The sequence below is a fragment of the Corvus moneduloides genome, chromosome 5 (genome assembly GCF_009650955.1).
Source record: "Corvus moneduloides isolate bCorMon1 chromosome 5, bCorMon1.pri, whole genome shotgun sequence".
NCBI lineage: Eukaryota > Metazoa > Chordata > Aves > Passeriformes > Corvidae > Corvus > Corvus moneduloides.
In genome coordinates, this window is record NC_045480.1 from 30,568,071 (window position 1) to 30,711,402 (window position 143,332).

The 143,332-nt window shown below is 38.4% G+C and overlaps 5 protein-coding genes across 25 annotated transcripts; 1 reads left to right on the forward strand and 4 right to left on the reverse strand.

Annotated features, from left to right (window-relative positions):
- Positions 1-1,610: 1,610 nt before the first annotated feature.
- Positions 1,611-5,798, reverse strand: LOC116444729 (translation initiation factor IF-2-like). The gene is made up of 4 exons (XM_032110401.1): positions 5,662-5,798; positions 3,827-4,126; positions 2,220-3,791; positions 1,611-1,858 (listed from the first exon to the last, which is right to left on the reverse strand). Exons 1-3 carry the CDS (start codon positions 5,796-5,798, stop codon positions 2,660-2,662), a joined length of 1,569 nt encoding a protein of 522 aa, XP_031966292.1. The 3' UTR covers positions 1,611-1,858; positions 2,220-2,659.
- PCM1 (pericentriolar material 1) lies at positions 3,407-46,770 on the forward strand. Of its 21 annotated transcripts, none has more exons than XM_032108662.1 (41): positions 3,407-3,493; positions 7,418-7,536; positions 8,128-8,373; positions 9,499-9,771; positions 10,299-10,469; positions 10,643-10,759; positions 11,989-12,177; positions 14,093-14,270; positions 16,567-16,676; positions 17,109-17,325; positions 18,555-18,753; positions 19,048-19,227; positions 19,966-20,123; positions 20,332-20,546; positions 22,146-22,297; positions 22,376-22,505; positions 23,210-23,344; positions 24,186-24,376; positions 25,553-25,750; positions 26,645-26,867; positions 26,992-27,137; positions 28,044-28,234; positions 29,409-29,592; positions 30,260-30,618; positions 31,159-31,317; positions 32,076-32,132; positions 33,309-33,481; positions 33,562-33,690; positions 34,286-34,406; positions 34,713-34,850; positions 35,098-35,231; positions 36,290-36,424; positions 36,956-37,153; positions 39,438-39,497; positions 40,716-40,854; positions 41,544-41,692; positions 42,614-42,689; positions 43,627-43,877; positions 44,078-44,170; positions 44,285-44,408; positions 45,577-46,770. In XM_032108662.1, the coding sequence occupies exons 2-41, from the start codon at positions 7,441-7,443 to the stop codon at positions 45,600-45,602; spliced, it is 6,420 nt and encodes a 2,139-aa protein (XP_031964553.1). In that variant the 5' UTR covers positions 3,407-3,493; positions 7,418-7,440; the 3' UTR covers positions 45,603-46,770. The 21 variants fall into 21 exon arrangements, with proteins under 21 accessions (XP_031964553.1, XP_031964556.1, XP_031964555.1 ...); XM_032108665.1 differs by having other exon boundaries at positions 35,104-35,231; XM_032108664.1 differs by having other exon boundaries at positions 30,263-30,618.
- Positions 46,771-48,081: 1,311 nt separating this feature from the next.
- LOC116443879 (general transcription factor IIE subunit 1-like) lies at positions 48,082-52,236 on the reverse strand. The gene is made up of 4 exons (XM_032108685.1): positions 51,762-52,236; positions 50,318-50,519; positions 49,556-49,782; positions 48,082-49,169 (listed from the first exon to the last, which is right to left on the reverse strand). Exons 1-4 carry the CDS (start codon positions 52,207-52,209, stop codon positions 48,775-48,777), a joined length of 1,272 nt encoding a protein of 423 aa, XP_031964576.1. The 5' UTR covers positions 52,210-52,236; the 3' UTR covers positions 48,082-48,774.
- Positions 52,237-61,844: 9,608 nt separating this feature from the next.
- ASAH1 (N-acylsphingosine amidohydrolase 1) lies at positions 61,845-79,885 on the reverse strand. The gene is made up of 14 exons (XM_032108391.1): positions 79,730-79,885; positions 74,481-74,527; positions 74,199-74,289; positions 72,869-72,955; positions 71,849-71,927; positions 70,873-70,947; positions 69,988-70,033; positions 68,528-68,672; positions 67,312-67,366; positions 67,029-67,110; positions 66,310-66,441; positions 65,952-66,075; positions 65,204-65,260; positions 61,845-64,548 (listed from the first exon to the last, which is right to left on the reverse strand). The coding sequence occupies exons 1-14, from the start codon at positions 79,868-79,870 to the stop codon at positions 64,459-64,461; spliced, it is 1,251 nt and encodes a 416-aa protein (XP_031964282.1). The 5' UTR covers positions 79,871-79,885; the 3' UTR covers positions 61,845-64,458.
- Positions 79,886-82,530: 2,645 nt separating this feature from the next.
- FRG1 (FSHD region gene 1) lies at positions 82,531-89,477 on the reverse strand. Its single transcript, XM_032108393.1, has 9 exons — positions 89,351-89,477; positions 88,975-89,042; positions 88,007-88,129; positions 86,996-87,053; positions 86,706-86,820; positions 86,222-86,326; positions 85,405-85,496; positions 84,260-84,370; positions 82,531-83,314 (listed from the first exon to the last, which is right to left on the reverse strand). Exons 1-9 carry the CDS (start codon positions 89,410-89,412, stop codon positions 83,278-83,280), a joined length of 771 nt encoding a protein of 256 aa, XP_031964284.1. The 5' UTR covers positions 89,413-89,477; the 3' UTR covers positions 82,531-83,277.
- Positions 89,478-143,332: the final 53,855 nt, after the last annotated feature.

Genomic DNA, 143,332 nt, shown 5'->3' on the forward strand with positions numbered 1-143,332 from the left:
TTTTTCCTGGGATCTGAGTAATACCCATCTTCCAATTATTCTTCTTTCCTTTATTACTTCTGATGACTGTTTTGCTTGAGTGGATCATCAAGAATGGTTTCCTTTTTGTCCTTTCTTCACTAGTATTAAATCAGTGAATCTTGACCAGCCTAAAGCTTGGCTTTGTGGTCTTAAATGCCTGTGCCTCTCCCCCTACAACTGCTTAACTTGTTATCAGATCTCATAGGGATAAGTGGACACTTCAGGTTGACACTCTTTGTTAATGCCTTAAAAGATATTTCCAATCTAATATTACACAAAGAAAGAAAAAATACCTTTAGTATAGTAGCTTGGTAGTCACTGTGTAACCGTATTATGGTAGACATATCATTTTTGGCCAGTTTAAATTTTGCAGCAAAAACCTCTTTGTCATAAAATCAGGGAAAACATGGACAACTACTGCTTGAACTGAATTCTCAATTAATTACTATCTTTGTTCCAGGGCCTTTAAAAATCTCTCTCGCCAGATACTTCTCCCATCTCCTCTGTTTCAATAAAAAATTAATCTTTCACTTCTTGTCTCCAGTCCTTACCTGCCTGTATTTTGTTTGCTTTCTTTCACTTTGAAATGATAAAGTAAAATTAACAAGATACAGCCAACAGTCGTGCAGGGAAAATATCATCATTTCTCTGACATGGCTTTCAATCCTAATTAAATTGGGCTATCTCAAAGATAATCCATTCCGTTTCTGTGAGGATGCACTCATTAGCATGTCTGCTGAGAGAGGTGCTTATAACAGAGATCTTTGTAGGGGGGGTTTAGTTGCTGTCTCTCTAGAGGCTCATTAGCGTTGATATAGGACTTCCCCCCACCCCAAATATTTCTTTTATTTAATTAACAAGACATTTTTTAAGCCATATGAGTTTTGCCTCATAATCATTCCCAAATCCTGAGATGTTGTATTTTACAACAGTAGTGGAGAACCACCTACTGGAAATAATGCTTCTTGCAGTGCAATCCACGATTCCTTCATGTCTGTTGTATCTTTTCGAATTTCCATCCCAAATGAAAAATGGCTCTGAGGAGCCATTTCTAAAACAAACAGTAAAAAGGAAAAAACACACAAACAAGTTTGCAGCCAATTCCAGAATAGGGGCAGAAAATAAGAAGAGAAAAATCATCTTCCAAATGTCAAGCAGGAATCAGAGTAATGATGCTGTAAGCTCATACTGTGCTAAGGAAAACACACAGTTATGACATATAAGGGACTACACTAAAATACTTCATTGTTACTGAAACATACTACAATCAATTTGATATTTTTTTCCTTGACAAAGTATTACATTTCTTATGTAAGTTTTAGGGTTTTTGGGTTTTTTTCCTGCAGGAAACAAGAGGAATAAGGGAGCTGTATTTTAAGAATAAGGCACAGCAAAAAAAATAATTAGTCATTATACTAGGGCAGTATTTTCTCTTAAGTTCTGCCTCCACCTGCCAGGCCGTGGGAGATTTGTCACCATGATAATAGAAAGCATCTTGTCAACAGCAACACTGCCAATGTTGTGATGAATATCCAGACATGATACTTGAGTTCAGAAAAATAGGACATTAGTTAAAAGTATAATAAAAATGCTGATAAACTAACTTCTTTATTAGCTGCAGAATTGCAATACAGATTGATAATACATATTCATCACACAGAGAGCTTCCATCAAACTGTTGTAGATTGTTTTCAAAGTGATTTCATTTGTGGATATACAGTCAAGCAGCTCATGGTAGAAATGGGAGAAAAGTTCTGCTCTAATAGGCAGTCTTACACTCACCTCTTTCACTCACTCAGTATTGTCCAGAACTATTTCCTTGATATGAGGGAATCTGCTGGAGATAACAAAAATACTTTCATTGAAACATCTTTATTTTGAAGCTTTTCCAGTTACTTAGTTCCTTTTCTAGATTACAGAGAGATTAATGGATCATTGAAAAGGAGACGTGTCCTTTTTTTTTTTTTTTTTAAGCAAAATTCATTAGTACAAGTCCTAATATGGGAGATATGGTGGCTAACTACATTTCCATGTTGTACCAGTAGAATGTTTCTCTAGCAGGATCAGTTATAAGGCACATGTAAATGCTTAATGCTTTTGCTTTAGAAACGCAGTGTAATGGAAACACTGAAAATGCTGGGGTTTTCCATTTTGACAAGGGACAATACCCCCCCAAGTGAAAGTCAAATAAACAATACCAGCTTCGCTGAAATAGAAATTCTGAGTGTGTTATCCAAGTCCAGTCTCCTGAAGGACTAACAGCTTCCTCGTGAGGGGAAGAGGAAGGGAAGGCGCTCATCTCTTCTCTGTGGTGACCAGTGACAAGACCCGAGGGAATGTCCTGAAGTTGCATCAGGGGAGGTTTAGGTTGGATATTAGGAAAAGTTTTTTTTACCCAGCAGGAGACTGGGCACTGGAACAGGCTCCCCAGGGAAGTGGTCACAGCACCAAGCCTGACAGAGCTCAGGAAGTATTTGGACAACACTCTTGGGCACAGAGTGTAACTCTTGGGATGTCCTGTGCATGGCCAGAGTTGGATCTTGAAGGGTTGCATCCAACTCAGCATATTCTATGATTCTAACAACTTCTGTTAAATACCAAGCACAGCGCACAGGCTTCCACGCACAACTATTGTTTTTTAAACGCCAAACCCTCTAGTTATATTTTTTCGCCCAAAGGAAAGTACAAAGAACCTAGATGCATAAACTCCATGCCACAAATCAAGGAGCAAAACACGCCAAAGGCCGACAGGAACAGAGTAGTCGATACTGCTCCAAACGAGGGCAAGATCTGATCCTTGTCCACGCTTAGGGTTTCGACGTGATTTTACTCGTCTTCCAACCAGGCAAAAGCATTTACAGAGTTCATCGCTGTTTTCGTATTTTATTTTATAAGAAAAATACGCTCCGCGATTCCCCACCGTCCGCAGAACAGCAGCGGATACGCCCCAGTCCCTCACGGGGCGCGGCGGTGCAGGGCGGGGCCCTGTTGGGAAAACTACTACTCCCAGGAGGCACTGCCGCCGGCCCCTGGGGCGCCACCCGTCCCTCGCGCAATGCACGCTGGGAGTTGGAGTTTCTTCGCACCCGGCTCTTTCCCCGAGCGCCCCGGCGGTTGCGCAGGGGATCCTCAGGCGCCCAGCGGCCTGGGTCGGGCGGGGCGCGCGCAGTGCGGAGGGGCCTGGGCGGGCGGGGGTTACCAGGTAACGGTGAGTGTCTGTCTGTCTGTATCCCTCCGCCAAGGACCGCCCCCCGTGCCCCCGGCGGAGTGGCGGCCAAGATGGCGGCGGTGGCTGAGGCAGGAGCGCTCTGAGCGGCTCCGCCGGCCCTATTCCGCCGCGTCGGGCGAAGCGAGGCCGCGCCGCTCCTCCGCTGTCCGAAGGCGAAACGCTCGTCCGGGGAGCCCGGGCCCCGCAAGTGGCGGCCGGCGGTGGAGGAGGAGCCAGGCCGGGTGACCTCCCCTCTGGCGCGGGGTGAGCTGCCTTCTCCTGCCCCTCGCGCGGTGCGCTGCCCCTTCCACGTCCCTTTCCCGTGGTGGCGGCGGCGAGGCCGCGCTGGTGCAGTGGGGCAGGGCGGCCAGGAGCGGGCAGTGGGCTCGGAGGCAGGTCCGGGACGGCGGGGAAACCGTGCGGCGGCGGCGGGCTGTGCGGGCCGCGCCCCTCGCACAGGGCAGGGCGCGTTATCCGCTCTCCAAGGAGACGCCGCCGCGTTCGCGGCAGCGGAGGCGCCTTGACCAGAGCCCGCCTACCCACGCACCCCGCGGCGCCCGGGCTTTGGCGCCGGGAAGGAGCGGGATTTCCTCCTGCCGCCTCCGGGCCGGGACCGCCTCGCCCGCCTCAGGCAGCGAGTGGTTCGGCCGGCAGAGGCGCCGGGTCATCGCTCGCTCGCCGGCCCCGTTGGCGGCAACGAGATCCGCCGGGCCTGAATTCGGTGCCCGCCGTGGCATCGGAGCAGGTCGGGACGGCAGAGCCTGCGGGTGCTGGGAAGGCCCCGGCGCTGGAAGCTGGAAGTGCCGGGCGTACCGCCGGTAGCCTGGGTGTGTGAGTATGCGGCTCGTGTGAGCGCTGTCCGGTGCGGCAGGAGAGGATTCGCTCTGTTGACTGCTCCTGTATGATGGTATTGGATGGTTTGCTTTGAATGAGTTAATGCCCAGTGAGGAACGCACGTCTTAAAAAGAAATGTTTGGGCCCATTTTCTGCCTTTATGGCGCTTTGATGGCTTTTTGCAAGTTTCTGTTTTCGTTTAATATATTTTTTTTTTCAAAACTTTTCTCTTTGCAGTATTAGGTGCTCTAGAGAGCTCTTGTATTCATGTGAATGCTGTAGGAAGAAATTCTCCGGAGCATCTTTATTTTAGAGAAAAAAGTCTTTTGAAGTACATAGCTTGGTTTTGCTTGCATGCTAAGTAGTATTTCTTCTGTGCGATCTGCATATTGCTGTTATATGTACAGAATATGTTTTGACTATAATCTTACATGCTTCAATTATAATGCTACATGTTATCTGAAGTTACTATTTCTGTAAAAAATATACTTGTAAGTCTTCTCTTTTTTTCCCAAATTCCTGGTGAATGTTGTAAGGCAATAGGTACATGCTCACATAGCTTTTATACAGATCCTATAACTTGCAAGAACCAGAAACTGGCAATGGATTGCTGTAGATAGATAGACAGATAGATAATAGGAAGATAGCAAAGCTTTTAGAAGAGGCTTTTTTTGTACAAAGAGCTGGTAAAATGAAAACAAAGAAAAAATGCATGTTGATGAAATGTGTATGTGGAGGTGGAAAGCACAGCTTCATGTGAAAGAGAAGAAAAAACCTGGCTGAACCTCTTTGTTTTTCAACTGAGTTAAAGAGGTAAAATACCAGCAGAGCTCTCTGATCTTAAACTTGTTTGAATATAGTTCATTTGGAGGTATCAAAGACTATAATATGAATGTTTAGAAACTTTCCCTTTGGGAAGGGCGCAGTTCTGCTAAAACACTTTAAAATCCACTTGCTGGAAATAATGACGATACTGTTATTTTTGAGCTGTATTTATCAGGGCATGTTGGTGTATGCCCAGTCTCCTTGTTTGAGAATATTGTTATTCAGAGTATTCCTTCTGGGGCAGGGAATTTACTTCAGAGGTAGTGAGGGTCTCCTATAGCAAAGATAGTTGAGAACAGTTTTTGTGAAAGTTTTAAGAAGAAGAAATGTGAGTAGTTACTTGTATTATGTAAAAAGCAATACTGCCACTTCTTTTTACAGTGGGAAGCAGGGAAAAACTACTTTTGCTACAGTTTTAGTAGAATTATATAACATGATGATGAGGAAAGGGCTTACAGAATTGAACTGTAAACCCAGATGGCCTCTAATCTTCCTCATTATGCTCAGTGACATAGGTCAGGATACAGTGTCTGTTGAAATGTTGGATCTTGCACATCTACAAAGCTGAACAGTTTATCGGTAACTGAAGAAAGTTCTTTAAAATCATGGCTGTTTTTAAACTGATAACGATGCATTTGCTTTAAACACTTGTAAATTTTAGCATGAGCTTTCTTGTCGACTTTTTATAGGATGCTTGTGTTTCTACATGAAAATAAACAAAATGTGAAAGGGCACATTGTGTTCTAATTTTCCAGCTGACTCAGACAGATTACCTGAAAGTTGCACAGAAGGTCCTTGAACCAATATATCGTTTTCGTATAGTCATAAGGTTAGGCCTATCAAGAAGTTTATCCAGTTCTAAACGTCTGGGGTTTTTTTTTTTCAAATTTTGGTATTCTTTGTTGGCCATCTAGTTCATAGGTGGTACCTTCTGGTTGCATGGCCTAGTGGGCACTTCTGCTGGGATGAAGAAGGGAGTATGAATTCTTGTGCAGGGATAGTAGGGCGAAGTTCCCAAAGTAGCAGGCACGTACACCTGTTACGCTTACACCTGTGTTATGGTTATGGCTGTGAGATGCAGAAGCGGAATGACTCCTGACTGTGTTACTGTGACCTAGACTGGCACACTGCCGAGTGGAGATGTGGTTATGGTGTGAGGAGCATACCTGGTAAATCCCATTTCCTTTATGATTTAGTAATGGGCTGTGTTAGTATAGGAATACTGCTTTGTGCAAGTGCGCCTACTGAGAGGGCTGTACTGTGTGATTTTGATTGAACCCTCTACCTAAGCAAGATAAGCGTACTAAGACAGCTTTTAAACTTAGTTCAAGATTAATCTGTTTTTCTTTCTGGAACTGATATTAAAAAAACCCAACAAACTTCTTAGATACTTCCTAATCTTGAGTTTCAGGTGATTTATTCACCTGCACTCTGTGAAAATTAATAGTAGATAATTGCAGTAAAATGTTGAGAAACTGGTTCGTATCGATTTTTATGTTTTTATTTTTTCAGTTAAGGTTAGAATTATGTCCTAACATAGTGGTGGAAATGAGCTGGAAAAAGTAAATCTCTGCAAGACCGCTTTTCTTCTTAATCTGTAGCAGTTCTTCATAGGTAAAGTTTGTAGCTTTGTGCAGTGGAATTGTGCCAGCAGCACTTAGCAGATACAGTTATGTATTCTTCACCTTTTGGAACAGGCTCATCTAATTTTACTGTCATAAAGGAATACTTTTTCCGATCTTTCAATTTTAACATTTCTTTTTATTTCTAATGTCAAAACAGGAACTGAAAATGAAAACTTTGAACATTTAAGTTGTTTTATATTGCACAGAGTGACACTGATAGAGAGCAGCAAAGCGCTACAAAACCCACATTATTTTGTTTTGGTAGAAACTGTAATGTTAGTGACAGGTCATTCACTGCTTAAATAGCTTAATGTGGGGCAATGAAGGTAAATCAAGGTAAAATCCTTTTACTGACATCTGTTTTCCTTGTATTTTTTCAAGTGTGTCATTCAGTGCTCTGTTGTCAGCATCTCAGTCTTAAAATGAATGTGAAAGTTTGACATACTGGGTCTCCAGAGTCACTAATTATATTGAATAGATGTCACCCTGTGCCTGAAAGTGTAGGCTTTATGAATTACAAAGCAGTCTTTCCAAGCACTGTATAGTTTGTTTTAAAGTGAGGGCAATTGAGATCCTCAAAAAAAAAAAGTTACTTTCTTAGATCAGAGGTTAAAAAGCCCTACTTTTTACTACTACTACTACTTTATTTTAATGAATGTTTAGAAACTTTCCCTTTGGGAAGGGCACAACAACTACTACTTCTTTATTTTTTTAATGCCAGTTTCTTTGTTCTTCTCATCGATACATTTCTAGTAACACAGTTTAGTAAATGGGGAGTTCAGTTTCCTAAACAGCTTCATGTTTGCATTTTATAATGAATATGTAGTTGTCTTCTCAGATCGTGAATCTTTAACTATGTAAACTGATTTTAATGCAGCACATTTCTTTCAACTATTTCTTTTAGATTGTTTTTATTGATTGCTTGTCATGGCAACAGGAGGTGGTCCCTTTGAAGAAGGCATGAATGATCAGGACTTGCCCAGTTGGAGCAATGAGAGCCTTGATGACCGGCTGAACAACACGGTAAAATTATTCTTTTCTTTCTGTTGCCATTTGATGCTGTACATTAGAATTACCAGATAGATTGTGTTAGTGGCAGGTAACAATGCAAACCTGTAAGCCTTGTCAGTACAGCTTTACAGGTAAATACCTGGAAAAATGGAGGTAGATGGAAGTAGGCAATGAGTAAAATTCAGAGATTGTGAGGTAGAGGTATTTATGGCAAACGTTTTGGGTAAATAAAGTAGCTAGACACAAAATCATTGTAGGTGTCATGAAAGTGAAAGCCATAATTTAAAATTTCTGAACTCCTAAAAGTGAAAGGGTCCGCAACAAAGAAGAAAAAATACAACTGCAGCTTCATTTGAAATTAATTTAATGCATTTAGGATGAAATGGATTTAAAATTTCCCAACAAGCTATTCTTAATTATGCAGTGGAGGAAATTTTATTTTGTAAAGTGACATTTGCTCTAGAAAATTCAGTTCATATTTCAATATGGCTTACTATTTTTACTTCTAAAAGAGAAGTAAACTCTCTCACAGGGTGAAAACATTTGCTTTTTGTCTGTGTGGATAACAAATATAATTTTTTATTCTCTCTCCTTCCCCTTAAGGACTGGGGAAGTCAACAGAAGAAAGCAAACAGATCTTCAGAAAAAAACAAGAAAAAGCTTAGTGGGGAAGGTGAAACGAGACTTACTAATGAAATATCTCCAGAATCTTCACCTGGAATGGAACGACAGAAGACCAGAACTTCTCATAGTTTTCCTCATGCTCGATACATGACTCAGATGTCCGTTCCAGAGCAGGCTGAACTAGAAAGGCTTAAACAAAGAATAAACTTCAGTGATCTGGATCAGGTTTGTGTGAATACTAGCTCCCACTAGAAATGTGACTACAAAATGTATTGAGTTATCTCTTAACAATGTGACAGATGAGTAAAGAATCCTTTCATAGATGATTAAGGTAAAAAAGAAAAGCTTATAGGCGCCATGACAACCAAATCAAAATTCTGGTTTTGGACTTCAGAAAATAAGGGAAAGTTCAGGACCATGGCTTTCCCTTGTTCAAGAGTGTGCTAGCTGTCTTCACTTCCTTGCTCTCAGCCATTAACAAATCTCTATGTCCTTGGAGCAGTATTTCTTACTCATGGTGCTTGTCTGCCACTTGAAAATACCTGTTACATTATTTTGAAAGTCTGTTCTTGAACTGCCAGTTTGTGATCCTGAACATTGTTATCCTTGTGGATTAGGCAGAGGAGTATCATTAAAAACTGCTCCTCAGTAGAGTGTAGAGAATTTTATGGGACAAATTCTTGAGCCATAACTACTTTTTTGAAAATACAGTGCATTCATCCTTCCCTTGTCCAAAACCAATGAAAAGTATGAGGGATTAATTCTTTCATAGCAAGGTATGAGTTTGTGTTAACAGTTTCAGAACAGAGGCTAGTTCATCTTGCCCAAAGGTTGTTGCTAACTTCTTTGGTTGTGAAGATTCTTTCCATCATAATTCACTGTGTTGAGTTACAATTTAAAGGCTGGGCATAACTTCCTCCTTAAATGTATTTTAGGGCAGCACTTCACTATTCACAAGGTTCTAAAGAAAAGCTGAAGTTCTGAGGTATTATATTCTGCACAGGAATATGTTGCTCTTTTATTATTGTTCTTTTCTCAAATGTACCTGGAGAAGTAGAATGCCTTTTGCTACAGTAAAGGTGAAGGTCACAGCAAGAATGAGGAACTAAGTTCTGAGAAACTACAGAACATTTTTGCTTCTCATTGTTCTGGGAGGATGGATTTGCTTTTTGAAAACTATATGGCAAATATCATTGGCACTGTCTTTAGCTAACTTTTGGCCAGTTGGTGACTAATTAGGTAACTTTAAAATCAGTCTAATAATACTGTAGAAATAGTAATACAAGCGGTGTTGAGAACATAATTGGATTAAAAAGCAAAGCAATTGTTCTTTCTTTTGTTTGTATATAGAGAAGCATTGGAAGTGATTCTCAAGGCAGGGCAACGGCTGCTAACAACAAACGTCAACTTAATGAAAACAAAAAACCATTCAACTTCCTGTCACTGCAGATTAACACTAACAAAAGCAAAGATCCTGCCTCAGGTTCCCAGAAAAAGGAAAGTGGGGTATCAGCACAATGTAAAGAACTGTTTGGAGCTGCTCTAAGCAAGGATTTCTTGCAAAATTGCCAAGTGCCTGCTCAAGAAGATGGAAGGGGAGAACAAGCAATGGATAGTAGCCAGGTACTTACACAGCTTATAAAGTCTACAAAATATCGACTCTTAATTTTTAGTGCTTCTTTCTAAATTTCTTTAAACTATAAATCTTTATTGGAAATATTTAACTTCCTACTCTTCTTAAACTTGAAGAAAATGTGAAACCAGACTTAATTATCTACTGTTCTTTAGAAATCCAGTTGTTGGTCATAGAAGTAATTTTCATTTTAGAGGTTGTTTCTCTTTTATATGGTTCCAGAAAATGCTCTCACAGTTCACTGTTTTCCTATGTTGATGAGCTGAGTTGTGTTTCAGCCTGTGTTGACCGGAAGCCCTGTGCTTCAGCCTTGCAACTTCCTGCATGCATAAATCTATCCTTATAAAAGCTGTTGACTTCTAACCACTTGTGGAAGAGTGCTCGTAGGAGTGAAAGTACAAATATGTCCCTCTTTCATTACTTTCTTACTCCTTTGCTGTTGCTATCACTGTGTCTTGTGCGTTGAATATGTTGCAGCTGCAGCTGAATGCATTCAGTAACTTCAGTGTCTTTGCAGATTGTGAGCAGACTAGTTCAAATTCGCGACTATATTGCTAAGGCCAGCTCCATGCGGGATGATCTTGTAGAGAAAAATGAAAGATCGGCCAATGTTGAGCGTTTATCACACCTTATAGATGACCTTAAAGAGCAGGAGAAATCCTATCTGAAATTTTTGCAAAAGATGCTTGTAAGTTTGAGAACATAATGTATTTATTTCTACACTGTAAGCTTTTTTTAGGAGTTGACCGTTTGTTTTGATGGTGCTACTGAGGGTGTTGGTTTTGGTATGTAGTACCTTCCGTAATTCATTTTTACTGCCCCCTTATATAGCTTTTGATTTGTGCCAATGAAATATTTCAGGCTAGAGAAAATGAGGAGGATGATGTTCGGACTATAGATTCAGCTGTGGGATCTGGTTCTGTAGGTGAGAGCACATCGCTAAACATTGATGTGCAGTCTGAGGCTTCAGATACCACGGTAAGCTGCTTTTAGTAATTAAGGTGCTAGAAATGAAGGCTTTATTTTGTTTTTTTCATGGGTCTTATGATAGTGTCATAATCTGCAGTTCAATTGAAAAATAGTAAATCCCCACACACTCCATTCAGGCGGTGTCCATGCATGTGTGGATTTATTTTTTTAATACAAGAAAAAAAGTAATGATTCTGTCACAACAAAAATCTAAAGTATCTTTTAAATCTTTATTCTTTCTTCAAAGTACAATTAAGGATTAAAGGTGTACTTTGGCAGAGAATTCACTGACTTGATACAGGAAGAAATACCTTCCTATACAATTTTTCCTCTCTAGGTTTGTTTCTGTTAGTGGGGAAAATTTTCAGGTGTTGGGTGAGGGGAGGATTAGAAATGTATCATTAGTGGGCCATTATCCAAGCATCTTTCTAGTGATATGGTAGAAGTATTGACCTAATACAGAAGTTTCTCTGATTTTTTGGAAGGACAGGCACTTTTTTAGAAAATGTGTTCTGAATTTAGTGCTGAGATAAACAGTCAGTCTTCCTTTCTATTTATAAAAGTGCTTTTTTTTAATATGGTAAGCATTTCTTGTAGTAGATACAAAAGCATTTTAATAACTTAAGTTTTGTGTCTTCCATTCTATTACACTGAGGAAAAGTACCAGAGAGCGGGTGCTCTTTCTGGCCAGTTAGCACACTGAATGTCCTCTGGATAAGGAGAATTTACCTGCTTGAAAATAAAACAGTTAAAACATTAAGAAGCTGTTGTAATTATTTTCAGCTTTATAAGAACTCTTTCTATCTCTGTAAAGAAATAAAATTAGAGATGTGGAAGATGCACTTTTAACTTAAAAAAAAAAAAATTTGGAAAATGCAGACAAAGGTATGTTTTTAAACAAGTATCCATGCAAACTTGCATTTGTCTTAATATTTGCAAAATTTGCACTTTAGTTTTTTGTTTGACACTTAATTTTGCATCTAAGCTCTTTTTATATGCAGCTTGAATATTTTACATGCAGAGTGCGTACTTCTGGTCGTATAACGTTGATTGCTATATGGAGCTTTATTGTAACGCAAATTCTAAGACAACTAAAAATGTCTTCATTCTTTAGTAGATGTTATTAGATACTAGTTTTCATTATTTGAGAAGATAAAGTGGGTAGGTTTGTGACTTAAGAATGCATGCTAAGTTAGAGCACATTTTCAAAATCTAACATACTGAACTATTCAATATAGGAGGTATCTTTTAGTTTGAGCTGTCGGCCCCGCATTGAGGACAAGCTAGGGAATTCAGCTTCACAGGAACAGGTTACAGACATTGATGTTACACCAAGCCCTAAAGGGAAAAGTGAGAGAGCTGCTCTGAATGACAGGGAAATCTGGCCTTGTGGGATTAATAGCCAGGATCATGGATTGCTTTCAAAGGTACACTTCGAAATATTACTTTAGCCTCAAATAGGGTTTATACAGGCTAGTCTTCCCTGTCCCCCCATCTCCCTTATTAATTGCTTCAAACATATTTGTTACTTACAGTGAATGTTCCCACTGGATTGCTAATCTGTAGCCAGCTGTCTTTTCACTAAATTAATATTTTTTGCCTAGAATATTTTTTCTTTGCATAGAGACATTTCACAACTTTTTCTTCTGAATTGTTAGCATTGAAGTAACTCTGTACAGCAGATGTTGTGATTTTATGTAGATGATCCTTCTAGTTTTGTTGTTCCCTTCTTGGGAAAACATATTGTAAATGTGACTTTCAGACACTTGGCATGGTTACACTAATAGTCTGCCAATGCACATTTAAACGAATACCAAATACAGAAAATAAATTAGAAATTAGTAACCTTAAGTTGTTCCACGAATGTTTTTGTGTAGCTGTTTATATAAATATTTGGTTGGAAAGGGGAAGACTTTCAAGGAGCACAGTGTCTAAAATGTCTTCTTTTTACCCATTATGAGCTTTTCTGTAGCATTGTCCATCCTGTGATTTAATTTTTAAGAAGTCTTAAATTCAATCATTTTTTTCCCTAAAATAAAAGGCTTAAATGTTTTGTCAAACTTACTAATCTAAATGTAGAACTAAGTTTGAAAAATTATTAATGCAGTTTTCATGAACTCAAGCAAATCTGGTACTTTAGATAAAGCCTTGATTATTTAATAGGTGAGTGAGACTGAGACTCATACCCTTTTCCCTTCCTTCCCCTTGTTCCTTCCTGTGCCGATTTCAGTGTGTGATCTATTTTGACTCTACTCTGCTGTTCATGTGGAAGGTGAAAGTTTAACAGGAATGATCAGTGTCAGTTGCAGTGCATCTTTTAGTAACATTTTGAGGACTTCAGAATTCTGGATGTTTTCAACTTTCTCTGCTGGAAAGTTGAGCATTCCTTGGTACCCAGAACTAGTTAGTTAATAAGATGCCTGCTTCTATTCTGGCATTTGATGGAGAGCATTTGGACTGAATTTTCTACTTTAGGAACTTAGTACTCTGTGGATGGAAGATTATGCTTTCAAGTTAGTAGTGTTCTTTGTAAGTGCTTGTTATTTTCCATTATTTCATCTGCAAGGTGCAATAATCCAACTTCAGACAGGATCAGGATCTTAACTGTGGATGTCTCATTAAAATACTTAATTTGAGTAAAAGTTTTGATGCAAATATCCAGCTCCTAATTAGCATAGGATGAGGAAAATAACTGAGTTTTGATATATTTACTGCTCAGCATGCTTTCATTCTTTCAGACTATTGTTTGAAAACAATGTAGAGAGGATTCTGCTCATGTTTTTGTTGTGAAATTGATTTACCTAATGCTGGTGTATTCTAGTATTGATGCTATAAATACAGCACAGAGAACTAAATACTTTATAGGTTAGGAAAGAGTTACTGCCTAAAATTGCCTAAAACATTCTGCTAAAAATTTAGAGATTTTAGGCCAGTAAATCAATTGAGATCTTGTGTTTTATATAGCTCCATGATACAATGCCTTATCTTGCTTACCTTTACTAGTCTTAAAGGTTAATGCCCTCTGTTATGATTTAAAAGACAGAGGGAGGCTTGGGTTGGTCTTTGGGTCACATTAGGGCAGCTGACTGGCTTTGTAAAGGAAGCTTAAACCCTCAGGAGCTATTAGCACATCTTGGTGGTAGAGGCTGCTTTCTATTGGATGTCTAAATTTTTTTTTTAAATAAAGGACTAACAGAAAGGTGAAGCTGTTTCATTTTTACTTTTTTCCATTAACCAGGCTGTTCATTTATAGGCAAGTTGTGCTTGGTTCGACACTTCTTTTACTAATACTCAACAGATAAATAGTTGTGGTTATGGTAATGTTGCTCCATCTCTTTGCAGGCCAGAGATCCTCAACAGGAAGCTAAAGAGGAGTTGGAGAACTTGAAAAAGCAGCATGATTTATTGAAAAGGATGCTACAACAGCAGGAGCAATTAAAGGCTCTTCAAGGAAGACAGGCAGCTCTTCTTGCTTTGCAGCATAAAGCAGAGCAAGCCATTGCTGTCCTGGATGATTCTGGTATGTGGAATGATGGTGTGTCTTTTATCATGTTAGCATGCTGACTGAATGATTAAAGCTGAAATTGTGAAATACACAAAAAAGGCTTTTTTTACTGCAAAGCCTCTATTTCTGAAAAGAGTTGACAGTGTACCATTATAAATGATGTGTCATTTAAAAACCCAGAGCTAATTACTGTGGTTTACCTGTAAAATTCTAAAAGCATGGGTTTTTCTCCTAAGAATTGGTCTACCGTGGTAGATTAAAAGCTTGCCTCTCATCTCTGTTGTTGTGTACTAGGCCTTTGGAGAAAAGAATTGGAGTGGGGATACAATGTGTTCTCCCCCTTTCTGCATCCTTCTGGATATGGGCAGTTGGTAGTTTGAGTTTTTGTTTGCTTTTTCATGATTTTTTTTTTTATTTCTGTGACTGGTTGCTGGAGAGTTTATTCAATAGAAGAAAGGAGGGAGTTTCTAAAACAGTTAGTTAAGAAACCAGAACTCTGAAATTCTATGGCATGTAAATTGGGGGCATGATTCTGATAAGAGAGCACCATCATTATGTTACAACCTTCAGTTTAAAAGCTTCTACTAATTCATTTTCATATATTCCAAATTTTTCAAAGTTACCTTTGGGACAGAGATGGCTTCTTGATATCTGACAAAACAGAGTTGTTTTCTCAAGAGCTCAGTCTTCAAAGGGAGGCAGTTGTCCTTGTTTTGTCAGCTGTTGACATGAGAATTTTCTTTTGTTTGTTGGAAATTCATCCTTTCCCCCCGTCCTTTTTGGTTTTTTTTCGGATGGGCTGCAATTAATTATGTGTGCAGTTGTAGGGAATGACGTTTTTGCACTGACCAAGTTTAGATTGAGTCTGTGTTACTGTTCCATGACTCTTCCCCATAAGAGTTGCCATTACACTTGATGAAAGAGTATATGGGGATAGTAGTTCTGTATTACAGTTAGTTTTTGTACTTAAAGTATCTAAAGTATCTTAGTTTGTAAAATAAGGCACTGGTTTCTACATTTTTACAAAAACGTCTTTTTTTTAAGGTTCCTTGTTCTGATGAGCTCTTGTTCCTGTTCTGCTGATCTTGATTTGATAGACTATAGGAAATAAGGTGTAACTGCTTAAGAAAACTTTAGATTCTAGGTGTAGGAAGAGAAGCAGAGAAGTTGGTAGGTGGAGAGATTTTAGAAAGCTATCATAGAAGCAAGAGCCTTTGAGAGGTATTTCCTTGTTTCTTAAGTGGTTTTCAGCAGTTGCTTTGTTTCAGTAGTAGTTTTGTTCTATCTGCAGTGGGAGACCTGTGATGGAATGTGCTGTCTGCTTTTCTCAAAAACACAAAGCTGCATCTTGAGAAGTGGGTAGATGAATTAGTGGGTAGAAAATAGGATTGCTTATGATAAATGAAAACTTTTTAAAATTATTCTTTGGAGTAGGGTTTTTTCTTTGGCTTTTTTCACATTTCTACTTAACGTCCCTCTTAATAACAATTTCTTCCTGCTGTTTGTGTTGACTGACTTAAAGATGTGGTATATGCCAGAACTGTAGGGTAGAAAATGTTAAGATTCAAATTCAACTTAGGGGAAAATAAGCGTTTTCAAAATTTGAAAACAGTGAAACTTTACTATGCATGTAATGAAGTCATGATCTCTGGGGAAAATAAATAATACATGTGCTTGATTTTTCTTATGAACTGTTGGTTTGTATTTGGGGGAAAAAGGAAGAATTAATTGGGTCTTTCAACTGCCACTTGCATATTTAGTGCCGTTTGAATATGAACTTTCAGGCAGAGGAAAAAAGCTTTCTTTTAAATTTATTTCTCTCATAAAGCTTTTTGAAGGACAGACCTCCAAGACTCTGTTTGCAGATGTAAAGATTGTAACTTACACCAGTATGAAAGCTTGGTGTCCTGTTAATTTATTATTTTGAGAAAGTGAAATTACCTGCACTGTTCTTAGTTTAGCTATACTAAATAATTGCAGTTTTATTTCTAAAAAGTTTTCTGTCAGCCTTTGACAAATTGGTTGCTTTCATTTTGCTCTGACCTTTTTAGCAAAACACAGAACAAACTTAAAGTCCTTTTGTACGGTCCTTTACAAAGCAGCTCTGAGTTGTCTTGTTAGTATTTTTGTAGCAGAAATCATCTCTCAAGAGTAAAGCTGGTGGAAAGGACACAAAATTAAAAATATGTGCTGTGTTTTAGAGGGTCAGTATATTGATGTTCTTGTTAAACCACACATTTTTATTAAAATGGCCTTTTATTTCATTGCTGTGGAAAAGTATTTATATTTTCCCCTTTTTCCGTATGCCCAGTTGTAACAGAAACTACAGGTAGTGTTTCAGGAGTAAGTCTTACATCAGAACTGAATGAAGAATTGAATGACTTAATTCAACGCTTTCACAACCAACTTCATGATTCTCAGGTCAGTCCTGAGATTGCACTGTATAAATTTTGCCGTTATCAGTTTTTATTCTATTTAACAATGCACTTAAATGTTTGTCTTGCTCATCTGTGTGTATTTGCTAGTGAAGTTATCAGAGTTCCCCCCAAACTTGAAAACTCAGCAGACTTAAAAATTCTTCAGGGTTACTAGCTGACTGATCTTTGCTTTGTGTCTCATGGGTTTCCATGAAAGTCCGGGGAAGTAGTTTCTTTATTGCAATTTAATTATTAACTCAGTATATAGTTGGGATATAGTTAGAGTGTTTTCAGTATATTTCCCTTTATAATATTCTTTGTTGTGGTGTTGATTCTGGTGTTGAGTATAAAAGACCCATAAGAGAGCTTTTTGTTTCTTACAATTTATTTACCTTTTTTTGTAATACTCTGAATAAAATGGAATTACTCTTTTTAGACACAGTCTGTGCCTGACAATAGAAGGCAAGCAGAAAGTCTTTCACTTACCAGAGAGATTTCACAAAGCAGAAACTCTTCAATGTCTGAACACCAGTCAGATGAGAAGGCACAGCTTTTTAACAAGATGCGAATGTTGCAGGGTAAAAAGCAGAAAATGGACAAACTATTAGGAGAACTTCATACACTTCGTGACCAACATCTAAATAACTCTTCCTGTAAGTCCATATAGGCAGAATTGTTTTTTTTTCAAGAACACAATGTTTTCAATGTTTGTATTTGTAATGTGGTCTTTCAGCTTGCAATGGTTGTTGAAATGCTGGTGATAAAAGCTGTGCTAGGACAATATTAATGTAAATGGTTTTTAATGCTGTATAAGCTTGTGTCTCAACAAAGAACTCTACAAGTAATGATGATGAGTGTCTATTAGCACTTTGGTTTATAACATCAAAGTTGACTGATGTGAGGATGTGATGGGTTTTTTTTCTTTAAGTCTTTTTTGTGACACATCTGGCTTGTGAAAAGCACCATATGAACATGAACTTTGTGTGTTTTTATCGCAGTACAACTGCATTTGTGTACTCAGCACTTCATGTGTTAGTAGCTTTATGGCAATATGGCTTTGCTCCCTCTCTGTCAAAAAAACCCCCATGAAAATGTGTTCTTGTGGCAGAGACTTCAAGCATAGACCATTCTAGAGGGCCTTACCCTCTGGCCTAGGGCTTTGGCCTGTTCTTTTAATGGCTTTGTGCTCTCCTGATGGAAGCAGACCTACTTGCTGCTCTTGATCTCTGTTTCTAGCAGTGCATTTGTACTGATGAATTTTGTCCTGTAGCTGGAAACTTCTGAGGGGTGATCACGGCATATTCTGGTTATCATTGAGAAATGAGGCCTTGAAGCATGCACTCGGAGAAGGACATGCTGATTTAATAGTCATGTTACTATACCCCGATTTTTCTGTGTGTATTTAATGCATATAATATGAACATACTTGGATATGATTTCAAGTAGCTGGAAGAAGCAAATATCTAATTTGTTTTACAGCATATGGAGAAAAGAGCTCAGCAGAGGTGAAAAATCTGCTAGGGTTTTTCTTTGATCAAAATTCTGAAATGTTCAAATTTTTATAAAAAAGCAATGTAGCCTTAGGTAAACCCTTAAAAGATTTATGGGCAGATTCACAGCATGAAAGCTTCTACTTCTGACATTTGATAAAGCTAAAAGAGACTAACTGAAATCTTGTTTACAAAAGCTACCTTACTACTCACTGCCTATTGGCATTGCATCCAACAAAACTTAAGAAAAAAGCTTTTGTTAGTCTAAGGAAAGAAATTCTTAACTGCTGTTTTGTATGTTGGTAGTATTTTCTGTCATTATTTTAATATAATTCAATTAAGCAGATTCCTTATTACAAATTGTTCACATAAGCTGTATTTCTTTTCTGTAGTTTTTCCTGCTTCAAGTTCTCCTCAAAGGAGTATTGATCAAAGAAGTACAACTTCAGCTGCTTCTGGTCCTATAGGCATAGTAACTGTTGTCAACGGTGAATCAAATAGTCTGGCATCTGCTCCCTATCCTCCTGATTCCCTGGTTTCTCAAAATGAGAGTGAAGAGGATGAAAATCTAAATCCAACAGAAAAGCTTCAGTAAAAGTTCTTTAATTTTTTTCACAGTTTGCTTTAGTAATTTGGAGTGCTGCTTTTTTAATGAGTTCTGTGTTAAGTAACTATTTCCATTTTTTAATCTACCTATTTTAGTGTTACAGACTACTTAGTAAACAGTCTAATACAGTTAACTGAATTCAGAGCTTCAAGTACAAAGTTCTTTTAGCTAGGCAACTGGCAGTAAACTAAGAACTTTAAGGTACATATATTCTTTTTAACTCTGCATAGATTGGATTAATATGCAGAAAAGATTAAACCCTCCTTTTTCCTCCTCAGGAAGCTAAATGAAGTTCGTAAGAGGCTGAATGAGTTACGCGAGTTAGTTCACTACTATGAGCAAACATCTGATATGATGACAGATGCTGTGAATGAAAACACTAAGGAGGAGGAGGAAGAAACAGAAGAATCAGAAAGTGATTCTGAACATGAGGATCCACAGCCTGTTACAAATATTAGGTTGTTGTATTTTTTTGTCATTCATAGTCTTTGTAGCTGAGTTGTTGCTTCAAGAAATCTGCAATAAATTATTTCAGTCAACCAGATGTAGCTTAAATCTGTGCTCATTACATTAACAAAATTACAGGTTTTTTAATTTGGAGTAACTGTTACGCGGATGTTTAATAATCATTTAGTCCCTGGTGTCTTATTTATTTAGATTAGCTTGAACATTTAGAAAATCACTATAAGACTTCAAAAATCTGTAATTCCTTTGGGTTTAAGCACTGAATTATATGTATGGAATTTCCACGGAAGATGACAGTCCTAGACTGGAGAATTGGAGTAAAAAACACCTTCAATTTACAGAGGCATTTACAGCTATAGTCTGGCAACTCTGTGCATTAAGGATCTTCACTCTGCAGAAATGAACAGTCACTTACCTATGGATCATAGAAAGTTTTTGTAATATAGACATATACCTGTAGAGCCTAATGTGCTGTTGCAGATCTAGCAGGGGATAATTTAAAGCTGTTTTGATTGTTTTAAAAAAAGGAAGCTGTTGGAGAGATGAATATTGAAAAACTCCAATGTATGGGCTGATTTTTTACGGGGTTGGAGTTTGTTTGGGGGTTTTGTTGTTTTTTGGGGGGGATCAGGACACCCATTCATAAAAAAGCTAGGTAGAAAAAGGCTAAAGTAAAATTGTATCCATACCAGTTTTTAAAAAGTTAGCATGAGTAATTTATTTTACCCTAGAAACCCTCAAGGAATCAGTAGCTGGAGTGAAATAAATAGCAACTCAAATGTACAGTGTGGAGCTAATAACAGAGATGGAAGACATCTTAATACAGACTGTGAAATAAACAACCGATCTGCTGCTAATATAAGGACTCTAAAAATGTCTTCTGCTTTAGGTATGTTCTAAAATCTTCTAATAATTTTACATAGTGCAGATAACTGATAGCTGTGCAGAATTTGGGAGAACGTCGTTTGATGAGCAAAATATTAAAGAGCCTGATCATTAAGCTAATATTTTTCTACTGTCCAGTAATTACAGTGGATTTAAGAAGTTCAGTAGCGTGTCTTTGATACTGTTTTGTTTCCTCCTTTCCCTGTTTCCAGACTGTCATAATAGGGAGAATGACAAACACCTTGATCTACCCCAAGGTGAAGATGATGAAGTGGAAGAAGATAGAGTTAGTGAAGATTCCATATCTAGTCACAGAAGCAGCCTGGGTGATGTTGCTGGAGATGCCGAGTTTGAGCAGAAGATCAATAGGCTTATAGCTGCAAAACAGAAGCTTAGACAGTTACAAAACCTTGCTGCTATGGTGCAGGTATTTTATAAATATAAACTTGTGCACAAAAATCTAGCATTCATTATTTTGTGTAATGTGTAACTCCTAATAGGAAAAAACAGTGCTTAATGCAACATTTAAAATGCTTGTGTTTGGGCTAGGGAAAAAGAGATACTGTTTGATTTTTCTGAACTGAAGGGTGCTGCTTCTGAAGTTCAGGGATTTTCTTGGAGAATGCTAGCCTAAGAGAACAGGGTCCTTAGTATTTAACTTTAGCACTGGATTACAAAATATGAACCAAGAAGTAGATCAGTATTATTTTTTTAAATATTAGACTTTTTAAGATTATAGTGGATATTCAACATGTTGAGGTTTTTGAGCCCTAGGTTTTGCGACATTGTTCAATCAATGAAGAATGTTTTTCATTAAAATATTTTGATGTTGCAACTTGTTTGACTTGCAGTGTTTTGGTTTGGGGGCAGTGGTTTTTATTTATTTCAAGTGTTTTGAGGGGCAGCTATAAATTGGAAGTGTTTTTAATTTAGAATATCTCATGCTAATTTAGTGGTGTTGAAAGTACAATTTCGTGGATCTAATGTCCCTTCAGAATGCTCACATTTGAGCACCATCTAATGTAATGTCTGCATACTGAATACACCCAGGTGTATCAGAAATTAAAAGGCTTTATGTGAGAACTTTAAAATCAAGCTCAGTTGGAACCTGTGTTTTACAACAGCAACAGTATAAACACAATATTGTTATTTCAAGATAATACTCCTATCAAAAATTTCTCAGCATCTAGATCAGTGTTGTTATCATCACTATAGAGGTGCTAACTGTGTAGTGGTATAAATCAGAATTAGAGATTATTCAGCAGCTTCCTTAGTAAATAACCTAGTTAATGGCATATCTTCAATCTTCCTATTTCCAAGGCTTGTTAGGTGTATGTACTCAGCAAAGATACAGTATTGAGGATTGTGAGCTGTGTCATTCTTGGTCACCAGTGTTCTCTCTCTCTTGTCCAGCAAAGTCTTTATGAAGAATGATCCCATTGGGGACCAAAAGCAGCAGTGGCTACAGCTTTCATATTTTCCATTTGAGAACTGAAAATACAGAAATAATGAAAAAAATAAAAACAGAGTAGAGAATCAGTAGGACTGTCTCCAAAATATTTTAGATTTAACTTTCAAGATTAGTTTTGTTATTATTTTAAGTTGTTAATGATAGTATTTAACATCACTGACTGCAGTAAATAAGCAGTCTTTTTTGCCTCGGTCTCCTTCTCTTCCTCCTTCCACCTCCTCTGTTGTTTCTTCATATGCTTGTATGTTTCTGTTCACTGAGTCACAGGCATGTGGTTTATGCTTCCCGAATGAGACAAATTATTTGCATTTATAGTGGAAGTTTCAGTAGTTGAGCTAAATAACTTTAAATTCTCTCATTAACTCAATTTATCCTAAAGTCATGATGCCATGGTGATGACGACTTCTCAGTTCTTGATCTGTGCTAAAGATAAAGTTATTCAGACTGATTAGTTTTGAAAAAATCAAAGCAGACAAACTTGACAAACTAGATTTGTTACTTTTTTTTTTGTATCAACTTGAAAATAGTCTAACTGCCTTTCTGACATCCTTTTAGGATGATGATCCAGAACCTCAAGGAACAATTGCAAATGCATCTAATATTGGTGACTTGTTGGGTGAGATGGAAGAGACAAAGCAACAACCAAACAATGTGCGAGCTAGTTCTAACAAGTTAAAAAAGGATGTGCGACTAAACGAAAAAGCAAGGTAAGCCTTTGTCAAAGGATGGTAGAATCATGCTTTAGGCAACTTCTTGCCGAGTAACATGTGGATTTATTTACACAGAGAGAAGTTCTATGAAGCTAAACTTCAGCAGCAGCAATGGGAGCTTAAGCAGTTACAAGAAGAAAGAAGAAAACTGATTGAAATCCAGGAAAAAATTCAAGTGTTACAGAAAGCTTGTCCTGACCTTCAAGTAGGTAGAATGTATTTCTTTCCTATCTTAAGGTGTTGACCAACAAAACATAAAATATCTTGCTCACCATTTTTTCCCTATGAAAATTGGAAAAAACTTAAAATTCGTAATACTTGTATACTGTAAGCAGGTGGACTTTTAGATGTAGAGTTCTGCTTATGTCATTCACCTCTCAATGGTTCTTTCTCAGTGGTTGCTGTATCATGCTCTTAGTGTCACTGTAGTTTGTCTTCAAAAGCCTTGATAAAATCTTCAAAGATACAGAACCTTCTGTCTTATTTTTAGCCTGAAATTTGTCTGTCCCATACTGGTCAGTCACCGCTTCTTTACTTCTCTTAGTAGTCATTTCCTGGTATTTTGGAACAATGCTGTGTCTTGTAAGCATGATCAACACTTTGTTGCATTTTAACTTAACTCTGCAGGGCTTTACTGATTCTCATGCACTTTGAAGATTAACTTCTTTTTGTGAAGTGAGCAGTAAATTATCAATACTGTGCATCTAGAACATTATATAATAGTACATAAATTAAGTTTTGTTGATTCCTAGGTAAGTTTGAAATAAATATTTAGCTTTGATTCAAAAATCCTTTTCCCAGGATACTGATTTTCTAGCCTCATAAAGCCTCAACTGTGTTGGGTTATAACTGCAGGTAAGTTTTAGAAAGCTAATATACTCTATTTTGCCATTTTGCTTCCTCTTTCAGTTGTCAGCTGGCCTGGGTAACTGCCCAGCAAATAGACAGACTTCACAAGCAACATCATCTCCAGCCGTGAATGAGTGTAACACAGCTGGCAAGCCTTTAATTGAGTGTGATGAATCCGTACCAGTAGGCAATGAGGTATTTCATACTTGATATACAGTGACTTAAAAAGGGTTTAAAAAGGAGAAGTTTCAGGTGGCTTGGACACATTTTTAAGTAGTTGGCCTGGGGAGTGGAGTAGTAGTTATTTTACAAAGCATGTATAACTTACTTGTTTCATTTCTGGAAAGAAGGAAATGTGGATACTAAAAGGCTAGTAGAGAGCTTCTCGCAGATTCTCGCAAGCTTCTCACAGTTTTCCTGTGAGAAGCTTTCATTCTCACGCAGTCTCTCATGAGAAAGCAGTTAGAGAAAAGTAAACTTGGCAGCTGCATAATTGTTACGAGAACTGCATATTGTTTGGGGTACATGGAAAAATAATATTTACAGATGGGCATTATACCGCTCAACCTATCACCTTGAGAGGTGATGGGTGAATAGGCCAAGCATGTAACTTCTTTATTTCGAACCACACTATAAAAGATGAGCTTTCCATTAAATGTGGTCTTAGCTCTGCTTTGGTCATATCATCTGATCTGGACTTATGTCATGATTTTCACCGTCTCTCTGGGGATAACAGCGACAAAGGAAATACTGGCTTGAACTGGCAAGACATTTTCCCCCAAATATAGCACTTGTTGCCAAATATTAATGTGAAAGTTGAATTAATTTTGAATTTTTACCATGAACATTTGATAGTGTATACTGTAGGCAGGTCATCTGTAGAGAAACTAATGAAAGTATTTGTTGAAATCTGATTTATCTTTGCATGTTCCTTTACCTTTTTCCCCGAAATTATCTTTAATAATGATCCGGATATTACTCTTTTTGGAAATTATGCTAGCATTATATTCTAGTTCTTCTGTTTCACTGCAAACAGTTATGGTCTGAAATGAGAAGACATGAGATTTTAAGAGAAGAATTGCGACAGAGAAGAAAGCAACTTGAAGCTTTAATGGCTGAGGATCAGAGAAGGAGAGAGCTCGCAGAAACAATATCTACTGTTGCTGCGTCTGTTAAAAGTGAAGGGTCAGAAGCTCAGTGTACTCCACAGCAGAGCAGGACTGAAAAGTAAGAGCACAAGTTATTCTGTATTAATCAATGGGTGCTTCTGTTGTTTAATGGGATGTCAGTGGTGGGGCAGTTTCCTGTGTTCATCTGAGCACTAAATGTGATGATTTAACAGAGCAGGAAATTAATTTCTTGACTTGTGAAGGGACTGTTATTTAGCAACTTGCTAGCTTTATGGGTTTTCCCAGCATATTTAGTCTCTCCTGTTCTACCAATGGGGGAAAAATCACCTAAGGAGAAGAAAATACATGGAAAACGCCAAATGATCAGAGTAATTTTTTTTCATCTTTACCCCGTTTATAACATAGTAAAGTAATACATTTCCAAAACAGAAAGTAATTTCATTTCTCTCTCCCAGTATCAGAAGTAGAATACAAGTTTGCATTTGTGAGAATCACAGAATCAACTGGGTTGGAAAAGACCTTGAAGATCAAGTGCAGCCTATGACCTGACACCACCTTACCAACTGGACCATGGCACTGAGTGCCACATCCAGTCTTTTCTTAAACACCTCCAGGGATGGTGACTCCACCACCTCTCTGGGCAGCCCATTCCAATGCCCAATCATGCTGTGAAGAACTTCTCTGTAGTGTCCAGCCTAAACCTCCCATGGCTCATCTTAAGACTGTCCTCACATCCTGTCACTGGTTGCCTGGGAGAAGAGGCCAACTCCCACCTGGCTACACCCTTCTTTCAGGCAGTTGTAGAGAGCAATAAGGTCTCCCCCTAAACCTCCTTTTCTCCAGGCTAAACAACCCCAGCTCCCTCAGCCACTCCTCACAGAACTTGTGTTCCAGACCTTCACCAGCCTTGTTGCCCATATCTGGACATGCTCCAGCATCTCAACATCCTTCCTAAATTGAGGGGCCCCAGAACTGTTCAGAGTGCTCAAGGTGTGGTCTAACATGTGCCAAGTACGGGGGAAGAATGACTTCCCTGGTCTTGCTGGCCACGCTATTCCTGATACAGGCCAGGATGCTAATTGGCCTTCTTGGCCATGTGGGCACACTGCAGGGTCATACTCAGAATGGTTTAGTTCTTTTTGTTGCAAATTGATTAATTGCTGATAGATTTGAAATTGTCAACAGATTGTTTTAATAATTCATCATAAACTTGAAAAAAACCCACTCTTTTTCCAAACACCCCTCTTCTCCCTGCCCCTGCGATGTTCACTAGGACAATGGCTACCTGGGGAGGTTCTACCCAGTGTGCTTTAGAGGAAGAAAATGGCGATGAAGACGGTTATCTCTCTGATGGAGTTGGTCAGGCCGAAGAAGAGGAAGAAGACGCATCAAGTTTGAATGACAGTTTCTCTGTTTATCCCAATAACAACGTACCAGAAAATACCTATTTTGTTAAAGAAAACAAAGATAGGTTAGTAGCGTTACTTGTTGATCTAATGCTTGTCTGAGTGTATTTGGAAGAGGGGGGTAGAAGCATTGCATTAACTACAAGGCATCCTCACAGCAAAGGAGAATTTCTGCTTCTTAGGGAGGTATGTGTAGTGGCAATTTCTTGTCTGAGTCTTCATAGCTGCAATGCATATGACTGATTTGGTGATTTCTTCTGTTTTCAGTCTTATTAGAAGTCTGCCTTTGAACTCTCCCGTTGTTTGGCAAGCGGCTCGTGATGCTCTCATTTATTTCTAATGAGCTTGAAAGATAACCAGTCTGAAATTTTTACAGTGATATAGATCAGTCTCTTCAAAAATAGTAGTTCAGAGAATTAAACTAACTCTGAAATTTTTCCGTCTAAATTGCTGGCTTCTGTAGTTGTGAAAACTATTTCTTAATTATTGTGAATAATTTTAACTCTTGTTTACCTGATTGACTTCCTTAATAACCTTTGTGTGACGAAATGAAAATGCCGTGTTAAAAATAATGTATATATCTGCAGTTATTTCTTCTGGTTTTGATACCAAAATAATTTTAGTAGACAGTGGGCTTATCAGGGGCTCCCTGTTAATGTATTACGTTGGTGGCTTCTATTTTCATTGAGTACATATTATATAGCAGTAATGGAAAATACTAGAAACAAGACCCAGAAGCGTCCTTAGCCCTTCTTTTTTGACAGTGATAGTCAGCTGGGGGCTTGTATTTTCCATTTGTTTAGGATCATGTTGGATGACAAAATGGCATGTGTGGTTAGCTGGCCTGTGCCATGCGAGTTGCTGATGTACAGCTTAAACATAATTTGAATAATGGAAGTATCATTTAGTTGTTTGAATTGTCTGATGTTGTCATCATTCTTCAATTTTTCCCAACCCAGGTGGAAAAACTGCCGTCCTCTTTCAGCAGATGGGAATTATCGACCAGTGTCTAAGGCCAGGCAACAGCAAAACATAAGTATGCGGCGTCAGGAAAATTTTCGGTGGATGTCTGAGCTTTCATATGTGGAAGAAAAGGAACAATGGCAAGAGCAGATCAATCAGTTGAAGAAACAGCATGAATTTAGTGTCAGCATTTGTCAAACTTTGATGCAGGATCAGCAGGTAGATATGAAGAATAGTTATTTTGCTGTTCTTATTTTGCCTTTTGTTCTCTTTCTAACTCTTTCTAGCAATAGCTTCTGGTTTTTGTAATTTGGTCACTGTTATACGTATTTTCTTTCCACAGACTCTCTCTTGCCTTCTACAGACTTTGCTTACGGGCCCTTACAGTATGATGCCCAATAACGTTGCATCTTCACAAATACATCTCATTATGCATCAGTTAAACCAGTGTTACACTCAACTGACTTGGCAGCAGAATAATGTCCAAAGGTTTGTTGATTGTATTAGTGTTTAACTGTGGAATTTGAAATGCTTCAGTAACAGGAACATGGTTATGTGAATAAAGGATTACAGATAATGGTTAAATATGAGAGTGTTGAACTTCTGAGTTGATTATGAGCTTTCGAAATTGTATGCACCATTTCTGGTTGTCTTTTTTTTCCCCCACCACCTCTTTAACACCTTTAAAAGAAAGTACTTTTCTAGGAGTCTTCATTGAAGAGAACCAAAAGTTGGCAAAAATCTGTTGCAATAGTTATTATTGAATGTGCTTCTGTGTCTGTGCTCTTCACTAGACTACCTGGCAAGATTTGGATTCTAATGGTAATAGACAGGAAAAAAGTTTTGTCCTTTCTTAGTGTTTTCAGTTAGAATTTATGCTTCTTACATTCCATTTGGATGTACTACATTTGGCTTCTGAACAATGATCTTTTTTGAATAAAGATGTAATAGTCATTTTAATTCATTGCATGAAAGTTCAAGCTCTTCGTCTCTGTTTTGTATTTGGTAAGTGGTATATAGGTGCTATCCTCTTAAACAATTTTTAAAATTAATTTTAACCTCAGTTCTGTAAATACTTTGTGTATTTGATTGTTTCTACTTCTGAGCTTGCTTATTGCTTTAGTATCTAGTCAATTTTTTGTTGTTCTTGCAAGGATGTTTAACCTGTGTATGCATGACCACTAATATAGAGCAGTTGATTTTAAACCAACTCGGGATTAAATATAAGTAATTTTTGTCTTGAGGTTTTTTTTATTAGCTAAATAGAGCAGTTCTTTACACACATTACATGGTGTAGGTGAAATAATACTAAACTCAAATTACTTGAATATAAATTTAAAGTTTTCCCATAAAATTCTTTTTTTTCCCAAGTTGTCGTTTTTTCTTATTTTCAAGGTTGAAACAAATGTTAAGTGATGTTATGCGGCAACAAGAACAACAGTGTCAAGAGAAACCATCGAGAAAGGAGAGAGGCAGTAATGCACCACCACCTCCATCTCCTGTTTTCTGTCCATTCAACTTCCCTCCACAGCCTGTGAACCTCTTTAGTGTTCCAGGATTTACTAATTTTTCTTCCTTTGCTCCAGGTGAGTATTATTATTGGTGTGAGAAGTAATAGGAATTTCAAAAATTTACATTTCCTCATTTAATTGAAATTGTAATGTGAACTTCATGAAACTCTGTCACTTTTCCTTTATATTGAAATGGTCTTAAGCAGAAGTTTACTATTTATTGCTGAATAATTGTATATTTTTGCTTCAGTATGAAGAGCAAGACTCTCTCAATATGAAGTTAGTTATACTTGAAAATACTCACTCCATGAAATTAAGGTTTTAAATGTTCTTCATCCAGTATGTGAAAAGCAATGTTTGAAGCTTTTACATACCTTCAGAAATCATTTCATAGTTGAAATCATGTTTTAAGTGAGCCATGTAATTGGAAAGTGGCACTTGGTAATTATTTCTGGTTTTCTGAGAACCTCAAACGCTCGTATTTGTTAAAAATGCCTGTAAATGGAGCATGTTAAACAGTTTTTGTTCCCGTCAGAGTTATACAGTAACTGTTGACTTGGATACAGTATTCCTTATCTCTTTCTTGAATCTACTTCTGCTGTTGAATTTGGAAGGAAAAGAATGTAGCTGTTTTACTGTATAATTCAAAGTAAACAAAACTGTCTTGGTATACTTCCGTCTTTTTAGGAAACTAGGAAATAGGCATAGACCTAGATTAGTGCTTTCAAATTGCAGAGTCTGTTTTCTGTTTGAGAACATCCTTTAAATTACATGGAACCTGCCGAAAGGAACAGTTACATTCAGTTGGCTGCTTCCATAAAGATTCCGACTAAATTTAAGTATTATGAATCTGTGACCTTTCTGGCTCTATGAGTACTTGAACCATTGGAATTTTCTTGTCAATTTGATGGTGGTTGAAGTATTGATAAGGTCTTCAGGCAGACAGGATTCTATCTTCTTTTGGAACTTTCGTTATTTTTACTTTCACTTTCAGGAGCTCTTTACTGGGGCTTCTTGCAGGACCTTCATCTCCACTGATGGAATTGTAGTATACAGTAGTGTTTGAAACCTGCACTTAAGATAAATTCTGATTGTTTACAGTGCTTTCAGGATGAAAACAGTTCTTGCTTACTTGCCCACTGTATTTTTGCTTCGTAACTTCATGCTGCCATGCAGTATGTCTCAAATATTAATTTTATTACACAAATAAATGAGGTAGGATCTTCTGACTCTCTTGTTTACTTTGTAGGTATTAATTGTAATCCAGTGTTCCCATCTGGTTTTGGAGATTTTGCACACAATATTTCTCCACACAGTAGTGAGCAGCAGGAGCAACAACATCCTCTAGATCACAATACTTCTGGGAAAACTGAGTATATGGCATTCCCCAAACCCTTTGAAAGCAGTTCCTCTAATGGAGCAGAAAAACAAAGGTATTTAATGTCAAAGTGCAGCTCTCCTTTAATAATTTTTCCTCCCTCTCCTCGCTTTTTGGGGGCTTGTGGGAATTCATGATTCATTGAGGGAATTTATTGTCATGGAATTACAATATGAGCTGTACTTTTGTGGCTTCCAGTTTAGTTTTTTTCATTTTTTCAGTAGTGTTCCACTTTTCTGTTTATTAATTAATGTATAATTTCATGAATGAACATTTTAAAATCAAATGTAGTCTTGGAGTGGTTTTGTAACACTTTCTGTAAATGGAGGAAGATTTTGTTTCTGTGGGGTTTTCAAACTTGAGTTGCTTGAATAACTAGAGGATATAATTTCAGTGAATGCTTATTTTTTTGTGCTACTGTAGATTGTACTGAATGTTGCTTTAAGGAATGGTTTGTCCTATGGTACTATTTGAGCACAGCAGTAGCTGCATAAATATATTTATATTAAAACCAGCAATAGACGGGAAGTTCTTCTGTTTTCCATTTGGAAGGGTTCTCTAGCAGCACTTACTTCTCAGTATTCATTTGATGTCTAAGTAACAATGGCAGATAAATTGCATTACGGATAAACTGTTTACCTGGTAATACATGATGTTTCTATTTGAGAGATTAGGTTATGATATACTGAGATTGATCTGTGTGTGGTTTTTTTTTCCGACAGAAGGAGTCACAGACAACCTGAAGAGGAATTGGAAAAAAGATCAACTTGGCTTAATGATAGCCAAGAAATGAAAAAAGATGATCAGTCTCAGCTGAAAGCAGGTTTTGCAGTTTCAGTACAAAACATTGCTTCTAGTCATAAAAATCAGTCTGATATGAACCGGAGAAGAGAGTTTGATGAAGAGTCTTTGGAGAGTTTCAGTAGCATGCCTGATCCAGTAGACCCAACTACTGTGACAAAGACATTTAGATCCAGAAAAGCATCAGCGCAAGCAAGCCTGGCATCAAAAGATAAAACACCCAAATCAAAGAATAAAAGGAAGACTTCTTCTCAGCTAAAAGGCAGAGTTAAAAATACTGGTAGGTTGTAAAGTAATCTTGGATACCATGGCAAACTTGGATTGGATTTTAATCATTATGTTCCAGAGAATTTACTCTCCATAAATGGTACCTATAATAATGAAAGTAAGTTATTGAAATGAGTTCATTTTATATAGTACAGCTGCATAAGGTTTTTTAGTATTTCAGTAAATAGAAAGTAAAAAACCAATTGAGATACCATGATTTAAAAGCATAATGGATCCACATATGTGCAGATTTGAAATAATGAGAACCTTCTTCATTGTCATGTTCAAACTGAATTATTTGCTGAAAAATATGCTTCATTAAAATTCTGAATTCTGAAAAGAGAGGGACTGTACTAGTTAGTATAGTAATACTGTTGGGGTTGCTGAGGATTTAGTACTACTGTATGGCTTCAGTGTACAGAGGAGAATTTTAAGCTAGGAAGGATCATTAGTATGTTGCATCTTTAAGAGTGCTCTTGAAAAAACTTTTTAAAGTAATAAAACATTTTGTAAGCTGTTTCTTTATTTCTTCCTTTTAATTTCCTCCCATTAGGTTATGAAAGTGCAAGTGCTTCTAGTGTGTGTGAACCCTGCAAGAACAATAAAAGCAGACACTCTGATGATGTGGTTCATGCAAAGGTGTTCAGCAAAAGGAATCAGGAACAATTGGAAAAAATAATTAAATACAGTAGATCTACAGAAATGTCTTCCGGTACTCTTTTCTGAATTTCTAATTATTTTGTGAACTTTTCTGAGTAAGGGACCTTAGTTGTTAGTGTGTTATTTAAACGCAGTGTGTTTTGACAGAAGACAGTACTGTATGTTTAGCATGTGGATTTTGCATTTTAATTTCTAAGGATGCTGTAAAAGTTGGTTGCTTTTGGGTGTTTTCTTTATATTAAGTACTTGATTAAAGTAATTAAAAACCTGTTACTGTAAACCAAGCAAAACTGTAGCCAATCTCACCCATTTGTTGGTGATTTTATGGAAAGTAACTGCAAAACTGATGAAACTTTGCTTAGTGTTTAAACTGCCTCCTGTACTGCGTATGTGTCTTCTTCCTAGTCGTGCTTAAATGAGCTCCATCAAATATCATTCAAATTCAGTCCTATAACATCACATAAGCCCTTACATTTTTGCCATCTGCACTGCTTTTCTTGTATCTAGATCATAAAAATTCTCTCTCCTGTGTCTTTTTTGGTTCTGCCAGTATTTTTGTTTGAGAGATGCAGAAATTTTAGTTGTTGTAGCACAGTATAAAGCTTTGCCAGCGTAGCTGTGTCCACACAAAGAGCTGTTTATTAGTGTACAGAGTAAATTTCGCTGGTCAAGTTCTCATTCGCACAATAAGCAGCTCTGATGTGGTTTGGATAACTAAGCAGTCTTGCTCCTGCTGTTTTGTATAGACCCTGTCTTTATTTCTGGTGCGCATTTTTGTGTTTATCACTGTCTATCCCCACTTTCCTACAGCGCATGCTAGGAGAATTCTGCAGCAGTCTAACAGAAATGCATGCATTGAAGCGCCAGGTAATGCATTCACTGCTTAGCTTCAACAATATCCTATTACTTTTTTTTTTTCTTCTCTTAGCTTTGGTCCTATAACTCTCTGTTTAGCAGATGTTCAAGATCAGTGCTATTGCAGCACCTTCTCTATAACCAAGACAAAAGAAGTAACTTTGCATGAAATGCAGTGTTACAAACTACTTTGAATTACAGTTGTGGAGAACGTGTTTACCATGTTCTTGATTAGTAAAAATTATAAATAGAAAATGCAGAGGTAGATACTACATCAGAAAACTAATTTCAGTAGGCATTTTTAGTATGTTTAAAAGGTGCTATTACATATTAATAATGGGGGAGGGAAGCAATTTGTGGTAACTTTTTAAAGGCTGAAAAAAGTTGCCTGTGCTCAAAAAATGGTAAACTATTTGCAGATAATCAAATTGCCCAGTAATGTTTGTTGTATTGCTGATAACTTCATTAACTTGAGTACTAACAAATACACATCTGTTAAACTGAGTTTTCCAAATTTAACTTTGTTTCCATTCAGCACTTTCCAAATTATGTATGTAATAATTGTTGTGATGCAAGGATAATGCTTAATTTTCAAATGAATGAGAGATTTATTAGGGAACACATTGTCTTCTCATACATATGTAATAGGGTTTAAGAGTAGGTTTTATGTGAACTTGGGAGTGATATTAGGCACATATGAGACTGTCGCATTTATGTTTGGGAAGGAGTGGCTATCTTGAGTTCAGTCTAAAGCTTTCTTAATGCTGCTTGTGTTGCAAAAGCGTGGACTACTTGCGTTATATAAACTTGAGACCTTTGGCTATCTTGCTTGAGATGTCTTAAAACTCCATTTTCAGTGTTGAATACCTATTCTGAAAGTGTCATTGTGGCGTGTGCAATATTCTCTTTTATAAAGAATACTTTCTAAAGGCATTGTTCAGAAGTGTAAAGAAAATTATTTTTACGGTTGCTCTGTATTGTATTTCATATATTAAAGATTGCATAAGATATAATTTAAGAACGTTTGCCCTTCAGCAAATCAGTAAGCTTTATGAAAGCAGCTATATAAGGGAATCTGCAGTGATTGAGACATAATCTGTATGCCTGTAACTTGCATACCTGATAGGCAGTTGTCTTTCAAATGGATGCTTGTCAAGGACTGAACAAGTTCCTTTTTTTTCCCTACAGAAACTGGTAGTGATCTTTCTATGTTTGAGGCTTTGCGAGACACAATTTATTCTGAAGTGGCAACTCTTATTTCTCAAAATGAGTCTCGTCCCCACTTTCTTATTGAACTTTTCCATGCGCTTCAGCTGCTAAATACAGATTATCTGAGGCAAAGGGCTCTTTATGCTTTACAGGTATGCACAGAATTTTTGATTTTGTGTATGAATCAAGCAAACTTTAGATCTTTTTTTACAGCATAGTTTATCTTTTCCAGGATATAGTGACCAGACATTTATCTGAGAAAAATGAAAAAGGGAAGTCTGCAAAATCACTGAATTCTGCAACATGGGTGGCATCAAATTCTGAACTCACTCCCAGTGAAAGCCTTGCCTCTACAGATGATGTAAGTTTTCAAATTCAGAAGCTACTGACAGCTTTTCCTGTATTTCAGTTTGCACGCATGCATGCTTGTCTACTGCAATACTCATACTAGGGATTGAATTTTGCTAAAATTAGTATTGACTTACACAGACTTTTCTAAACAACTAGTGGCAAGAGAATCAATGCAAGAGTGATAAAATGTGGTAGGATTCTTGGTACTGCAAGTGAATGATGTGTCAGGGATGAATGGAACCTGGAGAGGGATGTAAATTGGAAGCTTATACATTCAGAAAGAGCCAAAATCCTCTTCTGAGTAAGCTCAGGGCAAGTACTGATCACAAGATTCTCCAAAAATTTTTGCTTTTTTGTATTTAGGAAATCGCTTACACCTCTGGACAGTTTCTTACATGGTTTGTACTAGAAGTATATTTGAAGCAAGTGTGGTAGATTCACCTACTGGATTTATATCCTGAAAGTGGGGTTGTTCTCCAGTCAGGCAGCCTGGTCACAAGTCCTGATACCACATCATGTCACTGAAGAGAATTGCTGGCTTGTTCTCCCATCTGTGAGAGTATGGTGTGTTCCTTCTTTGTATTCAGTTGTCTGGTATTTTTTAGGAAACTTTTGGCAAGAACTTTTCTACAGAAGCATGTCAAGATTGTGAACAACATGATGCAGACAATGGGAGTACTATGTCTACATCTTCGAATTTTGAACCCTTTGCCACTGATGACCTTGGTGAGAATGATGTGACTTAGTGTTTTAAGTGTTACTTCCTCCCGCCCAAAATGCCTGCCATTGTCTGCACTTTAATACACTGTTACTTGATTTTTAGTGTGTAGTCACGTTTTGTAAGACAAAACATAAATAAATTAGCTAATCGTGAAACACTTTGAGTTTATCAAAGTGTGTAGTAAAATGTTATAACTAGTTACATGTATATTTCAAAACTTGTGGCCTTGAATTCATTTTTATCATTGTTTATTTGTCTATCAATTGAAAACTTTTTATATAGATTAAAAAGTGTTTTTATTCTAAATATAGGCAACACAGTGATTCACTTAGATAAAGCTTTGTCTTGGATGAGGGAATATGAGCGTATGAAAGTTGAAGCTGAAAGTACCCTTGACTCTGAGGGCTGCTCTAGTAATTTTCAGGGTGCTTCTACTGCTAAATTAGAAGGTATGCACATATACACATATTTTGCTTAGTTTTAGAAAATAATTATTGTAACTATCAAGCTAAATTGCTTTCCTCTTTATTTATATTGAAAACTTAGCAAAGTTTGAAAGGATATTTACATACTTAAGGAAATAAGATTTATTTTTTAAAAAAGAAAATACGTTTTTGAAAGTGGTATTTCTTTAATAGTAATGTTGACTGTATTAAATGTACTTTTTTTTTTTTTTTTTTTTTAAATTAAAACGAGGTCCAGGTACTGGTGAGTGTCAGTCTGTGCTGCAGTCAGGTGATGTTTCTGCAATTCCATGTCCTCGTATAGATACTCAGCAGCTTGACCGGCAGATTAAAGCAATTATGAAAGAGGTCATTCCTTTTCTGAAGGTAAGGGCTCTTTACACTATGGTGTGAAGTAGAAGAATAAGTAGAGTAATAGCACAGAGAGAACCTTATTTAAAATTTAAACTTGCCTCTTAGAAACAGCTGCCAATAAATACATGTTCAGTTGCAGACTCTGCTGAAGATGAAGTAAGAATTAAATGTTCCCACAGAAAGATTCTGTGTGGTTTTAATAGGAGAAATAAATGGTGAGGTTTCTAGATTTCACAGGGCTGGTGGACTTGACATCAAAAAGAATAGAGGTTGCTTGTTTTGGAGCTGACAAAATTTAATATAAAAATGTTTGACAATGGACTTCTGCAATATTTGCTGCCTTTTAGCAGACAGAACTGAGATCACTAATTAAAACTGTTACATATACAGTAATAGGGTATTTTTGAAGGACACCTCTGAGTAGTTGATTTTTAGCATTATTTTCTCCTGTTTACAAATATCTTTAAAGTTGTTGAGAGCTTTTTCACCTGTAGTCTGTGACTACAGAGAAGAAACGTACTTCTTTGAAGAAGGAGAAATAGTCACAATTCCTCCTTTGCAAGGTTGGAGAGCAGAGAAGATTGAGTTATAAGATGCTTAAGCCATCTCTGTTCCCTTTTATAGTATGCACAGTGTATAAGCTTAGGTTTGTCTAATAAGGTATTTGGTTGATACTAAGTTTAAAAACTGTATATTGCTGACATGCCAGTAACAGTGCCTGAAGACTTGTGTTTTGTTTGCAATTTTAAGGCTGCATGTAACAGTAGATATCTTAATATATGCTCTAATACACTTGTGTACACAGCAAGAATATATAAAGCTTCTTAGTTTGGCCAAATATCATAAGATGCAAAGTACTCATGTATTAGAAGACTGATAAATCTGTGTGTGTTGTGACCAATCAGTCATTAATGAAATACGGTGTTCGTGAGATTGATTAGGACCTTTTTCTGGAGTGTTGTTCTCTCAGTGGACAGGTGTTTTTTTAATAAATTAATTTCTGTATTTGGGATGATTGCTAATTTTTGTTTTGACGTGGTAACAAAGCTCATTCTGTGATACTTGTGTAGGAACACATGGATGAAGTATGCTCTTCTCAATTACTGACATCAGTAAGACGTATGGTCTTAACTCTTACGCAACAAAATGATGAAAGTAAAGAATTTGTGAAGTTCTTTCATAAGCAGCTTGGCAGTATACTTCAGGTTAGTAGTTTTTCAGTGCTGTTTTGCAACACTCAAGTTGCTAATGAGCAACAGATAAACCAGCTTCTCTGAAGTTGTATTTTACACCTTGAATAGCATAGCTGCTATTCTCCCTCAGCTTTGATATGGTGATGAGGTATTACCTTTAACTAATTATTTACTGCACACAGAACATCTTTTCTGTCACAGCCAGGTAGTGAGAGGTATATCTCTGGCCAGTGGCTGTCTTCAAGGAGAGCTCTGGTCATGCTTTTCATGGACATCCTGAGTAAATTCCTGAAAATCAGTAGTCTGCACTTTTTTTTTTTTTTTTTCCCCTACAAGCATGGAGTTTAAATCATGAGTTTATTAAGTTCTGTGTTACGTGACTAGAGATGCCATGTAAAATCTGTTTAAGACACTAAAACTTTTTTTTTAAATATGCAATATTATATACATAACTAATTTTGAGTTATTAGAAATATGAAAAATACTTAGTCTTTGAAGCTTGAAAGCCTGTTTCAGAAACTGAAGAATTATTTCTCTTCACAGGATTCACTGGCAAAATTTGCTGGTAGAAAATTAAAAGACTGTGGGGAGGATCTTCTTGTGGAGATCTCTGAAGTGTTATTTAATGAATTAGCCTTTTTTAAACTCATGCAAGACTTGGACAACAACAGTATTTCTGTAAAGCAGAGATGTAAACGAAAAATAGAAACTACTGAAGTAATACAGTCTTATGCTAAAGAGGTTTGTTTTATTTTATTTTTTGAAAAATGTAGCTTTACTGATATTTCTAAATATGTGTTTTCTAAACTAGTTTGATTACCTTATTTCATGTCTTATATATGTTTATTTATGTGACCAGTTATTACTATGTAATCACAGTATTGCTTGTGTAGGAGTGTGAACTGGTTTTCCTCAGTAAGGGCAAGTCCTGTGTTACAGATGAGTATCTGTTACAGATATCTAATTGTATAGACTTTGTTCATAATTCAGATGAAATGTTTTAAGGGTTATATATGAACATAGGAAGGAATAGACAAGTGTTGAAGTAGTGGTAACATCTGGGGCAATTGAGTAGTTGTTGTGGTTTCACCCCAGTAGGCAGCTGAGCCTCAGACAGCCATTCAGTTTCCTCTGTGGGATGGGGAGACAATCAGAAGGGTAAAATGGAGAAAACTCCTGCATCAAGATAAAGACAGTTGAATTGGTAAAGCAAAGGCCACACATGCAAGCAGAGCAAAACAGAGGATTCATTCACCACTTCCCCTGGGCAGGCAGGTGCTCAGCCACCGCTAGGAAAGCAGGGCTCCATCACATGTAATGGTGACTCGGGATGTCAAACACCATCACTTTGGATCTCTCCCCCTTCCTTGCCCTTTGCCCAGCTTTGTATGCTGATATGATGCCATATGATGTGGAACATCCCCTTGGGTCAGTGAGGATCATCTTCCCTGGCTGTGTCCTCTTCCAAGTGCTGTGCACTCTCAGACCCCTTGCTTTTGGGGCGGGTTAAGGAGCAAAAAAGGTCTTGACTCTGTGGAATGCTGTTCAGCAGTAATGAAAACATCACTGTGCTATCAACCCTGCGTTCAGCCTCATACTATCTACTGTAAAGAAATTTAACTCTATCCCAGTGTGTTGGTTTTGCATGGCCCCACTACACCCAGCTAAATATTTTGACATATGGGAGGTCCCAGTTCATTATCTCTTCAAAGTTTGCTGCTGGTTTCCTTGCAGTAGCTTAGTTAGGCATCATCTTTAATAAATTAGAGTAAGTCCTCTGAAGTTGTCATGTAGTTGGTTTGTTGGCATGTGCAGAAAGAATCACTTTCTGGGCTTGGTGTGTAAAATATATATAAAGTTTTCAGAAATATTTGAGACTGTATGACATATTCTTGCTCTAAAAAGGCAGTTTTGGCTAGGATTCACATCACTTACATTATTAATTTTAGAACTGCTTTTATTGGGAGCATAGCTGCTTTTTTCCAAGTTCTATGATCTGTTTGCAAGACAAACAATAAGCCAGATCATGTTCATGTAGTTATGATTTCAGTGTCCTTTCAGCTTTCTTCTAGAAACACAAATACCAAAGCAAACCCTTAACTCATTTTTAAATGTCAAGAGAAGATATTGTTTGAACCTGTCATCTATAAAGTCCCATAAGTATTTTTAGGTGTACCATCAGCTATATTTCAAGATAATTCGATTTAGATATATCGATAGCATGGCTATTGAGGAATATGAGGGAGACTGTAGAATGTCTTGTAAAGAGGCCAGAGGAGCACTCTGAATCCAAGAAAGAGTTGAACATGACTTTCTGTTTTGTCTGAAGTTGCCCATTGGGCATTTGTTACATAAAGAGTTGGTTTATACCTGCTGTGCGAAAGCATGGAGCCTGCCCAGATTCAGCATTTCTTCTCTCCTGGAAGACAGAGAGTTAGGGTTGAGGTCAGTGTTTGTCTCGTTGTGGCAGAGGTTCAGATTCAACAAAGTCAGAGATGAGCCTGACCATTTGTACAGACCTGCACAATTATCTCTATATGGTCTTCTCACAGTGCTCGACTCTGGAATCCTGATGCAGGCATATTTGATCTTGCTCCATTTTCTGGCTCTCCTGAGTCCACTAAAGTAACTGCTGAAAAACACAGCTCTTTGTATTGATCAGAGTTAGAATCATAGAATGGTGTGGGTTGGAAAAGACCTTAAAGATCTTCTAGTTTCAACCCCCCTGCCATGATGTGTCTAATTCTATATGCTAAATATGATTCAACCACAGACTGTAGCATTAGCCCAATATAAACATAATTGTTTAAATAAAAAGGGTTAGCACAGGTTTTTTTAATGCTTTGCAACTCTGAAATTTTGAAGACATCTGTGTGTACAGAAGTCCCTGTGGTTTACTGCTGCTTTAAGATAGCAATTCTTAGTAAGATTAGCATTTCAGGCTGGCTTTCATGAAGTCCTAGTTTGACTCAGTAATTGCAAGTTATTTCAGTTTAGAATTGAAGACAGTTTGTGTTTCTTCTAGGCAAAAAAAGGTCTCCAGGTGGATGTTTGTTCATCTGTTGAAGATGTCGATGAGGACAAAGTACGTGTATGCCTTTCAACTGTCTTTATTCCTCAGATAATATCGTAGCTCGCTTAGTCTTACTGTTGTCTGTCATAGGAATCAAGTATCTGTAAGCAGCCCATTTTCCAATCTTTAGAAATTTATTAATCTCCTTTCTGTTATTTTCAGTGATTTACTTTATCAAAGTAATAAATTAGAATTTCTGTTTCTATGGACAACTTTACTATTTTTAGCAGTTAACGTTTTCTTTTTTAATGGTATGGAATAAGTTGGTTTACTTTCCATCTTAGGGAGAAGGTAGATGTTCTGAATCAGGACATGTGGTGTTTGAGGTCTCAGAGTCCAAGCCTGCCTATGCTCTTGAGTATGAAATTTTAGTACTCAGAATTTGGCCGTTTTCAAGTTGGTTTTGGAAACCATTGATATCATTGTTTGGGGAAATGTGTTGTGTATGAAGTTTCGTATGGTCTGCTGGAATGTTCAGCTTTCTCCAGGCAATGATACAGGTATATATATACACCAAGGAGAATGTTGATTGCTTTCCTAAATGGACATAGGTATAGGAGTGGGCACGTGTGGGAGTGGAGTCAGTACTTTCTTCTAGGGCTTAGAGCTTCTGTCACATGTCACAGTGCTTTGGAAGTAAAAGTGGGAAGTTGTATACCACTTGTTGTGGTTGCTGTAGTGTAGAAGAGTCCTTTCAAGATTGGAAGCCAAACTCAGGGCTTTACTTGAGGTTTGTATAGGAAGAGCAGAATTTTCTCACTCAGCATATTTAGCAAATCATTCAGCAGAGAGACTGAGGAGATAACGCTAAAGAAATGAGAAGCTGCAGTTAGGAATATTTTTACTTCTCATTTAGGAGGAGCAGGGAAGTTGCTGGAGGGTAATAATGCAGGTGTGTCTGTCTTCTTGATAATGACAAATCTAATTTGAAGAATTTTTTTAACCTAGCATGCTGATCAATGTCAACCTTTCCAGATAATGAAATACTCAGTAGTTATGAGGTTCTTGAAAGCTGTGTCTGAACAGTGCATGATCTCTTACAGGAAGTTCTGATGCTCTGTTTAGGAGTATTGTTCTGCTGTATTGATTTCAAGGCCTTAAGGACTACTTAAACAGATTTTTAGTAGATACGTTTTTGCTTTTGAGAAACAAAAGTTACTCCTTTATGCAGAAACCTTAGCTTAGTCTTTAGATGAGCATGAAATTGCACAGTATTCCATGTTTTCCTAGGACAAGGATGAGACTGAAACTGCTAAACAAGTACCGGACTCAGAAATGTGTGCAGGTAATGGAGTGCCTGAAAGTATTAGGTCTGATGCATCTGATCAAGAGGAAGATGAGGAAAGTGAAAGCGGTCCAGTGGCAATAAGTAAGGCACTTTTATATAGTTCATTATTCAGTGCTTCCACTGTAGTTTTGACCAGCTAATTTTACAACAGGATTTGCATGAAGTAGTGCTGTGTAACACCTTCTCTCACAGATTTTATAGTCAGTCCTTTGTCAGTGAAAGTTTTGTAGTATTTCCTAGTGTTATGTCAAGGGTTAAATATTCCAATTAGAGGAGCTAATTTTTTTCATAATCAGTAGGTCTGTAAAAATATATTAGAACCAGATTCTTTAAGTTATATATCCTGTCTCAGCCTAACTTGAAGTTTCTCAGCCTTTAACCTGAATGATGTGAAACCTGTGGAAATTTTATGCTGTTTTTAATTTAAATAATGTGGCTTTTTTAAATGTGCTTTTACTTTAAAGTAAAGCTTGCATATATTTATTATTTTTTTTTGTCCTGTTTTTTGTCTTACACCAACTACTTCTGGCTTTGATTCCTTTACCATTTACATTCTTTGCACCAGCTTGTTTAGTAACTTTGACATTTCACAGCAACACAGGGGCGTTTGTTCATAATATAGCTGATATTAAGCACATGGATCTTTGAAAGTTAAATCATTACTGTATCTTAATCTTAAAGAATGTTTTGAAGTAAGGAGTATACATTGCAGTAAATTCCCCAACAGGATTTGGCAATTCAGAGGTGGTTTTACATTGATTTGCATTTAGGTTTATCAAAAGCAGAAACCCAAGCTCTGACTAACTATGGCAGTGGAGAAGATGAGAATGAAGATGAAGAAATAGAATTTGAGGAAGGACCTGTTGATGTGCAAACATCACTACAAGCCAACAGTGAAACAACAACTGAAAATGAACAGGTACCACCAAAATTGTAAAAGCAGAACAAACCAATGCCAGTGCACAGCTTTTCAGTACATATTTATATGTACCTCAGTTTTTCTTGTTGCACTGTTTTCGTACTATTGAAGGTAAAAGAATAATAGAAGAAATTGCATGATTCCAATAGCTGCTACATGTAAAATGTGGCATTCCTCACCTGAGTTTATTACATCTGATGCCAGAATGGATGGTTGGACAGAGACAAAACTAATGTTTACATCTGCCATGAGAGAGAAAAAATGTTAAGCTGCAAGTGAAAAGTTAAACTTTCAAAAAAGCATCATTTTAAACCTTTAACTAGTTCTTTCTCTGTGTTTGCTGCGATCAAGTTCTAATTGGGAGTCATTCACTCCCAATGAATGAATGTATTCTAGCATGTCTTTTGTTTGTCTTTCCTCTCTTATCATGTGATAATTATTTCTGGGACGATGGTGAAATGTTAATGGGTATGATTGTCATTTCACTGTTAGTTTTCTTAAAAACATTTAAATTTGTGTGACCTGGTTTTGGAGAATTGTCAGTTCTTTACATATTAAATGAGATTGACAATCTCTTGAAACTTTGGTTTGTTCAGCAAGTATTAACATTAGTCAAGGATGTAATTGGAACATTTTACTTTAAAGGCTATAACAGTAGATCTTTTAAGTTGAACCAAAGAGTTTACCTGGGAGAACTACTTTAGTGAAAAGAAAATGTTCAGATAAAACATGCATATCAGTGTTAATGGTTTTGTAAACGGTTTCTGACTAGCTGGCAAATAGGAACTTGCTGTCTTTATTTCAAACCAGTGAAAATAATGGAACAAGTGTACAGTCTGTTTCTAGTTAGTAAATTAGCCAATAAGATATTAAGCTGATCAGTAAAATTTTGTTTTAACTCATTTCTACCTTCCCCAATAGACTTCAAACCAAGAATTGAGTAAGGCAAAAAGCAGCGAGATTTTGTCATCAGAACAAGAATCTGTTAATGTTAAAGGTAAGCCCTGTATGCAGTAACTGAGAGACTAACACTTCCATATGACTTTGCATGTTGTGAGAATTATCTTGGACAGTGCATGTGATACATGTAACAAAGAGAAAGATGATCAAATTTACTGGACTCTTTTTTATGGAACTTTATCAGTTGCCTGGATATATCTGTGTTGATATTGACACAGCGAACCTTTTAAAGAGGAAACATGGAATAATCTTAGGTGGGTGTAGTTTTGATGCTTGACATGAGCAAGAATTTTAGCTGATTGTTGCAGCTCTTGGCACACAACTGTATCAGAATTAATATGTCTCTGTTGTGATGTTTAGATTTGTCTACTACTTTTTTTTTTCTGCTACTATTTTACTCGTTATTGAAATCACTTTATAGTTTAATTTTTTTTTCTGTGAGTAATGTTGTAACTGATTAAGAACCAAGAAATTATTTTCATCAAAAGGAGGGAGCACTACTGAGTTGTAGGAATGTTATTTCTAGCGTAACTGTTATTACTATCATCTTCCCTGTGTTTTTCTGTTGCAAACACTAGTTTTGTTCTTGGCCTTTTTTTGTAGACTAAAAATCAGTATTGGAGTGGCAAAATAGTAAGGAATTTATTGTTCTGTATTACATCTCCTCATACCTCGAATAATTATTTTATAGTAGGTCACTTAGTTCTGGTTTTTGAGTTTTTTTTAAACTTTTGAGTCAGAAATAGAGTCATACTCTCATGTGATAAATTGCTTATACTTAAGTGTGTAAGAGTATAAATATGATGTTTTACTTCGGTCCAGCTTTGTGTTGGTCTGAGACACTATAATTCACTCTCAGTACCCGTTTGTAGCTTTGGATCATAATTTTAAAAAGAATAATAATAATGTGGCATTTTTGTATGTTCAGAATCTTTTACTATCTGCCTAGTTAAAATGTAATTCTGTGGTTTTAGGTGAACAAGATGTGGCTACAATTGTGCCTCATTACCTCAGTGTCATGGAGAATACACCAGCTTTAACAGTCAATACCCCAGAATCCTTTGTAACAGCCACTGTGAAAACAGAAGAATCAAGCTCACCTTTAGCAGTGAATGAAACTCAAACACCAGATACCACGTGTGCAGAAAACAAATCTGGTGCAAGTTCTGAAAGCTCCATGGCTGGCAGCCCTGATACAGAGTCACCTGTGCTAGTGAATGAATATGTGTGTATATTTCAGTTAAGATATATCCAAGAGAAATGAGAAGCTTTTTTTCTATTTCATTGTTATTTCTGGTTTGCAGTCTTGTTTTGTTTCCATCTGCAAATTTGATATGCACATTGAGTTTTTTATGTACTTTAATAGTTTTGGAGTGAAAATAAAACAAAATAGAACTTCTTAAATATCACAATTTTTATTAACAGGAACCTGGTTCTGGAAACGTAAGTCAAAAATCTGATGAAGATGACTTTGTGAAAGTTGAAGACTTGCCTCTCAAACTTGCTGTATATTCAGAGGTATTTTGCTATTATTTGTGGTGGTGTTGTTCAGAAGTGCATACCCTAAATGTCTGTGTAACCCAGCAGTAAGAATTATCCATTATTTTGAGATTTGCTTTTTCTGTTACAAAGACAGACTTAATGAAGAAAATGGAAACGGAGGCTCAAACCAACAGCTTGTCTGATGAATTACTGGATGGAGGTGGAGCTCAAGATCAAGAATTAGTAGGAGATGCCCAAACATTGAAAGAACCTGGTAAAGATTATTTTGTATATTCTGCACACAAATAGGAAAAACACTCTGGAATGCTAGAATTTAAATACCGCTGATTGAAGTAAGCAGTTATCAGGATGGTGTAAAAATACTGGATTTTGTTATCATGCATTTGAAAATATTGTGTTGATACGAAGGGATTTTATTTTGCTGTCCATGTCCCTTCTATATACTTCGTTAAGATTCTGTGGCTGATAAAGACATAAAAAATAACATATTTAAAGTGCATGTCACAACATAATGGTTTTGAAACTTATTCAAATGTATTTTTGTTTCTTGTTACACAAACTTGGGTTTAATAATACTGCAAATTATAATTGCTATTATCGGATTTAATAATGCTCAGTATAATTTTCTGACAGACTGCTCAGTGGTTTTTGTGATAGAAGCATTCAAGAGACTCTTCAGAATAGTAAATATCTCCTCAGGGAGAAAGAAATTATTCTTCATATAAATTATACTATGAAGTAGAAAAAAGTTCCAGTGTGCTTGATAGCAATAAAATTTTTCACTTTCATTAAATATTTTTTATGCAGATATGAAAAATTAATGAAGGTCAGAGGAAATATTTCAATTTTTTTACTATAATACTGAGACAAAATTACAGTGTTAGAGACTTCTATTTTATTGTTAGACTTGTAATTCTCCAGTGGAGTGTACAGTAATGGCATATATAAGGGCATGAACTGGGTATACTGATAGTAGCAGTTTTCTGCTAGTGTACCTCATTCCGATTCCTCAAGAACGATATAAGCTGATGAACCTGCTTTTTTTTTTAATGCATTTGCAATGGCAGCACAGATTTTTTCCAGCACACAATATGAAGGAAGGTGCATCTTCCTTCCGTTTCATTCACTGCCTGTCCGCTTTCTGCTTGTCACAGCTATGCCAGCACAAGTCTGTTGTCCCCATTTGGTGGATACTGATGCACAGGCCTACTGTGGGAACAGTCTGACCAGAACACCATGCCACACCAAAGTTGTAGCTAGCTCTAAGCTATTCTTAACCTGTGTAGGGGGAGATGGCTGTAGCTGTTCAAGTAAGCCATGCCTCAGAAATGCTTGTGAGGTTGTAATAGGAGTTGAAATGCAGTCAGGAGCTGTTTGATGCCTTGTAGATGTTAGACAATGATTTTTTTATTATTTTACAGAAACTTTTGGAGCTCAAAATGCATAAGAATAACCTGAAGATACCTGCATTTATAAATTCTGTGTATACAAATGCATATGGAAGATCAGCAGTAATTTCCCAGAATTCTGGAAGTGTATAAAAATGTAAAATTTTTAACACACTGCCTCTTAGGGATAGGTATGTGATCTTCTGCCTGTGGCAGTTTAAACAGCTGGAACTGAATCCACTTCTGTTCAGTTTTGCTGCACTGTTCTTTTTCTGTCTTAATTTTTTATTGTGACTTGTTTGGTAATTTTAAAATTGTTCAAAATGGTAGTTTTAAATAAAGTTTGGACTTGTCTGTAAGTTTTCTCTTTTGAAAAATTTTCTTAGGCTTACACACTGGTATGCTGAGGTTGTTGCTGGAAGTTAATTGACTTGTTGGCATGCTTGTAGCAGTTTGTTACTTCTTTTAAAACAAACACTGCTAATTTTCCTGGGACAAGAAGTTCTCCAAGTTTCTTGCATCTTCTACAAATACAAGGTCTAGACACAGTACATACCTCCATGTTGCCTTTATAGCCTAGAGTATAGCTGGTCTGTAACAAAAAAAGTTTCTGTTCATGGCCTTTGGATTTCGTTTCAGCACATTTATCTGAGGCGAAATTGAATACCTTGGGTTTATAGTTAACTGCAGAAACCAGCTTTATTTTTCTGCATTTGCTGAATCCTTTTGATTTTCAAAGGATTAAGCCGGTCTGAAAATGTTGGTATCCTTTCACAGCTGCAATTGAAAGTCTGTAGAATCTGTTCCTAAAGTGTTTGACTTTGTAATGAAATTTAGGAAACTACAATTAAGTTCATGTTTTTAAAAAACAGTTGAAGTCAGCACTTCCTGGAGTCTCATGGTAAAGGTGGAATTAGAATTACAGAAAAGCAGACGGGAATACTTTGTTCAGTTTTTCAGGTCAGAGTTGATAATAACACTAAGTCATAAAACTGAGCTAGAAGCAGCTTATTCAGCAGACCTGCTGCATTATAAAGATCCTGTTTACCTTAAACACAAGGCTTTTCTGAAAGTAGTTAAAAAGCACTGGTCATCTTTAATTCAGGATTGTGTTGCTTTTGAGGTTAGTATGATAATATGGCTATATACTGTGGGAGACAGTATAGCGATGGTGAAGCCTAAATATGCTTGAAGTTTAAATAAAATGAGAATGTAATTCTTCTGTAATATTTTTCTAGTTTGTTTGGAGTGTCTCTAGGTTTTATGAATAAATTTTGAAAGGGCAGATTATGGTCACATGCCTCTCATGTCCAAGGATGAAAGTAGATTAGCAAAACGTTTGAAGACTGTTTAGTTACTCCGCAGGCTTTAAACTGGTGCTACTACTGTATGCAGAAAAAAAACTTTACCATTTTGAGGACCAAGGAACTATGTTGTGACAAAGGCAAACCTGTGAACCTGAAACAATCAAAGCTTTAATTACTAATTTAGCCCAAGACTCACTCAGACCTAAAAGAGGACATTTTTAATAAATTAAATTCTAAACTCAAGAGAGAGCATAAGCACACACCATTCCTGAATTCTTGCCTGGAATGGTGGGCTTAACCCCAGCCAGCAACTGAGCGCCAAAGCATCTGGTTGCTCACTCCCCAACCAATGGGATCAGAGAGGGAGGTGGAAGAGTGAAAGCAATATAATTCATAGTTGAAAGAAAGATTAAGAGGTAAAGCAAAAGCTACACATGCAAGCAGAGCAAAATGGCAAGCAGGTGTTTCGCCATCTCCAGGAAAACAGGGCTCCATGATGCATAACAAGGACCTGGGAAAACAAATGCTATCACTCCAACTGTCCCCCATTCCTTCTTCTTTGAGCTTTATATGCTGATCATGATGCCATATGGTGTGGAATAGCCCTTTGGTCAGTGTGGGTCAGCTGTCCTGGTGGTGTCCCCTCCTAACTCTTTGTGCACCCCCAGCCTCCTCACTGGGGGGATGGGGGGATTAGCAGGAAAGTCCTGGACCCTGTGCAAGTGCTGCTCAGCAGTAATGAAAACATCTCTGTGTTATCAACACTATTTTCAGCACAGATTCAAAACAGCCCCACACCAGCTACTGAAAAGAAAATTACCTCAGTCAAAACCAACAGCATGTGTACACAAAAAATGTGTTGAAATGGTATTTCTTTGGTCATACTTTCTCTCTACCCTTTCATCATGGAATGGTCAGCAGGGATCGTGGGAGGTCATCTTGCTTCAACAGGGCCTGTTTCTCCAGGTGGCTTTTGAGTACCTTCATGGTGGGAGACCTGTGCCAGTGCTCAGTCACCCTTACAGTGAAGTGTTTCCTAACATTTGGAGGGAACCTCCTGTGTTTTGGTTTGTGCCCTTCTAGTCTACTTTCCTTATCCCTTCTCACATAGTAGAACTGTTGAAGAAGTTAAACTCTCACTTATGCCTAATGCCAGTCCTACTCATGTAGTTCAGTTAAAGTAGAATTTGTTTCTTGCTATAAAAGAACATTGGGGAGTGTGGGAGTGAGATGGGAGAAGCAAAGTCTTGTGCTTGATACATTGCTTGCTCCCTTACTGTTCTGGACCAAAATGAAACATTACATTGTACTGTCCAGTGCTCCTTGCACTGTTCATCACTCAAGATGGTTCTGTAGTGCCATGAGTACAAAGAATTGGAAAAATTATTCTTAGGATGAAAGTTCAGAGACCAGAATTGTCTCTCATCTATTGCTGATGCAATTTAGTAACAGCTCTGCCCTTAGGATTTTGCTGTGTGATACCTGTCCTTTACTGGTGCCTAGTGAGTGACCTAACAAACCAATGGAACACTCAGATGGACTGAAACCAAGTCATACTTGATTTGGACTCATTTTCACTACTGGAAGTAACTGTTACTTCTGAGAGGAAGGTGGAATAATTTATTTCTTACTATAGATTGCATCACTGCTTTTCAGATGTTATTTTAATCAGATCCAAATGTATCCTGAAATGATTCATGCTCCAAAACTAATGACATCATCCACAAAGTCTAAGCATTACAGCAGAAAACACTTGCTGTGGCTGCAATGATAATATTTGAACTGTAGTTACCTACTACAGGATTACCATCTTGCTTAAGAGCAAGTTCAAACAAAACTTTACCACTGAAGGGTTAACTTTGAAGAACGTAAGTTAGAAGCCTTCATCCATTCTATACAAGGTTGCATATCCCTACAGTAGTAGTTACTCAAAGACAGACTGGAACATTTCTTGTCCTACTTTTATATAAGCGTCTCTCTCTTCATCTGTCATGAGAGACACAAGCTGTGGATTTTCACTAACTTCACCATATGAACAGGGCTGACCAGCTACCATTAAAATAGGACCCAGAGTTTCTTGTTCCTCCTCTTGCTCAAAGTTGCTGCCTGCTACTTTCATTCCTGCTCCTCTTGAGTGCTTGGCATCCTCTTCGGACTCACTGTTATCACTGCATGATCCATGTAGTTTGCTTTTGACAACAGGAGCCTGGTCTCTGCTAGATGATGACTTGGATTCATGGATCAGAAGAGTCTTGATGATTTCATTATCAGTGACAGTTTCTTTAACACTTTCTTCAGTTTCTTCAGAAGCATTTACTCCTAATACACAATACTAAGTGTTAGAGGGATCAATAGTTTACAGTTACCACAGGCATCCTACATAGGTGATTTTTTCTGCTCTGGATCTTTTTTACCCACACTAGAATTCTCTTGAAAGTACAGACATTTCCAAGAGCTTTCCACTGTAAAGATTACCACTAACATTACTGCATGGCTAAAGCCAGAAGTTTCAGGACCTGCTACCTGAATAGCTTTAGGAATATTACTCAGTCTGAAAACTAGATTTTGGAAACTAAGATCTGATAACGACTAACACAGAATTGATACATTATCTTCTAAACCAAGCTCACTACATTTTCAATGGGAAAGCTGTATTTTAAATGCACTAAGGCTGCTGAATTTATTTGCTAATGCATTAAACTTACCAGCGATATTGTTGGTGGCTGTTGCTGCTCCTTCCACGGTGCTCTGTGACAACCAGATAGGTTGCTTTTCAGTTGCTTTTTCTCTTTTTTTCTTCTTGTGCTTTGAGTCTTGGACATCAATAGTTAAGTTTTGGGTGTATGTAAGGCCAAAAGAGGAACTTCTGTGTGCCCATTTTTCAGGGCGGCTGCAGGATTCCAGCACGCTTGAGCCCAACTTCGGATCAAAGCTGAATAAAGTGTCATGTTTTTTTAGAGAGGTAGAATTCAGGCAAGAACCCCCCCCCTTCCCATTCAAATAAAACTGAACAACAACCCCAAACAAACCCCAAAACTATGCTTTGTCAACAGACTATCTTGAACTATCTTCTATATTCAAATACTTTACATTTCGTTTTACCTCATCTCAGAGGGAGGTGGTTCTGAACCATAGATTTTTGCAAGGTCTCTTCAGTAGTGCATCTCTGGATGAAGCACACTGATAGAGAAACATTACTTTCTCACAGAAAGGGCTATGAGCATTAGCTGAAGGAGTAATCTGGGAAATAAATTACTTTAAAAAAATGTATCAAAAAACTAAAAAGGCATAGCAATAATTTAGGATGCCTTAGATACTACAGACTTCTTCATTAAACAGCAGACTATACTGAACAAAGCAGAATGGAATGCATAGTAGGCTGCAAGTTCAGTATTTCAAAGATTTTACACCTGGAAAGTAGTTGGGGGGATTTGCATTGATCAGAAGTTCTAGGGTTATGTTTATACCTTTCTGATAATTCTGGTATTTCTGTTGGCTGAGGCTCCAGCAGGTCATAGGGCAGCACAATATCTTCAGTCTCACGCAGCAGCACAAAGACAGGCTCGATCTGCTCGTTGAACTTCGCCAGCAAGGTTCGAGCATCGTGCTTTGGAAATGCTGAGCCATCTTCCTCTACTTCAGTGTTGCAGTAAGTGCAGCGGAAGGTCTCTGCAACATTTTCCAAAGGGGGCGTTTTCATTCATAGAATGCAGAAAGATCAGCAGCACCTTGTTAAGCAGTCTGCAGCCTGGACAGTTACCCAGACATTCTGCTTTATCTATTTGTTCACATTAACAAGGGGAACTCAGTTCTACAGGCAAACTCAAGACAGACTGTTATTACACACTTGCTATGCAAGTGAGAAATGTCTCAGGAGAGACATTCAAGCTGGATGGACATGTACTATCATGAATTTATTTTTTTCTTCTATCTCATCTTCTCAGTTCTTAATGTAAGAAAAAAATACATCTTTTCAAGCATAAGTAGCATCTGGTTTTAGTTGTTCCAGAGTCAGTCAAGGCATATGCTAAAATCCTATATTTATGTCTTCAGGAAAACAAACAAAACCAAGCTTGTTCTGTGAAAATACATCACCAGCCTCAATGTTTGCATTTCAGTAACTCGACAGAGTCCCTCCGTTTAGAAGAAAGGGATGATTTTGCAAACTGGCAGAACACAAATTTCACCATTAGCATTACAAGTTAGACGTATAAAGTTCATTCTGCCTGGCTCTGGCATCCTTTGCAGATCCCATGAGCCAGATGTCAGCACAGTAGCTGTGCTCTCAGTAGTGTATTGCACTGTGATGCCATTTTGGCTCATTTTGAAACAAGAAGCATCCACAGGCTCTGACACCACTTCTGCTGTGGATGTGTCATGTTGACCTGGGAGGAGCCTGATCCTCCCAGCCCAGGAGTGACAGAACAGCTCTGGTACTACTGAGCTGCAAGATGCTTATTACAGGAGGTGACTGCAAACAGTTTTACCCATCTTGTCCAACTCTTCTGTCAGAAGAGCTGACCACACAAATGGATTAAACTAAGAGATTCAAAACACAGTAAAGCGAGTACTGTGTTCCTATTTCCACATGAGGAAGTGAGACTCACAAGACTTGGATGAGTTAAGATTACTTAACCAAGTTCAAAGCAAAGCTGAGGCCTGGAATCTGATTCCCAATGCCAGGTCATATGTTCAAGATTATTCTTCCTTCTGCGTGGCCTGTTCTACAGAGGCAGCATTTCTCTTACCCTCACCTCCAAGCATCCCCTGTCCCAGACCCTTGTCCACCAGCAAACAAGAAGCATATCCTAACAAACATGCTTTTATTGCAAAGTTCACTTAGGAAACAATTTTGTGCTATCAGGGTTATTCTTTAAGATAACAGCAAATAAGCAATGTTAAGTAACACACCTGTAAATGCATCAAAGAGCTGATTGACTTCAAGGTCCGTGTAAGAGCTAGAGCAAGACGGACACTTAAAAGAGGATCTGGTAGTTGAATCCCGCTCATCTGCTTCTATTTTCCGACGTACATGATCCAGTTTGTATTTTACCACATCCACCAGCACCTTGTAATTAATGTAATAGTAATTGTGCCTCGTGCTCTTCCCGTTAGGCCCTGTTTCGACTCGCATCCGCAGCTTCACCAGCTTGTCTGCCTTGAGTGTGTTGAGGACAGCGCGCAGTTGCTTATGCTCGTACTTGAGCAGCTGTAACAAGTCATCCTCTTTCACGCAGGGGTAGCGGATCAGTACATCCAGGGCCAGGGAACACTCCACACCATAGAAACCACGCACTATGTATTTGGCCAGGCGCTTTAGGGCTGCTGGCACCTCACTGGGGACGTTTTGCTCCTCCATCAGGAGCTGAACCACTGTCAGTGGAGAACTGCTGTACAACAAACAGAAAAGAGGTGAGCTGCAGTGAACACTTCTTAGTCCTCACAGGCAGGTATGAAACATGTCATTTGCTGTAGTACACTTCTGCAAGAGTCTTCATTGAATAGAGGAATGTAAAATCCTTAACCTGCATTGGGGATGGGGAAGGTATTAATAGGTATCAGAAATTATCTAATCTTGAAGTAAAATGGCTGCACCTGAAATATTCATATCCTCTTGTTTAAAAATCCACAGAGGATATCTAGGAAAATGTATTACAGAAAATTCATAATAATCATCCCTACATAAGGCAGCACATTTAACTTGCATGTCTAGGTCTGCCTGTTTGCATTCACAGCCAGCCAGATAAGAGCTGAAGTAAAAGTAAAGCCTTCAAAAATAAAGCTCAGGACAAGAAATCTTAGTTGAAACAGTATCTGCCTTAGCGGCAAAGCCACAAGAGGCATTTGAGCACCTGTTCACATGCTCTTTGTGATTTTTCTGCTGGATGCTGTGGTTAAAGATCTTGCAAAGCTGGGGCACAGGATGTTCCGAGTTATCTGGCCCTCACTCAGCACAGGGTGATTGGGGTAGCACATTTTGCCCCTTAGTGCTCTTGTCCCCTGTAGAAGTAGGGCTTCTGGCCATATTCCTAATCCCATTAACTAGAATGTAACTAATTTTTATCAGTCCAACTATCCTAACTGTTTCTTATCTGTAAGGAGGGAGAAGAAAAAAAATTTGAGGTGTTTCAACAAAGCTGCATCCTAACTTCCTTCTTTGAGGCATGCTAAAATCCTACAGTAGTATTTGACACTGCAGCCTCTAGCCAGATTGCTTTGCAGTGGGCCGTGCAGTGCACAGCCAGAGTGCTGGTATAGCCACTGGGTCAGGAGCTGGGCTGGTGGAGGATGGCATGTTATGGCACAGTACCTTCCAGCCCTGGCACCCACTGCAGAGGGTGGTAAAGCTTGAGCCCAGGTAATTGCATATTGCTGCCAGAGCTGTCAGGGAACCTTTATCAGAAATCCTTGTTAAGCAAACAAACCCACTGCACTAGCCTAGTACTTGGGCCATAATTAGATTTGCACTTCGCACTGTGCACCTTATGGAAAACAATGACAATGGAAACCTGCTGGTCTGAGTCTGAAAACCCTGAAGGCCATAGCACCACACTGACCTAAATTTCCTACAGGAAAAGTGGGGGAACGCTGGAATGGGCTGCCCAGGAAAGAGGTTCAGTCTCTGTACTTCAACAGGACAAGAAGCGGAGCAGACTGACCTGGCTTTGAGAGTAGTTTTGCAACGAGCGAGGGACCAGATGCCTCCAGATCCTCCTCCTAACCTAAATTCTTCTGTTCCAAGAGAGTTAAATTTAACTACAGTAAGGAGAGAAGCTTTGGGAATGTCAGTCTGTTCCTTTACAATCTTCCTCAGACTAAGAGCAGCATTTCTGTGCTTTTTGACAAAAGCCTTCATGAATAAGCACTTTAAAAATATTATTATTACAATGTTACTCTTTCACTTCTCTTTTGCCCTCGTACTCAAAAGGGGCTTACCCAATTTAATCCACAGAAAAATATGCTAATTTACGCTTCTCTTTCTTCCTCTTTTTGGCCTGATTTTGAATTGCTTTCTGTGCTGTGCTTTATAGTTAGCAGTAAGGAAGGACAGAGAGTGTCCTCAGCCAGTTCCAGAGACAAGGAACATGGCTTTGAGCTTCCCCAGGGAAGCACTCTGGAGAGCACTGAGCCCTGTCCTTCCACACTGGGCAGAGTCCACAGAATGGAGGCACTGTAGCCTCCAGTGCAGGCTCAAAGGAAAGAAACCATCATGGAATTCTGTAACCCAGCCCAGCCCCACTGAGGAGCACCAGGTGCAGCCCCAGCATCTGTACTGGAAGCAGTACCACTCATGTGCATTGGTCTGGGATAATGTCTCAGAAAGGGCCAGGGTGCCTTCTGTGTGGGTTAGTGTCTTATGACCTCCAGTTGGACTGTGGCAGTATTAAAAAAGTACAAAACTGTTTCTTCATCTAGTTCTTGGCTAGTATGTCACCAGAATGCTGACGCTTAAAAGGAGTTGTATTAGGTACAGCTCTCATGACTGTTTTTTCTTACCCTAGCTCAAATACAGAATGAAATTATCTCAAAGGGAGTGTGATAAGTAGATATGTGATAAGTAGATAACATCATTAGGGAAGAAGTAGGACCTGACCTGTAGGCGTGAGGTTTGCTGACCTATCAAGTCTCTGGATGACTCCTTATCTCAGACTGGCACTGTGTACTTGCATCTCTAAAGCAAGCACTACTCTGAAGTGTTTCTGAGCACCTTGATGTTAAAATCTTGTCAGGTACAGTCTTACAACCATGTAAAATAGTCATAGAAACAAAAAAACAAACAACCAAACACACAGAAACCCCAAACTCCAGAAAACCCCACCACACTCATACACCAGAGCCTAACCTTCCTCTCTGCCATACCTAAACACATACTTCATGTATCATGAATATATTCTGGGATACAGGTGAGCAGCTTTTTTCAAAAACAAATCCATAAAACCCACTGCCCATTTGCATGGGGAATTGTAAATATGCAAGCCTTTGGTTCAATCGAAAAGGAAATGGCTTTCTTTTACAAAAATGACTGAATTTGACCTGAATAAAAGACATTAATGGAAAACACAACCCCCTCGAGAAATCTTCCTTTAGGCTACAAAAGAATCAAAATAGTATGTATTTTATAATAAGAACTACTTCAAATAAAAACAGGGGGAAGCTTTTTCTACTGTGCTCTGCTGTATTTGAGGTTTTATTTCTCCAATCCACTCTAAAAAACCTCTCCGTCTTTTAATCACCCAATCTGAAGTCTCACAGTTCATGAAAACTACTGATTTTTAGAAGTTATTGTGTAGTTTTCAGTTGACAGGCAGCAGTTCTCTTTTAAGAGGAGCTGGAGACCACCCTTACCAAGGAAAGGAGCAGGAAGTGTGGTAGCTCCCTGCAGTGAGAAGGGCTTTAAACAGAAATCTGCTCTGCAGCTGAGATACAGTCAGTTAAGGACACAGGTATTTTACTACTTACATAGATTTTCCCCCCCACTTTTTTCCCCCCAGCTGATAGCATGCATGGACAAAATATTCTAGAACTCACAGTTTAACTTCTAACTTCCCCTACTTTCAGAGTATTTTTTTTTATGAGGGTAGGAGTTACCTTCTTATTATATTGATTATTTTAAAATTATTCAGTAACTTAGATGCTTGAGCGGCCCTTCTGCTTACAGTTAATATGGAGCCATCCCCATAAGCAGAAACTATGTTTAGGATCCCCTTTTTGTTGTGGGAAACCTACACAGAGTTGTTTGTTGTGCCAGCAGGCAACTATTAAAAGTAGAATTTCAAGTCAAGAGGCATTATATAGAGCAAGTTTTGCAAGGTTTCTCTGAAGCCAGTTGCTAAATTAACATTATTTTTTGAGCAGACTGAGAAGACAAAGTACCCATCTCACAATTTAAAAGGCATGAAACCAGAAGGATTTGGTAGGATTTAGTCAGACTTCCTATAACCCTATCACTTGCAAGTCAGTTAAAAAACCTTATCATTACCTCTCTTGTATGAGCAGAAAACTTCAGGCTGATATTGTAGAGAAACTGCTCCTTTCCTAAGAGCTCAAAGCAACTGCAAAACAAGCTTAAGTATTTCCCAGCCTTTTCCTAGACCTATCTGTGATAAGCCCTAATCATCACCCAGCTGGTGCCAGAGTCCCCAAATCACATTTCATTAGCAGCTGAAGGAGTTCAGCCTTATATACATTGTGTCATGATGAAGCTATAAATCTTACTGCTCAATGAAATCCACCTACAGCAGGCAAGGACTGAAAATGTGACTGCAATCTTTGATTAGTGTTTTCATTAGCATAACTTTAGAAGACTAAAAGTAACATCATCATTAACTCCTTTTGTTGTTGTCGAAAACCAAGTATTTAGCATAGGTAATTTACATAATTTGTTTAGAAGCTTTCAGAACCAAACCAAACTGGAAGCTTTAATATCTTAAAGGAAAAGCTAGAATGTTTACTAGTTCATGTATTTTTACTTATTAATAATTTTAGGTGGTTTATGTCTTCAAAAGGAAAAAAAGAGCAATATTTCACTGTATTTTTCTAGAAGACAAAGTTATGGATACCATTTTATGGTTTAGACATCTCTGTTTAAAAACAATGTTGAAATAAGGTTACCAGACATTGTGCAGTCTGGAGTTAAAATACTGAATTCTATTATGTTTGCAATCATCACATTTCATCTCGAATCTGTGCCTCTTTCAGAATTTTATTTTTTATATATGCACAGTGGAGGCTGGTGTTTTGTAGTGACATGACTTCCATCTCCACTGTACATGTTGCAGCACGTATTGTGCTTTTGTTACTGCTCTTTGTTGCTGGACTTCTGACTCTCTGACTTACCAGGCACGTGGGTCCATTGAGGACTCAAGGTGTGGGTGTTTGTCGGCATAGCACAGGCTGTGGAACTGGCATCTGTAATGTCACTACAGAAAGTAGTGCTTCTGAGAATTGGTGGATACCAGAAAAAAACCTCTTATTTTTTAGCACTTGTAAGCAGGAATTTAGATTTGAAAACTTCAATGGTTTGAGACTGCTTTTTAGAAACTGCAAGAAGAGGTAACTATAAAAAAATCCCTGAGATTAGCTCTGCTCTTGCTTGTAATTTATAGTAGCAGGAATTGGTTTCATCCCTTATTCGGAGAAAAATTCTGCTATTGCTTTTTTTTTTCCCCATTAATAAGAATCCATTTGGCAGATACTCACAGCTGAGAAGTGTAATTGACATAAACCTTCAACTACAAACATAGAATGTCCACAGGGGTAAAATTAAACAGGTATACCTCATTCCAAACACTGGTTCTCAAGCACGCTCCTTTGTTGTTATGTTACACTAGAAAATGCAGAGGAGCAGGACTGCTTGCTGGTACCTGTTGGATTTAGTCTGTGGGAAATGTTTACAATAAACAATTCCTGTGGGTTTCCTTGCCGAGTGCTTTGAACAGGGAAAGTGTCGTGTAACCTCAGTGCTGTTATTCCTGTTACAGCCCTCAGCCTGCATGTGGAAGTGTAGAACCAGATGACAACAAAGCAGCTGTCTGAATCAAGGAGGGAGATGGTGTGGCTGGTAACACTGCTTTCAGAAACAGGAAACGGCTGTCACCTGTCAGGCTGCGACTGACAACTCCTTCGGCAAGGACAGCTAACCCTCATGTAGCAGACAGGTGCTGGCTCAGCTCTGCACGCTCAGAGCCAAGCCAAAATAAAAGAAAAAAAATAAAGTGTGGTCGGAGAAGATATTTCAGACTGCGGGCAGCCCTGGCACCAAGAGCCGTGGGAAGCAGTATTTGTGCTGGTATGCTGTTGTGATGTTGTGTAACACAGACATTACTGAAAGTGGGAGCTGGAGACGGGGATAGGCAAAGTCACTTGGCTTCTTTTCAAACCCATTTGGGTGGCTGGGATGTTTATCTGGAATGGTATGGGCATGTACTGCACTTGCAGGCTACTTGATAGAAAGAAGGCAGATAGTCAACTGAGCAGTCTCAGGTGGAAGAAATAAATATGGAGTCTAACCAGAGGCTGGAGGAGAAAATTAGTGAGTTGCTGCTTTGGGGGGGGGCAAAAGTGTAGTTAAGATCTTCACAAAGCAAATGTGGTATGCTTGACCTAGTGGCAGAGCAGAGGCTGGTGCAGATGGTATGGTGGGAGGTTGTGGTGCACACCTTGAGTAAATGGGATCTGTGTCAAGTTCCTTTATTGTCTTTCTCACACAGACACATGGAAGCTATGAGCTGCTGTATCTTGCATTCTCCTCAGCAATTGATACCAGCCCTCAGTTTAAAAAATAAAATCTCTACCTGTCTAACTCAGACATTCAAGCACTGCCAAATAAGAAAACACCAGAATTATAGTAAGTACCTGTATGTAACCTCCTGCCCTGTGCTCACAGGGCTCTTAATCACAGAGGCACATCTCTCCTCTTTTTCCCTGTACTGGCCCTTTCACAGTCTCTGCCTCAGCCAGCATAGGGGTGTCCATGTTCAGCATGCAGTGTGTGGCTCTGAGCCCTGCTCAGTTTGTGAACCATCCAAAACTTGCATTGAAGTGATTCATTTTTTTAATCAATTTCCCTATGATGCTTTCCCTTCCATGATCTTTGAAGGCTTGCTGGGATCAAACTAAATCAACTTTGAGAGCTTTAGACCTTTTGCATTAGTTTATCTTCCTGATAATGAGAAAAGTAAGAGAACATTGTGCCTGTGTTACATATGGAGCTCTGAGGTACAGGGTTTGAAATCAAGACTGCTGGATAGTTATTAGAGCCTGAACTGAGATGTAAAAAAATTAGGATTCACTTAACAGTACTTTATATGATTGCAGCATAGCTCCCTCTGTTTTGATTGCCTTTGTGATCAGTACTTCCAAAATGCAACTCCTGGTATCACAGACTGAGTACCAGCCAGACACCACAACCTACTGCCTGTGCAGCACCTGGCAGAACTGGGGTGAGAATTTAGTGGACTCAGTAGGTACTGAGATGTGCCTGGTCTGTAACATCATCCCTTCTCTTGCAAGGCATTGATTTACTGTCCTGAAAACTGGAACAGGTTTCTCCTTTGTTATGTTGTTCTCATTCATCACAGGAACACAGCCCATCCCGTGCAGTGAGTGAAACAAGGGATCTTTGTAAAGGGAATTTTGGGATCATACAAAGAGACTGTATCAGTGGCTTCTATGCTTCTGGCTACTTCACAGCCTGAGTATACTTCTAATGCAATTTACCTTGATTTTAAATCTGAAGAACAGTTGCTTGAGATAATATGTATTTTTAATTTCAATATTCTTTTCTTAGAGGGTCAGTTTAGATCTACTGTGTCTCAGCATAATTTGAAAATATATTGTAACAGCAGTTGCTGCAGGTGAGGAGGCACATTTTAGTTGGGGATTCAGCTGACAGCAGAGGAAGGGTTGGTAGAGGAGCGTGCTGCAGTTGCTAGATCTTCATAGCCTGCCACTATTGTATGTCTTCTTGTGCTGTTTCACTTCTCTTTCCTTGGACATTTCCTGACAGTGGCTTCTGACCCTTTCACTCTTTTATTTTTTTCCCTTTCCTGTTTTCTCCTTTCCATCCAGTCACTTCTACTTTTTTTTCCCACCTGGTTCACACAGAAGGCATGAAGGTTCATGGAGCTGGATATGGCTGTCTTAACTGTTTCCACCTCACAGGGGATGGTGGATGTACACCTCTTGCAGGAATGCAAATGTAGCATTCTGGAAACTAAGCTGATGCAAATTATATGTAACGACTCAAAGGTTTAAATACTGGTGCAATTCAGATGGTGGGTGTAGCCTGAGAAAAGACTATGTCTAATCCAAACACCTCCAGGTACCTGAATTAAAGTTCCGCTTTAAAAATAAAACGGCAATGCAGCCCTCTGCTACAACTCAATGCTTGTGATCTTTTTTACTGCAGTCCAAAAAAAAAAAAAATCTTTCTTACTGAGATGACCCATTTTCACTGAAATATAAAGAGGAAAAAACCTAGGGATGGGATTTTTGTCTACACTGTGTATTTGCCAAATAGAGAAAACTTAGCAAGATTAAAAGAAAGACAAGACTAACAGTACAAAACACTAAGCAAAGACTGGAGTTACCCTTAAATGCAGGAACTGCAACAGAGGCAGTCTCACTACTGGGATCCTTCTATTGCTCATGTGTAACCCTTGAGCTAGGAGAACAAACTTTGCAAAACAAATTAGACTGAGATTGTCCCATATACAATTAATGTAATTCAGAGCTGATTCACTGTAGATCAGAAAATGTCCTGAGTACAGTGCTTCTTGGTATGTAAACAGGCTAGCTCCTTTATAATTATTGTTCTCTAAGTAACTGTGTGGGAGCAGACACGGTTACAAAAGACCTTTAAAATCTTTGATTCTGCTAAGTTACAATGGTCTGAAAAACTGGTACGCAGAGCTCAGGGGAACAACTGCATGGTCTGCTTGGTTCTTGATCACAGTCTTTGGCCAACTGGTATGTTCTGGTGCCAGACTCTCTTAACAGTCAAAGGCAGCTTCTTACAAAATGCATAAATATCCGGAGTCTTCCCAAGGCAAACTGTGGCTTGTGCCACTGCTTTGACTGAGCATTACTCCTGGCTCATCTTGTTCTTCTGGTCCAAAGGATGAGAGGCTCTACTGCTCAGAGAGCGTGGGTGTGCCCTTCCCACCAACAATTCTGGTCCTCCAAAAGCAGAAGAGTCCATCTGATGATCCATGCCATAAGCAGGTCATTTGCCTGCTGTTGGCAGCCACTGAGGTGAAATCCAAGCTTTTTTTTTGCATTTCTTTCTCCTTGCACCTGTAGTCCAAAGAGCTGGCTGTGTGGAAGCGGGACACGTTTGTGCTGGGAGGAGGGAGTATTTCATTGTTGATTGTGGAGCCTGCCTGAAGCTCTCACCTGCTCCTTTTCCATCCCTTCTCCATCATGCCTGCTCACTCCAGTGAAAATCTCTTATTTACTCTTGCTGCTATCCTTGCAGGTACTTGCCAGGACATCTATGGGCTCTGCTCTGGAGTTCTGCTTCAAAGCAATGCCTTGACTTGTAATTGGCTCTAATGCAAACTCACTTGCATGTGTGACCTGAACTACTGCTTGATTTTGATAAGATTCAAATTCCTCGATTCTCCTGTCCTCATTAGCTGCCAAAATTTTGCTTTTTAACATGGGAGATGACATTCTTTCTTCCTCTGAAATAGTATGGGGCTTCACTACATGGGTTCCTGAAACCATAAAGGTGAAAAATTTTCTTGGCAAACTGACTTCTCTTTTGCATTTAAAAGCCATCACCCAAACAGCTTGGTCTCTTTTGTAACCCTTTATTTAATCTAGTTTACAGTAAACTGGATTAACTCTTTGTATTTACATAAACAGTAAATCTGCTAGAAGCTAACTCTGAGGCTGTTTTTCCTAGAACTAGGCTATGCAGTAACATTCAAAAAGTAAGTATGTTTTTCTTGTTGCATACATATTGACTTCTTTTTTTTGCAAAAATTTGATTCTTTTCCACAACAGAATTAGGAAAGCTGCATAAATCTCTTACGTAAACTTGAACAGAAAAATATATATGGTTACTTGACCTGGGAAAAAAACAAACCTAAGAAAAGGTAATCAGACCACCCCCTTGGTGTTTGTGAGGTATCTGAACTATGTGTACAGCAAATTAATATGAAAAAATACACCCATTGTCACTAATTTTGTCTTTCTATGTAAAAAAAAGGCAGCTAAATGAAATTCCAACATTGAAAGTAGCTGCAAACATTTCTTCAGTGAAATGGTCTTAGCTTCCATCACTGTGCACAGAGCAGCAGCTGCAGGGGGAAGGCAGTAAACTGACATTAAAAATAGATATGTCTATCTGTAACAAAAGCAAATTAGACTTTTTGTCCAGCTTGAGAAAACTTTCAGACTTGACAGATGAAGGTTAAATTAACAAATAATCACATTCATCACTTTTTGTATATTAAGGCAGACAAAATCAGACATAGTTCTTGAGGGTTTTGTTTTTAAATAACTTTGTTTATTTTAGTAAACAACAGCATAGGCATTCAGGCTCTGGACAGACATCCATGGAATTTAGCTGTCCTTTTGCAATTGTAAAGCAATTTCAAGTGTGGAAATGTGGACTGTCTTGCACAAGGGACATACCAAAAGCTCATTACTTAATAACTGTAAATAGTCTACACTGCCTTGTTCTACATATGCTAAAGTGGGATGAGGCTAACTAAGCAAGTAAACTTATTTTTAAATTACAAGGTAATTTGATTATGGCTGTTACACAACTTCATTCCACATAAATCCGAACAACCCCCTTCCAGGCTGAGGTGTGCACTCAGAAATATATGATGGGCTCTTCACAGTACAGACTGCAACATCTGACTTTGTTTAACTGTCTTCTGTGAATCAAATGGCCCAGGAGCTGAATTTCACACATGCTTTTTCACTAATTTAAATTGTGTTGCTATATTTGATTTACATAGCTTCAGTATTCATAGCTGAGATTAAAAATGGACCCTGGTAGTACCATCACGCTAACACACTTCTGCTTGCATACTTCAGGTAAAAAAGAAATTAGATGTACTAGACTGGCCCTTGTTTAACATCAGTTTACATAGTGGGATGCTGATTTCTGTGTGCTCTCAGTTTGTCAGTGTTGTATCTCCCCTGAGTTGGTTCTTGCTGTGCTACTACAGGCATTGTTCTAAGGCCTAGAATATCAGTGTGTCATTTTCCTGAAACCAGAAGCTGTGTTTCTTCATCAGCTGCTAAAGTTATTTGGTAAACAGCATTCCTGTTGTTCCCACTTCTTCCAAGGCTGTTGGGAGGAGAGCCCCTAATAAAAAACAAGTTTGCAGTAAAATGGTAACCTGGCTACTGAAACAAGGGATGATTAAAGGTTATCTTTTAACCATAAAACACTGAGCTGAAAGGAATCTCAAGGATCATCTGGTCCAATCTTTTTGGCAAAAGCCCAATCTAGACAAGAAGGCCCAGCACACTGTGCAGCTAAGTGTCCAGTGTTAGGGAATCCACCACTTCCCTGAAGAAATTATTTTGGGCAATCACTTGATTCCCCTTCTGTAGACTTCTTAGTGTTAAATTTCTAATCATGGGGAAAAAAATCTTTTAGTATCCTTAAGTGTTTGGAACAGGAAGCTGCAGTATACTGTGTTCTCAACTTGTGCATTACACTAATACTGTTCTGCATGTCCTGGCTATCAAGAGTCCCACTGTGACTGGATGCCATGAACAGGCGGGTTTTAATTGGAATGGCCTTTGCAATAGTGTCTCTGCAGACACCAAAGAGAGACCAACACTTCCCTTACACTACTGCCAACTTTGAATTCCTGGCATAATGGGAATATGAATAGCACTTCTTTCCTAGGGAGGTTAAGAAAAGATTACAAGGAAACCACTATAAATACCAGCCCCTAAGCTCACTCTCTAGTGTCTTCTCTTTGTGTGTTAGAAAACACAAGAGCTGGAACTGTAAGCTACTCCCAGCAATGCAGCCAGTGGCACAGATGAAACTACTGCCTCCTATATTATCTGCTTCCTAGGATATTAGGCTGCTACTACTTCTCTCTAAAGGGCCTTTCTTTCTTAACTTGAATTCCAGACAATGGTGTAATCTGACTTGACTTCCTTTCCCTACTTTCAAAAAAACCAACCAACCAAAATCCTCCCAAAACAACCCAACTACCCTATTATGACAATAGCTTTAACTACCAGTTTAAAAAATCAGAGGAAATCACTTTTTCAGGTGCTGTTAAAATCAGTCTATTTAGAAATGAAAGTAGTTTATGCTGTGTGGTATCTATCATACATGATGTCTTACACTGAAGTATGAAATGAGTATGTGTGTACTTTGGTCACAGAAAGCAGTTTTTCTTTATTGTATTTTTTTGAGACAACAGAAAAACCTGTATTAAAAAACAGGTAATTTGTTAACAAGCCAAGAAAGAGCTTCAGCAAAAGAGCTATAAATCAGTGGCAAGACATTCTTGGCTCAGATCTTCTTTTAGATATTTCCCCAAGACCTTGCTTCTGTGACTAAATATGACACTTGGTAGGTTATTTTATAAAAGGGCATATCAGACATATCCTCATATTATACCAGAACAACAGCAATTAATCTTAAGTGCTTATGAACGGATAACATAATTGTATTGTCCCAGATGGTCTTCTTATATCCAATTCTTTTTGATACTTGGTAGGTGCCATTATAATTTGTGTTCTTTAGAAGGATTTTAATCTAAATAAACCAAACCAAAAAACCAAAAATTAACAAACCCATAACCAAGAACAAACCAAGAATACTGCCAAGACTGAAGAGATCTAGAACTAACTGCTGAACTCATTTGGCAGAAATGGCTGAAATCACACCAGACACTCATGAGGACACATTTCTTGTCAGCAGAACTGCTGGTTACAAAGCAAGGAAGTCTGCTGTGAGATAGGGTCCTTCATTGTTAGAAGCACTTTGCCATTTCTATATAGCCATTAGATTTCTGAAGAAAGGAGTTAGACTGAGTAATCTCTTTCCAGAAGCATTTTTTGTGGAGGACAGCCAATCTGGACAAGCAGCTTCCAACACAGGAGAGGTACAGGGCTACCAAGGACTGCAGGGATCTGGGCATTCCCGCAGGTAAGTCTCTGTATGGCCATTATACACCTCCATCAGCGTTGTGCACACAGTCAGCTAACAGGCCGGGGGGGAGAAGAAAAAAAGAAGATAAGTCACATTACAGGAATTCGTGAAAAACTCTCTCTGATACAGCTGAACAGTTCTACTAAAATGAGCATTTTCCTTCTTTAGTCAACAACATGTGAGTATGAACTGTGTCCTCAGTCAAGAATGCTGCCTCCACTTAACACAGGAACTAAACTTCATCATTCAAAAACTCTTCACACTCCTTCCTTCACTTTTTTTCCCTAAATACCAAAACTTAAAGTTCAGACTAAAACTTCTTGTGTTGCAAGAATAATGTGCCTGTAGTATGCCTAAATCATGAGGTGTATTGACTTGTTTTATGTGAATTACAAAGGCATAGATCACACATTAATTCTGGTTAGAAGGGTCCTCAAGATGTCTGCAGCGCGGCTGCGGCCTCAAACAAGGGTCGGCTATGAGGAAAGGGCTCAGGCTACTCAGACTTTTAAAGCTGTAGGGCCTTTGGAAAATAGCTATTCCAGCAATTACATTTTGCTGTTACAAAGTAACATGAAATTTGGTTTGTTTTTACACTCATGTTTCCACCTAAAAAACCCCTGAATATACCACTGAAGCCTCCTCCTCAGACGTACTCAGTGCTCTGCCCCCCACCCTAAACGTCCTGCAAAAATAGAAGAATTACCTTATTGAGGACAGGCTTTGTGGAGAGAACATCATAAATTGCTGGTAGGGAGAGATTCTGAAAGAAAATAATACAATGATGTTAAAGGACATTAACCTGTATATGTAAATGCTGAGAACTAACTTCTTTACACCTCAATTAAATAACAAGATACTGCTTTAAGAGCACAAGACCCATAACACCTTGATATCAGAAGAATGTGGGCCGCAAAAATTTGAGCAGACCAGATCTCACTAGAGCATGGCACTCTTAAGTGTGTTCGCTGCCTGAGACTGTGTGTTTGAATTTCACTGGTGTGAAACTGCCCTGGAAGCACCACAAGTCTTTCTCAAAGTATCTCTAGGTGTATCCTCCTGCATATGCAGCTGCTGAAAATACTTTCAGGAAACCCACTCAGATGAAAAGAAAGCCCAAAACAAACCAACCAAACGAAAAACCCAACAAACCAAATGAAAAAGAATCCCCCCTAAAACCACCACCACAACCCAAACCAAAAAACAAAACAATACCCCAAAAAACCCCAAACAAATCAACAAAAGAACAGACAAAAACCCCACAAACCTCCCTCATGTAAAGAGCCAGCTTTTTATAACCCAGAAGCAGAGACAAGGTATCACAAAATCATCAGCCACTTCTGTCATTATAACTGCGCTTGAAAATAACCTGAATGCTCCTGGCTGTGTCAGGTCAGTACTGTAGCTTGGGAGTTTCAAACCAGCAGGATATGAGGTATTAGGAGGATGTTTACCTCTTGTGTTGTCTGGTTCAGGCATTTCATTGCAGGTCCTCTACGATTATCCAGTACCAGTGGAGGCTTCCAGCGATCGTAGTTTGTTTCTAACACGTACCACGTGCCCTTCTTGATATCAAGGCTGGAAAAGGGGTCTAAGTTTGTGTTTTGCTTCTCTAAGTATATACTAAGTACACATATACAGTATATAATAAATACAGATGGATTTTTTTTTTAGGTTTGCTGTAGTGTTTTTCAATGACGGTAAAGAAGTGAGCTCTTGTACAACAAAGTCACAAGGAACAGAGCACGCAATTATTGGTAGAACCTGTCCTCTTCTGAAGACTGAGTCAGGTGTCAGGTCAAGCATACTCACTCCCAGATATCCAGAGCAGCTGTCCTGGATCGAGTTATCACACACCCTTCTCCAGAATTTTTTCCTCCCAGAATAAAGTAAGCTGGAGCCAGCAGTCTTGTTTTTGCCAGTCTGTCTTTTGCATCTTGGTAACTGTGGGTAAGATAGTGTTGGACTATTAAATGCTATAAATGGTTCAAGTACTGAAGAGCAAATTTCACAGACCCAGGGAAAGTTTGGATAGTTAAGCCTTTCTTCCCCTTTCATGCACATATGAGAAGACAGGATCACCATAGAGGAACACATTTAAGCAAAGCTTCTCTTCTCATTTTGTACTTGAAGTGTGATTGTTTAGAGGTGCTCTTTGCACTTTTTCCACACTTAAAACATGAACAAAATGATGACATACTGTGTCATAGTGCACTGAATTCATTTATTGCATAACAGCTTTGTTTCTGCTTACTTCGTATGATGTACTAGTACCTGCTGGATGTGCTTTGATGTAGAATGCTTACACATTCAGATACCAACAGGCTCATCAGGAAAAAAGAAATCTGAGAAAAATATTTGAAGGATCATGTGTGATGCCTTGCCTCCTGCTCCAGACCAGACCTATTTAATGTTAAGGTCACTAGGAAGGTATCTGTGTTACTGGATATTAAGCATACATCTACAGTATTCATGCTAGTTGAAAGCAAAGCAGATTAAAGGAGCATAATATTTAGAGGGAGAGGGAATACCTTGTAGCATTCTCTAATACTGTTCTTGTAAGAAAGCCCATCCACATACCATCTCTTCTACCAAGAAACCATTCGAAGATTCCTGCAAAATATCACTGTTACAATAATTTGTTTTCAGATAGTTCACTCATGCTATTCTAACTTTCACAGCTGGTTTTAAAATGAGCTGTGTTTATCTTACCCATCTGCAATCTTTTCACCATTTGTGTGCCTGTTTATTGAGGTAACTGGTATGTCCCCTGGTATTTGTGCAGAAATAATGAAAGAAATGAGCATTACTCACCCACATAACCACCATCAAGACTGAAACGCTCATTCATTGTCAGAGTGAACAAGTTCTGAAAAGCATTAAACAAGCCAACCTTCAGCCATTGCCAGCCCACGAGTACCAGTAGTAAACAGGAGGCAGTATTGCAATTTAGATGTCAACTGAGCTTCTTGTTTGTTAAGACTCTTCCCTTTAAGTAACAGACTGCAAGATCAAGCTCATGTAGAGAAGAACCTAACTTATCACGGCTTGAGTAAGTAGAAATGAATTTTCTGACCTGGCAGAGCAATCAGCAAGGCATGCTTTTAAGCTAAGCAAGTCAAGCCTGTGGCCATTTTTTCCACGGAATGAGCAGTTTTCCTTTCCCTGCTGTATGTCACCTTCTTCTCAGACCTCTGAGTACTATTCCAGTTTGAAGGCATATTTTTAAGTCCCAGTGTTAAGTACACCCTGATACGTTACTGCTATTTGCATGGGCATGCAGCAGCACACAGTCCATGTTACTTGGAACACGGAATTCAAACTCAAATCTCAGCGTTCTCCAACAAATGTTTCAGACAAAAACTGCATTCAGCTACACTGACTATTTTTTAGAATGGAATCTTCCCAATGTATTTGAGCAGAAGACAAAAATAAATGGATACAATGCAGGGATTTACGCCAGAAATGCTCTACAAGAAAGACTACCTATAACAGAAGATAGAGCATGTAAAAAAGGAGAAGTTGTGGTAAGCTGGACACCCTGATATAGTTCTGTACTGATGGTTATTAAGATGTATATAAACCCCAGATTTCAGCTGCCTATTAAATAAAAACCCAACAAAAAAGTCTTAAAATGTAGGACTGCCTTTTCCAAGACAGATTGGAGAAAGAATTAAATAGCACAAGTGTGCTGCTTCACCCCTCGGATCACAGCAATAGCTATTAGCCAGCAAGAAACTCTAACCACTTCAGCACTTTGTATTCACTCCTGTTTATATTTGAAATTCAATGCTGTTTTTAAGAACTGTCCAAACAGAAGCATTTCATTTAGGCAATCTCCTTTCACAAGGAAGGGTGCAGCACTGTTTTCTTTTATCTGTCTTCAAGTAGCTATGCTGTGCACCAGAACAATTGAGATAATTTATTAAAAAACATCCCAAGGCAGAGCATGAAAGCAGAAAAATTTAAATTGTAAAGGAAAGTCTGAAGCATTTGTAACAAATTGACAAAGCTCCATCCCCATACTTACTGGTTTGACTCCAGACACCATGCCTATGTATCCTGCAAAATTTGTGGACTTGAACACTGTTTTGTTGTTTCTCTGAAAGTCCAAGAGTACCACCAAAGGCTTCAGTTCCCGGGTTAACGTCCAGGAATTATTTTTAACATCCCACCTGCAGGAGACAGTACAGCACTTGAAACTTCCCTCTCTCAGCTGTTTTTAAAGCTTCCCTTCACAGCATGCAGACATCCTGTGTGTGATGCCTGTCCTCTGATCTTACTCGTGTCTGCCAACATCACTGCTCCCTAGTTACCTGAGCAGCACCAGCAAGGAACAACTAGGAAGTCTATATGCACAGGCAGGCAGTGAAAAGAACTAAGTTTTGTTTGAACCAAGAGCATATATATTGCTCAGAATTAAACAGCACCACCATAACAGCTGGTTTGTTTTGAACACATAACTTTGTTCTCTACCTGCTAGCAAAGGGAGCTACAGGTACTGCCTCTGATGCCAAACCTCAAATTCTTATTTTTCAAAGGCAGAAGAGAAACCATGTACTACTGGATTTGCTCTACATGAAGGAAAGTATCAGCTCTAGTTTGCAAAATAAGCCAGACCAGTTTGTAGGCAAGATGTTGATAAAGAGCACTTAGCAGACCGTTAAACTCTCTGGAAATAATCCAGATTCTGGGAGCAGCTTTAAAGTTTCCTTAGTTTTCAGGAAGCATATTCACACTATTTCTGACAAGTGAGAGAAGTCCAACACAAGCCAAACCAAGGGACAGGTGGAGTCACAGTTGACAACACATGAGTTTTTGATAGGCAGGTAAGAATTTTAATAAAGATGAACATTTAAATGCCAATTGTGCATTGAGCATCATCTGGATGAGTGATGTTACAAAATATACTGGGGTAATAAAAGCAAACGCTGAACTACCTGATCATGGGGTATGAAAGGAGAACTAATGAGTGCTGGGCAGCAAACTACAGAGTTTGTATGGAAATGATGAATGATGCGAAGTGGCAGTGGAGCACAGTACAGTAACGGGGGGAGGAGAGGGGGAAGGAAAAAAAAAACCACCTTAAAAATGCCAAGCCCCAATCCAATCCCCATTTCAGTGCATACATTAAAATTGATGCTTCATCCCATCATGTAAAGAACAACATCTATTGTGCCTCAGAGATCAGGTTACATGGGCCATTCTTTGGTTTGAGACAGTTTGAACTGGAGCTGAGAAAAAAAAGGTTAAGTAACACAAAACACAACTGTTCTTGATGCACTTGGGGCAGTTTGACATAAGATCAGCAGAACATCCCGATCTTTTCATTTTAGACTTTTTTCACAACACCCAATGGAGAATTACTTGTCACAGTCATAGCAACATCCAGTTCATCACTTAGACTCAAAGAATGCATGTAGCTATTTCAAGTTCAGCTCGGTTTTTCTTTGGGTTTAAAAAAAAAAAGTCAGAAGTTTAAGTACTTACCCTAGGAACAGTCCAAAATCCAAGTTCCTGGCATGGTACAGTTTCCCTATACAACAATAAATAAATAGATAAATAAATACAGTTTTCTAAAGAAATAGACAAATTTCAGCTTAGAAACCCAAGAAAGGAGTAAGCAGGCAAATACCTGGGAAAGTAAGCAAGGAAAATAGCATTCTCTACTTGCCCTTTTCATAACCACAATACAATGATGGGGTTTTTTTGGTCAGAGAAGTGTTTTGCCATAACTGAAAACAAGTAATCTTGCAAACTGCTGTCCAACTCAGATTCAAACCTTTCCATATTATCTTAATGCAATGGCAACACCTTGAGCTTCCTCTACAAGTGAGACATTTGGAAGCCCTCTGAGAATTCTTTAGAAAATTCCTAAGCTGGAACAGGTATAGACAAGGGCTGCAGAACTAAGTAGGAGAATGAAAGAGTCTCTTTTCTTAGAAGAGACTGTCCATTTTCTCTACCACCATACACATGCAATATCTAGAAACTAGATACAAAATCCTGCATGGCACTGAGAAAGTTCCAGATGTGTAGCTGGTGTTTCTTTTCCCTAGAAAAAGGAATATGACCTATTAAAAAACCCCCAACCAACCAATCACAAAAAACCCATCATCCAACAAAACCAAACCCAAACCATCTTTGAAAGTAATTTTGTCCTTTTTTTGTCCTTTTAAACCTAAGAGACTTGTGAACTCTTATTCCCTTTCTCAAGAAATACCTCTTATTATCAGTCCTTAGGTATTATTATTACCTTTTACTCTCTTTACTAGATCTTCTTGCCTGCAGTTGAGGAGGAGTGTATTTGCATAATTGAGGCAGACCCTCTTCTACATAAAAGGAAACTGTTACCAGTATTTTGGATTGCATTACCTGTTTTATCTTCTGCCACTATTGATGTACATACAGTAAAAATTTCATAAAAAATGTTAAAAATAACGATTTCCCCTAGAAAAAAAAAAGAAACGAAGTTAAATTGAAACTTGCCACGAACAGAAAAAAAAATGGTTAGAAAAAAGCATACTGCAAAGTTCAGTATTCTGTAATATTTCTGTTAAAAATTCAAATTTAAATCTCCTTTGATCTTTAAAATGACTGATTCAGCAAAATCAAGAGCTTCCTGAAAGGCAAATAGAAGGATCAGAATCCCTTGACCTTCTGCCTTACCATGCACAAAGCTGACAGTCATTGCTACTTCCTCCTCTGGAAACTTCAAAACAAGCTATAAAATTCACTTTAAAGAAGAAAGCTGCTATATGTACCACTAATGCCACATAAGAGCTGCTGGCCAGCAGCAGGTGTACTGCTTCTGTATGAGGGAAGCAGTGCTAACAGGCAGTGGTCCTTCTCTGCCTCAGTTCTGGAGGAACTTGATGCCTACTCCTCACCTGGAATGGCATTCTTCTGCAGGAGGTACAGAGGGAAGGCAGAAGGACACGGCAAGGACCACAAGGGAAAGACAGCACAGCAGGAAACTGAGCCTTGACTTCTTTATATGTCAACAGCAGACACACAGCTGAGTGCAAAACCAATGTGAATAAAGGATTCCCTCAAATTTTGGTGCACAGGAGCTGAGACTTCCTCCAGTTCCTAAAACCTAGGAGTGAGAACTTACAGCTCTACAGACAAGTCCCAGCCTGATAAAAGGCTTAGGTGATTTATTGCATTCTCCTCTAAAACACTGTTGTTGTTTAGTGTGAGATGTAATTTATTGCTTTAACTACTTAATTAATGATTAGTTAAAGTCACAGATGATTAAAACTAACTGCAGATTGGTAAACACACTAATTTTAAATGAATCTGTATTCCTAGCTTTCCACTATGTTAATACAGTGTTGGAAACTGTTACCCAAAGGAATCCCAGATGAATTTGCAATCCCTTGGAGTTCTTCATTGAAAGGATAAGGAAGCGTGGCAGTCAGATGAGCCTGAAAGGAAAAGTTTTGTATGATACATGTTTAAATTAACACTATTTTGTTACTTATAACAAACGTCTCCTCAACAGGCACATTTTTCTCACAACTACTGAGTGTTTAATTTCTCTGCAGTCTGTAGAACTTGAGGTTGTTTGCAGAGTCCTTGGAAGACAAGTACATACTTAAGGAAAGAAAACTCTCACTCATCAAAACGCTGACGTGAGCAATGGACATGAGCACAGTCTCTCTTAGCAGGAACAGATGGAACAGAGTGAAGTAGGACTCGTATATATTAAAAGCTCAACTGCAGTGGCGCTCAGTGTCAGTATTTATGGGCAACCCTGACCTTCACACATTGGGATGGCAACCTGTAAAAGCTGCCAACCCCACTCAGGCACACAGGGATATGCTGTAACCAAAAATGGGGGAGAGATCTCACCTTTTGCTGTCTCTAACCCTACACTGCTTTTCCCTGTTCCATGCCAAAGCTTACTTTAACCAGAATCAAACCGATTTTTAAGGTGAGGCCTGGTCAAAGCTGTCCCTGTAATCAGACATTTATTATAGTTTTCAAAACCTTATTTTACTCTACTGTTTAAAAGAAGTGGAACATGGTAAAAAAATTCAGTCAAGTGTTTTTCTACAGTAACTAAGTCTGTAGCATATTTGTCTAGTGTTATTAATCCAAACTTAAAAAGATCTTAGGAAAAATTAGAGGAGGAAGAGGGAAGAGATGTGCATTTTTTGTTTGATGGTTTCAGAGTAATTCAGAGCAGACAAGAAGGTAAAATTTCAGAGTGACTCTTTAAAATAGCATTTTATTCTGTTGTGGAAGTGGAATTAAGAACTTGTAATTTAAGAACTTTTAAAGTTCTTAATTGTCAGATTTAGAAGCATTCTAATTCTGTAGTCAGAGCATACAGTAATAAAAAAATTAAGCTCAAAATACTTACTATTTTGTTATCCACTATGTCAACAACTTTGCCACTGGGGAAGAAGGTATTTGCTATATCTTTAATATTCTGGACCACAGTCTTCAGCTATAAAGAGCAAGGGCTTTTATTGAATAGAAGATCTTATGTGCAAGAATTGCTAGAATACTAACAGAACTCCACGACAGACTTTTGATAAAATCCTCTGTTGAGAAAAATAAATACTTAAATAAAGTGCTAAATGTCATGTTCTTGGTGAGAAAAACACCCCCAACTCCCCACTAGAATAATTCTTCAAGCTTTGTTCAAGTAACTTTCTAGATTAGTTCCAATGTGTCCTTCTACCAGAAACAACAAATTACAGGAAAGTCATCCTCATCTTCTTCTCCTTTGATCAGATTTTAATACTCTGCACTCTTCTATCTTTCAAAATGCTAATTTCAAGCTCTTTGCTTAAGCACTGATATTACTGAAGACAAAAATACTCAATAAATTTCTTATTAAATCACATGCTTTCCATTTGCAAGATGTCAGTGTTGCAAATAAGAGTTCCACTCCATGTGATCTAACTCCAAAGCACATAAGAGATAAAACTCTTCAGAATTTGAGGTGAAACCTGAAGCTTCCAGCACCCACTGGTTTAAATGATATTTTTAAAATAAATATTAGCATGTAAGCAGAATTTGTCTGGCTTTCAGAGTGGAAAGGCCAAAGTCATCAGGGATATAGCAAAAAGCCCTAGCCTTGTTTGAGAAATTAAAAAGTGCTGAACTGAATTTTCGGTGATCTTCAGAACAGCTGTTTTAAGTAGTTTGAAATAGGCTGAAATATTAAAAAAATTATTTGTGCTATGTAAACACCAGTGCTACAACCAGCATTCCTGAAAAGGGCAGTAAGTTCTTAACTTCTCCCTTGCCATTTCATCATCTCATGCAATATTTTGAGAGAAGTCGGGAGGTGCAGAGAAGGGATGCTGCCTCAGTTTCACTTCAGTTCACCAAGGCTGTTTCTTTGGTGTATTCTTCCCTCTTCATTCTGCACCACTTCATGACTAAGGAGATTTGATAAATGAAATTGCACACACTTGTTTATGGCACCCTCATTTTTACACCTCTACATCCTAAACACCAGTGTCTCTACACTTAATGCTGCTAGCTTAAGTGTTAAACAGACAAAAAGTTTACTCAAGCAAGTATTTTAGACTGGAATCATATTAGAAAAGTCAACTGGAAACATTATCCCTTTCAGATAGTTTTAGCACATGTATTCCTTTTAAAACTTTTCTCAAAATAAAAGGCTATGTGCTAGTTTTGTATCTGTTAAGCCTCAGAGCAAGCTCTGCATTTCTTACCTCTGTCTTTTTGTCACGCATCAAGTCATCCCACCTTTTGCTGGGAGGTAAGTCAAGATTTATGACATATGTGGGTATATTCCCTTTGAACCTGAGAGACAAACACCAGAGATCAAATTTAAAGAAGGCTCTCAAAAAACAGTTGACAAAATAGGTCTTCCCACCTGTAACCAGCATTTTGTAGACCTGCATCAGGAACAAGTTTCAAGAAAAAACCCTGTTCAGACTTGCAAATCACAACTTCTCTACAATTTGCTGGACAAGTTGAATCAGATTACTTACGTTGGTCCTGAAGGAGGGTACATTTTACTCCTGCACTCTTCTCCATACTGTAAAGACAGTGAAACATTGCTATTTAGCTTCTTTGTTAAAACACTATTATTCTAGTAGACTTAGTTTCTAATTAAACTTTTAGGACTAGTCAGTTAACTCAAAGTCTTGGGACTTTGGAAAGAGGAAAATAGAGAAGGAGGGACTAGCAGCAACTTCGCCATGCTGTCTGACAGACCTTCAGACAACTTGTCTAATGTAGTCCAGGGCAAGCAAAAGGGTATGATAAATATACAAACTGTATATATTTTCACTCTGTGTGATTTAATGAAGAGCATTTCAAATCATATTCTTTATACAAGTTCAGGAACCTTAGATCTCAGTATGAACCAGTCTGTTCTGTTTGTCCAATTCATAATCCCATTTCACAGCGTCATTCCTAGCTATGTTTAGTGTTAAGATGCACTGTGCAGCTGGGGCAGGGAAAGCGTAATGAGCTCTTGGCAATCCCTCAGCCGGTGGAGTAAGCTGTATGGCACAACTTTGGGTTCAGCATGGACAAGTGCTGCTGAAGTGGTGCTAACATTATGTGGGGTGCAATTCAACTAAAAAAATACACCTTCATTCCTGTGAGCATGGCTAGCTACAAATCAAAGTTTGAGAACAATTTTAGGCGTACTCCAAGTGAATGCAAGGGTGTTTTTCCATCAATTACATAAAGCATGCATATAAATATATAAACATATGCATATACATGCCACAATTATAATACTATGTTTTACCCCAGTGACATACAAGCAAATGCCTACTGGCCACCCGCACTTGTGCTTCAAGCTGGTCGAGAGCAGGCCAGATTTGGTCCCAAAACTACGTGAGAAGTTCAATAAGCGCCTTAGAGCATAATATATCTCACTAGGAAAAAGGAAAGGTACATGTGCTGTTCTGGGAGCCTGTAGAAAAGCTCCTAAAACACAAATGTTTGGGAGGCACAACAGAAACAAAAATATGATGTAATCCTTCCATCACTTCCCTTCCTCCCCACCCTTGATTTCCCGTATTTATTAGTCTGTATTAATTAGATTACTAGTGTGTCCTTACAATGCATTCTGGTTCCAGTGAAAACTGTGACAACATCTCCAGCACCTATGTAACTGGGACAGAGAAGTCAACTAATGTCAATGTTCTCTTTGGGCTAATCTCATTAGCTGTTTTTAATGCATTAATACAGAAAACACATTGTCTTACACAATGCCATGGACTTTAAACACTGGCCTAATTTGTTACAACTGGAAACAGCAATTATAAATTGGGATGGATTTCTGTGTGTTACAATGTTAATCTCTTTCTACTGTTTCCAGCTGCTGGGAGAAAGCATGAGATGAATGTTGGTTTTCCAACACATGGAGGTATAGGACCAGAAGCTGTTTCCTAGATTTCAGTGCAGTGCAGTTATAGACTTTGCACAGCTAAAACAGAACGCCCAACACAAAAGGCCCTTTAATTTTCAAAGTGAAGAAGTATCAAAACAAGGAGGGTAGGAGGGATATCACATGACTAATTAGGCAACAAAAGTCAGAGGTTTTGTACAAAGCCAGACAAATGCTTAACAGTACTGATGCAACTGTCTTGTGCAATTTTCCATCCTGCAATACTAAAATCCATCAGAAGAAAGTGACATTACATATACATCCTACTGCAACGGATGCACATATTTGGATCTTCAGGAAATACCTCTCACAAAATGCATTTCCTGACAGATAAAGCCTCTACCAAAAAAGTTATCCAAAGTGGATGAGAGTAGAGCCCATGCTCACAGAGAAAACGGTGGCACCTGTGCAAAACTGATTTCAGAGGATTTTAAGCTAAAGGTGCTAAACATTATGTCACTCCTGGCATTTTCCCCTGGGATTTTAATCTTGTACTCACAGCTATTTTTATCTTCCGAGTGCTTTGCAGCCTGAGCCACGAAAAAGGTGAGGAAAGCAACAGTTAAAGGGAGAGAGAACAGAGAAAATGTTCCCATCTTACATGTGGTATTTTTAGATTTCTCACCTGTCTATGTATAAAGCAAGGTAAAGAAGCCAGTAAGTCCTAAAACAACCTGTACATCCTTCAAAACTGCTAGCATTAATTGAGGTATCTGAAGAAATCAGAGATTACTGTTTCTTTAGGTTAACTATTATATCATAGAATCACAGAATATCCTGAGTTAGAAGGGACCTGCAAGGATCATTGAGTCCAACTCGTGGCCCTGCACAGGACAAGCCCAAGAGTCCCACCATGTGCCTGAGAACACTGTCCAAATGCATCTTGATCTCTGACAGGCAGTGCCTGACCACCCTTGGTGAAAAACCTTTCCCTAACAGCCAATTTAAACCTCCCCTGGCACAGCTTCAGGCCATTCCCTCAAGTCCTATTGTTGATCAGCAACAGGAAGAGATCAGTGCCTGCCCTGTGCTTCCCCTTGTGAGGAGCTGTAGACTGCAGTGAGGCCTCCCCTCAGTCTCTTCTCCAGTGAGAACAAGCAAAGTGACTGCAGCAGCTCCTTGTACGGCTTACGCTGGCACACAGGCAGCAATTTAAAAAGATATCAAGACAATCAGAAAACTAGAAAGCTAGAAACGGTTTTTTTTACACGAAGTTCTAACATGGAACAAAAAAACTGTTATCTTTTGCAACCAGCTAAAGATGAACTGCAAAGCTTTCTGAGAAGGTTAAAAAAAAAAAAGACATGTAAAGAATTTTCTTGCAGCAGCAGAAAAACCAACAAGCACTTTTTATAACCAGAGTGGAATAAGCAGCTATGAAGTTACTACTGTGGTCAGCCAGGTTCTCCTCTCTGCAGAGGCTTGAGACTGATAGAAGGACAATAAATGCTGTCCAAGAAAAGCAGGAGCATCCTTTCAGCATGACAGAATCACTTTCCGTTTCCAGTGTGACAAGCCAGAGGTGGTCCCCTAGAAAAAGCCACTGGAAGTTGGATCCAAACAGCAGGTTACCACTATAAATGTGCTTTTCAAAACGTGCATTGAACCCCCTAAGAGAAACATGGATATTCTTGAATGGAGATTTAATCCTCCCTTTGTTTTGCTCTTTAAAATCTACTGTTACCAGTAGGTTGCATATTTTGATTATCTTATATACTGCCGGCTTTCAAATTGAGACGTATGTAATGACACAAAAACAGACATGCAGGAGCACTGGATCAAAACACTACCAGGAAGATAACACAGTGAAGGAGAAATAGAACATGGTATGGGGAAAGATGGAAATAAAAAGTGGATGTAGCACAGAAGATTTATATTTTGACTAATTGTATTAAAAAAAAAGTGGAACAGAAACCAAATAACTAGCGAACAGTTAAAATGATTTGGGTGAACTGGAAAAAAAAAATCAAGTAGTAACAGTTACTATTGACTGCAGTACAGAAAATTAATGCAAGGTTTAATGACTGCCAAGTAAATATTTTGACACCTAGACTGATTTCGTTAACATGAAATAGGCTGAATGCAGCTTGTCCAGTCTAAGGAATACCAGCACACATTTTATTAACCTCAAAAATATTTTTGGGGCAGACCATCTCTGGCATCCCTCCTTAATATTTATATATTTTATATTTCTCAACTTCCGATGTAAAAATAAATATAAAATTACCTCTTTGAGCTATTAAATGTAATTCCATAGTTTAAGGACACTGCATTCAGTCTCTTTCAGTCAATCTGTTATATTCAGCATCTTTTGGTCTATGAACTCTGTGATCTAACACATTGTTCTCTCTGCTCCTCTTCCCTCATGGGAAGATGCCAATGCAACACTCTTGTGCTGCAGGAGTCCCAATACTGTTCACCTTTCTGAACACAGAGGTTAAGAGTACTCTTTCAGTACTGAAAAAACGGTGACCAAGACAATTTAAATCGCAGTTTGGACACAAAGGTCAGCAAGGTTCAGGGGGCCTCAATGAAAGCTAAAGGGACTGAGAGCCTGCACCACTGAGATATAATTCAAGGCACCTATCTTCTGTATTCTTTGTTAATGAGATTAACCCAAACAGTGGCACTTAGGAAGAATTCTTCAGCAAATTATGCATCCCTGCATCTCAAACAAAAATTAAATATCCAAGCCTAACAGCTGGCTGCACAGAAGCACAGTCTGCAGCCCAGACACACAGTGGATATTGTGCAAGTGCAAAGATGTACCAAGTGAAATCAAATGCAAATCAAGATCTAATGCTACTACTTTGCTGACAGCTGGCACTTTCTCCTGTAACTCCACACTCTAGAATACTTTTGGCTAAAATTCTGAAGGTGTTTTAAGCTGGAAATAGCTTATAGTATTGGGAAGCTGCTCTTGGCGGGTAGGATGGGACTGGGAGAAGAGAGGGGAGAGAGAAGAGCCCAGTCCTGTGTAGAAAAGACACTAAGCGAACATGGGCCATCCAGATGCCCGCAGTCCCTTCCTGCAGGTCTCCCCTCTCACAAAACCCATACCAATTTTCCGGAAATCAATGTAATTTGCTAGAAAAAGACTTAGATCAAACACTAAAGGGTGTACTATATTCCTAAAATATTTAAAAATAGATTGCAAAAAACATTTTGAAATCCAGAGGTATTTAAAACCAATCCTCTTCACAGAGGATGGGGAAATTCAGGAACTTCAGAAGAGATGAGCGAATGCTTCGCTGCTTCAGGAATAAAAAATACACCAGGAAGCAAGAGCAGCTGTTTACATACCCAGGAAATGGAAGCCAGCCTGCTCCAAACGACTACCCCCGCCCTCCCAGCTTCCCAATTCCACCAAAAGTTAAATATTTCATTTATTCAGTTAAAAAAACCCAAACAGCCGAAAGAGCAAGAAACGACACCTAAAGCCCTCCCCTCGGGTGAACTACAGCAAATACACTCAGGAGATTCAGAGCCGTGCGCACTTTTAGCAAGCCCCTCTGAACTTTCCTTCTGGAAATCGCTGCTGTGGTGTGGCAGGGCAACGCTGACAGTACAGACCCACACGAAAGCGAGCGCAGCAGCAAGGACTTGCAAAACACGCCGTGGCACAGCCCCTCCCGCCGCCGCGGCCGCGCCGCTCGCCACAGGAGCCATGTCCGCGTTCGGGAGCCCGTGGGCGCATCCACACGCCTGGATTCAGAGGCTCGCCCGGCCTCCCGCGCCGGGAAGGGCGGCGGCGGCCGCATCACCCCCGCCAGCCCCAGGCCGATCCGCTCCCGTCGGCCCCGCTCCCCCCTGCCCGTTCCCCGCCAGGCTCACCGGGTCCGGCGCCCGGGCGGGCTGCGCCAGGACGAGCAGCGCCAGCGCCAGGGCGAGCAGCGGCAGCAGCGCCCGGCCCCGGCCCGCCATGGTCGTGCCCGGCTCCGCTCGGCGCGGCGCTCCCCGGAGCGGCCGGCACATGACAGCGCCCCGCCCGCCGGGAGCGGGAGCGGGAGCGGAGCGCAGCCCTCCGCCACAGCCCCGCCCCGCCCGGGCAGAGACGGCAGAGCGCGGCGCGCTCTCAGTCGCGCTTCCACGAAAGGCAACTTCCGCACAGGGGAGTCCCAAATAAAATCGCCTCTCTTTGGCAACACTAAGGGAAAACCCGTGGCACCAGTTTTCAGTTTGGCAGTACTAGGATTTTTAATTACTCTGTATCCTGCGGAAGTTTTAGGCAGGCTGTGTGGTAATGAAAGATGTCAGGCAGGCGCGTTCTTAAGGAAGGGTTTTTCTCCATCTTGCGGCTTAGGAGTGCAGGAAACGGGCAACTGGGGAGACAGACTAATGAGAAACACGGGGCATGAGATGCATCCATCTACAAGCGCCCTGCCTTCTAATTATTATTTAAATGGTATCTCTTTCAAAGAATTGTGGAATGGTTTGAGTTGGAAGGGACCTTAAAGACCATCTAGTTCCAAGCCCCCTGCTATGGGCAGGGACACCTTCCACTAGACCAGGATGTTGTAATATCAAGTACAAACCAGCAGCCAAATTAGGTGCATACTGTCATTTTAGTATGACCATTATCATTTTAGTGTGAGCAAATGAATGTTTCATGAGTGTGTACATCAGCAACGGTTGGTGGAAGCACCATGAAAAGTACTCAAAACCTTCCAGGATGCCTGTATTTTAGCTTGTCTCATGTGCTCTGTGCAGCGCCTGAGACGTGTCACGTGTTTTTAGGCACACAGAAAAGAAGTGATGCAGTCTTTAACATCATGACTTAATTGCCTGTGCAATTAACTCTCTTACAAAACAAAGTGGGGGTGGCAAGAAAAAGAAGGGAAGTCCTTGGCAGAAGGTTGATTGGAAAGCTGCATCAAACTGCAAAAATTAAGAGACAGGAAAGGATAAAAAATGTACTGTAGTGTGGGAAAGCCTTGGGAGGAGGGCATGCAACAGTGTAGGAAGGAGCCAGCTCAGAGCAGAAGCTGGGAATTGCACGGAGCTTTAGAGACCAAGGCAGAAAAACATTAAGCACTGGTGAAAGAAGATACAGAACCAATCTGTGGATTTAGAAACTGAGGAAAATTACAGTGTAGCAGGATAAACCTTGAAATTTTCATGGGAGTGTTCTTTAAAAACAGGAGATGAGGCAGTTTCTATAGGGTCTGGAAAATATTTTCAGTTGAAAACAAATACATCTAAGACAATAATCCCATCTTTACTTCCAGATACCTGAATATACTATTATGGGCTATGGTAAGAAAGACTCTGATTAAGTTGGTCTGATTAAGTTATTTCCTGAACATCTGCAACCCCTTTTGCTCATCTTTTATATCTGGGGCAGACAGTATTTTAGGGAATTTACTATCCTTGTCTAGATGCTTTATCATCTTCAGTACATTTTTAACAGGAGAAAATAAACAATGACTTTGGGAAATTAAAAACTCTCTCCAAATGCTCTCAAGACATAATGATGCCATTGTGACATTACGCAGTGTACTTTTTTTGAAGCCTCTTTGTGCTTCTGGTTTAGTTCTTTCACTGGTAAAGAAATTCTCAGTTTAAGAAAGTTATCTTCCAGCACCAGTCACCTTCTCTGACTATGGCTATTCTACTGTGTTCCTATCACAATGCCTTGGCTCCAGGGCCCACACCAGTACCTTAGGCCCTCTATTTAGTTATCTAGGTTTCTTCTGTCAATTTTCAAAAACCTAAGAAGGAAAAAGCTTCTTAAGATGTTCAATTAAGTTGCTAACTGTACTGACAGCTGGTGTCGCTGATATTTAGCCCATATGTCCACCCTTCTGCTCTCCCATACTCATCTATCCAGTACTGTATTAGCACTCTCCAGATCCGTTCCTTCCCCCATAGGTAGAGGCTACCCAAATTACTTCCCCCTTTTCCTCTTGGTTTCAATTAAATTAAAGCTCCTTGTGCTAACACTACTGTCAGGACGTAGTATCTTCAAGATGACTCCATGAATACCTCCATTGGGAAAACATCCAAATAGACGGCTTATAGCAACAGTTAAAGACAGACACTGGTCTTCAATGTTTTGTTATACCTTTGACTTCATTTTCTTGGGACCAGATTTCCAGTGAATTCCCCAGATCCCTGTTTCTGTGCTATCTCAGAACACCTTTTCTCAAGACTCTAGTGCATCATTAGTCCCAATATACAGGGCAACCCCATTGCTACTAAAATACCCTCATTCTCTGCAAGGCTGCCAGTCCCTTGCCAGGTCTAGTACTTCCTCTCCTGCTCGGGACAGTCTCATTTCATTTGCTCAGCCATTGCTTTTTCCTTCGCTTACTCATCACTCTGTGACAAACATGTCTCCCAGTTCTATTTTTCCCTTACTATCACTTATAGCTACTTGCAACACACTGTATTCTCCTATTTACACTAACATGAATGAAAAATTCCCTTTCAAGGGTAACTCTTGGGCTCTTATTCTGCTACTGAGCAGTCCTTTCAGCACCCTGCCCCACCAGAGCTTAGATTTCTGCCTTCCAGGTGTATCCGTGTTTGAGTAATCCTTTTTCTGGGTTCTACCAGGCAAGTTTTTATTCAAACAACATAAATTGTTTTTGAAAGAAAAACAGATGCTGTAATATCAGTCTACTTCCACCATCAGCATTCACTTCAAGTGTATTTAAGATTCACAGTGACTGTGGATCAATGACACCTGCAATGAACTAGCAATAAATAGTTACTCTGGCCCACATCCTGCTCCTTGCAGTGCTGTTTTTTTCTCAGTGATTCTGGGAGTAGTTTTGGCAGCAGGCCACTTCCAGGACTGCAATATTCCAATGGTTTTTGTACATCAGTCACATTTCTGGGGAGGGACATGTAGCGTGGTACCTACAACAACAATTAGTTAATGAGCCCTAATCCCCAGTCCTAGACCAAACTAAGGAGCTTTGGAGAAAATAACATTTTTTCTCCCTCTCTTCCAAAGCAAAACTCACAGCTATGCTGCTTTTTTTATCCAAGAATTCCTGACTCTGGCCAGGAACATTTGCGAACAATCATGTATTTATTTCTAGAATTTGTCCTAAAGGCAATTAAAAGCCAGGGAACTTTCTCTCTGGACTAAATCAGTGTACAGTCTGCCTCCCAGGGCTTCAGTTATATGGCAGATAGCTTACCACTGTTAATGGATATACCTTTAATTTTTCTTGGAGCCATTCTCTTAATACAAGCCAAATATTCACAAGTGATACAGCTAATAAGATTTTATAACTGGATTATTAATATTTCAGAAAATTTTAATATAATTCTGAAGATACTTAAAAAATGCCTTAAATAAAAAAAATTACAAAATATTTTACTCATTTTCAATTTGATGCTGCCATCAAAGTTGCAGAAGAAAATGGACGTCACTTGCAGTATCTATCTGCTTTCACTTTAGCTCTCCTGTATGGGAAGAGTGAATGAAACAAGGTTTAGATTCAGATCAAATACAATTACACCTGGGTGTTTTTATCTCCTCTAAGTGTTAAGAATGCATTGAAAGCAATTTTTCTTAAACTTTACTTCAAAGCACATAAAAAAGCCTAACAACACTTTAGATTTGTTAATTAACTTTGTCTTCCTAGGGAGATAGAACTGCAGTGTCTAAAGATAACCTCGACTTTCCCTTCAAATCATAATGATTGCGCTTTGTCTCCTCTGAGAAATGGAATTCAGATTCAGTGTGATCTGAAGCTGACCACCTGTGAGAGCCCTGCAGTGTTCTCATATCACTTTCAATTATCAGAAATAGTTTTCTGCATTCCACTGACTGAATTAATGCAAATATTTATACTATACACTGATGTAAAAGGCTTTAAAAATCCAAGACAACTTCTTTAGTCTCAGCTCAGGGGGGAAAAAAAAGTATTCCCACTGGATAAGATGAAGACTGTCCTTAATAAATGCTCTTTCTCTTTAAAATGCAACTTCTGCCTCTCCAAAATGTGCTGGTACCACAGGTACTGAAAAATGTTAAAAATTAGCTCAATTTTTGTCATTAAAAACATCAATCCCTCAACAACTCTGTACTAAACAAACTGAACAACCTAGTTAAAGATTTCCAAAAGAACTAATAAAGATTTCCAAAAGAACTAATAAAGATTTCCAAAAGAACTAATTTACAGGTAAATTCAAACCTGCAAACTTCAGCTAAAGAAGTGAAAATCTAGATTTAAAAAAAAAAAAAAAAAAAAAAAGGTGGCAATCCCCAGGACTCAGGTACAACACTCACCAGCAGAAAAATGCTTAGGAGCCCATCCCTCTGAAATCCAGCCCTCTTTTGTACCTCAGGTTTACTGTAAGTCCATCTCCCAGTAGTTTTTTAATCAATACATTATTTCTAAGTACCTGTCAAGTAGCACTTCATGAAAAGTGCCTTCTTTCCTGGCTTTCCTCAGGGCTTTTGTATCTTCTTTGCTTATTTTAAGCTTTTTGTCTTGAAAACTTTGGAATTTCTTCCTGTAAGGGGGAAGACAAATAGTAAAGGACTGAAACTTCTTTAAAATTTTGCTTTTCAACACAACAGCAGCTGTGGTAAGAATCTTAGCTCCTATTAAAACAGCAGATAACTGACCTAATAAAATCCAGCAAACCATCCCAGTACTAAGGTAGCACTAAGGCTTCTGTAGGTGAAAACAATTCAGGTTTTATTTTTTTAGCAGTTTAAGTAGGAATGAGCCCCTATGTGACTAGCATGAAGTGGTTACAAATTCTAAAGAGCCCCTTCTTCAACTACTAGCATAAGAAATCAGGGAGCAAAAGTGTACTGGATGTAGCTGCAAGGTGCTGACCGCAGGGAAGCTGCAGGGCTTTTCTCTATGAGAAAAGGCCAGGGGCTGCCCTGTGCTGGACAGAGCTGGCTCTCAAGACATCCACTACAGGACACAGGCAAATCCATCAGCAAAGCTAGCGGCACCTCTATGAAAACATATTTAGGAAAAGGCAAAATGCCACACAGGCAGAGAAGGTAAAAAACCCTAAAAGTGCAAAATGGCAGTGTGAACATCAAGCACAGAGAAGGAGAGGAAGGAGATGCTTTAGGCATCAGATCAGATATTACCTTCCAGCCCATGAATAAGACCATACCAGAGCAGGAGAAAAGTGGGAAAGGAAAGGAGTGGCTGAAAGAAACCACTGTGTATTGACGCATAGCTCATCCAGCTTGAAGGAGCAGGTGGAGGAGTCTGGAGTGAAGCTGAGCTTGGGAGATGGGAGAAGGAAAGGTGATGCTTTTACTTTTTGTCTTTCAGCCTTAAACCATTTAAAAAGAAATAAATTTAATTGATTTTTCACAGTTAACCCTGGGACACTATCTGGTACAGAATGTCTCCTTTATCTCAATTGATGAGCTTTCTCATCTTGTTTTCTTCCCTTGTCCTGCTGAGGAAAAGCGAATGAAAGGCTGGATGGGAATTTGGCCCTTCCACCAAAGATGGCCCTAATTAGAAGTGAAAAAAGGTACTTGAGTCTGTTAGCAGCTCTAAAGTACATACACATAATTGATTTCACACTGTTTAACGTTTCCTTTGTCTTCTTGTGGAACTTCATCTTTCATCTTAGCCTCTCTTTCAGCACAAGTACGAATCTAATAATTGAAAGAAAAAAAGAAAAAACCACCAAAACACAATAGAAAACACCTGTATTTTAAATAACACAAGTTATAGGTTAAACATGACAACATATCCTTCCTAACAGAATGAGAGTCACAGTGACTTTTCAAGTCCTCAGTTTTCAAACTGGTCAACCAGAGACAACTGCAATGAAAGTAAGAGCTGCCCAAAATATGGGAAATGTTAAGTGTAATCCTTGATACTATGGTAAGACATAACTACCTTCATCTCAAAGGAGCACTATTACAGTTCTTAATCTTGGCAGGTACAATTCAGAGATTGACTTAAAAATGTTATTATTCTGACTCATTAGACAGGTATCTCTATTTGGAGAGACACATGTATTTTCCATGTTCAGATAAAGTCAATTTTTAGATTCTCTTAAAAGATCTCCCCTTCTGCATCATTCTGGTAAACCCTTCTCTGTCCCTGATTCGGTCATAATTCCTCTCTTCTGTCCCAATCTGTTTAGAACTACCTGGAAGATCACACAGACTCTTTTGTCCTCCCGAGTGGTAAAGTATCTTCTTATCTCTACAGGAAGTACTGAGAATTTAGGCAGCCCTTTCTTGTGGCCGTATCACTTGACAGCTTATAGGAAGCAATTATAACTGTATTAACAGGAAATCACAGCACACAGACACCTGTTTATTTGAGTATTCCTGCCAATCCTGTATTAATTGTAGAAGTTATAGATTACCTTAATCATTTCCTCTTCCCCTGCAGTTTTGCTTTTGGCTTCTATGTCCCCCTCTTCATTACATCTAATAAAACGGCTGTTTGCTGCTAGTAATGCCATTTTCCTCTGCAGAAATAATATCACAATACATTTTAAGTGTTACAAGGTTGTATATAATCCTTGATTTATAACATTTATCCTCTACAATACACTAAAAGTCTCTGTAAATGTGTTTAGTTCTTTTATGCCTGGATACTTCAATAGCTAGTCACCAGACTTGCTGGCTCCTTCATTTTTAAGATGCTTATAGCTGCCAAAATGCAGCTATTGAAGTATTTAAAAACTTTCAATAACACTAAATGCATTGCGGTTGGAAAATCATAAGTTACAATATGAAAGAGATTACAAAAAGCTTTTACTTCACTGATAAAAACCATCTACATAGATCAACTCAAAATACAGTCAAACACTGGCAACATCAAATGAACTATTCCAAACAGCTTACATCTTGGAAGACAGGTTCCCATTGCTCTCTTGATCCTATTGCATCGGAACGTCCAACAACAAGTCCGTCTGAATTTATACCAAGATATTTGCCGTAACCAGACTTGAGAGCAATCCTCAAAGAGAAAATGCAGGAAACAATAAAGTGTTTTTAATTCACGCAATTCACAATATCCAACACATCACAAACACATTTAGTAGTAGACAATATATTTCACAAGGGTATTAAAATGTGCTCTCACAAAATCCAAAGATAACAAGTATCAAAACTTGAAACATTACAGTAATTACCTTGTATCAGACAACTTTACTGCTGTAAACTGTTCAGGAGGACTAGGGCCTTCATCATCTGAGGAATGAATTTTTCATTAGTTAAGTACGAAGTATAAATGTTAAACATTTTAGCCTAGTAATACTGCAGTATCAAAGAGAATTAAACATTGACCATTCCTAAATACTATGGAAAGTATTTATTTATTTAAAAATTCCTTTTTGAGCATTCACTTTTAAAAAAGCAATGCAGGTGCTCATTTATATTCATATATTTAGAGTGCTTAAAACAAGACACAAAACAAAGATGATCATTGTGTAAAGAAATTTATAGTTGAGAATGTTTTGTAATTCTCCTGGTGGCTTTGAAAACATTAATCTCCTTGTAATGCTTCTTCTTTCATAACAAAATGCATTATGGTTCAGCTATGGTAACTCAACTCAGTATTCTAAAAGCTACTAGCTTCTCCATCCCCCAAAACCAAAACAAGAGAATTATGGCCAGTGTTGCTTTCATCTCACCCTGGAGATGAAACACACACACTGTCAGGGTTCTGGAACAGTGCGTGTCAGAGTCACAGCTCTCAAACTCAAAGAACAGGCTAATTATCCCAGCACATTAGTAGTCCTCTTGTGCAGTGACAAACAAGTATATTAAGACAAGGATGCAGCAATAAGTGTTAAAACTCATCTGCCTTCAATTTCACTCTTCAAGTGACACCATAAACATTTTATAAGTTTTAATAAAAACTATACTGCTTTTTATCCAGCAAGTGGTATGGCCTTTAACAGGTCATCATCTCCAGTGCAGTTCAATTTATTACACACATAAGCCAGCATGAAACTAGATGAGTGAAACTGATTGGTAGTCATTAGGTTTAAGTCATCTGCATGCTTTGGCTATAATTATTGCATTTTTTGTACTGAACTGGTTTTAGCTGTAACACTGCTTGCCTTGAAGTGATGCTAGTTCTATGCTTTCAGGCATTTCACTATTAAAACTTTATTACTTTCAAATTGCCTGGAACAAACCTTTATGTGGTGCTCCAAGTGTAAACAAGCCATTGTCGAGGGCATGGATGTAAGCTCCTTTATCCATTTCTATAGCTATAGTTCCTGTAATTTCACCAAAATTGCTGACAGCCCACCAGTTTCCTGTAATACAAAACCATGACAGTTTATTAATAGAGTAATCACAACTTCTGATTACAGTAGCACAAGATTATATTTCCATGTCTTCTCTGGAATTTTAAGTTCTGAAGATAAAACTGCTATCTACCAATCTTTGTGCATTATGTTATAGCCCAGAGCCAATTTAATAGTTTTGCTGCTGCTGCTTCAGGAGGTCCTGCTCTTCTACCTGCTGACATACCTAGTTACAAGCTTCTGCACTGCAACCCTTCTTTGTGTTAGTCCACAGACCAAGCTGTTTCACTCAGCTGATGCAGCAAAGAGACACCTTGCAAGGAAAGTATTTTCTCCCTCTGGATCAGTCTCCTGAGTTTTGGGGTCATATCCATTTATTAGATTCTCCAGCACAACAGAAACAGAAATACTATTTCATCTTACTGTTAAATACGTGAGCTGTAATCCTTAGACTTGTTGTTCCAACCAATCTGGGTTTGAACATTTGGCTCTTACAGAATTCTTCCAAAGCTAAAGGTAGCCCTTTCCATGTGCACAACTTAGAATTACAACTTTAACATTTTTTGAACAGTAAAATTTTCTCCTTGTATACTGTCTTACAGATATTTCCTACCTGATTAAGATAATAATACTTTTATTTTATTACTATAAAAATCTGAATCCTTTCCATTGGTGTCACAAGTTCCATCTGGAATCGAGGAAGATCCCAATATACAAATAGGATGTTGTGAGAAATAGTTATACACTCTACAGTGGTTAGACTTGCTTTACAAAGTCCTATAACCACCTCTTTAGCTTTTGCCGTATCCCCTACAGTTTCCACACTGTCACATAACTTCTGGAGAGCAGCTCACCGACAATATCGAGCTGCTCTGCCGCATCCTCTTCCCTTTTCCGTTTCTTTTCCTTGTGCTTTTTCTTGCTGCAAGGGGAGATGCAAAGAAGTGAGAACGAGCCGCCGACCCGGCCCTCGCCCCGCGCTCTCTCTCTCTGGCACGGCCCCTCGCCCAGGCCCTGCGGGAGCGGGTCCCTGACCCCGGCCGGGAGCCAGGGGCTGCCAGCCCGACCCCCCTGCCCTGCCGCCGAGCCCCGGGGTGTCCCTGCCCGGAGGGAAGGCCCGGCCCGGCCCGGCCTCACCCCCGCCCAGCCCCTACATCAGCCCCGCCGGGGGTCCCGGCCCCTGCAGCTGCCGCGGAGCAGGGGGGGCGCGGCGGGCAGCCCGCTCCTCACCTCTTCTCTTTCGACCCTTTGAGGACGAGCTTGGTGGATTTGACGCAGGAATACTCCGCCATGTCGGGGTACGAGCAGGGCGGGCGCACGGAGCCGGCTCCGCCCCTCGGCCGGGCGGGAGTGCCGGAGCCGCGGCCCTTCCTCCGCCCTGCTGTGGGCGGGGCCGGCGGCAGCGGGCTGTGGTGGTCTCACGTGCAGGGCGCAGGGCACGGAATTTGAGTGGGAAAACAGAACAGGAAGAGTTTAAAATTACATTTGAAGAGTCTGTCCCTAAGCACCTTTCCCGTCCAAGTCTGGCTTGGCTCCGTGAGCGCAGTGCCTGCGCTTTGCAGGACTGCTGGCAAAGAGCGCCAAGGAACGAAGAACCCACAGCATCTTCTACAGCCCGTGCGGGCGTGTGTATTGTAAAACACATGGGCATCAGCAGAGCCCTCGGACGTGAGGGCAGTAAGGCCAAGGGCAGCAGACCTTGCCTCTGGCAGGGTTACACGGGAGCGGGGTACCTGGATGTGCTGGTGAAGGAGTAAAAGCTTCAAGGGACGCCTGTGAAGACCAGATGGGGAGGGGAGATACAGGTCGTAAGTCAGCCAGCTGTACCATGCTAGGGGTGAAATGAGGTATGACATTTTTTTTCCCATCCTGTTAGCCACTAGGTATTCCACAGAATAAAATCTATCTCAAGCTTCCCCCTTGGCGCGTAACAACCCTTTTCTTATATTAACTTAGCACCTTCTTAACAGGTACCAATACTCTTCCCTTGGGGAACAGCCTTACTAACACATGTGTGAGTAGTGTACCAATAACAGTAGCATTTAGTCTTCAAAAATGTTGTTCCTACTTCACACTCATGGGAGGGGATTCGTGCCCAAAAAGTTACCTGTTGATTATATTACCTGGTTAAATGAAAATTACTATCCCTACCAAGGCTTGTTGTACATGTTTTATGTGCACGTACAGAGGTGTTTGCATTGGATTGCTTCTTTTTGATAGCCAAGTTCATTTCCTATATATGCTTGCAAGTTTTCAGCATCTCAGAGGTATCTTCTACAAGTAAGAAATGAGAGTCGCATATATAGTTATGGCAAGGCTTTTAAAGTCACTGAAAGCACGGCCAGTTGATAAAGCTTGACTCCAGAGTTGGTGGATGACTGCAGGTGTCTTCCACAGATACTTTGATTGGATCCAGAACCCTGCCTCTTCTCACCAAAATGCTTTGAATTTCTCTCTGCATGCCTAAGATGACACTACCTCGGATTGTTATTTGTGAAGCTGGAGTAGTTACACTTGCCATGTAAAATGAAAGCAACAGTAATGAACTTTAAGGAGGTTTTGGCAAATCCCCCATTTTGGAGCTTTGGGGGCACTGAGTTTGACAGCAAAAGCAGCACCTGAATCAAGCTGCTGGTCCAGGTAAGTTCAGAATACTTTTTCTGTGTGGTTGTGTGTTGGATATGCTACTTTCCTGCCAGTAAGTAGGAAAGTACCTACACTCTGTAGGGTTCTCTTTTATGTTTCCATTTGTCCAGGAGCTGCTTATCCATGCATGCGTTCTGACATTTTTGCCTGACTTTCTCTTTGTTGGGATGGGTTGCTCCTAAGCTTAGAGGAGGTGATCCTTGAATATTAACCATCTTTCTTGGGTGCTTCTTCCCTCCGGGGCTTTATCCCTTGTTACTCTCCCAAGCAGATCCATGAAGAGATGCGAATCTTCTTGCTTGAAGTCCAGGGAAGCCAACTTGCTGTTCACCCTCCTGGCTGCCCTAAGGACCTTAAACTCCACCATTTTGTGGTCCCTGCAGCCAAAGCTGCCCTTGTGAGTCAAATTCCCCACCAGCCCCTCCTGGCTGGTGAGAATAAGATCCAGCATAGCACCTCTCCTTGTTGGCTCCTCTTTCACTTGAAGGAGGAAGTTGTCATTTTAGCCAATATATTCATATGTCTCCAGCCCTTTGGAATTCACTTCAAGCCAATCTCAGCAGTGAGCAATTTTAGCAAATACAGTTACAGCTGTATTTGTCTCTTACCATTAAATACGTTTTTGCTGGTTCTAAACAGATATTCCTGTAGGGCAAATATTTTAGTAACAGGAATACGAAAAAGGAGAGAGCAATTACATTGAAGTCAGAAAAAAGCGTAGAGGAGATGAGTGAAGCAGGAAAGAATGTCTGTCAGCCACCCTAGCATGCTAACTTGCCCTTCAGTGGTTATTTTGGGGATCTGAGTTCTTTTTAGGCTTTGATTTTGTGGAGAGAAAACCTGCAGGAGTTCTTTTTGTTCTCTTAACTATAACTTTACAACTTTATTTATGATAGGTTCTAATTTTTTGACTGCTTAACTGTGCAACCTTAGTATTTATGGGGTATTTGCACATTTTCGTCAAAAGTGGGCCTGTGTTCACTGAGACCATGACCAGCACTTCATAGTACACAAGCACTTGCCTGAGAGGTCACACGAGAGAGGAAGAGGTAAGAATAAAAAACATTTATAAGATATGTAATAACTTTAAAGTAATTAAGAATTATCTAATTTGTATTTTTTATTATTTTTAACTTTAAAAAAACAGGAGCAAATAAAGCAGTTTATATTTGAAAATACATATATTTTTATTATATGATAGATGTGCATTTTGCTCTTTGTCCACCAGGTGTTGCTATAGCCACAAAAATAAGCGTAGATTAAGAAGTCTGGGGGGAAAAGAAAGGAGGTAGTTTTATGTTCATTACAGATGACCCTTACATAATTGTGATCCTGAAGAGAATTATGCATGTGCTTACATTTTTATAGGGAACAGTCCTGGTGAGTTCTATTAAGCAGCTCATTTAGCGTAAAGTTGATCGTGGTTGCAAGCTTTCTTAGGATGGGCTATATCAATGATGTTTGCTATTTTCTTAATTTGCTGTTTCCCTTCTGTTTTATGAAGAGAAAGTTGGAAAGACAATGTCAGACAATAAATATCTTATTTTAATAGAAATGTAGAATTTTTTAGACTCCCATAATGTAAGATATATTTTCTTGTTAATGAGTATAATTTTATTTAAAATTCATGTATCTTAGGTTTCTTCTTAAATTTAGTGACACCAGCAACAAATAGGCACCATTACAGTATATGCAGAGGATGATAAAAGCTTTTCCTGCAGGGCAAAGTGATGAAATCAATGTGAAAACTGTATCTAAAATGGTACCACTTTAGAAAAGCTATTAAGACTCTAATTTGCCAGTTAGTATTTTTGAAATTAAAACATTTCAAATATGTCCAGGCTGTGGTTGTTTAAAAAAAATATAACAGTTCATTTTCTTTATGGCATTGAAAAATAAATGGAGCCTTTGTGTTTGCAATTGTAGGAAACAAATCACTTTTTTAATGACTGGATTTTCCTGCCAGCTTGGAATTTGCCGCATGTGCATTTTATTTTGAATGCCTAAAGAGTGAAATCATTTGCTGTCGTTCATGCAGATGGGGCAGATTGACTGAGGTGTCATTTACAAAATGTGCACTTTCATCATTCAAGTTTGAAGGGGATCATTGCAAACAATGTTACCCACAGAAACTCAGGACTGATGGAAGGGAAGGGCTGAGACTGAGCATCCATGGGTATAGTCTAGTGTCATAAGAGCCTGGACCCAAACCTGGGTGCTTTGGGGTTTTCTTCCATTATGTTTAGTTATGCTAGGAAATATTAAAATACCTCCCCAAACCAGAGAAACCTGAATTAGCTCTCTTGATAGCCAAGTTGACAGATTATGTGCTTTTTTATCTCTTGTTTAGAAGTGTGGCCCCTTGTGAAATATCAAAGCTCTTGACTGATGTAACAGCCAAGATTGATATGGTTTTGTTTACTCATTTACAGAAGGAGTGAAAGCTGATGTGAGTTAGAACCAGAGCAACTATATTTTAGTTTTTCCCCAGTGGAACAAAGTACATACTCTGGAATGTTGTGGTGGTTTGTCATAATGTTCAGCAGCAGTTGTGTCAGTGTTGAAGCATCCCCAGGACATGGTGGTGCATACTACAGTGGCATGACAGATGTAAATAAAAAGCTAATTTGATTCTTAGCATTTTTAATACTGCATACTGAAAATGGTTTTATTATAACTTCCAAATTTTAAATGCAACCAGAAATTACCTCTTTTTTTTTTTTAACCCGAAAATATTAGTGTTAGATTTTTAGCGCAGGTAAATAGATACTCTCAAAATTGCATTTCTTCTGCTCAGCTTATGGTTCAATACTTAAAGTATTTGGGAAATAGGAAGGGTTTTTCAGCCTGTTGGGGCAGGATGGAGCCCCAGCTCAGATCCCTCAGTCGTCACCATCACTGGTACAGAAACCCTGTGTTGGCTCTGGCTTCTCAGCTTCTTCTGCTTTGCCTGATCACTCCATCACTTTCCTCTGCTGTCACTCTGTAAAGTTTTGTAGTGAAGTTTTTCTAGCTGGCCAGACCTTCTCAATATCTGCTTCTCCAGACACTGAGATCCTGCTCTACAGTTTGTCAGTGAGCACTCACCAAAATCCCTTTCTGCTGGACACTGAGGGAATGCAAAAGAGAAATGAAAAAGTAACTGAAAATGTACAGTAGTTTCATGCAGATGCCAACTCTATATGGTGTTTACTCAGACCTTCTGGTTTCTGCTTGTCATCCCAAATGATGCATATGTACTTCTTCGAATTCTGTTATTATTTTCTACTAATTGGTCTGGGTTTTATCCTGATGTACTAAGGGAAATTTTTATATGTATATAAACACTTTTGTTTCTCTGTCTATTAGTCTGTGTTTCTTTATAAATTTTTTTTTAACTGGCCAGATTTGTTAATTCTTAACAGGCACAATCACAACAATGTTTGAAATCTGGTGAGTTCTGAAACTGTTGTTAGGTAAGTAGGAAAAAGACCTGTAACTTCCCTGAAGAAGGGAAGGGTTGCAATATAAATTCCCATCTCACTAGAGATGGGAGAACACTCATGCAGAAATGAGTCTATGATAAGAAACTCCTAGTAAATCTAGGGCAGTAATGAGTGAACAATCAAACTGCATTCCTTCCAGTTCTTAAAAAAGCAACCTATTGCTCTCTACTGTAATTTCATTTTTTATGGGATGGAAATTTGATTCTGTAAGTTGAGCGTATGATTTTTGACATTTCCTGACAAATAGCTGGAATGTTTGATGCAAATGTAGCTGAAAATTCCTTTCCTTATTCACTGATACTGTATGGAAAATACAGACTCAAATACAAACTATAAATTAAACATGACAGAATTTTTGTGGGAAGTTACCTCTTTTGTGCTATGTGTTCATATGCAGACTTTTCCCTCTCTGGCGCACATTTTTTCTTGTCTCCAGTGAGCCTTATTTCCCTTGTTATATGTGGCTGAGTTTGTATCTCATTAGGAAAGCCACAGGATCCATGGGGAAAGATTTTCTATTTCGTGTATATGTAGCGCTGTTGTGGTTGTTCTTTGTTAGCCTATAATCAAGTTTAATTTAAATACAGTTTCTAACTAGTTTGGGTTTTTTTAAATTTATTTAATTCAGTGTTTCAAGAAGGTTTTCTTCCTTTTTGTACTTCGTCTGTGATTTAGTAGGAAATAAGCAGGTGGTTGTGACTAGTTGGGAAGGTTGTACTCACCATCACAGCATTTCTTCTGAGAAGGGACTTACCAAGGATAACCCCCAACCCCACGGATGTGGCTTCCTTATGGGCTATATATTTTTCTTACTCCGTTTCTTCTGAGACTACATGGGTGTCCTTTAAAGTTTCAGTGGAGATACAGATTGGCAGGACTTAAAAGAAGAATGAAGCTATGGCAGGGTATTCATTTTCAGTGCTGCTGTCCTCCTGGCCATCAAACTGTGCCCTTTCTCTTTGTAAATTATGTTTCCTCTCCCCTAGGACTGCCATATAATTTCTTTCTGCATTTTTTTTTCCCTAACAGAACTGGAGCATATACTTGCTATGATTGTTTGCATTGCCCGTTTGAATTTGAAGAGCTGTTATAAGTGATTTTCCTCTCTTATCCTCCATAGCTTCCGATTCTGTGTAATTTGTCCTGGATGCAGATGCTCTTCCATAAAAAGGGAGGTTTTTACTAATGCAGTGGCAGTGAATATCTTGTAAAAAAAGCTTTTGTGTGGACTTAGCAATTTTGGAGGTGGGAGACCTGTAGACCATTGCATATAGAATAGGTACAGTGTAGGTAAAGATAGAAAAAGGTTTTTGCTCTGGAAGGAATTCTGAACTATTCATTATCCTTGTCCACTCACTTCCTTGTAAGTGTGTAAAATCTAAGTTACAATGGATTCACTTGTGGGTTTTTTTCCCCTTCCTGGGTCAAATATAAAAGAGAAATAAATACACTAACTTTTGTTCATTTTTGATGGTCTGACTCAGACTGTCCTACTTGTTTATTCATCCAGAGAGCCTCCAAATGTTGACAATATTTATTAGATTATGAGGCAGTTAGAGATGAAAGGAAAATATAGAACTTCGTAATCCTTGCCCTCATCAGGGCTATCATCATCAATATGTTGTAAATTTTTTTTTAAATTTTTCCCATCACATATCTAGTTAGTCTGGTTTGCTCAGCCTTTTGTCTTATACTTTCTAAAAGCAGCACAAGCAGGACAAAACAATTTTACAATCATCGCCTCCTTTCTGAAAATAAGGTAAATAAGGTTTCTAACCCATAACACAGCATGGAAACTGTTTTGAAATACAGCCGCCAGAGATGGCAGCATTCACCATCCTAATGCTGCTTGACTTTTTTTTAAAGCTTCAGTTACTTGAAAGAATGAATGATGTAAAATTTTTAGCTTCCACTGAAAAAATACAATGCAAACTAGAATTCCTGTCCCTCATGGATATGAAGATGAGACATAAAACCTGATTGTAAAGGTTTAAAAATTTGAAATGCAGAACAATGGAAAAGCACACCTGTATTTCTTTGAAATTCTGCTTTTAAAGCCATTGTTGTGCATTTTGGAGCCTGAATAATGATTTTTGAGTGCTTTGCATTGGCAACATCTGTTGCCTTTTGTCCTGTCACAGTAGGTAAGTGAGTAGCAGTTGAAAGTGCTGATCTTTCCATGTTCTGATCCTGAGAGAAAAGGAGAGGGAACGTTTCAGTATGCATCACGTGTTTTCAAGCTGTTTTCCCCACAGCATACTGTTAGTGTACATCAATGCTTTTCTTACAGTCTAGATGCAGCACAAAATATTTTTTCCCAATTAAACTTTATTTTGCTGAAGGGGTGGCTCCTGCTCCTGGAAATCCCAACTCTAATTTGGCAAAGATAAAAATAATCTTTCTGCTGTCACAGCTTTATGAAACTATGTTGTGACAAGGCATGGTCTGGTTTAGATCTCAAAAGGTGAAATCTGTTGAGAGTGGCTAGGGCATTTCAGTGCATCCCAGAGTACTGGCTGGCTGGAAAAGAGTCCTAGGGAATAATCCAGGAAGGATTTCTGACATGTACAGTAGATGGTGCGTAATTTATACCATTAACTTCTTAATGGAGTATTGAGCCGTAGTCTTACTGTTCTTTGGCCTGCTTGGAGGGTGGAATCCCTAGGGGGGGTGTGTGTGTGAGGATTTGCTGTAATTGGTCTAGAGCAGTAGAGCTGAAATTCTCCCTGACCTGCTTCAGGTGTTTAGTCCTGTGATGGATAGAAATCGGTCTCAGTTTTGGTTGCATTGGGGTCCAGGGGACGAATTCAACATTGGTAATGTCCATTGATGCTGTTGTCTTTGTTGCAGATGGCCAAGATCTAGCTCAGGTTTCAACACTGCCTGAGGTGCCTGGTACTGCCTTTTCTAGGAGGGACAAAATGTCTAGCCCTGCCAGACCCATGAATGGGACATGGATTTTTTTCTAGTATGTAGTGGAAAGCCACAAGTAGTCTAGTTAAAAAAAAATACCATACTGCCCTGCAGTAGCAACAGGCAATCTGTGTATCTATGGTCAGAGATGTAGGTTATGCACAACACAGCATTGCAGCTCATTTTCCCCTGGAAACAGGGAGAAAGATTCCCTCTGTTCTGAGCAAAGCAAACCCAGTCCTCCCCAGCGAGTGAGCATGTCCCCTCACCCGGGGACAGGATGCAAGAGGACAACAATTGCATGTGGTTGAAGTTAGACTGAAAACAGAGAAGAGCAATGGTTCATTCCCCCACCCCCTTCCCACCCCTCCCAGTGTCATGGAATTTAGGGAACATGGTCATGTTGTTAAAGTAGAACAAGTTTTTAGTGTAAAAATAACATTTGTAGTCCTGTGGTATGAGACAAGGAGTGAGTCCTTCAAGCCAGGCCACTTAATAACCCTTCAGTGCTCTTCTGCTGTGCTGGGGCATTAAAAAGAAGAGAGGATGTTTATGCATAGGTCAGTCTTCTTCTCAGGGACTAGCACAGTGTGTAAAGGACTGTCCTTCTTGGTAGGAGTGTGTAATAGTTAAGATTCACAACCACATAATATTTTCAAATATTGTTTGAAACACTGTTCATGCAGTTTACTGCAACAGTCTGGAAAGCTTCAGCATCAGTTCAGACTCCTGTGTCATGCTTGGGTTATGGCCTGAGACAGATTACACACAGGAAGACAACAAACATAAACACCGATCACATTGTGACCTGGCAGGGTAAAGGCAAGGAGAAAGAAAAGTACCCTGGGGAATCAAAATGAGTCCAAGGCCTGACATCTATTAAAAAGCAAGGGTTTCTAGCAGTGTAAGACCCAGCTTATCCCTACCCACTCCTGCAAGTAGAGCCTTTGTCCACCAAACGACAGTGACAACTCTAAAAGGATAAAAAGGAAAAGAGTCTTTTGCTGTGTGAAACTCCCTTCCTTGCTTTACCTAGCAACTATCACACCTTTCTCAGATGAAGGTCCTAGGTCTTTTCTCTCTCTGCTTCTCAGGGTGTGGGTGCTGATAAGAGATGCTAAGAATACTTGCAGGTGACACCTCTTGTTTCCTCTCCTGCATGTGGAAGCAAGTTACAGAGCTCCCCCAGCTTGGTACAAGGATGTGTATTTTTAAAAGAGCATCTAAAAACTAGTTATGGCTTCACATGTGATGCTGGATTGAGCAGCAGTCAACCATTTTATTAGTTCTGCTCTCCCCAGCAGGTAGATATATAGTAAGACTGCCTATCGAATTTACACTGTCTGTGTTAATTCTGAATTTGTCTGTATCAGACATACTGCCGTGACTAAAACTTCTAACAGGTTGCTGTCTGCTTTTGTGCCTTACTCTGCTCTTCCCTTGAGTTGATGAACTTGAGAGTAAATGACGTTTAAGCCTTGGTAGCAGTGATACGTTCATGGAGGGGCATGTCAGTGTGGGGGTGCAATTCAGGTGAGAGTAACCTGGAGGTGGTGGGATTTCTTAAAGATTACTTATGAGTCCCTTGCTAATGGAAGAAGGAGGTCAGCTGAAGGTGGCTTTGATGTTTTTGACATAAAATTTGGTGTTGGTGACAGAGCACTTGTTTTATCTGGATGCATAGTGCTGTCTACAGAAAGGCTGGGGAATAGTCCTGGTTGGATTGATGACATGGTTTTGGCTACTGCTGGGATTGTGCTCTGTTCTTGGCATGAGAAAGGCAATGTAGTCATCCTCCAGGCTGATGTTTGAAGGGGCAGATCCTTGGTGTTTCCATTCTCTTCCTCTTCCTGAAGTGCAGTAAGATTCTCTACACAGGTTGCATGCTCTATGGTGCCTTCATTCATCCCTGAAACTCACAAATATTTTGCCTTCTATGTCTTCCCATCTCCCATAAAGCTATAGAGATCTCTCTTTTTTTTTTTTTTTTTTAATCGTTTTAACATTAGTTTGGCACAGATTTTAAATCTGTTACGAACTTGAGAATGGAATCAGGCATTTCCTCAATTGTGTGCTGGTTTCTGGAGACTATGATGTGTCCATCTGACTCAGAGACAGATCCCTGGTGCTGGGATCATATAACACATGAGGCTATTATCTCAAAATGGTTAAATGCTATTGTGAGCTTTTGAGTTTTTGAGAGGTTGTGTGTAGCATAGGATGTGGTGGACAAGTGGGAATAGAATCAGTGTCAAAGTCAATCAGCAGCCAGCTCCATCTTGAGGGGAAGATACTGGCAGACTTTAAATGCTAAAGTCGGTAAGCAGGTGGAGAACAGAGTCATGAGAATACGAATGAAGGGATGTTTATGGGGCTGTTTACGTTCCAGTGAAATACCAATAATTTTAACTAGAACATTACAGGGACAGGATTCAGCTCTTTAGTCATGCCAGTAAAAAATGACATGGATCTTGAGGCAAAAGCTTTTGACCTAAAACAGAAACAAGGGAAAAGACAGTATGTGACTGCATTAGTATTGCTCATATTTATGAGTTTCAGTTAGCAGCAGAGAAATCCTCCTGTAGATGCATTTTCTCTTAAAGAAAGTTACAAAGGCAAAGAAGTGTTTCCTGAAATGTTTTGAAACTTCATTTGGAAGGCTCATTTGCCTATTGTGTAGGTAACTTTCTAGTTTCTAATTCTGTGTATCACATCATGACTAAACAAGATAATGCAGACCTGTGGATCAGCCCTATTTGTCTTTTCCTGTATTTCATTGACTGCACAGGGGGGGTATGTGTGCTGGGAAGTTCGGATCGAAAACCTGTTCTATAGCCTGGTTGGAGCGCAGCCCTCTAGTAAGCACTTGGTATTTTGCCACAGGTGGTGCATGCAGCTGATAGTTGGCTGATTGGTTTGTAGTTCTATCATCTTCCATTACCACCCTTAGAAGACCAATAAGGGTGTTATTCTGGTTTTTTCCAGTGTTGCGCAAAGCAAAACAATGAATGCTGAATCAATAAAATCCACAGTTTAACTGCTCTAAGGCAAAGAAAAAGCATTTTAAACCTATAGTTTATTTATTTTTATTAAAACATTTTAGTGGCACCATTTTTTTGTGTTTTATTTGAAATATCATTTGGATCCTATTTATGTGAAAGGCTTTATTTGAAACTTTTTTTTCAGACTTAATAGATTAGTTTTAGTAGTGAGCCAGTTGGAATTAATCAATGGAGAACAACTGTACAGAGGTTCTCTAAGCTAGGCTGGATTTGAAGGGTTTAATTTTAATCATAGTCTGAGAGCTACAGCTGCTTCGTGTTTGTTTAGTAATAGAGTTGATGAGCAGCTAATTTGAAAGGAAAGCTCAAGCACAGGTGTGAAATTCCTCATGGGTATAAGAGAACTGGCCTTGAATGTAAGAAGATGGTGCTGAACATTGCTCTACAGTAAGGCAAAGAGATTCTTGTTTAAATATTTCTAAATTAGGACATGTGACATAAATCCCTTGACTCAAACATCCTTCACCTTTTTATCATACCACTTAAGTGATCATCCAGTATGTCAGAGACCAGGATTTGATACCCTACTCTGTCTGGTTTTGAATATGTATCTTCATGTTCCAGGATTTGAGTCCTAGTGAGAACAGTGCTCTGAGCAGGTCTTCCATTTTTTCCATGTGATGCTATTCAGATTGCCTGTAAAAACTAATAGCAATTTGATTTGAGGAACACCAGTTACTACTGCCCATTCCATATACATATAGAGGATACAGAGGTGTGAATCCTCATCTGGTCTAGTTGTCTTCATGCACCTTGTAGGGAGGGAGGATGTAATTTCTGAAGACAGGCAGAATTGAAAACACCTTCTTTGGCATTTCCTACTCACCAGGTTACAAGCTCTGTGGGCTGTGTGTTTAGTCCTAGCAAACAATCTCTTTGTAAAGGTTCTGATTTGTGATCCATGTCATACTTGCTGTGATGACTGTAGTGCTCCTGTAGCAGTTGCTGCGAGTGATGGCTCACAGATGGCAATATTGACTTTGACAACTGTCTCCTTAACATCCTGTGAGTATACAGGCTACTGAGTTAGGAAAGCTGAGGAGATAATGTGATTTGCTCCGTTCCCTAAGCCACAAAATTGGTAAGCCATGTAGCAGGTGAAGCGGCTGCCACTCACAGATTTGCTGTCAGTGTTGAAGACTTCTGCAGTTAGTGTATGGGTGATTTCCATGGAGTAGGATTCTCTAAGAAGGCAGGATGTGTGAGACAGGTGTTGTAACACAATTGCTATTTCAATGTTGGAGTTCCTGTGTGCAGCCAGTCCCAAAGCTCCAGTTTACAGCAGGCTAACATGGAGGAAAGAGCTGGATGAAATTCAAGAAAATTTCAGGAGAAGTTTAAAATCATCCTAGAAGATTTTGACCAGAGTATGTGTATAAAAATTAGAGCTGGTTCTCTTGTTCTGCAATGTAGGGACAAACTCATGCTGGTAAAACTATTCTCTCGTGTGAAAAGCAGGAAAATACTTAACACCTTAGTTATATTAATGACATTTTCATTTTCTTGATAAGATTATAAGCAAAAATACTGTGCATTGCTATTGTAGTAAAAAGTTTCCATGTGCCCCAAAATGATGGGCCCAGTCTTGGAGGTTCAACGCAACCACCAGACTGGGAGGATAAAAAATCAGTTCTTTGGCTTCTCTGAATTAATAAAAAAATTAAGATCTTAAAATAGTTTATTATTAGTGAGGAATGCTAGTGGCATTTCTGTTAGGTAATTAGATGTTAGTGTACATCTTATTGCAGACAGTACCTGAAATTAAGGCATACAGAGATATACAGATATTTTGGGACTATGAAAGTTAGTGACGAGGTGAGGCAGTGATGCAAAAAGTCTTGAATTTAGTCTTCTGTGAAATAATCAGATTCACTATATTTCCCAGTGCAAGGTAATGCAAATCCTTTTGGGGTTCATTGGACATTTTTATTAATGGTATTTGAGATGAAGATCAATGAGGAGAGAGACATACTTTTTCAATTATAGGAACCTGATTTGCTTCTGCTAATTGATTCAGTTAAAAATACTTTTCTGCTCTGTAAGAGGAGCTTCTATGATTTGAAACATGTTTAGGTACTTTTATAGCTGTGGATTACTGAGGTGAATCATGGATTCCACACTGTTTTAATATGTCCAATTCTGATGGAAGACAGAAATTTTTTTTCCAGCTCTCTTGATATTTCTGGTTGTCGTGGTTATTGTGCTGTGACAAAATCTATTTCATTTCACAGAATTTTCTTCATTTTACAAAAATGGAGAAACTGATTTTGCTGATATTTTAGTTTTGTAACGCCTGTCTCTCTTTGAGAAAACCACTGTGTTGTGAAGGCTTTGGATGCAGTAGTATGAATAACATCCTGTGCCTGGAAGGCATTGTGAGCCACCAGAATCAATCCAAGAACCTTATCAAGTACAAGTAAACAATAAAATGAAACCCATTTATCTGAACCGGCAGTACAAATGGACACTAAATTTAACCCTGTCAGTGCCAGCACAGCAGCAAGAGAAAGTTTTAGGCTTCTTCCCTTCTAGTTTCTCTTGCATTGTGCTAGGCATTCAGGGAGGGAATGTGTGTGTATGTGTATACCTCTATGCACAGTTACAAGCCATCTTCTGTTTCAAATAGAAAAATCAAAACTCTGTTTTTAACTAAGGTTTAGAGAACAAATATACCAACATGAAAAGAAGGTTTTTTTCACGCGATTTCTGACTCCTAATATAAAAATCAAAACCCAGTCTGTTACATGGTCTTAAATAAATCTGCCTGTATGACTTGCTTTACAATAAGAAAGACTAGATGGAGTTTGTGTATTTTGAAGGAATATCTGAAAAGCAGTTATGGCTTCAAATGTGATGTTAGATTGAGTCATCCATTTGATCAGTTGTGCTCTCTCTAGCAGGCAGATACATACTAAGACAATATTGAATTTACATTGTCTGTGTTTGGTGCTGAGTTTGTCTGTAGCAGGCTTACTGCCATGGCTGCAACTTCTAACAGGATGACTGTCTGAGTATTTGCCTGCTTTTGTATTTTACTCTCCTCATCTCTGAAGTTGATAAAATTGAGAGTAAATTAAGTGTAAGTTAGTTTGGATATGACTTGCAGTGACTGTGCTTTTATAAAGCCCCAGACATGCAGATAGATTTTTAGACACAGCACAGATGCTTTTCACTATGCTGTTGGTAGAGTAGTTGTTTGGCTAGAGGCTCCAGGATCTGGGAGTTTTATTAGCTATGACTAATACATAATTAGTAAAAGTTTTTTATGTTATCTTTTATTAGTACTTGCATTCTAGGATCATTTTGCTGTCTGATAGTGCTGCAAGAAGAAGAGATTGTTTTATTTTAACTTGTTTTCATTGAGTAAGAGTCCACTGTGGTCCTGGCAACCTTCTCTGGCTTACCCTTCTTGAGCATGCAAGTTGGACTCAAGGGATTGGATCTCAGGAGATCCCTTCAGACCTTAAGGATTCTTGGATAAATCTTGGATAATGATTCTATATGACACTTTACCGTGCCAAGAGGCTAGAGAAAGTAACTATGGGTTATGTTATCATTAGTAAATTTAGTTTAAATTCGACCATAAAATAATAGTGGTTTTATCGATTACAGGAGAGAATACATAGTACATTTAGCTGTAGAATCATAGAATCATTGAGGCTGGAAAAGCCCTTAAGGTCATAAGAGAAAGCATAAACCTAACTCTGTCAAGTTCCGTACAAAACCCGAAATGCCACATCCTCACCTGTTTTAAATACCTCTGGGGATCGTGACACAAGCACTTCCCTGGGCAGCCCGTTTCAATTCTTTGTAATAATTTCAGTAAAATTTTTCCTAATATCCAGTCTAAATCTCCCTTGGCACAACTTTCTATTGTCCTCTCACCTGATACTTGGGAAAAGAGGCTGACGCCCACCTCATTATAACCTCCTTTCAAGTACTTGTGGAGAACAATAAGGTTCTGCTGAGCCTCCTTTTATTCAGGCTAAACAACCCTAGGGCTCAGGAACTTGAATGAGAACACCATAAATTGCTGAATGTATTAGGAGAATGTATAGGTATTTAGCTGGATGAAGCACCCTGGAGAGAATTTAGAAATTAAGGAAAAAATTAAGGCTTATATGCGTGAAGATAAAGGATACTGTAGGTATCCTGTAGCACTCCAGAACTATCTGCATGTTTTCTCAATAAAAACAGTGTCATTGAGATGAGAGAGGTAACAGAAGGTGGGCATGTAAATAGCAGTGCCTGTAAATGTACATGAAATGTAATTAACATAAGTGGAAATCAGAAGAAAAACTAACTTCTTTTAGGATGGAGTTTGACAAGTTTGTAAAAGGCATTCCTGGGTGGGACACCCATGGTATCATTACCCTGGGTAAGTCTTTACCCATTTGTGTTCACATATATGATTCTGATGAGACTATTGACAGAGAAATATCTCATTTTGTTTTCCAAATCAGTACCAGTAGACAAGTAGGCTGTTGGGCATTACAGGTTTGTTCTATCATTTTCACAGTTTAATCAAATGTATCATTTTGTTCTGGTAAGATCTACATGGATGATTTTAAATATAACATGTGACTTCTTCAGAAAGCAAAATGGCTATAGCAAGAATTTAGTTGTCCCAGCTTTAGTAGTTAGTATTTAAAGTGAGATATCTTACTGTGTAATAAGTTTTGAATAGACAATGGGAAGATGAGGTTTTCCAGTTTTGTTTCTTGGTCATAACCAAGTCATAAACACTTGGAATGGGGATTTGGTACAAATAAAACACCTAAAATTTTTGATGCAGATGAGAAAAATGCTATGTATCCATAGACTGCCTGTATCCAATTACAAAAATTACTCAAAGGTCTCCATGCAATTTCAGATGTTTACTATTTTATCCCCTCAAAGTAAGCAGTAAATGTAAGAAACACGTTAGATGGTGCAGCCCTGTGTAGCATGTGTATAATTATAGGTAAACTACATGGGAAAAAATGTTTGTAAAATGATGCAAATCAAGGTAAATGCTGCATATGTTCCAAATGAAAGTATTTAGTAAAGGAAATAACATGGTGTGTCTGAGGAATATGCAGTAAGTGCAATTTTTGGGGTTGTTCTCTGTTGCTAATACGAAAAGAAGGATCCATAATGGTGACGTGTCCAAAGAAATCTAGCCTGTAAAAGTATTTAAAGACCTTTGACAAAGTGACCTTGTGAGATTTCCAGATTCCCTCCCAGCTGGTCTTGCACTCTACCTTCTCAACAGTACAGAGGAATTAAAAAAATGGAAAAGCTTGTGGCTGAGATAAAGATGGGGACTTACACATTATAATCATGGGCAAAACAGCTTGAAAAAAGACAAATATAACACCACCTTCCCCTCTCCCCTCTCTTTATCAGGCTCAACTTCACTCCATTGTCCTACGCCCTCCCAACCCCAACAGATGCAGGAGGATGGGGAATTGGATGGTTACAGTCAGTCCAACACAATTTGTCTCTGCTGCTCCTTCCTCCTCACACTTTTCTATATGCTACAGTTCTTCAGTAAGAGATTGCTCCAACCTGGGACCTTCATGGGCCTCAGTTCCTGCTGCTGGCTTGCTCCAGCAGGGGTTCTCCATGGGCTGCAGTTTTGTTCAGGGCACATTCACCCACTGCAGTGTTGCCCTTCATGTGCTGCGGGGGCTACCTGCTTCACTCTGGTGCTTTTCATGGTTTGCAGGGAATTTCTCTTTAACATAGTCTTCTGTGCAGGCTGCTGGGGAATCTCTGCTCCAGCACCTGGAGCACCTTTCCTTCCTTCCTTCTCCACTGTCATTGTTTGTGGGATTTTTTTTTCTCACTTCTCTGTCTCATAACTACTCTGCAATGTTTTTTTATCCTTTCTTAAATAAGTTGTCACAGAGGTATCCCCAACTTGCCTGATATCCTCAGCTGTGTCCTGCAGTGGGATTGGAGCTGGCACTGGTTTCTCCTCACATCCATTGCCATGTAAAACCAATACTGAACACTTCCTCAGGCCTGTGACATCTGCAGTAAAATCAAAGCAACTTGGAATAACAGCCTGAAAAAAAATGTTGAAAGGGCAATACACTGAACTACTGAACTTTATTAGAAAAATAAGGAAATTAAATGCTTTCTCTGGTCCTTATTACAGTTTTTGGCATTAATCAGTTTCAACTGGTTTCTTGACTGGCAAAAGTAATAAGTGATTTTATTTTCTTTTTTCATATGCAGAAGTAGTTTTGATGACCTATTTTATGTAACACTCTAAGAAATTCCTTCACAATTTGTAGTCTCTTCAAGTCTGGGATATTCTCTCTCTCTCTCTCCCTGTTGCTATTAGAGTTTGTGGCACTTGAACATACAGCAGTAGTAATAAGATGAAGGACTTGAGTTTTCTTCATTTGAAAGCTATTACTTTGCAAATGAAGTTCCATTCCTATCCTCGTAACTTGTTTTGTAGATGGGAGACAGCTGAGACCGCTGCAAGTATGGCCACAAACACAACATTTAGTATGTATTTTTCTGAACATACTGCATATTGGAAAAAAAAAAAATTTTGTCCTTTTGGTAATATGTATTTTGATGACAGTTGATTTTTAGAAGGCACTTAAAACTAATACAGGCAAACAGTAAGGATTTCACACTGTCGTTTGGATAAGCTCTGTTTGGCAAGACAGTTATCATACTTACATGTCCTAACACTTTGAAACATGGCTTTGGTCTCTTATCTACTTAAAGTAAACTCTAGTTTAAAATTGCTTTTCATGCAGTAGTACTAAGTATACAAATTCTCAGCTAAAGGGAATAGTTGGTATTCTCAGAAGGATTACCTCCAAAAGTTCTTCAAGCTCTCTCCTATGTTATGACACATCTGTTTTTTCAGTCATGGGAATAAACTGAAATGTTTGGGCAACAGTTTATTTTTCAGAATGATTTGTGAACCTGAATGATAAAAAGAAAAAAAAAAAAATCATTGGTTACTTTTCTTTCTGACCTTCAGGTAAAAATACTGAAGACATACATAGATATATTAAGAGACTTTTAACAGATACTTTAAAGCATTATTTTTCAGGTTTTCTCTTACCAACAAGTCAGTTTTTCCAAACTGAATGATTGAGACAGAGGTATTTCCTTTTCTCTTTTATCAAGGTAGGTGGAAGTGATTAGAGCACATTGTGTCATCAGTTCCTAGTATTGTACTTTTATCTTGTCTCTATTAGGTTGGTTGTGTCAGCACGCACCCTAGGTTGGCCCTTGATCTCTTCAGGCAGCTGTAGGCCACCTATGTGCTCAGAGAGACGAGGTGAGGTAGGAAGGTTTTTTGAGACTGACACAGCATTGCTAGCTAGCTGTTACCGTGTCTGGTATTAATCCTAAATTTCCATCTTTAGGGGTCATTGCAATCAGAGCTTTAATTTTAAGTGAAACTTCAAGACTTCTAGTCCCTGGTTCCAAGTTAATTTCATGCATTGATATTGCTGCTGACCATATCAGAGGACCACAGTCCTCCTTTGAGTGCTGGGTTACACCTTTCCAAAGGTAGAGAATTTGCCACGTCTTCTGTTTAAAACTGTCGATCTCTGGAGAAGAAAGGGTTTCTGTAGCACTCCAGAAGATTCCTGGAAAGGGAAAAGGTGCTTTGGTCCCATGCAAGATGCATATGTGCCTTACAGCTGTACGTACTGCCACAGGATGATTCCCGAGCTGGGAGCCAGACTGGTGCATTATCTGCCTTTCTTGTGAATTTTTCTCTTCAGCGAGTATGTAAAGTTGAGAAAAACTCATTATGTTGGAATATTGCTGAAAGCAATCAAGACAAGAAAAGTAAAGTTAGAAAAGAATGAAAAGGAAGCTTGTGCAAGACATTGTCTTTGAAATTGCATTTACAGTAAAATTCCTGCAGCTCAGTATTCTGCAGCTGACTACTCCAGCTTTACCTTTCTATTAACCTACAGGTAACTTGTCAGAAAATCAAATGGGGAAGAATGAATGTTTAGAAATAAATCAATTTAAAAGACTGAATGTTTGTACTCATCACAAAGTTAAGTAAATAGGCCATCCATTTCCAAGTCAGCCCCTTTGGGTACTTGCCATTTAGGTAAACATTAGTTACGAGTTATTGATACTAGTTGAAATCCAACACTGTTCGAATGTGCTTTAGCAAGAAGGGCAAAAAGTTTCTGAAATGTTTACTGTGTGGTTAGACAGTCTAGATGAGAGGATAAATGAGTTATATTGATAAGCATTGTAAATGAAATTAAGCGTATATGTATTTAGAATTTTATTATTTACTTAGATTTTATGTCTTTTTTAGCATTGATGGCTGGTCAGTCAACTTTTTTCTGTTCTAGAGCATTGTAAGATACAGAAAGTAAGGGCATGTATTTATGAGCTTGTGAAAGACAAATGATAAATATAATTTTGTTAATAACTTTCATCTAGCTGCAGCCCCACTTTGTTAAATATACATATATTTGCTACAGTTTCAAAATCCTGGACCAATTTCAGCCAGTCTGTGATAGGAGGCAATTTTAAACAAATGGAGAAAAGCAAGCCACAGTAAACGTGGTTTAGATGCAGCTTCTCTTCCAAGTTGTGATTACAGCCAGTACGAGAAGATACCTAAGGTGATAAAATGAGGAAGTTCAGTCTTCAATAAAAGTAATCCAGGACTCTAGATGGAAGGCAATTTCCTTCAAAGACTAAGAATTTCAGTTCAGAGCTAATTCTTGCAAGGAATATGAGAAATTCTCTTGTTGATTTTTATTTCATAAGACTTTTTCTTATAAAAAATGGATTATTCCTCAGAACAGGCCTTCTTCTAGTGCTGTAGCTATCCTTAGGAGTACAGTTAGAGCTTCTAAAATAAACAAATGTGGATTTTTTTAAATATTTGGTTACTTAAACACTGGCACTTTATTTTCTTCAGGGATTTTGAACAGTCCCATAGCATATGTAACAGAGCATCCCTGTCAGAGTTAAACACTGCCAAGTTTGCTTATGCTGGCCAATCCAGTTGTGTGCTTCCAAAATGGAGCACACAATGGGCCAAATCCTTCTTGCTTTGTTAGATAATCAGCTCTAGGCCAACAGATAGGAATTGATAAAAGGGTTTTCAGAGTTAAATGCATGAACTCCTGCAACTTGATCACCAAGTCACAGTTCTGCTACTGGGGCCCTGTGTTCAATTTGTCTTTGGATGTGATTGATGTGAATCAGGCATAAAAGAGCCTGGAAAATACACTCTCATCATTTATGCAGTAACAAGTACTCTAAACTGTTTTAGTAATACAAGCAGGATTTTGTAAACAGTTAACAATTTGAGTTAATAGATGTTAAAATCTCCCTAGGGTACATAATTAAGCCATTTGAGGGAAACTGCATAGGCAATGCAATAGGCCACAGGAGGGCTATGGGCTCTGCTTCCACAGCTGACTGTCTCTGAAAACAAACAAGAAAAGGGGTAATATTTTGTAAGTGTAGGCACACAGACAAGCTGTTAATATTGTACCTTGAATCTTGTGTAAGACAACTGTATTTGGTCACTAGGTGAATACCTGTGTGACATAGATCTTGGGTTACAACTGTGTTAATGCACAAGTAGTTCATAGCTGCTGTTGCCCACTCTAAGTCTGCACACAAATTTATCCTGTGGTAATTAGAGAATGAACAGTGTCTATATAAAGAATAATGGTATGGATCACAGTCTGATAACAGCTAGTTCTGTGAAGACCTTCTAATCTTTATCCCAAGTCTTCCACACCTCCTTTTGCTACATCAAAGATGTCCTGCTACTTAACTTTGTGCAAAATAGATTTAGCTTCATCCCCTGTGATCAAAGAAAGGCTATTCAGCTTATCCAAGTCTTTCAAAGATCACTTAAAAAGCAGTACTTGACAAACTGAGCTAAAGCAGTGGTTGCTTCTGATTTATTAGTTTTCACAGCAGCCTGCTGCTACACGCTTTTATTTTTCTCTTAGGCATAATTTGTTTCTGACTCTGGGGGATGAACGGATCATGAACAGCCCCTACTGAGAAGGACTTGGGGGTGCTGGTGGATGAGAGGCTGGACGTGAGCTGACAATGTGAACTTGCAGCCCAGAAAGCCAAATGTGTCCCGGGCTGCATCCAAAGCAGTGTGGGTAGCAGGGCGAGGGAGGGGATTCTGTCCCTCTGCTCTACTTGTGTGAGATGCCACTTGGAGTACTGAGTCCAGCTGTGAAGTTCTCAGCAAGGGAAGGGTGTGGACCTGTTGGACTGGGTTAAGAGGAAAGCTATGAAGATGATCAGAGTGATGGAGGACCTCTGCTTTGAAGATAGTCTGAAAGAGCTGGGCTTGTTCAGCCTGCAGAAGAGAAGGCTTTGGAAGGATCTAATTGCAGCCTCCCAGTGTTTGAAGGGGCCTTGTAAGAAAAGTAGGACAAACTTTCTAGGAGGGCTTCTTGCAATAGGAAAAAAGGTTATAGTTGTAAACAGAAGAAGTGTTGATTTAGTTTAGATATGAGGAAGAAGGCTTTTACAGTGAGGGTGGTGAAACACTTTAACAGGTTGCCCAGAGAGGTGGTGGATGCCCCATCCCTGGAAGCATTCAAGATCAGATTAGGCGTGGCTCTGAGCAATCTGGTGTACTGGAAGATGTCCCTACACAGTCCCGGAGGGTTGGAGTACATGACTTTTAAAAGTGCTGTCCAACCCAAACCTACTGTATAATTGTATGTCTCAGAAAGCAAAAGATAAATTCTCTGATTTAGCTTGAGGCACTGCTTTAGATGTGTAGTACAGCAATATGCCTGAGCCTGTTAGTGCATGCACACATCCACATCCTGTAAATATGTGCAGGGCATGACTTGATGCGAACTCTTTACCAATTTAAGATTACACATGAGAAACATGGAGAGGGAGGCAGCTTTTTGTATTTACTTATTTATTTAACTGGAGCAAAAGGGTTGTTTTCTTTGCCTAGAGCAATTGTGCTTGAATTACAGAACAAAAAGTTTCAGAGGGGGAAGCTAGAAAAAAGAAAAAGTATGATGTAGTCTGCTCCTTGAAATATGAATAGATCAGAATGGAATAGTTCAGCTGGAAGGGACAACAGTCATCCTGTTTAACTGCCTGACCACCTCTGGGATGAACAAAAGTTAAAGCATATTATTGTTTTCCAAATGCATCTTAAACACTGACATGTTTGGGGCATCAACCACCTCTCTAGGAAGCTTGTTCCAGTGTTGCACTATCCTTGGGAAAGAAATGTTTCCTAGCATATGCAGATTTTCCTTCTAACATATGAAGATGTGTTTCCTATATGAAGATAAAGGGAAATAATGACTGGATATGCAGTGGTTTCAGCAGGTGTTTTTACACAATTGAGAAATCTGATGGTAACAGGTGATGTCGTAGATAAAAATATAACACTGGATCTACTTTCAGTTTGAGGGTAATGGGATGTTGCAGAAGAAGAAATCCAAGAAGAACTTCTATTTCCCTGTAGTATTCCTAGTTTTCAAAGCAATTTTTACCATTGGTTTCTTAGCTGCTCCCTGACTTGTATTCTGTCCCATGTTTTGTTACTCTTCTCACCTGTTTCTCAATACTTTGAGTGCACAAGGATTGGCAACATATGGGAAGATGAAAAACAGAGCACCAGCAGGATGTAGGAAAAAACCATCAGGTATGAATTATGAGAAATCTCAACTTTTTATTGTTCACTTCCCCATTCTCAATCTTCAGTCCAGTATTCCTGTAACACTCAACAAATCAGTGTTCATCTTTATTTTTGCTTAATAGTCAGTTGTCATACGTGGTGAATATCCCAACAACCACTCAGCTTCACAAGCTCCTCTGACCTTTAAAAACGGCAGGGTGATGCCATGAGGAATCAAAGCAATCTGTCTTCAAACCGCAGAGTTTAGTTTTATATGTAGGGATGCTTAAACAGTTCTCTTTACCGCTTTTCTTCCTCAGAACAATGCAAACATCCAGATTCCTCATCTGTGGTACTTTAAACAAGTCCTAAGGTGTTACCTGAGAACCCTTGTTGACAAGACCAATTGTTCCTGCAGTTATAATTTCTCCCTTTTTTTTCTTTTGGTAGAAGATGGTTCTGGAGGGTAAATGCTTTTATTTACTTTCTCCTCTCCACTCCCCTCTGCTCCTTCCTCCCCTCCCCCAGGTAGATCCAGGAATAGAAAAGAATGCTTTCATTTCTGTTGAAGATAAAGGCTTGGGTTTGCATGGGAGATGATAGAAATGTGTGCTGTGCAGTTTTTGGTAATGAGTTCAGTACTTGATGTGCAGACATTATCCTACACCTTAACCCTAACCCATCATCTGTGGTGGGCAGATGAGCTATAGTTTTCTTTACAACAATGCTAATTTTTTGGCTTTGGGGGACAATTTCTTTATTTAATCATCTGTATGGATTAAATACAAATATCAGAATAGATCCTACGACTGAAATACAGATAGCAATGAAAGTTTCAGATCTAGGTTAATCTTCTATTCTGTGTATTGATGTGCAGGCTTATACATACAAGATTCTTGTCATTGTACTGTAGAATAACTATGGTTAGTACTATTTCCCTAGAAGTAATTTAAAATAGTTACCTGCAGCTTTAATATCTGCTTGCTCTCTTCCCTGACAACTATCAGAGCAATATAAACCAGAAAGCAGTAGCTACTTTTGGCATTAGATCTGTACTGTAGGCAGCTCATGCAGTAGTGCCAGGAAATGATTTAAGAAGGATGTCCAAGAACTCAGTATCTAATTTCAGTCTGAGTGCTCCCATATCAACACTATACCAGTGTAGATCATAAGCAGAGGCAGAGATGATGAACAGATGTTTGGTGAAGAAAATAACAGCTCGACCAGATGAAATAAAACCACAGGACCTTAAGTAGCATAGTGTCACTGTGAAGCTACTGCACCATCTTTTCCCCTTTGCACTGGATCAGTCCAAGCTTTGTTTGACACAGCCTGTTGCTTGGTATGGTTGGGTGTTTTGTCTCAGTGCTCAGTGGCAAGGTTATCAAAGCTCTGGCTGTCTTCACCTGCTATGCCAGCAGGTGTGTGCATTCATTTTCTGTAGTTAGCCCAGCATCTGTTGTCTGCACTATATCCATCTGCAGGTGCTCCTGCTTCTTCCTCCTCCCATAAATAAATATTGATGCCTGGTGTTGTAATGTACTCAGGGAGACAAAAAAGCCTTCCTCAAACAGAGGTAAGTTGGCTCCACTAGCATTTCTTTGCTGTTTTACAGTCTAATTGCAGTTGCAGTAAGACATTATGTGTTATCTTGGAGCTCAGAATCTCTAAGCCTCTTGCAATCAATGTAGTCTCAAGACAGAGGAATTTGAAATGAGAGACTATGTCTCCCTTTTCACTCATGGTGCAAATAACATTACAATATTAATTGAACCAGCAAATATTTACAGGATGCAGAAAATAGTAATAAAATATACATAGAAAGTTGCAGGTTTCATTCTTCTGGGTTATCCATTACAATGTCTGCACTCTAAACTGATCTCTAGGATGGGCTTTGAAATCCTTTGGTTTTTCTTTAAGGCAGATGACAATGTTCTGTGACAATGTTCTTTCCTCGGGGAAAAGTTGCTTTGTTTTGCTTCTTTTTTCTTCTGTGGTGATGGGCACACACAAATTGGCCTTTTGGCTTCTGCATAATGAAAGATAGATTCTATGTATATAGAACATAATACAACAAATGAAAGATTTATTAGATAACTTTCTAAAGCAATGTCTTTTAAATTTCCAAACAAAGGAAATGGTAGAATGACATAGAAACACTCAATTCCCTTTACCTACAAGGAGCTTTTTCCTCTTCAGGATACTAGGAGGAGCTTTGAAATTCTGGGAAAGATTATCCTGCCTACAGCAGAAGGAGAATGATATTAATCTCCTTCAGAGATGTAATTCTTTAGGTACTAATGAACTGCTTTTGTATTATAATGCAAGTAACATGAAGATGGTCTTTCCTTTTGTAAGAGCTATTTTAAGATTTTCAACCAGTACAGTCAGATAAGACCTATTAGAAACAATCTTAGATATGATTTGAAAAATAAGCCTCTCTCTACAGAAACTGTTAATAAATGCATGCTGTGTAGTCCTTTTTTCCGTATTTTGTGAAATTTTGAAGCACTAGAGGCCGGTGGAGTAGAGCGGAGGATATGGTGCCATACTGGAAACAAGAAATGGAAGAACTTGTGTTTTGAGCAAGAGGCAAATGGAGATCTGTGCGCATTCATTTTCAACTTGGCCTGACAAGCCATGCTGTAGCTGCTGAGTGGTGTCTCAGTGAAAGACTACTTGCTAATTCACTGACCCATATCCTGTTCATCAGACATGATGCTTAAATGATTGTCTAGATGAAGATTGTTAATGAGCTCCTGGAAGCTTGGCATTATTAACAAAAGAAGAGTAATGTTGTTTGTCCACACAGCAGTTGTGTAGTTGTAATATCCAATTAATATTTAGAAAATACTATGGTCTTGGATGTTTGCTTCATTCCAAAAAATAGTTAGCCAGGGAAAGTATTATGTCTGATATTGAGCACAAAAAAGCATAAAGGCCAGACTGATGCTGTCTGAATACTTCAGTAGTTTGATATGCAATTTAATAGTTGCTACGTAAAATACAGTAACATCTAACTGAAACAAGATCTAAAAATATGTGGAATTGTGTATCAAAAGGCTGTTAATATACATTATACTTTCCAGGAAAATATGCATGGGGAGTTAATAATACAAGGACAGGAACATGATTCAAGGGTCTTAGTACAAGCTTAGGTGAAAGGATAGTCTGAGAATTAATGTCTATTTTGAAACTGAGCCCCTTTGAGCCCTGGAGCAGAAGTAATGGGTTTTCTACCCTAAAACTCTCCACAATACAGACCTTACTGATCAGATGAATGAAAGCGGATTCAGCACTTTACACAATGTCTTGAACAGGATTTTTTAAATGGGAATCATAAGAATGGATACTTACTCGATGCTTTTTTTGCCCTTTCTGCTTTTGTATCTTTTCTCCTGCCCCTCTGTGTGGGTATCTCCCATATGTTTTTTCTTAATTCCTTCTTTGCAATTTCATCTTTCTTTTTGGTTATGATTTTTGAGGGGAGGGTCTATTTCCATCCTTTCCTGTGCCTTTTACTGTTCTTAATAATAATATTAATACAGAGGGTTTTGGCAGGTATAAATTGGAACCAGCAGTGTACAAGGTACTAAACTCACACCTTGCTCTCTTTACTCCCTTAGGTAATATGTCTAGAGAGAACACAATGGCAGATAGTTGGGAGTTATTCTTAACAACTACTCACTCTTTTTCTATGTATGTCTTTAAAAATGCTGGGTAGTAGAAACTATGAAATTTTTTCTCTCCTCAATATTGAGAGACAACAACTAGGAGAGAATTAATTAAACGTGGCTAAGGCTACATTAATTACCATTGATTCTTCTAAAAAGAATAACTAAAACCTCTGTGCTCATATGGCTAGGAATTGGACTCTATGTTCCATTCTTATCAATACTAATTATTATTATGATTATGATCTGTTGTGTTGCTGTGAGTGTTGTCTCAAACACCCCCAAGCTTGGTAAGTAAAGAAATAAACTAATTCAGGAACTGTGAATTTGGATGCTTCAGGAGCATTTAGAATGCTCCATAAAGCTTATGCAGTATATTTGTAATCCTGTATATTTATACACAATTTTGGGGTGAATAGGATTTTTCAGATATTTTCCTGCTTTTGAGGAACATATTCAGATAGCACAACATTGATGTACATTAGTATATAAAGTAGAGAAAAATCTCCAAACTTTAATTTAATTTTAAAAGATGTTGTACTTTTAAAGACAACAAAGATCATCCACTAGAAATAAATGGTCTCCATCACTGATACTGAAGGAATGAAGTGTTGGTGGTTATGGTTTCATTTTCTCCTGTGGTAGTTTGCAGTGGGTCTGTTAAAGTGCTTCTTTCTCCAAAAAGAGTGATTAAGGTTGTAAACTAACCTGTGAGGGAAGCTAAACACCATACTTTTTCCATGTTTTCCATGTTGTGAATGTTTCTAGCCTCAACTTTCATGGACACTTCTCATTTTACATCTGGACCTGCACAGCTGTATAAATTAGTCTAACTTGATTTAATTGAGGTATGGATGCTGACAGGGCTTTCCACCAGCATCATATGTACCTCTGTACAGTGTGTTATTGTCACAGGTGTGCTAAAAATGACAGGAACCTGATGGAGTCACATCAATCAAATCTGACATTAGTGTGCTCTATTTTTAGAAGTACATAAGCATGTGATCTTTCCAGCTAGCATGTTCATTCCTGTGTTAACTCAACCAGTACTGCAGTAGGAATACTGTCATGATTTAATGCCAGTATATGTGACCCTGTGCTAAGCCAGAGGGACATACAACGCCCGCTGGTGGTTGCTGTGCTCTGTAATTTAATTCTGTAATTCAGTAACGTTTAAAAAACCAACTAAATAGTTACCACATGGTGGAAAATTAGCAATAGGGGACTCAAATTTTCTTGTGGCATTAAATCTGCACATGGAAAAAGTTAAATATCATCCTCAATGTTATCCATGTGTTTAGTCACATTGAATGAAATGCTTATAAAGCATGACATTATTTAATTTTTATAAGGTTTCCCACAACCAGTAAAATTTATTGCAGTTGCTTTGAAAAGCTTTGTGCAGGTGCCTTTTCAGCTGAGCTCACTCAAGTCAGAATATCACACACACTATGTGCAGTTAGTCACTGGATATATAGTACGGTATTTAAGTAATCCCATAGTAAATTGATTTTTAGTAATCCAATAGTTTGATGGGATCGTGTCTATATAGCTCACATGCAGAAATATTGAAATATAATCTCCAAAATGTGTGACATGAGAATTTGCTATGATGAAGAGTCTTTTGACATTGTGCAAGGGGGTCTGTGGTTCTCTGTAAGAGTTCTCCCATTTCCTTATTTCTTTTCTCATCTCATAGTCCGGGGAAATAACTTCAGGAATACAAACATCTGCACAGGAAAGGTACTAGACATTTGCTGACCTGGGTTCAGCCCTACACTGATAAGTGCCGGTACTGATACCTCAGGGATATTAATTTCAAGATACAAAAGGGAATCTCTTTTTCCCTGTTGGTTTTGAATACGTAGTCAAACTTTTCTTTCCTCTCAATGAAAACTATTTGGTAAATTGAGGTAGTGTAGTAATCTGATGAGTATCCAGGGCTGGCATGGCATATTAATAGAATCTTGAAATCTGTTTATCATTCCTTTTGTGATGTACATGATTTCCTTGAGTTTGAATAGCAAGATTACAGATTTTTTCTGTCACTGCTGTGATTAATCGTCATAAAATACAACTATCTCTCATGTGGGTATTTTTGGTACATAGGTGATATTTGGGAACCTCTTGATTTTCAGGGATTTAGAGTGGGACAGTATGCACACAGACAGTGTTGTTATTTTGTTCACAAGTAAGTTGGGATTTTTTCCCAAGCATTAAGCGAGAGGTGCCTCTGGAGCCGGAAACTCAGTTCCACTGAGATTCATATCTCTACCTCCCTCTGAACAAAATTGATGGCACCTGCTAAAGGAAATTCGGAGGCTATTTTTACCTTTCTGGATCTGTGGCAGACCACTATAGAAAACTGTCCAAAAGGAGAAAAGGGAGGTTTTTCTCTAGCCCTTGGTTGATCAAACTTCCCTGCCTGCAAACTAGTGCATGCTTAATATTCCAGCTAGGCTTTCCTAGGAAGAGGGAAAAATGCACTTTCAGATATCAGCACAAAGGCAAGTGAGAATCAGAACTGTTTATTTATCAAACACGTGCATGGATGCATCCCTTCTGTGGGCTAGAGGTGACCCATCCACCCGTCTTAGATGGTATTGATGTGAATGAGCTCCCATGAACGGGACTCCCACCATGTTAAAATCATGTCTGGAAATTGTGTCAATTCAGTTAAAGGATTTAGAGTCAAATTGGGTAAGGAAGAGGCTATGACTGGTCTGCTATTGGTATATGGGTTTACCTGCTTGATTCCTTCTGGGTTGCAATCAGTGTGGAGCCTTATGGCAGCAGTACACAGCAGCCACCCAGGCTGGCCCCTGACCAGCGAGGTGGCATAAGCCCAACCCTTGGGGGTCCCACGTGTAGTGACAGCACTGCCCCCCATGCTGCTGCCAGACTTTACCTGGCCTAACCGCCTTGTGGGTCAAGGCTTATGCTACTCTCAGTTTCACATATTTTGCCCCTAGTACTCTAATGATGGTTACTGTGTGAATGGCTAACCTGGTTATGTCTTAAGTCCCATGGCAGCTTTTGACCTTTTGTTAGAATTCTTACCTTTGCTTGTGATAGTGAGGACAAACAATATGTTGGCAAGAAAGGGTGTGGCTATTTAAATAGGTTAAAGTATGATAGACTAGGTGTCAATTTGCAGCCTATCCTTTGTATCTGGCAAATATCTGTATGGCTTTCTTAGACACCTAAGGCTAATGTAAGTAAAATGCTTATTATTGGAGCACAAGCAATTTATTTTACACTTTTTATAGGGAACAAATACTTTGCACTGGGGCGATTACCGCAGAATAGCTGATGAATTTCCAATCTGTGATTTAGCTGACATTTCAGTAATTTATTTCTCCATCCATTCTCTGAAGGCTGACCTGCCCCCAGTCTCATCTTTGTCCATGGAAATTAGAGCTTGATCAATCTTTCCATTGACATTAGTGTGCTTTGGATCACGATTTTACCCTTTTATCTGTGTCAGTTTGAGACCCTGTTGTTCTGAAAATGAAGTCCAGTGATCACTTTGCATCCAATTTTAGTAACTCTATATCTTTGTAGATATTCATCTGCTTGTGGTAATCAGTTTTATTTTTTTCTAATGTTTTCTCTAGTATTTAATTGTAATAATAATTTTACTTGCAAACATAATTCTCTTACTGCACACCCAAAACTTGGCCAAAGGAAGGCCTTTAAAAAAAAAAAATCTTAGTTGGCTAAGAGTCATTAAAAACAATAAGGACAGATTCTTACAGTTGTCTGTGTATTGAGGAAGAAAATATGAAGTCTCAGAGGTACAGTTCAATGTACTGCAGTATGATCAATCCCCTTTGCTACTCTTGCAGTGATAATATCTTCTTCCCAGAAACTGCTTTTGGCTGGAAGTGTTTAACCATATATCACCTTCAGACATGTGGCAGGTGATCAAAGCCTTGAAAAGCTGCTAAGTGTAACTACCTAAGTGTCAGTGGTTTGGATATATTTTTTTCCCAACCACAGCAATTTTTTTTTTTTATTCTGAGTTTCTTTAGTGTAAAAATAGAGCCAGAGCAGAAATTGTCAGAAGGCTGCACAGTGCAGCCAATGCACTTTTGAAGCTGGTTCTAAGATTTTTGTAATACTTTTTGAAAGTCAAGCAACCAGAGATGTCTTCATAAGCTAGACTATGACAGTTGTTCTTCACAAGTAGTGATTCTGTAGTGTATTGCCCTTTTCTCTCATGTAGGCACTCACTTATGAGTAGGTTACTTCCAGGGGAGTCTGAAAATATAAGTGGAGGTTTAGTAACAATATTTTTTAGACATTAGAGCACTGTTTCAGTGTTTCTTCACTGCTTATTGAGAAAAACTTTCCAGCTTAGAATTTCCCATCTGAAAAAATATGAAGGTTAGACATAAAAACTGAACATACAAAAGAACATGGTAGGATATGCAAACTATCCAGCTCACCCACAACCTTTACTGAAAATAATAGAAATCACAGAGTATTTTTTTCTTATTTATTTATTTATTTATTTATTTAAATCAAGGGATCCTTTATGTTCTGGCAGAACAGGAAATAGTGATCTTAGGAAATAGATGTACACAATGCAGGTAGAGAATGGTAATATTTGTTGACTATAGTTAGTATTATGTATTTTATATATATAGTTAGTATTGTTGATAAACAATGTTTACTTGTGCTGTACATCCTCATTATGAAAGTAATTAAATGCAAATAACTTTTCAAGTCCATCTCGAGGGCCAAAGCACTAAAGAAAATTAAAGACCTACAAAGTACAGAGTATTTATTTGACAATTACAAGACAAACTTTTTTTGAGGAGTAAGGAATTGCAAAAATTGAAGCATTTGAATTCCCCTAAAAGTCTTGTGAAGGAAACAGAGGCAGAGATAATCCAGTTTTGGTGTGAGCATTTTGTTGGACTAGTTACCAACCGCCATACTCACATTATTCATCCTCACTGCTGAAGTTTGGATTTACATCCTGAAACACATGAATTCTTTTAAAGAGATAGTCTTGTCATACTGGATTTTTTTTTGACTGGAGTTCCACTAATGCAGCCTTTGATTGAAACAAATGAAGATGAAAACATTTGTATGGCAGACTAAAGTGATTTGCCTATCCAGGATGTTGTGCTGGGAGGTTTCCTGTGAGAGGCCCAGGACCAGCATTGTTTTCAGTCGAACACTTACTTCACACTGGAGTACTGGCTCAGAATAATTCTTCCATTTGAAGTGAAAGGTGGAAGAGGAAAGCCTGTGGTCGGTCCACAGAGAGAGCATTGACTGCTGAGGAGGAGGCAGAGCAAGTCTGCTGTTCTTTTCCACACGGCTGTGCTTATTAGCATCTCTGAATTGCAGAGGTTCACTGAGTATCCATTTCCTTTCTTCCTCTGCTCTCACACCCCCTCAGGTACTTGACTGAATAATGATTATGGTATTGATGCATGAATTTGTCTGAAAAGCTCCATGGCAAGTGTTAGAAAGAAAGGTGGGTCAGGCTAGAGTTGTATAAATGCCATGTGAAACTTTTCACTGAAACCAGTGGTTAAATTGGTAAATTCAGTTAAATGAGACTGCAATTTTAACTCGTTCATCTAGGCTCTTTGGATTTATATTTTTAGCCTTTTATATGTGGAAAAAGTTGTTCTGTGAACCAGCAGACAGTTCTTACTTTGTGGTTGAGCACATGAGTAAAACATGACAATCCCATCCTCCACAACTGTTTTCACCTGAGGGGGAGAATACTGAGATTATTTCAAGTGTTTTGTGATTATAATGCCCTATTTCTTTAAGTCATATCTGCTGGAGGGTTTTGTTTTGTAAGTGTGGCTCTCCACTGACATAAAATGTACCCAGATAAAGACACAGGGAAAGAGTCTATACTGCCTAATTCAATTGCCTAATGTTCTAAAGTGAAGTTATCTTGTCTTGATGGTTCATCTTCTCTCAGCACCTGTAGGAATATTTTATAGTGAGACACCTGCTCTGTATAAAAGTAATGCAAAATTAATAATATTTCGTTGCATTTGTGCCCACTGAAATTTCCATCGAGTTTCAGAGGGATTCCACTCCTTTGAATGGCTGCTAGGAGCTATAAAGCCACATGCCTTTAGTATTGCATGACTGGCTTCTTTGAATGGAATCTGGTTCTGTAAAAAATTTAAGTGATCATTTAGACAAGACATTATTAAGTGAACAGAACTAATGAAACACTGGAGGAGTATCATCAAATATGAAATTCCAAATGCCCCCCAATGGGCACTTGCTTGATGAATGACTACCCAAAAGCACTGGCCCCATCTTTTGAGAACATGTATTCATTTATTTTATGCTTCTTTGAGTAACAGGGCATCCATGATACCTTTACATATTTCATTAGCATACATTTCAAGCTCAGAGTGGCTCACTAAAGAATCCAAACCAGAGTAAATTTATTAGAGATGTGATTTGTTCCGTAACTGAAAGTCTGCCCTACTATTACAGGCTTTTGTTAAAGCCTCATTTCTGAGTATGTAGGAAAGTTCATTTTGTTCATGTCTTTCTACAGAACAAAACTCTTGTCATGCACTGACTAAGCTGACTAAGCCTCATCTTCTGGAAAAGGACCACTTGAAACTACTCACCTCACCCATACTTCTTGTGGAAATTAATGCTTACTGGTGAATTGTGGCTCTCTGAATCTGAGGAAACCTGGGAACAAGTTTATGTAAGTGGCTTTTGCTCCACTTATATAAACCATACCATATCACAGTCAAGTGGAATAATTATGGCCCAGCATTGGAGTGAAGCTCGGAAATAAATTCTTCAGTATTAGTGTGATGGCTGAATTTTCTAGGGAAATTGCTTAGAGTTTTTATTCCAATTTATACCCAAAACTAGAAAATACCAACACTCAGAAAGGGAACAAAGGCAAACCTTAAGCAAGTTTCCACTCAGACGAGCTCCTTCATAGCAATGGAGTTATTGCGCTCATCCATTCATCTTTGGTAAAGCTGTGCCATTCTTATACATCTTTCATTCTATGAGTATCATTTCTAACAGGCAAAGACTTGTTTTAAAAATAAAACCAATTAAACCCCAAAAAACTTTTGGGAGCCATTTTGATGTCATGCTCTACCTGTCAATAAAAATATACAAAAGCATGGCAAGGAGTCAGACAAGCTGCTTATGTGAACTGGCACTTGGCATTTTTACCCGTGAAGGCAAATGCAAAGGATAAAAATATGAAGATGCCCCAATTCATGTCACTCACCCATATCTATGAATACAACTGTTCCAAGAGAGGGCAATAGCGCCTAATGGCTGAGACCTTCTTGGACCTTTTGTTTCCTGACTGATAGATCAGAATATAAGGTAAAGGTCAAGTGTTCCCTGTATAAGCCTGCAGCAAATTTTAAAATATTCATCTTAAAGACACCATGTAGGGGTATATGGGGAAATAATGTTAAACAGGACAACAGGAGTTGCATGAATTTTTCAGCATAGAAAAAAGCCACCCTCAGTGTTTTGTAGAATACAAAAGCGGCATCAAAAGTGGGGAAATAAAGTATGTTTTAGTAGATGAAGAGCATTCTGTGGAGATGACTGTAGATTCAATATACATCTCTTGAGTGCTTATTGATGGTTCTTTTCACGCGCTCTTGGTACAGTTGGAACTACTCTGCTTTCCCTATTCAAGCAGAACTGATGTTATTCTGATGTAGAATTCTACTAACCAAAGGGCACAGAATTCAGAAACAGGAGTTTAAAAATCTGATCAGTAGAATTTAGCTGAGGGGTATCAAAAGCTGTGAGTATTTGTATTTAAAACTCGCTTTTTGTTTTTAAGTAAGATCTCAGAGCAACATCTTTAGGAAGATTAGTGATAAATTTGTGTTCCTAATTTTGTGTCAGTCACAAAACTACAGCTACCAACTATGAATGTGACATCTCTTGCATATGTGCAAATACACATATACATGAAGACTATATATAAGTATAAAGCTATTATAAGTAGATACTGATAGAGGTGTGCCAACACCTGCCTGCTTATTTTTTTTTTCAGAGTCTTGATTTTAAAGAGTGTTGTTAGGCAGTCTGTTTTCTCTAGGAGATTTCAGGTTTGTTTTGGAAGCTCAGAAGTTTATGGATGATACCTATCACCAATTAAGAGAACATAATACAAGAACAGGAACCTCTCATTTTAAGTCCTTCTGGAGCATCAGAGTTTATCCTTCTAGACAGCAGGACTTTTTCTCCTAAATATTAAGGGATGCTTGAGTTTTAATTGTTTGTCCACCAGCCTAGGTTTGGTCTTGAAAACAGAGGGTTTAAGTACAGTCAGCAGTATTTTAGTCTTCTGAAAGACTGAGGAGTTCTGTTCAGCACCGCTTTGATGTGAGTGAATTGATAGTGACACAGTTGACTTGAGGTTCTTATATACTTTAACTGCAGTGATCAATCTGCATGCCTGGACTCACCTCAAATGTCTATTTTGAAATTCTCCCTCATATGCTCATATAAGCATCATTGTATGTGTCACTGAGGTCCCCAAAATATTTCTTAGAGTATAGAGATATACAAAACTTTGAAGAGGTGGTGAGTATTCCTAATGGCAACCTAGGAATCTTTAGAAAAATGTTGCATTTGATTCAAGCAGAGAATCTTGCTTTTCTTTTGCTAAGCTTAACCTTTCTGTTCATATAATATCATAAGTACACCTAAATTTGAGAAAGCTGTGAAAATTTTCTTTTGTAACACTTTTGATTTTTTCAAGGAACAAAGGAAGAGCACAGATGTGCTAAGGACTATTAGATCTTTTTTGCCTCCTTTCCTGCTGGTGTTTTAGGAGTCATATCCATAGCTGAAAACTATGTATGAAATCAGTTTTGCAGATACCAATGGGATTTTGCATGTAATAAAGTAAAAAAAAAAATTCATATATAAACAAAGTCTCATCAGCTTTTTAAGGATGCTTGATACTTCTCTCTGTGTTTACATTGGAATTCTGCTCACATACACACATTTCAGTGGATTGTCCTTTTACTGGGCTTCTAGGCATAAAATGTGTATCACTGAGAATAGCTCTGTCCCCTGCAACGCAGGAAGCCAGTGTGCAACTCTATTAAGTGCATTTTCAGGCTAGTCAGGTTTCAAGAAATAGATAGTTTTATTCTGAATGAAAGGTAATGGAAGAGCTAGATGGTGGCATTTTATATGAAGACTGATATGATGTCGCTAAAAGTCAGTTAGAGGTACAAATGCTGGTTTTTGCTTGTGCTGAAGGAAGGTATTTCTTTTCTTGCTTAACACAAATCTTCTGGTTGCTTCATAGAAATAAAAATAATGTAGTGACATAGTTAATTGATTGCTCATTTTCTAGTTCATTATTACTGACATCAGTTGGCATTGAGAAATCCTTTAGGAAATTCTAGGGAAATTAGGAGAAAGATCTCTTTCTTCCAAAGAACCTTAGGAACAAAATTAGATAGATGTGAAGTTGAGTTAGGTAACACTAATGGTTTTCCTTTTATTTAAGTCTAGAGATGCCTGAATACATAAATCTAATGTAGACGATAAGACAAAGATGAACCTCAGGATATGAATGAGTTGGGAGTATTGTGTGTCTTAACATCTATCCAGACATGATGGAAACTGAGGGTGTGTAAGAGTAAAAACAGAGCCTCAATCATTTTAGCACTCATTTAGCTGAGGAGGAAAGACATTTTTCTTACCATGTTTTCCCCTGAGTGGCAGAAGAAAGCACTTGGTGTTCTTTTGGGAAAAGGCAGATGGGTTTTACAAGAGATTAATCTAGAACAGTGCTTGCCAGAAATGTCACTTAAAGCAGCAGGTGGGATCAGCAGCAGGGAATTTGACACCAGCAAGAGAGCAGACATTTCTGTCTTAGGATGTTGGGGTGTTGCAGAATGTCCTGTGTGATATCAAACTGGCAGGTTGAATGATTGGAATAGCCAGCTCAATTAAAATGTGAGCAAGTTAGATTGTATCCTTCCCAATTTTTGCTGTTGGGTCTGAATACTTTCCTAGATTACATGTGTTGTGTCCCCTCCTTTAGGGGGACTCATTTAGAATATATGGTTGTATTTTCAGGAGACTCAAAGTAAGAGGTAGCAAGAGCAGTAAGTTTTATCCTGTTTTCTGTCCTTTAGAATCTCATGTGTTTAAACATATACCAGTTGAATGTCTCCCAGTATGGCGAGTTGGGAAATTTCTCTGCTGAAAACAGTCCTTGATAACAAAAGGATTAGCTTTTCTGTTCCGCAAATGCAAATTATACTGTCAAAAGTGTGTGTCTGTCAATGTTTATCTGTATCAGACTAATTTCCCAGCCACGAGCTAGCTGGACTTAGAGATTTCTGCAAGTAAAATCAGGAAACTAGAATGTGGACAGTGTGAGATTCCAGAGAAAGCTCTGGGAGTTACTGTGTATGAACAGAATAGTTGGTCTTGCTTGTGGAGCTATAAAGAAAGGTTGCAGAAAGAATCAGAGGGTTAGAGGGACCATTTGGTCAAAGAAATACAATATTCCTGAGAAGACAGTCCTTGGAAGGAATGATGACTGATTATTTCAAAGTGCTGGGAAATCAGTAACATTTTAGCCAAGGGCTATTCTTTGAGTCATCAGAACAGAGTGTGGTAAGGCATATCTGGTAAGCAGAGAAAGAAGTTCTCCCTGACATTTAGCTTAGTTGGAAAAAGAAGCAGTGGAAAGTGAAGAGGTGTGAGGTGTTAAGAGAGATTTGTTAATGTCAAGGCATGGAAAATTTTCTTTTTTGTTCTCTCTAAAAGCTGCATTGAAGAAAGAGAAGTGTGAAAAGAAAGGCAGTACAGGAGAGGGGCCTGGGAATGTCAGCAGATTAGAGGAGGCGGTAATGTCTTCAATGTGTTTTCCCATCTTAAGAATGAGGTGTCTACAAGTGTCAAGTTTAACCTTTTGTACAAAACAACCGTTACTTATAAAAATGGTAAAGAATGTGGGCTACAATGATGATTCTACAATGGTTTGTGATATTAACAAAGAGTGCTGTCGAAATTAAAAATAATAGATATTAGCTGTTTGTGTGCCATACCCAGCTTTACTGACGTTAAATGTTCTGCATAAGGCAAAGGCAAACACTCATCTCTTTTTCTTTCCAGGAGATGTGGCCAATAGTGCAATGATTGCAAGTAAAAAGCTCACCAACAATGTCATTGTTAACCAAAGTGGGGAAAATTCTTTTTTTCTCACATTAAGGACAGTGTATTTTTTTATTTTGGACTGCACATGAGGTCTCAAAAGAATAAATTACATAGCTTATAGTTGAATGATTTGAAGTTTTTGACACTAAAGGATACTTTATACTTGAAAAATATCTGTACGTAGATTTGTTTCTGTTGCATTTGGGATTTCAGTTGTAAATATTGCCATTACAGTAATGCTAAGTTACCAGAGATGACAGAGGCACCAGCAGAGGTGAGCAAACAAAGTGAAAGCAACTACTTGTCCTCAACATTTAGGATCAGCTAAAGAATATAGACTTTGAACACTGTCTTGTCAAGTCTGCTAATAAATGCATTTGAAGCGAGATCAGGTATCGCTACATATCACTGTGTAGACATGGCCCTAGAAACAGGGAAGTCTTAAAATGTAAAGCTTAGAGCTTTTGACATGTTTGTGTCTCTGTCAGCAAGGATTTATGGGCTATTGTCGAAGGATGTCTGTCTGCTTCTGAAAACAATTCCTCTTCTTCATCAAATGTTTTAGTATCAGTCATTTAGTGAACCACTAATGTCAGTAACCTTTATAGAGTTATCAAAGATAGATTAATGGCTTTGAATTCTGCATCAAACCGTAACAGGAAAGCCACATATGCCACTGCTATTGCAATGTTGAGAACATGGCAGTCTGTCATGATTTTTTAATATGGTGCTCCTCAAAATGCTAACAATTTTTCACACAGTTTTGAACTGGTACATAGCATTTTTTTAATTCTCTCCTCCTATGTTACTTGCTTAAAAAGTCCCCTAAACTTTTCTTTGCATGTCAGAGATTTTCCTGCTTGAGAAGTTTTCCCTTGTGTTCACTTAGTTTGTTTTATGAAGTGGGATTCCTTCTACTCCTCTCTCAGAGCCAAATTTCCTGATTAGCGTAGCTCCAAGTGCCAGAAAGAAAATCTTTCTGGGGCCTCATGTGATTGGACAGGATCTCAGTTGTGTATTGATGTGGCTCTACAGTGGCCCTTTGGATTCAGGAGAGATGAGGATGTTACGGCAAGACGCTGCCTGTGCAAGTTGGCCAATACAGAGTCCCTCCATTCTGGCAGTTGTCCTGCACCCCTGTGGATTGCAATTATAGTTTGAAGGTTTGTCTCAATGGAAATTCTGTTCTCAGGAAACATTTGCCTTACCATCCATGTGCCAAGCCTGGTGTTCGATGGGATGAAAGGATTTGCCTGTTAGTTTCCTACTTGAACTTTTAAGTAGACAAAATGCTGTCTCAAAAGAAGGTTCAGCAAAGCCTGAATTTTGGTACTAAAGAAATACTTTGTGGCTGCTGCATAATTTCTTTGCCAATTTCCCCTGACCGTTCCTCTTCATTTTGGAAAAAAATCCTAAGAAAAATACAAAGTTGTGAAAACATATTTTGCAATATTTATATGAATATCATTACCTTGAGGCAAAGCTAATGACTGTGCATGTGGTGAAATGGATTAAAAATAAATGACATTTGGCTTTGTAATTGGTATGAGCTTCGCTTTGTTTCTTCTTAAACCAAGACTGATTCTGTGAAACAATACCAATGATAAATTGCACAGTATTTGTTAGAAAGGGAGTGTTCAGGATCTCATAATTTTAATTATAAAGTCTTTCAGCACATGATGTCTAGCACTACTCTACAATCAAAGTATCTTACAGACTTCATAATTTTCTGTGTACATGTTCACATTCCAATTTAATAACATTGCAGTAACATCAAGTAATACAGTGATTATGATATGGTGTTGCAGTACTCAGTGCCAAAGATGTTAACATCCTGATCTCTGCATGCTTCAATTATAGAATATAGTGTTTCTGCATAAGCATGTAGATTCTCTACTAGAATAAATTAGAGACAAACCCAAAATCACTCTCAGTCTGAGTGTCTATTAAACTAATCACTAGAAAGAAAATAATGATGAACAACAAATGAACTTCAAAGACATGGCAACATGGGATCTGGTGAAATTAAGAAATTGGGACAACTTGATAGAAACACAAGAGATGGAAGTTGCTTTGATACATTTCAGGTTAACTGTTGGAAAACTTTGGAAAGAAATCAAACTCTCCATTGTAGCCTAATCAAATCAAACAAGGTCCTGTTTGTATCTGCTTGTCTGGCACATTTTAAAAACTGAATTAAAAGAGCAAAAGAGAAATGCAGGAACTGTAAGATATGTACAAATACATGCACATGTGGTAATATCTATTGTGGATGAAAAGTGTTTTTCTGTAAGTAGCCACACGCTAGCTAGCAAACATAATAAGGCACTATTATTTTTTCATTTTTAACTAATTCAGCCTTGTCTGCTAATTTTCTTCCTCATTCCCCCTTATTTGATATACCAAAGGGATGAGCATGCTTCAGGAACAAATAAATATTAAAAAGTATCTGTTTTGAGGAGTCTGACTGCCTGGCATTATTTGCACAAACTGTATTTGATGGAAATACAATTATATTTTAATCCATTTAAGTCAGTCAGAGGGCCATAGGCCTTGGTTCAATATGAAACCAAAACATGTTTTTAATTTTAAGCGTGTGATTAAACCTGGTTATATGCTTAAAATTAAATGCTTTGCAGGTTAGTTCCTAAAGTAACCAGGCTGAACAGACAGAAATACTGGAAAACACAAACAAATTAAGGTACTTGTTTGGTTTTATCCAAATGCCTTTGCTTTCTCTAAATCCCTGCTTTCTATGACCTCTTAACCCTTTCCTCCTCCAAACTGTGTAAGAAAAAAGAAGAATTCATTCATAAGAATGTGCCATAATCAAAAAGCCAAAGTCATGTGTAATGCAGGTCAAATCCTTGTCACACTTGTGGCCTTACTACTTATGAACAAACACAACTATTCAGGGTTTATGCTAAGAGTGCAGTTATATTTATGATTATTAGAAAAGCATCTGTTATTTTGCTGTTTCCATGTTATGTACATATTAGAAAACAAAATGATAATATATGATATCTTTTGTGTGTATTTCATATCTCATACTCACAAAATTCATGGGAGCAAGGCCATTTTATACTGGTCAAATCCTTCCCTTAGCTTACTGACTTCAGAAGCAGCGGACTCAGACTCTACATGTTGAGATTAATCAAGATAAGAAGGACAAATTTTTTTAAAACACAGAGAAGAGCAGTCAAAAGGATGATGACAGAAGGGCAAGGAAGAACAAGGAAAGGGAAAATGCTGGAATAAAGATTTAGGTAAAGTGAGGTGGAAAAAAAGTAAATCTTAGAAGAAACTGAAACTGTGAGCCCAAAATAGTGGCTAAAAGTCAAGAATAAATGCGGGGTGAATTAAGGAAAGATGAACAGAAAAGATGGGAGATGTTGTTGCCTAAAGTATGGAACTTGGTGCCAGAATACTGCAATGATGTGAAGTAGAGTGTCGGTTAGAAGGTGTGTCTGTGTTAGCTGGGGCTGGATTTTTAATCAGGGGCATCCTGAATGTAATGGACAAGTCTCACATGATTTTGCACCAGGCCTTACATACGAAATAGAAACTGGATCTTTATGCACAAGATGTAGTTTGTTGTAACATTTTTATATGGCTGATGTTGGGATTCTAAGACCAAATTGTGAAATGCCACAGAAAAGTAAAAGTTTTAATGGTTTTCAAGGAAATGAGTAAGAGTAATCCTGGCATTTAAAATATTATAAATCTTAAAATACCTATTTTTTTAAATGAAATTGGGTGACTTGATGGTTCAGAAATTAGTTCAAATTCAAGAGTAGTTTTCCGTCTCCAACATACTGGATGAGAGAATAAACAATACTTAAAGAAATATGAAATAAGCCACATTTGGAAAAAGTTAACAGTATTAATTAGAACTTAAAGAAATAGAGGGACTTAGGCTGTGGAAAAAATAGTATATGAAAGTTCTTGTTTGTAAAAGGAAATGATGCAACATGGTTAAAGTTAATATGAAATGTAAACTTTGTAAGAGGTGAAAAATTATACATTTACTAAAGGCTTGATGCCAGCTTTCTATCCTTTACAAACACTTCTAAATTATGGAGCAGCTGTTTGATATGAACACTACCATGTTTCTGCTGTTCTGAAAAATCTTAAGAGCTTGTTTCACTGTGAATTTCTCAATTACTGCAACAGCTTCATGTAGTGTATTTTTAAATGAAGCCACCAAAAAGTTTTTTGATTTTCATACACCCATAGATTCACTCTCTTTTATCAGCCTAAATCAAACAGCTTTTTTTAGGCAAAATTCACAGATTAAACAAAATATTTCAGTATGGCTCTAAGGGCCTGCTGCATTGAAGAGTGTGTTTGTTAAGCATAACAAACCCCAAATTATTGCAGCCTGAAGAGGGCAGTAAAGATAAAGGTTTATTTTCCTTAGCTTTTCACTGTTTTCAGTGTATGCTGTATTCTGAAAGTGCATTACTGAACAGCACGTATTTACAAGTGTTACATATTTCTGGAGCTTTGCTGCATTTGTTTAGTCTGGAGAAGAGGAAGCTTAGGGGAGATCTTTTCCCTCTACGACTCCTTGAAAGGAGGTTGTAGACAGGTGAGTGTTGGCCTCTTCTCCCAGATAACAAGTAACAGGACAAGAAGAAATGGTTTCAAGCTGCATCAGGGGAAGTTCATGTTGGACATCAGGAAGAATTTCTTCACTGAAAGGGTGGTTAAGCACTGGAACGGGGTGGCCAGGGAGGTGGCGGAGTCACCATCCCTAGAAATGTTCAAGAAGTGACTGGACATGGCACTCAGTGCTAGGGTTTAGTTAGCATGGTGGTGTTCAGTCAAAGGCTGGACTCAGTGATCCTGGAAGTCTCTCCAACCTTATTTATTCTATGATTCTATGATAAAATTTACCATCAGGTGACTGAAATCCTTTGTTGGGATTTATCTGAGGGTCTAACTTCTTCATGTGACAGTGCAGAACTGGAAGGTGTCCATCACTTATGAAAGTAGCTTGCAGGTAATGAATTCCATGAGCCACCCTTGTTTCAACTGGGACATCCCCTTAGAACAAAACAATATTGAGTTCTGGGTTGGGTTAAAAGAATAATTTTGCAGATTGCCAAAAAAATGAGATGTTGTTTTCATATTTTGTCTTAACCATTTCAAAGAGGCCAAGCTCCCTTCAGAAATGAAACAGTTGGATTTTATAAGAGGAAGAAGATTTTATACTTCTTCCATTCATCTGTCTTGGGAGCTTCCTGACAGCCAGGTTTGTATAGAAACTTAGGTAATTTTCTTTGTGTTAAGGGGCAGTGAATTTTATATGGTAAAAATTATGTATGTGTTGGGAGGAAACTGTAACTGCAGAACAGCAGATACCTAAATTGTTCTGAATATTCAGTATGTTCCTTTCTGACTAGGCATTGTTATTCCTCAGGAGCCTGCTATTTGCTTTAAGCTCAGGAAATAACATACCTTTTTAAAGCTTTGTATGTGTTTGCATATTTTATTTGTATGGATACACACATGGCTAGTATTATGAAGCTTAATTTTGAAGGTATTTTGTACGTACAGATGTAGTGGGCTTGTGTGTGTGTGTATATTTATATATTGCCATAGGGCTAGAGTGTATTATCCATACCTATTAGGAGATGTCTTTGGAGAAATTTGGGCAAAAATAGGAAAAGAGCTTGATTTCTCTCTTTGAAGAAGAGAACTGACAGAAGATACTGATTTAGTCAATAACTCTTAACCAGGCAAGTGGTGCTGAAGTGGATGATGTTCTGTTAGTAAAGCAATGTCCAGCCAATACTGGGGTTGACAATGTAGGATTATTAACATTTGCTGACATTTTCCAAAACAAGTCTTGCAACTCTTCAAAGAAGAAACAGCTCAGATTGTCTTCAGATCCCTTCTCTAAACAGCAATGCAAAGACTGCCAGATACCCTCCCCGTTACTGAGTAGAGCTATGTCAGGGGTGCACAGGTTCTTTAGAGTCATGGTAAAGAAACAAGGTAGGAAGAAAATACAAGGTGAGGGGACAGTACTGAGAGCTGAGAAAGAATTTTCCATCAGAAAATTCAGAAACAGAAGCTTAAAATGTAACATTGAATTCCTATAGTTTATGAGAAATAAAATATTTTCTGTTCATGCCAATCTCTTGAGACCTGTAAATAACTGAATTACTCTAAGTTGAAAAATTCCAATATTATTTTCTGAAATTGCAAGAAAAGAAAAACGTTTTGGGGAGATAAAGCATTTTCACTAGTATGTTCTTTTTACCAAAACTTCCTATGTTTTAGGGCATTTCCCTATGAAATGTAGTTCAGTCATGTTCAAAGACCTCAACAGATTTTTTTCCTAGATTATTTTAAGTAAAAATCTTCCCAGGCAGATGTTGAGGCAGGTAGTGAGCTGATACAACCTGGAGTGGCTCCATTGAAGTACAAGAATCAGCTGGCTGAGGAAAGAGCCCAGTACAGTTAAGCACATTTAATTGTTTGGAATGGCTTCATTTTGCTTGAGATTTAGCATTGGAAAAATCATAAGCAGAAGCTGAAAATAGTCCTTTCTCAGACGCAGTTCAGTGAAACATTTAAACACATGCTTCAGTTCATCTTTGTTTAATAATGTACTTAAATAATGTATTTAACTTTAGTCACATGCTGAAGTCCATTTCTTTCCAGGGTTTTTAAACAGAGCTTTCACTTTTACTCTTATTAAAATGACAGAGTTGTCTGCTTGCCAATATGTAGCTAAATTATATTTCTATTTTTAAAATGAGGTACAAAGACATATGAACCTCACACTTTCTTCTGAGGAAGCGTAGAATAACAGAGGAGTAATTTCTTCATAACCCAGAGTTTCCACTGACTGTATTTATTGGCTGTATGTTTCAGGTGCCAATAAACAGAAACAAGTGCAGATTTGCCTGTATTTATAAAATACACATGCACCCTAGTAACCATCACAGATTCATAGAATCTTTAAATCATGGAATGGTTTGGGTTGGAAGTGACCTTAAAGATCATCTTGTTCCATCCACTCTCTGCCATGCACAGGGACACCTTCCACCAGACCAGCTTGCTCAAAGCTCCATCCAGCCTGGCTTTGAACACTTCCAGGAATGGGGCATCCACAGCTTCTCTGGGCAACTTGTTCCAGTGTCTCACCGTCCTCACAGGAAAGAATTTCTTCTTAATATCTAATCTAAATCTACCAAAAGTATCTCTTCTAATGATAAGAGTGTTAAGATGTGTTTTGGCCACAATTCAAAAAAGATAGCACATGTTAACCCCCTGGAAATAGATGGACACTTGTGAATAAGTTGACAAGCATATTTTTTCTGAGTATCTTTACCTGTATGTTGCAATTGGCCTACTTGGGTTTCTTTCCTCTTTTCTGAAATCAGAGATAGCACTTTGCAGTGAAGAGGTGCCCAGCGATGATGGCAACACAAGTTGTATGTAACAGAGTGTCCTAACCTTTGGCACATTGCCACATTAACTAAGATCCAATTAATCAAGGATAACAGCTTTTTGTCTTGCATGATATGAGCCTGTTGACAATTTCTGTCTTTCAGTTATACTGTGCGTAGCCTGTATCCTTCCTGGATGGCATCTGCTATAACCTGGATTATTGCCAGACTGAAAGTAAAACTGGTTACTTTTCTTTTTAGCTGAAGTAATCTGCTGTTGATTATACCTGACCCTGTCAAACTTCCATTGTAGCACTCTTATGCTTATTATATGTCTGGTCACAAAACACATCCCAATTCTCTTATTTAGATAAGAAATGCAGACATTTGAAGTATAAAAAAAAGTATAGAGTCAGTGATGTACTAGATACACTTTGACTTTTCTCTGAAGCCATGCTTCTTATAATTTTGACTTGAAGTAATCTCTATTCAAATTTATACAGAAAATGATTTTGAATTTTAAAAAAATACTTATTTTTTGTTTTTATATAGAAATTCTACTTTTATACACATTTTGTTAGAGTGAGTATCTGTTCTTATGCTACCTTTCAAGGGGACAATAACAGTTTTTCTTTTCTTTTGTAGAAGTACAATCTACACTGCTATAAACCAAACTGCTCTGTGGTGCAGTTTTCTGTCCCTTGTTGCATTGCTTCCTGTGAGACTCGACATAGACAGGGCTCAGCTGCTGAACGTATCCTATGTTAGAAAGTGTGGACTTCAGCAGCCCAGCAACATGTTTTAAAATAGGACATTAGGCATTCCTACAATATGGCAAAACCCTACCAGACTTCAGAGAAGGTTTTTTTAAGATTAAAAAATTAGGAATTCTTTAAGCTCTCCTGTTAGGAGTGTGATATATATTTATAGTACCCTCAGGTTCTGCACAATAAAAATGGTTAAACCTTTAGTCCTTTTAGTAGCTCACAGTTTTATTACTGAAGTTATTTTGTAGATTTTATGCTTGGAGCAAGGTCAGTGTATTGCACTGTATAAATTATTCTAAGTAATTGCTCTGTTATTTTATAGCTTAGTCACAGGATTTTTTTATTATTAAACATAGTCTTTTCTTTAAGGCTGGGAAGAGAAGGTCACTATAAATCACGTGGCAGCTTGCCATTTGGGGTTTCAGCTTTACCTGTGATAAGGATTTAATAACAATCTGGCCCAGACACCAGTTCCCTCTCAATTACCTTTCCACATGGGCATTAGTTCACACTGTTTATTAAAAACTCCCCTTGTAGTTGTTTTAATGGAGTGTTTCAGATTAATGGCTCCTGTGGAGTTTAACTTCATTGCACTTCATTAAAGCTAGATTGTACAAAAGGTTACTTCAATTAAATCCAGAACTTGACCTTAAATCTGTATGGATTTTTTTAGAAAATGTGGTAAAATTTCTATGCCAATCCTTTGAGATTAACAAGGCAAAATCCTTCTTGGTGACTGTAGTTCAAAATATATTTTATCTATTCCAAATTCACTTTCAGATTAACATTCAAATTTCAGGAGATTAGAAGATGAAAGCAACTGAACAGTGTATGATCTGTAAATGAATTGGCTAAGCAGTTTTGTTAGAAATAGGACAGGCTAGGGAAACTTGAGCATTTTTTCTTACCTGTCAAAACATTTTCTGGATGTTCATGAAACTTCTGTGAGAAAAGAACCGTTTATCCACAGTGCAGGTGAAAGTGCTTGTATAAACAAAACTTTCATATTTTCTAAATGCCCCACAGATGGCTGCCAAATACACTGCTTTTTTTGCATGGGTAAGCCTTTCAGTGCAAAAATCTTCAGTGATCTCAATCGCCCATTTCTGTTTCAAATGGTGTTGCAATGGCAGGTGTTGGGAGAGGTATCCCATAGTAAGGTGGAAAGAAAGGGTGATGAAGAACTTTGCTGGGAGTGAGGTCAGTTAGTTTAGCAGGGAGAAAAGGAACAGTGGAGTGATGACGAGGTTTTCTTAAAGAAACAGATTAGCCCGCTAGTCTTTCTGAAAAAGACATGGTTTTGATGTCCTAGAAAACAGGGCAGAGGTATTGAATTTGGTGGGGTGGAGAAATACAGCAATCTAGGTTAGGACATTTCAAGAAATATTATCATAGCAGGGTTTTTTTTTTTTTCCCTTTTACCTCAAGTCTAGGTAAGATTTTAAAATAGGGTCTATGTGCAGGAGAGAATAAAATTATATTTGTATGTGTTCATATATTTTATCAATTTTAGCATTTATAATATTGTTACTATGGTAGACTCCCAATGCTTCAGTATATATCTGATTTCTATTTCACTAAGGATTCTTCAAACTGTGAAATGATGTAAATTTATAGAGTAGTTGAAGACAGTGTGCAACACATCTAAGTAGCAGAGAAGTTGTGTGTACAATATTTCTAAATTGTACTATTGGGAAGAAATGGCCTAGCTCCTGTAAACAATTGGTTATGTTGGGTAATGGATATGGCCTCCTGGTAAAGTGTGATAGACTTGATCCCAGGATCTACTTGGAGGTAAATTAATTTATAAAGTTTGAGACAATCTCTTGGATAAAGGTGCTTGTTAGACATTTCTTTTCTGAACAGTGACTTGGCTTAACTAGCTAGCTAGTGTATATTAAAGAAAAAATTCTGGCCTCTAATGATATAAATCTGGAAGTCCAGTCCGTAATATTGCTATGTATAAAATGAGAATTATTTTATATCACCTAATGCGTCCATGATTAGTCTGGGTTTTCTTGAGTATCAGAGTATTCAGTGTTGCTTTTATTACCAGTTTTCCCTCTGAAATTCTTGTCACTAAGTTCCCTCAGTTCTTGTCAATAGCTACAGTAATCTCTAGTTTAGCAGAATAGATGATTTTTGTACTAAGAGAGTTTGTAGCAATCTCTTGTCAACAGAATTAAAAGAACTATAGAGGGAAAAGTCAACAATTCATACTTTTATCATTATCTAAATGAAAAATTTAGAGCCTTTATATTTGTTCCTGTGTATATACAGAAACAAAGAGTGAACGCTTATAGCATTCCATAGATTCCCACATACATCCTGATATTACTGAGATTAAACAAAGTTCTAAATATTTAGCATTAGACATTTTGAAGTTATTTTTAGATTATTCCACCACAGTGACTCATCATAGCAGTTATTAAATGTTATTCTTAAAGATATTTGTTTAGGAAAATTTTATACAGATTTATATAAAGCAACATCTGTCATGATCTTTGGGAGCTAGGATCATATATTCTTTGCTAAGGGGAAGTGTATTTCAGATACAAATTATTATTAGACGTGGATGTTATATGTATCACAGTTTCAAGACAGAGTATTGTGCAGCCTGCATCTGGAGTGGGCACAAGAGACTAAAACACATATTTCAGGCTTTCTATTTCAAGATCATTAGTATTTAAGATGTTGTTTTCAAGTAGTCACATCAAACACATTTTCTCCTAACACTTTTGGGTAAATTTGTGGAACTAAATAGAACAGACTTTTGTGATTAAATCTTTCTAAAGTACTGGGAGATCTCTTAGTCATGATCCACAATCCGGAGTCAGACCATCCTGGTTAATATTGTGAATTTTCCCCAGTGATTTTAAAAGAAAGAAATCTATAAAATGAACCAATTGTCTTCTACTCCCCTTCCCCACAAAGTCCTCTTTAAGCCATTAAACACTGTCTCCTTAAAATAGCTTGTTGAATAAGCACATGCAATTTTTAATCAGATAATATAAAGAGCTGTTTGGAAAACCCCAAGTATTTACCTATATTCTGAAGCACTTGCCTTTTAAATGAGCTAGCTGGACTAAAGAGTGAGTTGGCAATACGTTAATACAAAATCATAAATGAGATAGATACAGAAAGTCAATAAAGGGGAAAAAAACCCCTTTTCTCTCAATATAGGAAGTAAGGACAGTCTGTTGACAATATCAAAGGGCAGACTTGGTACCTATGAAATTAAGATTTTTTTTCACAGGTTCCATAGTTAGGTTTTGCAATGCACTAAGATAGGACATCATGAAGAATAAGTGCATTTAAAAGGAGATTATGCCCATTCAGAGAAGAAAATGTGAAGCAATGTTTTGATGAAACGTTCAACTAATAAAATCTTTCAAATGTAATTGCTGGAAGCTGGAATGGCAAAATGAGGCAAGTTTTTCTGTACTTTTAATGCTCTTTCCTGCAGCTTTTGCTTTTGCTACTGGCCTCTATGCAAGACAAGCTGCTGCACTAGTTACACTTGTGGCTCTCAAACTCACTTTGAAGTCAGGCCTTCGCTGTGGTTTTGCAGTGGCATTAAGTGACATCACTGCTAGGATGGAATTTGCAGAAAAGGGAGCAGTTGTATCTGTGTGTTTGGGGATTTTTTAGTTGTTTTTTTGTTTTTAATTCTTGAGCTTTCTGTGTGCTTATTACCTTTACTATGGTATGGCTTCTTTCCTTTGTTGTGATTACACAAAATGCTGAGGCTGGAGCTGTCATTACATGTAGGTGGTGAAATGACTGGTGTAGCAGCTGTCTTTTCAGCAGGACTACAGTTTTACTTGTGGCTTGCTTCTGCCAACTGTCTGGCTTCCTGCTGATTTTCATCTCTGCATGGAAGTCATCTGCCTGGAGCTTAACGCAAGCATGTCAAAGAGAGTGCTGGTAAAACAAGGTCCAATGTCTTCTGCAAAACGAATCTATTATTGTTTGTCAAACTGCTCTGCAAACTGGGAAATTAATCTTTTCGTTTCAAGCCACTACACACAGAACTCATGACAGAATGAGAAATACATTTGTTTCTCCTATAACTGATCAAATAGGAAATCTTTCCTCACTCCCACTGCCTGTTTGAATCTGCAAAAATGAAGGATGCTCTGCCAATCCAGCAATGCTTTTAAGTGTATGCTTTTCTTCAAGCACAACTTAGGCCTTTGGTGGCAATACTGTTGTTCATATATTTACATTAGAGAGTGAGTAAATTCTTTGTGACTCTCTGACCTGGAGTACATTGGTATTATGTAAGCTTTTGTCTGTGACTGTGTATCTTCAGTGAAGACTGAAGCAGTTTTCAAGTATTTCAGAATGTAACATCCCACTTCTTTCAACGTGCCAGCCCATTAGGGCACATCATATTGATACTTGCCTCATGATTCTGACTCCTCACAGGATGCTATGTTAAATTCAAGGTCATGGGGTTAATCTTCAAAGTCCTTAGCAGAATTGGTACATGTTACCTCAGAGAAACTCTCTTTGTGAATACAACCTCTCCTGACAGCTGTGTTCCTCAGGAATTATGAAGCTGTCAACCTCAAGGGTGAAGCCTGAGAGGGCAGAAGACAAGGCCTCCTCAGCAACACAGCCAAAGCTTTGGAAATTATTACCTGAGTAGATAAGAATGACCACAAATCTCTCTGTCTCCTAGGCAAAGTATAAAACTCACTACAACTTAGCTCCCATGGGCACAACCAAAGACAATAACGATAGAGGATAAAAAGGTTAGCAGTAAGAAAAGGAAGAGCAAGAGAGGAGGAACAAGGACAGAGGAGAAAAATTACTCTCACATTTTTTTCTCAAAATAAAAGCTTTGGTTCTGATTTGGGACAAATAGTGGGAAATACCTCAGATATTACAGAGAAGGCATTTAGATTTATTCATTAGTCTTTAGTATATAGGCATCCATTTTTGTGCTCCTAAGCAGTTTTTTTTTGCTCCTAAGCAAAAAACTGATCACAGTTTTTTTTTAATGTAGTAATTATACATAATCGTATTAGAAATGGAGTACATGGCATAACAGCTATATAAGGCCAATAAAATGATGGGTAGTTCCTTTTAGTTATTAAAGAAATGTTTTGTCTCTAATCATGTAAGAATATGTCATATTCCACTAGCTGTCTAGAAAGATCACAAATTGATTCATCAGGATGAGAATGCTTTATGTGCTTAAAGGTAATAAAAACATCAAAGCCACTAACATGATGTCATCTGCAACCTTTATGATATAGGACTGGCCCTTTATCTTTCTCTGTTTTCTTGGGATTGTCTGCCTTTGACTTCAATCAATATGCAACTATTAATTAAATGCTCATAAATCTGTACTGCAACTGTAGGTCCCAGAAACAGAAAAGAAAATGAAGCTTTGGCCATTAATGCTGTGAAAAGGAGACTTATAGGAAAATATATCCCTATGTGTTGCTTTCATGCAAGGGGGATCAAGTGGCACTTCTCTGCTCTGAATGGCAAAGTCTTAATGTTATAAATGCTATTTACTTTGCAATCAGACACCTATTGATTAAAATTGACAATCTCTGTCCTCCCCATTGGAAAACTGGTACTTGAAACCAGATATTTAGCCATAAAAATATAAGTACTTTTAAGATAAATTGTTGCTAGGCTGTAGCTTATATCAATCCTATGTTTCTGGTGACTATGCCCTGTCCTTAAGCAATGTTTTACTAAAATAAAGATGTATAGAGTGTCTCCTGATGCTTTAGTTCAGCTTTTTCCAGACTTCATTGCTGCTTTGAACCTGCAGGTCATACTGCTGGCTGGTAGCAGTGACAGTGCTATCTCTTGAGGTTCAAGGACATTTGTGCCCATTTGGCATACCCTCAAAGGCTGTGATGCAGCCTACTGAGTGGAATAAGAATTCTGCTGCTGACAGTACTTAGCTTTTAGTTAATGCTGAATTTGATCCATTGCTAAGGAATAACAGGGATGCATATACATTTAAATACCTCTTTATGAGCACAGAGTAATGCAAGTTCCTTTTCTCTTATGATAAAACATAACAGATTCTATAAAATTCATATATCTTTCTCCTAAAATAGCTCTACTGTTGACATTATAGCTTCTTGAGAAATTAGCTGCTATCTTCTTTCATCTGCAGGCAAAACACCTGCTACTTGTAAGTGATTGTTAGTTAAATCACTTAAAAGATTGGCACTTGTTTTAAATGGCAATTAAACTACTGCATTAAGTCCCATTTGTTTCTACTGTACTAAAAGTTCAATAACCTAGTGTACCTTGATGTGTACCACATTGCATAGTTGCAAGCTACAGGTCAAATGTAAAGACACTGTAAGAACAGGTAATAAAATACAGAAATAGCCTGGCCTGTCAAGGCCTAGACATGCAGAGCAGTGCAGGACTGCTGGGCTTGTGGCTCTTGAACTTCTGACAGCGCATTTCTGCTGTTAGTTGTAGGTATTAGAGGCAGAGATAGCTGAATAGAGAAACATGCTTGTCACCTGTTCTCCATTTGGGAGAAAGCAAAATGTTTCTGAGTAGTTAGTATAATGACTATTTTTGACTGCTTTCAAATCTGATTAACAGAAGAAAATGTACTCATTAATATATAGCTTAGCAAGACCTAGGGAAAATTATTAATGTATTCACAAATATCCCTCAACCATTGAAAATTTAGGTTGCTAAAACCACCCTGTTTCTTTAGCTTGGAAGAGAAACTGGCCTTTATTAGGATCACAGCTCTATGTATACCCTCTCATTTTCTATAGCTTTTAAAAAGGAACACATCTTGTCCTGTAAAAATGCAAGCCACCAGCTTACCTGAAATGTATTGAACAACTCCAATTCAATTGGAGTTGTGATGTGAATTCCTTAATGTTAAGCACAGTAACTTGTACAGAAATAGTTAAGTATTGAAGAGGAAAATACAGTTTACTGTGCTGTAAACTGTATTTCATCCAGTGCCATGATAGGCATCTATCATGGCACTGGGTGAAATAAATAAGTTCAGGAAATAGATATTGCTTCCATCAGAAAACCAATCAATTTTGGATCTATGTATAACACAGCATATCTATTATTGCACTAAAAGGCATCAGTTAATGCTTCTTTCAAAATATACCATGGAAGGATTTCTGTAAAAGGAGATAGTTTGTGAATTGTGCTGTTGCAACTGGTCAGGGGTCTAAGGTATTTGTAAAATGCAGTTAGTGCTTAAGATGTATTCATTTTGACCAAGAGGTTTTTCTGACTGACTCACCATGTGGACACACATCTGTTAAATGTCAGACATTAGGTAGTAGTACCAAATAACTCCTGAAAGAATCACTTTACATTCCCCACAAGTCACAACTTGCATTATATTCAGCTTTCTGTTGCATAAGGATTTACTCCTAGCTGGCTATATATATGTGTGAGGGGCAAGAGTGATTATGATGAGTGTTGCTGTCAAGTCATCATTATGCTTACTACCATAAACAGAGGCACACAGCTCTGGCACCTGCCTGCTCCTTTCCTGTAAACAGCTAGGATCAACTGAAATATATCCTGACAACAAGACCAAGATTTATAATTACTTTTGTTTTACATGCAGAGTTGTGCCTTGCTTATCTTTTATGAATGTGGTACAATAGTGCAAACCTCTGTGTTGGCTGGCAGATTTCCTGTAAATGAAAAGAAAAGCCCATCAGATCAAAATTGTACTCTTTTCTCAATTTGAAGCAACATTGAATGAACATTCTAGCAGCTGAGGCTTTCAAGGGGGAGACACCATTGCTTAATTTGCCATTATTTCTCTGTAATGAAGTTTAAAGTTTAAATCAAATAAAAATAACTAGGTATCTCATTCCAAATTCCTGTCTGTGTGTGAGATTCAGCTCTTGTGGCTTTTTCCCCATGTGTTTACAGGTGAAATGCTCTGATTTGTTGTAAATGCTTGTGTTTTGTGACTGCACTGAGCCATATTAGTGGCAAAGGTATATTCTTTCTCATGATACTGTATCTGCTAAATTAGCAACAAAACAGTGGTGAGATGTTTATCCCTGGGCTTTTTTAAAGTTGAGTTCTTTACATTTCATTGTGTCATCTCAGAACAAAGGCTCTTATAAACTTAATTGCAAAAAGGAAAGAACAAAACAAGGACTGGGGAACTGATCATTTTTCTTCTGCTGTGTTTAACAGAGGCAGTTCCTTGTCATCATTCTGTTTATCAGTCTGTGTTTTCCTGCTCTGATGCTTTCTCTTAAAATTTTGTAAGATAATTTTATTTCCATTTAAATACTATGATGAATTAGTAATTCTCAATGTCCTGTTTTTATGAATATATGGTGAGTAGAAAAACTTGGCAGTTTTTGAGATACAAAGTGATGCCTATGCACTTTAGTTGCTGTTAAATATGCAAGCACTGCAGTGGCAAACAGAATGTTCA

Bases quoted from the DNA above. Each gene is read 5' to 3' on its own strand.
- ASAH1 (XM_032108391.1), bottom strand. From the start codon at position 79,870: ATGTGCCGGCCGCTCCGGGGAGCGCCGCGCCGAGCGGAGCCGGGCACG. The intron at 74,290-74,480 runs GTAAGTAATCTG...TTTGTCTCTCAG, and splicing joins TACCCTCCTTCAGGACCAAC to GTTCAAAGGGAATATACCCA. The intron at 70,948-71,848 runs GTAACAGTTTCC...TTTTTTTTCTAG, and splicing joins TTCATCTGGGATTCCTTTGG to GGGAAATCGTTATTTTTAAC.
- LOC116443879 (XM_032108685.1), bottom strand. From the start codon at position 52,209: ATGGAGGAGCAAAACGTCCCCAGTGAGGTGCCAGCAGCCCTAAAGCGC. The intron at 50,520-51,761 runs GTGTGTTACTTA...AAAATGTTGCAG, and splicing joins GCTCTTTGATGCATTTACAG to AGACCTTCCGCTGCACTTAC. The intron at 49,783-50,317 runs GTATAAACATAA...CACTTTATTCAG, and splicing joins ATACCAGAATTATCAGAAAG to CTTTGATCCGAAGTTGGGCT.
- PCM1 (XM_032108662.1), top strand. From the start codon at position 7,441: ATGGCAACAGGAGGTGGTCCCTTTGAAGAAGGCATGAATGATCAGGAC. The intron at 44,171-44,284 runs GTATTTTGCTAT...TCTGTTACAAAG, and splicing joins AACTTGCTGTATATTCAGAG to ACAGACTTAATGAAGAAAAT. The intron at 44,409-45,576 runs GTAAAGATTATT...ATTATTTTACAG, and splicing joins CCAAACATTGAAAGAACCTG to AAACTTTTGGAGCTCAAAAT.
- FRG1 (XM_032108393.1), bottom strand. From the start codon at position 89,412: ATGGCGGAGTATTCCTGCGTCAAATCCACCAAGCTCGTCCTCAAAGGG. The intron at 87,054-88,006 runs GTTTGTTCCAGG...TTCATTCCTCAG, and splicing joins ACTTGGAGCACCACATAAAG to ATGATGAAGGCCCTAGTCCT. The intron at 84,371-85,404 runs GTATGTACTTTA...TCCCCCTTACAG, and splicing joins CAGTGTGAAATCAATTATGT to GAAGAAATTCCAAAGTTTTC.
- LOC116444729 (XM_032110401.1), bottom strand. From the start codon at position 5,798: ATGGCCAACAAAGAATACCAAAATTTGAAAAAAAAAAACCCCAGACGT. The intron at 4,127-5,661 runs GTAATCTGTCTG...ACCATCATACAG, and splicing joins ACCTTCTGTGCAACTTTCAG to GAGCAGTCAACAGAGCGAAT. The intron at 3,792-3,826 runs GCAGGAGGAAAT...CCGGCGCCAAAG, and splicing joins GCGGTCCCGGCCCGGAGGCG to CCCGGGCGCCGCGGGGTGCG.